This window comes from Dipteris shenzhenensis, chromosome 16 (genome assembly GCF_047967505.1).
Source record: "Dipteris shenzhenensis isolate YYH24624 ecotype China chromosome 16, Dip_SZ_1.0, whole genome shotgun sequence".
In the NCBI taxonomy this organism is placed as follows: Eukaryota; Viridiplantae; Streptophyta; class Polypodiopsida; order Gleicheniales; family Dipteridaceae; genus Dipteris; species Dipteris shenzhenensis.
The window spans coordinates 17,641,321-17,785,499 of record NC_141611.1 but is presented as its reverse complement, the minus strand read 5'-3'; the positions used below and the strand labels follow the sequence as shown (position 1 = coordinate 17,785,499).

General features: G+C 42.7%; 2 protein-coding genes across 9 annotated transcripts; one reads left to right on the top strand and one right to left on the bottom strand.

Annotated features, from left to right (window-relative positions):
- Positions 1-24,330: 24,330 nt before the first annotated feature.
- LOC147892631 (heat stress transcription factor A-1d-like) lies at positions 24,331-26,914 on the bottom strand. The gene is made up of 3 exons (XM_087387661.1): positions 26,482-26,914; positions 25,052-26,318; positions 24,331-24,816 (listed from the first exon to the last, which is right to left on the bottom strand). Exons 1-2 carry the CDS (start codon positions 26,836-26,838, stop codon positions 25,242-25,244), a joined length of 1,434 nt encoding a protein of 477 aa, XP_087243787.1. The 5' UTR covers positions 26,839-26,914; the 3' UTR covers positions 24,331-24,816; positions 25,052-25,241.
- A 30,424-nt stretch (positions 26,915-57,338) lies between these two features.
- LOC147892630 (peptide transporter family protein) lies at positions 57,339-113,818 on the top strand. Of its 8 annotated transcripts, none has more exons than XM_087387250.1 (6): positions 57,339-57,613; positions 57,759-58,360; positions 66,239-66,296; positions 66,425-66,542; positions 66,635-66,752; positions 87,485-88,112. In XM_087387250.1, exons 2-6 carry the CDS (start codon positions 57,803-57,805, stop codon positions 87,530-87,532), a joined length of 900 nt encoding a protein of 299 aa, XP_087243376.1. In that variant the 5' UTR covers positions 57,339-57,613; positions 57,759-57,802; the 3' UTR covers positions 87,533-88,112. The 8 variants fall into 8 exon arrangements, 6 of the variants coding, with proteins under 6 accessions (XP_087243376.1, XP_087243375.1, XP_087243373.1 ...); XM_087387249.1 differs by lacking the exon at positions 57,339-57,613 and adding an exon at positions 113,800-113,818 and having other exon boundaries at positions 57,725-58,360; positions 87,485-87,554; XM_087387247.1 differs by lacking the exon at positions 57,339-57,613 and having other exon boundaries at positions 57,725-58,360; positions 87,485-87,554; positions 87,691-88,112.
- Positions 113,819-144,179: the final 30,361 nt, after the last annotated feature.

Here is a 144,179-nt window from a genome sequence, read left to right as displayed (position 1 = left end):
GTTGGAAGTGATGAAAATGTAATGATTTTTATTTATGTATTGAAATCTCAGGAACTGTAACTCTCTAACTGCGCGGAGTTTACTCTTGCTGTAAAAAGCAAAAGTACTTCATTTCATGTGCTCTATTCACATCTCCTGCTAGATCGCCAATTCAGAACTTTTCCAAGTCCACTTCACGGACGCACGCCACACAAGGAGGGTGGATATTTATGTCAATTCTCGACGAGTTTAAGGATTTGGTGCCTGGTCCTCCGCTCATTACGACTACCAATTAGCGAGATCTCTTTCTTGATCTTCATGTCGACCTTCAATGGCTGATTGTCCAGTGCATTGTTCAAGGAGATGACGGGTGCGATGATACACCATGGTTGGTTCAAGGTGAAAAACTATTGATATGCTGGGAGAACTTTGATTTTAATTCTATTCATTGTCTGGTGATCGAGCTACTTGCTGCTTTAGAGGTAATTAAAAGGGTGTCCTTCATTAAAGGGTGGGATGCTCCCCAAGCTTGGGGGGAGATTTGGCACATCTGCTTGTTAATTCCTGTGGATAAGCTCGTCTTGAATGGTTTATTCTCAATCTCACTACAAAGGTTTGTAGGCCTCGACTATGGTTGGTAATGTTTTGACCAAGGATTCCATTTGTACCTAATCAACCTTTTATGCCTCATTTCGAGCTTCAAATTGTAATTCTTTTTTGTCTAAAGATAAACTATCAACAAAGGATTGCAAGTTTATTTGGTGCTGAACGTTTGGCTCAAGTGTTGAATTCTCCCCATCCTCTCCTTCTACCTATCTTGGACTACCGAGAAACTTGGGATGTCCGAATTTGTCTTGGTGTGATGACATCTTGGATCCTTCAATTTGATGGAGCTTACAAACCTTCGACCAAGGCTGCTAGTGTGGGTGTGAAGATCACTTCACCGGGTGGTGAGGAGTATTGTTTAGCAAGTTTGCACCTGCAAGTACATGCAGCCAAGCTGAGTACTCGGCACTCATTCTTAGGCTACAAAAGGCACAAGAGCATCACATCAAGCAGCATGAAGTGCAAGGAGATTCTCAACTAGTGTGTGAACAAGTTAGTGAAAGGTGGAAGGTGCGGAGCAAAGGCTTGGTTCCATGACATCAACAAGCATTGGAACTTTGCAACCAATTTGAAGAGGTAAAAATTCAGCATATCCCTCGAGCTCGAAATCTAGTTGTTGATTTCTTGGCACGTGAAGCTTGTACTTCAATCACGCATGACGCGAGTGGAAGCACCACCCCAAAAAGCTACAAGCCACGAAGGAGGGTGATCATTTGTAGGGAATGCAAAGGTTGTGGTCATCATGAAACTAAGTGTTGGGCATACTTGATACGAGTTTACCAACTTTGGAAGATCATCAGAAAGGTCCTCAAGGACATTGCTCAAAAGAAGGATGCCAGACTGCACACCCCTGAAGAAATAGCATGGCGACTACAAAAGGTGATGTGCAAGCTCTCCAACTGTTGACATTTGTCGTGGCATTCTTGTTTGCCTTGATAAACAACCTCATGCAGTGCCGTGTCTCTAAACCTCGCTTGTAAAGATGGATGTGATATCATGAGGGTTGGTCCTTTTAAGATTGTCTATGTGCTATTCTATGCTGAGGATTCTTCCCATGTAGTATTTCACAATACACTAGTCACACCCTACCCTGCCTATGTGAGCTGTGTGGATGTATCTTCACCCGATTTTCAGGTCAAGCTTCCTCTTTCTATTGTTTATCCATAGATAAGCCTCGTCTTGCCTCTCTCTTTTCCATCTTCCAAGCATGGCTGACATTCTCGTGTTTTGTGGATGGGTGGAAGAAAATCCAAATGAGTATCTTGTGGCCTTCAAGTGCCGCGTTGTGTTTTTCTCAACTTTCTTACTGAAGACAGATGGCTGTTGGTTCTTCCCACATTTTTAGAGGGTTTGGCTCAAGTGTGGTATGAGAAGCAGGCCGAAGACATTTGCCAAAGCTGGCCAAGGTTGACAACAGTGATTTTTGAGTATTTTGGCAAAGAAGAGGAGCTAGAGAATGTGTACCTACAGGTGGCAAACTTAAAGCAGTCAGAAGGTGAGATGGCATGGTGCCAGGCTGAAATATGATGGATTTATAGCCATTCACTATGCCTATATGGTCAAAGTGATACATGAATGAGAACCCACTTCTTTTGAGCAAGCTATGGGAAAAGAAAAATGGGAGAAAGCCATAGATGAAGAAATGGATGCCTTGGAAGCAAATGCCACATGGAAATTGGTGCCTTTGCCTAAAGAGGCTGCAAGTGGGTTTATAAGGTGAAGCACAATGCAGATGGTTTTGTGAACAGATACAAGGAAAGATTAGTTGTCAAGGGGTATGCACAGACATATGGCATTGATTATGAAGAAACATTCAGTCTGGTTGCAAGGATGGCAACTATAAGAGCAGTCATTGCTATGGCTGCATCAAAGAGATGGTCTTTACATCAGATGGATGTAAAGAATGCTTTCTTGCATGGTGATTTGCAAGAAGAGGTCTATATGGAGCAGCCACCAAGTTATGTTCATGTTGTTCATCCTGAGTTAGTTTGTAGATTGAAGAAAGCCTTGTATGACCCAGAGCATGGTTTGACAAGATAGGACAGTATCTTGTCACTATTGGCTTTCAAATTTCCAAGGCAGATTTGTCACTTTATGTGAGAAAAATAGAGAAAGGTATTATGCTGCTTGTCATTTATGTTGATGATTTGATTATCACAGGTGATAGTGATGTAGATATCCTTCATGTGAAAATGCTATTGAAGCAAAAATTTGAGATGAAGGATTTGGGAGAGCTACGTTACTTCTTGGGCATTGAGGTGATTAGATCCACAAGTGGGATATGGCTCTTGCAGAGGCAGTATGGATTGGACATGCTGTCCAAATATCGGATGACAGGTTGTAAGCCTATTTCAATTTCTTTGGAGCAGAATGTGAAGCTAAGCGCAGATGCAGGTGAGCTTCTAAAAGACCCTACTATGTATAGATGCATAGTAGGAAGTTTGATTTATATGACTATTACCAGGCTAGATTTGAGCTATGCTATTGGGTTGGTAAGTCAATTCATGCAGGCTCCAAGGAAACCGCATTTGGATGCGGTTAGATGCATTCTGAGGTATGTGAAGTCCACATTGCAGTATGGACTATTTTATGAGACTGGGGTTCAGATACAGTTGCATGGATACACTGATGCTGATTGGGCTGGTAGTATTTCTGATAGACGATCTACCAGTGGATATATGTTCTCTTTTGGGAGTGCTACAGTCACTTGGAGCAGCAAGAAATAGCCTACAATTCCCTTGTCAATCACAGAGGTTGAGTATAGGGGTGCAGCAATGGCTGCATATGAGGTAGCTTGGTTGCCTAAGCTACTTAATGACATGCATCAGATGGGCCAGTTGTCATTTATTGTGACAACATGAGCAGTATACACTTGGCAAACAACCCAGTCTATCATGCTAGAACAAAGCACATTGAGGTGCATTATCACTATGTGTGGGAGAAGGTTCTAGTAGGTCTTATTGATCTAGTTTATGTCAGCACAGAGGATGAGGTAGCTGACATATTCATGAAGGCATTGGGTGCAGAGAAGATGCACAAGTTCAGAGACCTACTTGGTGTGCAAGAATTGGGATTGAGCTAGAGGGGGAGTGTTGAGATATCAAGCTTCACTCGTGATATGCCAAGGTGACCGTTGTGCATTTATGTCATCGACTTGTTAGCTGCAGATGGGGTTGGTACACCACCCATGAATAATAGCTGGATGAATGCTACCTTTATGTACTCTAGTTAGTGGCTCAGTTAGTATGCCACCTTAGTTAGCTAAGTTTGGTTTGAGACCCACAAAAAGGGTTCACCGATTCCTTTTGTACTTAGAGAGTTCTTTTTGCTTTCACAGATGAAAATAAGAGCAACTAAGGAAATGTGCCTAAGAAAGCAATTTCGAGTCTTGGGGATAGGCCCAATAGCCTAAATTGCTTTCTCATGCACATTTGAACAAAAGTGGTACACACACACAAATCAGATCGATTCCACGATACAAACTTTTGTTTGTGGTTGAGTCTGACTACACCTGTGGTAGAGCTTGTACTTCTAGAGTAGGTCGACTTGGAGTGCACACAATAGATTCAATAGAAAGGAGAGGCAGAAGGCTTGAGCAAACCAAAAAAATGATGTTCCATGAGTGGTATGTCTACCTTCATCCAAATACAATAATGTGGTGCCTTGAAAAGTGAGCCCATGTGTGTGCTATAAATAGGAGCATGCCACTTTTAGAGCTTGGTACCTTCCGTAAATAGAATCATGTCACCATAACGACATCAACCTTGAGACTCGAGCCCCATGTTTGAATATTGTACAGACCTCAGTGGCAATTCCCACATGTATACAAAGGTGTAATGGCTCACTTCTTGCCTCGTGCTCCTTGCATCTCACTTCTCTCCATCTCTTCTCACTTTTTTGGCCTCCTACATTACCCCACAATACTTTCATCCTCCTCCACCAAGTACATTCATCCTCCTCCACTTTGAGGTTGCAACACCTCGATTGCCTTCGTAATAACAATAGCAATAGTCATGCACACAATGGAGCAGCACATAGGAGGTATTCAGTCAAGAGACATTATGAAGAAAGAAATTTAGGCTTGTGGAGGCTTGGCCAATAGGCCAAATTGCTAAATTAAGCACAATCCTAAAATGTGCTTAACAAAGTAATTTTGTCTTATGGAGGCCTGGCTAATAGGCCAAATCGCTTTCTTGAGCATAACCCTAGAAAATGTGTTTAAAAAAGTGATTTTGGCTTTTGGAGGCCTGGCCAACAAGACAAATTGATTTCTTAAAGAAAAATTCTAGAAAATGTGCTTAAGAAAGCAATTTGGGCTTATAGAGGCCTAGCCAATAAGCCAAATTAGTTTCTTAAGCACATTTTTAAGGGTTGCTCTGCTTCTATCACTTCTTGAATTCACACAGTTTAAAATTATGTATTCTCTTTCAAATCCAAGGGATAATGGCAAAGGACCCCAAAAAAGGAGGCTAGACTTCACCTCTCAGGTTGTGTGCAAGCATCATCCTATACCGGGTAGAATCATCAATCTATGTGTTAGGAGTCCTATTTTTCTTGTGTTTGAATTTTGATTGAATGTATATACTAAAGAGAGAAATTGGACTTGACAATGTTGTGAGGCTTGCTATACCCCTGATCTTTTATTTGAGCCTAGTTATTGAAATAATGCTTACAAAAATGATTTCGATTGTTGGGGTGGAAGCACATTAACCCGCTACGCTTTTTGTGCTTTTTAGCATTGACAAGATAGCATTAGTTGAAAGCACACTATTAACTAGAAAAGAATTCGAGGCATGATGCTAGACGTGAGGCATGGCAATGCTCGAGGGCCATAGAGGAAAAGGGAACGTGAGGGAAGAAGCATTAACATAGGTGGGGAAAAAGGATTAAGAGGGGTGGGAATGAAGAGAGGGACTATGCCACAAGGGGGAAGGAAGAGGGGGAAGAGGAGCATGTATATGCTGGGAGGTGGAATGTAGAGATGGAGACATCAAGGGAAGAGAGTCATGCTTTATTTGAAAGGAAGGATGGGGGGGGAGGAAATCAAAGTACTAGCTAAGTTGCTTTACAAGAATGAGCATATCCCATCAACGAATAGCCCCCTCCTTTTATAGCCAAGAGAGGGGGTCTCTCCCAATAAATGCATCCTCCCACATGCATGGTGTGTGTGGAAGAGTCTCCCATGTGGGCTAGGCAGTTACGCACTCTCAATTGTGTGCAACAACCCTTTGCCTCATTTTTCCACATAAATCAACCCACATATCCCAAGTCTAAGATACTCCCTTGGTCTCTTCCCAATTTTATAATATATTCAAACATCTAGGAGGACAAGTGGAGGGTTGGCACAAGGAATCTTGCCACCTCATCCTACTTTCCCATTATTTAACTTGCATTCTTGGACTTTCTACACCCCCCCCACATGGGCCTATCCTACATGGAGGGAATAATCCAATATAATATCCATCTCCACCTATTTTATATTACTTCTCCCATGGACCTTGGGCCATATCTCACTAAATGCAGGCGTGGGACCACCTAGGTGGAGGGGTGGTACATGGAGGACCCATGCCACCTTATCATTTTTTATTATTACTACCATGGATTATGTACAACACACCTTATGGGTCCTCTTACATGGAATGGTGGCACATGGTCATGCCCTGCCAAATCAACCCTAGGCCTTATGCACACCATATTTTATTATACTATTGCCACACATACAAGCACATACACATATTTATGCCTTTTACTTTGGTCAAATTTATCCATAACAGTTCCCCCCCCACGTAGGGAATGCACAGCATTTCCATGCCTGGGATCATCACACACAAAGAAGGGCTTGAGATAACACTTGCTGATCACCTTCTTGCCATATGGCTCATGCAGCTCCTGAACTTGTACAAACCCATCGCTACATTCCTTGATGACTTTGTATGGACCAGTCCATAGTGGCAAGAACTTCTTATCCATTTGGTGGTCCAATCTGTTATCAAAGCATAGGACAACATCCCCCTCAGCAAATTGTCTTTCCCATCCCTTGTGAATTTGAGCATCCAAGCAACCCTTTTGTCGATTCTTTTGGATCTCTGTTTGATGTAGTGCAAGGCATCGGGTTTCATCTAACTTCTCAAGTTGTACCAACCTGGCCTCTACATATTCATCTTCTGTCATCCTCTGTTCTTGTGCCAATCTCAAGGCCGAAATCTCTATCTCTAGGGGTGAAACTACCTTAGTACCGTACACCAACTCAAAAGGAGTGTGACCTATAGACGTTTTATGAGTGATGTTGTAAGCCCACACAGCTTCAGTGACCTTCTAATCCCACTGGCTCCTGTTCCCTATGGCCATTTTTCCCATGGATTTACAAAGGAGGCCATTGGTCTACTCCGTTTGTCCCATGGATGCTGGATAATAGATGCTAGAAGTGCGATGATCAATACCCATGTGATCCATGAGCAACTCCACTGCTTCATTTAAGAATGGACTCCCATGGTCAGATACTATTTCCATGGGTGTCCCAAACCTTGTGCAGATACGTTCAAATATGAAATTTGAAATTGCCTTACCATTTGCAGCGGGGAGGGTGATAGCTTTAGCCCACTTAGTGGGAAATCTTCCAGGCGGAGATTGAGGATATACTCCTTGTTGAGGGTAAGCATCTAAGGGAGGACCACATTTGAGGTGGAGGCAGTGGATACATGAGGGACAATTGTCTTCTTTGAAGCGGGGTCAAATTGTACTTTATCAAACTTTTGAGCAATCTCATGTGCTAGCACCATGGTTTCTGGATTCTCCCATTTAAGCTTGAGGCAGAATTCATCATTTGCTCCTACTATGAGGTAGCCCAGCACATGCTGAGTCATTCCAGCTCAAAATCCAGCGTTGTCCTCCTACATGGCAATTAAATGGTCTAGGAGCACGGCCGCTCAATCCACATATCGATGCGCTATCTCACCTTCTAACTGCTTTAGCTTTGCCACCTACAGGTACACATTCTCTGGCTCCTCTTCTTTGCCAAAATTCTCGATCATAGCTGTTGTCAACCTCGGCCAACGGCGACATCTTCGGCCTACTTCTCGTACCACACTTGAGGCAAACCCTATAGAAATGTGGGAAGAACCAACAGCCATCTATCTTCAATAAGAAAGTTGAGAGAAACACAATGCTGCTTGAAGGCCACAAGATACTTATTTGGATTTTCTTCCACCCAACCACAGAACACGGGAATGTCAGCCTTGCTTGGAAGATGGAAAAGAGAGAGACAAAATGAGGCTTATCTATTGGCAAACAATGGAAAGAGGTAGCTTGAACTAAAAATTAGGTGAAGAGACATCTACAAAGCACACATACACAGGGTAGGGTGTGACTGGTGTATTGTGAAATATTATACGAGAAAAATCTTCAGCATAGAATAGCTCATAGACAATCTTAAAAGGACCAACCCTTATGGTATTGCATCCATCTTTACAAGTGAGGGTTAGAGACGTGGTGCTGCATGAGGTTGTTCATCAAGGCAAACAAGAATGCCATGACAAATGTCAACAGTTGGAGAGCTTGCACATCACCTTCAACTTCTTTTGATTCTTGTGGTTGCCATGCTATTTCTTCAAGGGGTGTGCAGTTTGGCATCCTTCTTTTGTGCAATGTCCTTAAGTACCTTTCTGATGATCTTTCAAAGTCGGTAAACTCGTATCAAATATACCCAACACTTAGTTTCATGATGACCACAACCTTTGCATTCCTTACAAATGATCACGCTCATTCGTGGCTTGCGGCTTTGTTGGGGCAGTGCTTCCACTCGCTTCATGCGTGATTGAAGTACAAGCTTCACATGCCAAGAAATCAGCAACTATATTTTGAGCTCGAGGGATATGCTGAATTTTTACCTCTTCAAATTGTCGGCAAAGTTCCAATGCTTGTTGATGTCGTGGAACCAAGCCTTCGCTCCGCACCTCCCGCCTTCCACTAACTTGTTCACATACGAGTTGAGAATCTCCTTGCACCTCAAGTTGCTTGATGCGATGTTCTTATGCCTTTTGTAGCCCAAAAATGAGTGCTAAGTACTCAGCTTGGTTGCAAGTACTTGCTGGTGTAGACTTGCTATAACAATACACCTCACCCCCTAGGGAAGTGGCTTCACACCCACACTAGTAGCCTTGGTCGAAGGTTTGTATGCGCCATCAAATTGGAGGAGCCAAGATGTCATCACATCAAGACTAAAATCCGGACATCCCAAGTTTCTCGATAGTCCAAGATAGGTAGAAGGGAGAGGGTGGGGAGAATTCAATACTTGAGCAAGACGTTCAGCACCAAATAAACTTGCAATCCTTTGTTGATAGTTTATCTTTAGACCAAAAAGAATTACAACTTGAAGCTCAAAATGAGGCACAAAAGGTTGATTAGGTACAAAGGGATTCCTTGGTCGAAACATTACCAACCATAGCCGAGCCCTAGAAACCTTTGTAGTGAGATCAAGAAGAAATCATTCAAGACGAGCTTATCCATAAGAATTAATAAGTAGATGCGCCAAATCTCCCCCCAAGCTTGGGGAACATCCCACCCTTCAAAGAATGTCACCCTTTTAATTACCTCCGATGCAGCAAGTAGCTCGATCACCACACAATGAGTAGAATTGAAATCAAAGTCCTCCCAATGTATCACTAGTTCTTCACCTTGAATCATCCATGGTGTATCATCCCACCCATCGTCTCCTTGAACCATGCATTGTACAATCAATTGTTGAAGATCGACATGAATATCAAGAAAGAGATCTCGCCAATTGGTAGCCGTAATGAGTGGAGGACCAAGCACCAACTCGTCAAGAAGTGACATAAATATCCACCCTCTTCGTGTGGCGTGCGTCCAAGGAGTGAACTTGAAAAAGTTCAAAATCTACGATCTAGTATCAAATATGAATAGAGCACATGAAATGAAGTACTTTTGCTTTTTACAACAAGAGGAAACTCCCTACGATTAGAAGTTACAGTTCATGAGATTTCACCATGTAAGTAGTATCATTACACATTCATCACTTCCTATTTGTTGTCTTCATTTTGTGAATGGGGAGGTCTTGGGTTCTCAATTCCCACTCCTTAATAAAAAGAGAGGAGAGCAGAGGAGAAGACAAGAGAAGGAGAAGAAGATAGAGATAGAAGGGGGGGGCGCGAGGTCTGTTGCAGATGCGCAGGAGCAGTTTTCCATGGCGCCGCACAAAAGATGCACAAAAGCGATTTTGCAGACATGGTCGACCAGAAGACGTGTGGCATTGCATAGAAGATGCGCAAGAACCCAGAAGATGCATAGGAATTGCAGGCAGAAGGAACAAAAATTGAGAAGTTCTGCAACCACAGAGATGGAGAACTGCAAGCAGAAGACACACAGATTGGAGGCACAGAAGCAGAGAACCACACATGAAAGGTGCTGCAAAACTACACCCAGTCATAGGAGTAACAAATTTTATGCCACTAGCCATGGAGATTTCAATCCCAGCCGCCACACCAATTCTATTAACTAGAAAAGAATTCGAGGCATGATGCTAGATGTGAGGCATGGCGATGCTCGAGGGCCGTAGAGGAAAAGGGAAAGTGAGGGAAGAAGCATTAAGATAGGTGGGGAAAAAGGATTAAGAGGGGTGAGAATGAAGAGAGGGACTATGCCACAAGGGGGAAGGGCGAGGGGGAAGAGGAGCATGTACATGCTGGGAGGTGGAATGTAGAGGTGGAGACATCAAGGGAAGAGAGTCATGCTTTATTTGAAAGGAAGGATGGGGAGGGGGGGGAATCAAAGTACTAGCTAGGTGGCTTTACAAGAATGAGCGTGTCCCATCAAGGAATAGCCCCCTCCTTTTATAGCCAAGAGAGGGGGTCTCTCCCAATAAATGCATCCTTCCACATGCATGGTGTGTATGGAAGAGTCTCCCATGTGGGCTAGGCGGTTACACACTCTCAATTGTGTGCGACAACCCTTTGCCTCATTTTTCCACATAAATCAACGCCCATATCCCAAGTCTAAGATACTCCCTTGGTCTCTTTTCAATTTTATAATATGTTCAAACATCTAGGAGGACAAGTGGAGGGTTGGCACAAGGAATCTTGCCACCTCATCCTACTTTCCCATTATTTAACTTGCATTCTTGGACTTTCTACACCCCCCCCCCCCACATGGGCCTATCCTACATGGAGGGAATAATCCAATATAATATCCATCTCCACCTATTTTATATTACTTCTCCCATGGTCCTTGGGCCATATCTCACTAAATGTAGGTGTGGGACTACCTAGGTGGAGGGGTGGTACATGGAGGACCCATGCCACCTTATCATTTTATATTATTACTACCATGGATTATGTACAACACACCTTATGGGTCCTCTTACATGGAAGGGTGGCACATGGTCATGCCCTGCCACCTCAACCCTGGGCCTTATGCACACCATATTTTATTATACTATTGCCACACATACAAGCACACACACATATTTATGCCTTTTACTTTGGTCAAATTTATCCATAACAACACACATTTGAGAATGATTCATATTCATGTGATATTTTTATTTTAAAAATAATGTTTAAGAGTACGTGAATAATCACAACAAGGCATGGCCTTGCTCTCAACTCAATGCAAGTGAAGTTAAATGATAGCTAGGAGCATTAGTGGGAGTAGATTAGAAAGTAGGATGGTGCAAATTCTATAACGAGTGATGTGCTTGCACAACTTGATCATCATGGCTGGGAAGGGAAGGAGTGGCGCGCATGGGCTCCACAACTTTAGAGAGGGAAGGAGGCACAGGAGAGAAGAGGCTGGAGAGAAGACAAAGCCACCTCTAGCTCCAGCTCCAAAGAACACAACCAAAAGAAAAGAGGAAGTTGCTCCTGCGGACTTGTCAGAAAGGGAAGCAACTGAGTCAAAGTTTTGCTCGAAGCAACAGAAAAAACCCCTCAAAAGAGGAGGAGAGTCGACATGAAAGCCTCTTCTACTACTGGTTTGTCCTTTTTCTGTACCTACAAGTTTTTTTTTTTCTAAGTCTCATCTCCATATCGTTTGTACACTTCAACTAATGTGGTATTCTATGTTTAAGGCAATGGAAAGCTACCAAACGATTATATCAATTTAAAACTTTAGTTTGATGTTTTGCATCAAAGTAAAGCTTCAATTCAATGTTTTGCATCAAATTGAAGCTTCAATTCAATATTTTGCATCGATTTAAAGCTTCAATTGATGGAAAGAATCAAATTAAGGCTTAAACTTCATGTAAGACATCAAATTGAAGGTTGAATTTGATCTTGAGAGACCACACTCAACATCATGTGATTACATGTGCATAGCACTAACACATATAGAGTGCTATAAAGGAAAGGGTTAGATGCCTTAACCCTTACCCTAAATGGGTTTGTATATATTCTACATTTTCCACTAAATCTAGTGTACAGTTAGTCATTTGTGGTGTGCTCTTGTGGTGTGCTCTCTAGCAGTGCCCTCTCTCCTCATCTCCACTCTTCTCCTCTCCCCTCTTCATATTTTGTCATGGTATCATAGCTCCCTTGCCTTTCGCTCAGGCATTGCGATCTGTATGCAAGAGTATGAGAGAGTGTGATAGTTTGAGAGATTGAGAGATTGAGTTTTCTCTTCCATGAGAGAACAATTCCATTCAATTCCGTTCATCTTCTTCGAGAGTTTGTGAGAAGTTCATGAATGATTCCTTTTGAGAAAGAGCGTTGTTTCTGCAGCCTGCGGTGAACCTTTGCATAGTTTGTAAGGTAGATTGAAGAGTTTGTAAGAGCATAGTTGGTGGTTTCAACCTAAATTGCTTTGCCTTTCTGAGCATATGTCAATCTGGTTAGAGGTCTGCTTTACTTAGTAGACCGTCTCAATTGTTATGGCTCTACTTGGGGTGTTTTTGGCAATTCTTTCTCTTCTTCATCAACCTTTTCTGTAGATGACTGTGAAATCGGTGAATCTATCTCCTGTGTATTTGCGGTTTTCCATTCTAATTCCTCATCAAAGATCACATCTCTGGAGATAATGACCTTGCGGTTGATGGGATCATACAACTTGTATGTTTTGCTTTCTTAATAGCATGCTTCGCAAAATTTTCCAAGAAACTATAGCTTAGGACCAATTGCCATATTCTGATTCTTGAGATCTAGCAAGCTCTTGAAATTGACATGTCCATATCTATTGTGCCATTTTGCAGATAGTGGCTTCTGTTTTGTGGTTGAGCTACATGGCATGCAAATCTAGTACTGTAGCTAGCATTCTGAACAAGCGTCCTTCCTTGACTCCTTTTCCTACTAGCTGAAATTCTCTAGATTTGTCTCTGATAGTGCATTCATCTCCATCTAAGATGACTCGGTAGTTGTATTCCGTCATTTGACCTACTGACAAGAGGTTCTTGTTGAGCTTCGGAACATAGAGTACATCTTTCACCAATCCTTTCATACCAGTGAAATTGTTCATAGGGGTAACTGGATTCGGTGTGTTATCTACCGTGTAGATGACATTCTTCTGACCTTCTAATGGTTTCATCTCTATGAACCATTGCTGATGATTTGTCATATGAGATGATGCACCGTTGTTGATGCACCAAGGATCTTGGTCTGCTTGGTCAACTTGATAAAACTGAAATCCTCTTTTGAATTGCAATCAGTGTCTAGATACACTATATCAGTCTTCTACATTTCTTTGTTTGCAAGAAACATATTCCCATGTTCATTTGCATAATGACTATGGCTAGAACGTGCACCATGATGACTTCCTCTTTCATAGAAATTCCCTCGATTGTTGTTGCCCGATTGACCACCTTGGTCGTACTACTTCTTGCTGGTAATTGTCCAAACTTATGATAGTAGTTGCACTCAATGTTTGACATGTTGGTGGATGCATTCCCTCGTCCTTGGAATCTTCCTTGGTAATGATTTCCTCTATGTTGATTCTGATGTTGTTGAGGATGATGCTGATGCTGATGCTGATTTTGACTTTGCCAATTTTGTTGCTGATGATGACCACTTCTCTAGAATGATCTGCCTCTGTCTCTGCCTCTGCCTCTACCTTTGCCTCTGCTTCTGTCTGAAGCTGTGAACGCCTAATCATTAGAATGAGCTTTGCGTGCATGAAGTTCTTCCAGTGTCAGAATTTGCCTTTGAATGGCAATACTCTGGACTAGATTCTTGTATCCGTGAAAGTTCTCTCTAGCTATCACATTGGCCATCTCTAGAATCTCATGCACATTAAACCTCTGCATCTCTCAATTGCTAGAGATGGGCCATGTTGATCTAGGGTTTTGGCACCTCATCCTATCGCCCTACTCCACCCATGGGGCCCTAAAGGAGTGGAAGGAATACTCGGTCCATATGCTCTCCCATTGCTTTAAATGCAAGTTGTATGCACTCATATCTATCTACTATTGACAATGAACAAAGCTCTATGGAGGCAAGGTCTCTTTAAGAGCTCTCTCCCACTCATTGAGGCCTATTGGCCTCTTAGTGCCTAGTTTTGAACCTCTGCACTACTTTCCCAAATGGTATCTACTATTTAAAGGGCCCACCTCTCCCGTGGCTAACCTCTCCAACTTTAGATCCTCATGATGGCTTGGCGTAATTACTGCTCTCCTCATATGTATCGGCACTCTCCTTTAAGAAGGCTTGTATTGGTAGCAAAATATGGTGTAGAAAAGGAGACATGTGGAGAGCTTAATAAAGTGATCAGATCACAAAGGTTCAATAGGGTGATCACAAAGGAAAATTTGGGGCTCCTCCCTAAGCCATTGAAGACCTTGTTTGAGAAGCACAGAACTAAAGGGGAAAAAAAAGAAATATTTATTAATGTGCATAGAAGACATCACGGGTCTATGATACAAAGTACAAACACCAAAAAGTGACCTACTACATCTGGATAACTAGAGAATCGGGGAATGCACAAAGCTCAACTCCTCCCATGTTATTATAGGACATAACTACATTCTAACACTATCATAAGGTGGCCTTTATAACATCAGTTTAAGACTGAGAGACTTTGGGTTTGGATTTGAAGCCCTAATCAGTGCCATCCCATCTTGATAAGCCACCCTTCTTCCTGCTTTGTGTGCTTTCTTTACTTTGGTGAGTTCACTATTTCTTTATTTCAGCTAGATCGGGGTAAGCTCCTCAAATATCTAAATCTTTGTACCCTTCATCTTACGTGTTTTTCTTTTTTTTAAGCAACAGCTTATGTGTTTTTCTAAGGATCTTCACTCTTACTACCCTCCCTTTGAAGTAGACATGTGCTTGTGTGCCTCAGATCTTGAGCAATATTTTGTGGCCTCAGATCTAACAATTGTGAGTGCACTGTTATACTTGTCTTTTGGTCCAATAAGTGGACATATCTATTCACTTATTGGTTGCTAAAATATCAATGTCTACTTTCGATCTATGAGTGGAATTCTTGCATGTAGTGTGCACACATTGAGTAGGGTCAAGATTTGGGTATGATCCTGTGGTTTTAATTTATTATTTGATGCATCATGTGAGAGACATTGGCTTGAGCAACAAGTGTTCCAATAAGCTCTGGTCACATCAATAAACTAGGCTCAAACTGTAGAAGATCTCTTATCTCTTTTGGATGGTGGCAAATGGAGCCTTGCCATTTGCTTTGGTTGGAGCAGATGCAGATCAATGACACTTATCACTATTACTCAGAACAAGGGCCTTGCAGATCACTGTGGAACTACCCAATGGTTGATAGGATTTTGAATTAGTCCCTCAAGATTGTTAGGCATATGCATAGATGATGCAGGTAGAGAAAGGTTGGAAGAACGAGAGGGGGACATGGAGGCATTATATTCAATCATTGCTCGGACAACAAAGAAAGTAATTCTGCACTTTGAGTTTGCAAATACTTCAAAGGGCCCATACTATCATAAAATATTTGTTCAACACTGGTGGCTGGATTTCATATGAGCTATATAAAAAAATGTTCACAATGAAAGTGGAGAAAGGAGTCAGCATTTAATCAAGGTTAATGTTGTCAAGGATTAATTAGTAGATTGTAGGTCAAAAGGTCAACACCAATGAGCTAGTGTTGCTAGTTGTAGGTCAAAAGCTCAACACTAATGAGTTAGTGTTGCGAGTTGTAGGTCAAGAGATAAACTAGCAGTTGTAGCTCAAAAGGTCAACACCAATGAGCTAGTGTTGCGAGTTCTCACTATGCTTCCAATGCTAGTTCTCAATGTGCTTCCTAGGCAGTTCAAGTGTTTGATTACCACACATACTTCTACAGAGCGATGCAAGCCACTCGCTTTTGAGGAGCTGGGGTCCGATGGTCATGCAAGAGAAGGCCAAGGAGAAGAAGTAATGGGACAATAAAGGTGAGGACAAGGCCTAAAGGGAGTCCATGGAGCATTCATTTGATCAGATGGGTCTAGGCCCACATTCGGTTAATGAGAAAGGGTGTTGGCATACCAGGGTCATCTACCCATGTGTAAGCGCCCATTGAGGAGGACATTGGGAATGGGCTGAGGTGCCATTGGGTAGATCTAAGAGTGGTAGGGCAGCAGCACATATGGCCCAACCAAGTGGACCAGGTAGGCCAGACAAAGACACTGAATGGCAAAGCTTATGGGCCTAGCAGAGGACAGACCATTCTAGTTGTATCAAGTAGTGTATCTCTTGGAAAAGCAATAAAAAGTTCTATTTATGCTTACATGATTTTTGTTAGAAAAAGAAGACAAAATCAGAAGTTGAATAAGATCCTCAAGATAGAGAGAAATTTCACCTTCTAGATTCTTTCAAAGATTGTTTTGGAGATTCTTTGCTAGCAAGGCTACCTTTAGAACAGACCAAAGATCATGCCATTGAGTTCATTCCAAAAAGTGAGCCCCCAAATCGTCCACCCTATCACGTGAATGCAACCCAGAGCAAGGAGATCATGGCATAGACATAGGATTTGTTGTCCAAAGGTCTCATCCATCCAGCTCTTCTCCTTTTTGTTCCATAGTGTTGCTGGCCTAGAAAAAGAATGGGTCATATCGAATGTGTATAGACTACAGAGCTCTCAACAAGACCATTAAGAAGAGGTTCCAAATTCCTTGCATAGATGACATTCTGGATAGGTTAAAACGGTCTACAATTTTTAGCAAATAAGGATCCATCCTCACGACATCCACAAGACAGGCTTTCGAACAACATTCGGCTTATATGTGTTCTTGGTCATGCCTTTTGGGTTGGCAAACGCACCAGCCACTTTTAATCGAATGATGGGTCAGAATTTCAAGCCATATAGGCATTTCACAGGTACTTTCTTTGATGATATCTAGTATTTTCCAACTCTGAAGAACATAAGAGGCATCTAGCCACAGTTATCCAAGAACTTTGGAATAACAAATTTTACATTAACCGCAAGAAGAGTGCATTCCTTCTAAATGAGATCCACTATCTTGGTCATATCATCTCCTAGAAGGAGATTCAAATGGACCCAACCAATGTTAAAGCTATTAAAGAAAGCCCAAAACTCAATTCAGTACAGATGTTGATGTGGATCGTGATGCATGCACAGAGTTGCTCTTCCCAAGATGGTCGTGTTGAGAGTCGGATACTACATGATGAGGTATATGGGTATTTATGAGAAAGAGATGTTGGTTGTAATTCATGCCCTGACTATTTGGAAGCATTATCTTCTTGGAGCTAATTTCACAGTCAAGATGGATCACCGGAGCCTCAAGTATTTCTTGACACAGACGAAGCTCTCCAAAAAGCAGAAAACTTCTTGTCTATGTTCATATTCAGATTGTCCACACTCCAGAAGCTCGAAACAGAGTAGCGGATGCTTTATCTAGAAGGCCCCATGTGATCAATGTCACATAGCCTATCACAAGGACCTCGAGGAAATGAAAGATCTTTATCCACAGGATTCCAATTTTGGAGAGATCATGAAGCATATTCAACAAGGACAATCATTTAACAAGTATTCACTTAGGGATGGGTACCTCATGAAAGATGATCACCTTTGTGTGACCCAGAACATGCAAACAAAAGTTTTGGAAGGATGCATGCCCCTTCATATGCAGGTCATCGCGGTATTCCTTCTACTATGCAAGCTATTGAGAGGTACTTCTTTTGGCCAAGAATGCAGAAATATATCCACAAGTTCGTGACCAAATGTCTTAATACCAAAAAGTAAGTACGATAGACAAAAGACTCTAGGGCTCTTGATGCCGCTTCCGATAGCTGATTAGTATGTTAAGACCTCGATACAACTTTCTCTCAGGTTCGGACAGCAATCGAAAGGTCACAAAGAAAGCTGTAAATAAGCATAGGAAGAAGATGAGCCTCCAAGAAGATTGGGGTACTCCTCAAGTTCGAGAAAGAAAGACTTAGAAAGATGACCCCACAAATAAAGTCACATATCGACTAGAGCTACCAGAGGACTAGAACCCACGGAACAGTTCAAGAAGAGCCACCAGAAGTGGAAGAAATGGATGACCAGAATAGATTGTATAAAGAAGAAGGGACCCAGAGGCAAGATTACTCACAGGTACCTTGTGAAGTTCAGAAACTATTCGGTGCTTGATGCCAAGTGGGTAGATGGGTTCTTTTCGGAGTATCCTCAAGTTTTACAATTGTATCAAGAAGCTTTTCAACTGAGGGCAATTGATTAGAGGCCAAGGGGATGTCACCAATTGGTGCTTCTCCCAAGAAATCATTACAAAATCTAGGGATGATGAAAGACAAGCCTCATGATAGGAGGAAAACACTCATGATCATCTTGCATTAGAAAGCTGCCTCTATATAGGCCAAGTACAAGGTCCATCTCATCCTTCTAGATGATTATAGCCAATCATTGCTTGTCAATATCACTTCTTTTCCTTTTCAATACTACTCTTTCTATCCTCTAGGAATGCATCCATGTGCACTTTGGCACCACACTTCTCAACACCCCCTCTTGGTACCAACATGGCTAGTGCACGGTGGTAGATGTGAGATTGCAATCTTTATTTTCACTCTTCCTCACTCTCCCTATGTGTTCAAGCAACTTTGGCTTTGTAGCTACTTTGGATCTTCACCTTCAGTGCATCATATGGCCTCAAAGGGTGGATTACAGCACTTTTTGGAGAGAAAGAGGGGTGAAAACATACCATGGCTCTTATAGAAGCCCTTCTTTATCCTCAACTGCAACTTCTTTGGCTTTAGAGTAGTTGGCTTGATTCTTTTTGTGATAGAATTGCTCTTCTATATGCCCAATCTTTCCACAAAATGTGCATTCCAACCAGGGATGATTTTTTCAAGTTTCGTTTCGTTAAGAAGCTAAACTTTTATATTGGTGTCAAAAGTTTGTATGCCCTAGTAAAAATAAATGTTTGAAACATTCGCCAGGATTTGAAACTTTCATGCAAAAAAATGTAAAGCTTCGCCAAGATTTACATTTTTCCTTGAAAATTCAAAAGAAAATATATTTAAAAAGTACTACACTCTACTAATATTGTGAAACTAAAAAAATGATATTGAAAAGTTTTGCCAATATTTTATATTAATACATAAGAATAGCTTCGATAAAAACATCCGTGATTCCAACTTTGGTTTGTGCTTGTTGCGAAATTCATTTTTTGTGTGCCCAAGCTTCCCACAATGGTAACATCTTGGTGGAGTTGAGGAGTTATTCTTCCTTCCTTTGACATAGAGTGCTTGATCACATGATGGATTAGGGAGTAGTTTGTCTTTTACTTTTGCTTTATGCTCAAGCAATACTGCTTCTATTTCACTGAGACTTTTATCAACATTTTTGAGTGTGGATACTAGAGTACCATACCAACCGAAAGAATTGCATTAATAGATTCATCTTTGAGCTTTTAATCTCACTTCCAAAATTCTTGCTAAGTTCATCCCATGCTTGTTTTGCATCTTTGATACCTGCAATGTGTTGTATAACCTCATCCCCTAACCCTTGGGCTATAATGCCAAGTGCCTTGTGATTGGTGCACTCTCACTTCCCTCACTCAGCTCGATTAACTCCTAGAAACTCTTTCTCATCAATGTGTACATGGTCTTCATTTGCCATTTATAGAATCCATCTCCATTGAATTTTGCTATGGTCACCTCCGTGTGCTCCATGAGGGGTCTTCCCAAGTGCTACTTGGTAGTGTCTACCTCACAATATGTAGCAACAACTATATGTAGAGCTCAAAAATCATGCAACTTTGCTTTCTGATCGACCCAAAAATTCTCAATAGATCAATCATTATGGTTCTGATGACATGGCATGCAAGTTGGCATGCAGACTTCATAGTGTGCTTCACAAAAGATTAATGTGTGACAAGTGGCAATTTTCAAGAACCTTAGCCAAACCTTAGAAACTTCATAGTGTGCTTCACAAAAGATTAATGTGTGACAAGTGGCAATTTTCAAGAACCTTAGCCAAACCTTAGAAACCTGTCAAACATTGAGTTTTTATATGTCACCGGGTAGCTCTTGCACCTTTTGAGAGCAAAGCTTCTCTCTCATGCATCCTGCAGCTCACCTAGTTCTGATGACGAACATCTCTTCACGGTGTATCGCGAATGTTCTGCAGAATCCCTTATAAGAGGGGCGGGGGCGGGGGCAAGGGCGGTAGAGTAACAAGCAGGGGGCTGTGAAGCCTCCCAATAGAAGGAATAAGAACGCGACGAAGGGGGAGAGAGGAGTGAGATTAGGAAGGAGGAGGGGGGGAAGGAGGAGAAGTGGGGAAGAGGAGGGAGCAGAGGAGGGGGTGGAGGAGGTCCAGTGGGGAGGGGGAAGGAGGAAGCGGGAGGAAGCAAGAGCAGGGGGAGGATGAGGAAGCTAAGGAGGGGGCAGCGGGACGAGAGAGCAGGAAAGCTGCGGAGGGAGGATTAATGCTGCACGAAGCATAGGTTAATGCAAAAGTTGGGGAGGGGGAGGGGGAGGGGGAGGGGGAGGGGGAGGGCGAGAGAAATTAATGTGATTAGGAAGAGTTGGCTCTGATACCATGTTACAAAATCTAGGGAGGATCAAAGACATGCCTCATGATAGAAGGAAAACACTCGTTTCATCTTGCATTAGAAAGCTACCTCTATATAGGCCAAGTACAAGGTCCATCTCATCATTCTAGATGATTCTAGCAAATCATTGCTTGTCACAATCACCCACATCCAATCATTTCTTTTCCTTCTCAATACCACTCTTTCTATCCTCTAGGAATATATCCATGTGCACTTTGGCACCACACTTCTCAACAAAAATAAAGAGGAATCTTTATTAGATCGACTTCGGTCAAAGAAAGTTGACTTTGGTTAACTAGAACGACTTCTATTTACTTTGCTTTGCATTGGTAAAAGAGAATTGTGGGGACACCCACAAGGAACTAGGATACTAGAATGCATGCATTTGGCTAACCTCTAATGGGTCCAGTGTTGGATATTGTTTATGTAAGGTGCAAGACTTTGGAGAGAGCCACTTTTCAAGGGAAAAAGCACAGGATTGGTGGCACCCGGATTAAAGAAGGCCCACTTGAAAGGCGGCCCACTCCATGGAAGAAAGCACCCCAAGATTTTGGAGAAAGCTCGACTTTCTAGAGAAAAGCGCCTATTTTAGGCAAGAAAGCAGGCCCAACTTTTAGAAAGCCTAGTCTATAAAGTCTTTTGGGGGGTCCAGCCTTATTTATGGGCCCTAGTGCTGTGTTTCTCTCTTCCTCTCTACCTCGCACTCTCTCTCTCTCTCTCTATAACGAATCATATACCAATCCAATCATTAAGTTTCTCGCTGTTGTTCGTGATTTCCAGCCACCATGGCGAAGTATTCTAGCAAGGGCAATTCGTTCCAGAAAGCTGTGAATTGATTCCTGATTCTGCAGCTGTTTTTTCCCAAAGAGTGAATTGATCAAAAGGCTGCGATTTGTATGTAAAAGCTGGGTTAGAAGTCCAGTTGATCTGTGTATTTTTTGGGTATATCTGTGTGTCTTGTGGTGAGACCTTGTGTGCTGGGGTAATCTGGAATTCTTCCCCTGTGGGATTTTATGCTGTAGCAAGCTAGCCTCCACTATTCCAACACACGAAAGTGAATATCCATGGTTCAAAACTAGAGGCGGAACACTTCTTCCCTTTACGTGAAAGGCTCCAAACCGAACAAAGTATGCATGACCACCCCAACCACAGCGTGAGGTCAATAAGCCTGCAAGACATCCACACAGTTCACCCTGCACCTGAGGTGCCACCACTAAACCAGGAACTCATTGGACAACAATTATCAAGCTCCATAACAAAAGGGGACAAAAACATAGGAAAGAATGACCATGTTAGGCACTTACCTTTGCCCAAACTTTGCCGTTTGGGCTAATAATTAGAGCGCTTCATTAAAACCGTTTATCCAATCCGATCACTACAAATAGTGATTAACCTGCCCAAACATTACAATATATACCTAGATGAATCCAGGAACATTCCCAAACTCATCCTCTTAAAACACAACATAGTGCAATTTCAATCACATGATAGTCACTCGTAAGGTTGAAAACCATCAACTCCATGCATAGCAGGCACTAGCTAATATGACATCCCCACTGACATCATCAGCGCCCAACAGTGGGGGTAGGACCGTAGTATAAAAATATGCTCACATACAAATCCACACACCCACACATACTTGAGCATCCATTTATACAAAGTCTTCGTACTGAGTTTCTATCGGCACTCCGGAGGTGAAGGGCAGACTCAACCATGATGAAGGCTAGCACTAAAGGAGAAGGCTAATCAAAAAGTAGTCCAAAATCTCTTCATTCAAGCTACAACTGCTTGGGAAGTCTAAACAATTTCATTTTCTCTCTCCCAAACATCAAGTTTGCTTGCTGAGATGAATTAAGGGGTGGTAAGTAATCACAGACTAGTTCACAAACTTTGATAGTTATGAGCGACGTAGAAGTCTTACAATGCAAGATGCTGCCCAAAGTGTAGAGTCTACAAGTGATGCTCTTTCAGGCCAAGGACAGACCTAGAACCCAGAGGATGAAGAATTGATATCCAACAACTTTTTCATTTTAGTTCTTTTGAATAAACAGAGACATGAAAAAAGGGCCAGAGAAATATATGAATGGGACAACATAGACTCCCCCCGTGAGTGGTGGCGGCAGCACTCTATGGGGATGACATTTTATGCTACTAGAGGTAAGTTCCCTAGCATGGGACTGTGTCAGCTTAGACCACGGCAGCCTCTGTCAGTACAGTAAATGTCTGCAGAGCTTTACATTGTAGCCGTTGTCAGCTCCTGTGAGGCCTTCAGCCAATGCGAATAGCTGGCACTGTGGTACCTGGAGGGAGTCCCTTGGTGAAGCCTCAACCAAGGGCTCCAGCATCACAATGCAGCCTCAAGCCAGCACTACTGGCCTTTGTGGGGATTATGCAAAACATGCCCAAATTAATTGCTCTGAACCTCATGATTGCAACCACAAGGTTAAAAATCAATATCATCAGGTGCAGTTTTGTCCTTCACACAGAATATTGCCTCTACCATCACCAAAAATGTTTTGAGACATTGAGACATACCATCACCAAAAATGTTTTGAGACATTGAGATATCAAACATTACAGGCGTTCTAAGAAAAATGGAAAAGTTTCAAAACTTGACTTATACTTCCTGGTCCCAAGCTGGATCACGTAGTACTAAACTGTAGCACTTCATTTTTTAATCCTCATCACACAACTATAAACAATCAAAAATTCACAGACCAGATTCAACATCAATGATCTATTCTTTATCCAATGTCCAAAAGACACATTTCAAGTGACGGACTAGTTACGTAAGTCACATTTCTTCAATAGGAAGTATTTCAACGCTTGCAAATGAGTTTCAAAATATTATTCTCAAAGAAATGCAGTTTTGTTGTGGCTATATATTTCATAAGACTAGAATATATCCAATCTCACAAATTAAGTTTTTTTATAGAACAAGCAAAAGAACAAAGGACAAAAAATCTTTTAAAAACAAACCCCCCCACCCAAAAAAAAGAGTAAATGAGAAAAATAAAAAAGAAGAGAGAGGACTTCATGAGCAAAGCTACGCTTATGTTCTCATCAATACCCAAGCATAAGCTGCCATCTGAGTTTAAGTATATGGAAGTCAACGTTAGGGTTGACCTGCCGTGAGTGTTTGGAACGTTTTTTGGGCGAAGGAGCCGCCCAAAAAACGTTCCAAACACTCACGGCAGGTCAACCCTGACGTTGACTTCCATATACTAGAGAGCACTATCCTCCATATAGTAGTGGCTGGCCGCTAGGCACCGCGGCGGCTCCTTCGCCCAAAAAACGTTCCAAACACTCACGGCAGGTCAACCCTAACGTTGACTTCCATATACTTCAAAAGATTCCAGAATCTCTTGGGTGAACCCAAAGCTCACTAAGTTATGAAATTGCAACCAAACAACAAAAACTTTGAAAGCAAAAAGGAAGTGCGAAGAGAGAGACAGAGAGAGACGAGAGAGAGAGAGAGAGAGAGAGAGAGAGAGAATCAAATTAGGTTAAATCCCATCACAACCCAACCTAACCCTGAAATTTTTTAAATTGTAAAAGAAGCAGAAAAAAACACCTAATGCATTTTTGTTGTGGCTATGTCTAAACATACCATGTAAACACACGTTGAGAAGAATTTGCACTTGAATGTAAAAAAAAGGTTAGAGGTTGGGGGAATATTACGTAGACGGACAGCAGAAACATGTACAATTGCAAATGAGTTTCAAACATGATTCTCATTGAAATGCATCTCTGTTGCCGCTATGTCTAAAGATACCATATTTGCACTTGAATGTAAAAGAAAGGTTAGGGTTGCGAGAATATATTAATGTACACGCACAGCAGAAACATATGGAACTTGCGGTGTCTCAATCCTTGTTATCAGGATCTTAAAACCTCATTATCAGGAATATCTGCTCAGAATTGCCTTAACCAATCAAAACTTGCTGATTGCAAGAGTATGGAAGAAAGCAGGCAAAATCATAGTGCCAGCCTGAGAGAAATGTCTACTTTCACTCATTCCCATATCCAACAAAAAGGATGAATGGAGGGGAGTGCAAAGCGCAGAGAGTAAGACTAACGACTGTGACCTGCCATTTTTCGGCCGAAAATGAAAACAAAAAATCATGCAATACTCTTGCGAGCCATGATTTAGAGGGGAACTGCTGTGTTAAAGTCCGTGATTGCAAAACTGCTGTATATATAGAAAAAAAATGTATTTATCCTTTTGAACTTCGCTGCCAAAATGCTCGATCCAGTACATGAACCTGTAATAGCAAATCAGACTCAGCATTTGCAGACACCGAATGCTTAAAAATGCATCTAGACTTGACCTTTATTAGGTCTTGAATATCTAATTTCCAAGCGGTGATTACTCACACCATCACGCCATGAAACGTTAAAAATGCAAATGAGCTACTTCAAGATAACCACTTGCAGGTAAAAGTTGCAAAAGGCTGAGCTCTGATCTCTATATGGAAGAGGACCAGTACATTCACTCACCTGATGAGAAACACCAGGACGAATTACAGTCACCATGTAAAATATGGACCGTTTTGCCAATGTTAATAGAGAGTAATCCAAATTGAACTGCCTGTGTGGACACCAAAGTTGAAAAGGTTTTTGGCAAGAGTGGTAACAATGTCTCCCCCGATCCCAGAATGGAGGCGTATGTAAACTTAATCACAATTCCTTAGGATTTTAGACCATGGTCCAGTTGGCCCATCCGCTGTACAAGCTGATCCATCTGATGAGTGCCACTCCAAGGTTGTTGATTTGAGATCAAAGCCTTCTGCTCTTGGCCAGTCCCTTCAATGTTTGCAACAGCAGGATCAGCCGCTTCATCTGAACAATCCTCATTAAGGAGCTGTTCGAAAAACAGCAGATGATTTTGGACCTCACCGCCATCATTAAGATCGGCCTCAAGGGACATATCATCCGAGTCCACGGCCCCACAGGTAAGAGGATCTGGAAATTGGGCATATTCATTGGCGTGAGGATCCAAAGGATTAAGAATGCAGTCCTCCGCTACATTGGAAAGAGTAATATCATCCAGACCAATTGCAGTGTGATTCGATACATCATGTATATCGTCCGATGTTCCAGAAACTCCAGGTAACTCATTGAACTCTGTGAGCGTTGCTCGTCCCTGCTGTGTGGTGATACTGTCTTGTGTTTGTTCAGGAGGAGGAGGAAACATCTCATGGAAAAAAGAATCCAAAGGATTTGATAAGCCAGGATCAGAATTAAGGAACTGCAGGAGCATCGAGGAGAAAGAATCGTTGTACTTGACTAGCTGTCCACGTGATACGGATTTTTCCTCTTCTTCACAATCCTCACCTTGCTTAGGCAGTCGCCTCTTCTTCCTACCGTCTCCAAATTGTTTGTTCTCACCCTGTTGCATCAATTGGGAAAGGAAAGCAGGACTCTGCATTGCCCTGGCCAAAAATGTCATCATTTGCTGTTGCCTCTGCTCCGTTGATTGGAGGCGTTGTCCCATGGCTTGCAAGTCTTGCTCCGTGGATTGCTGCTGCTGCCTTAGCCTCACTAATTCCGCCCTCAAAACGTTCTTATCTCGTTTGAGACGTTCTATTTCACCTTCCAGACCAAACTTGCCAACTTCTACGCAATGGCCTTGATTTTGGGAAGGCTGCGGTTGAGTCTGAGCTACAGGCTTTCGACGGTGGATGGTTTTCAACAGATGCCTTTGACCACGCAAAAACCCCTCGTTCGCAAATTCCCACCGGTCTGGATCCACTTTTCGAAAGCCCTGCGCAGTCGTTCGACAAGGTATAAAGAAAGCGCACTCAATCCGATCAGCGGATCCTGGAATTGTCCATTCTTGCTTCAAAAACAGCAATGAAGGCGCATAACGACACAATCGCTGTTGCAAATCGTCGGGCAAACGAAGATCCAACACAAAAGAGGCTCACATAAGTGTTCAATTGCCGAACGAAGCTGGAGAAATTGCTGTGCTTGAAGTAGCGAGGAAGCAAGGACTGCGCGAAACCGGGGGGATCCCAGACGATAAAGCTGTTGTTGGAGGCGCTCCAGGAGACGATGGAATCAGAGGAGGGGTCATCGACCATATCAAAAGTTTTGGTAAGGAAGGGAGGGGGGGCGGAGGATTGGAGATTTTCCATGGGCTGAGGGAAGTCTTGGGGGGGGAAGGAGGAGGAGGAGGAGGAGAAGTCGGGGGAGTCAGGGAGGGAGAGGGAGGCAGCGGAGCTTTTACTGGGGGAGGAAGCCATAGCTAAGGAGGAGGAGGAGGAGGCAGGGAGGGAGGGCATCAGCGATGAGCTTATGGATATGGAGCTCTGAAGCTCGGCTATGGTGAAGTAAGCTCTGGAGCTCGGCTATGGCGAAAAAAGACGAAGATGAGGATGAAAAAGAAAATGAAAAAAAGTAAGGAGGAAGCTTTAAAGACAAAAGCCCTTTTACGTTTTAACTCACCAAGAACTTGGCCAGTTATTATTTTACCCAATCCCAATTAGTTAATTAGTGCCTCCTCTTCCATTGCTTGTCTGAGCAGGTGTGTGGGTGTGTGAGAGGGGTGGTGCCGGGATGCGGGCAATTGACAAAGGGGGTGGGGAGAAAAAGAAACAGGAAATTCAATGGGGTCCCCCCAAAGACTTTACATGAACCTCAGCTGACTACCCGCGTTCGATTACCTCAGGAAACTCTCTATTGCCCGTCAGCGGGGCTATGCCATGAGCAGAATGGCCATGTGGGTTAATGGGGGGGAGAAAGGCCAGGGGGGGGAGTGGCAAGGGGGGCGAGAGAAAAAGAAACAAGAAATTCAATGGGATATATTTTCTGCCCCCAAAGAGTTTATATGAACCTCTTAATGGCCCCAAAGTTAATTAATCATTCACTCTTTGCCTATGAAAAGAAAAAGAAAAGAAATTCAATGGGATATATTTTCTATCCCCAAAGACTTTCCATGAACCTCTAAATCAACGAGAATCACCCCAAGGTCAATTAATCATAGACTCTTTGCCTATGAAAAGCAAACAAACAAGAAATTCAATGAGGTATATTTTCTCCCCCCCAAAAGATTTTACATGAACCTCTAAATGACGCAAGAGTCAACCAATTAGAGACTCTTTGCTTATGAAAATTGAGGAGTAAGAAAGAAAAAGAGGTAGTGCTCTTTTTTTTAAGAAAGCATAAAAGGCCGGCTTGTATTAATTGGGGGTTCAAACTCCAACAAGACCCATAGAAAAGTTAGCCCACATAAGGGCAAAGCCTTGGGCCTATGCTGAGGGACCAAAGAGTCGTAACCAAAGGAGGTCAACAACTACCTCAGCCAGATTTTCACTCACTATAGTATCAACCTTATCCATTATCCTAGACAAGTCATTGAGATAAGACTTCACTAATCTGATGATCTGTGTCTCTCTATACCGCACATTAGACCTCACTTTGAACACAAGTTGATTCCACATTAACCAAATGGCATTACAGACAGCACCTCGAATAAATGGTCAGCAGGCCTTAAATTTCTGCCAAGTTCATATACAAAGGCTTGATGGAAGATCTACTAGTAGGCAATGATCTGAATAAAAAATGGGGGTTGCGTTGCTGGTGGATAAACAATTTTAGAGAGATTTGCCAAGGCTGTGGGAAAATAATTCATTAATGGCTTCCTCTTAGAGCCCGATTGGCTAGAAGGTTTCGGGTGAATTGTGTGTGCCCACTATGCAGGAAAGCTTCAAAATATACTCAACATCTGATGTGGAGATGCCTTACCTCTGGAGTAGTGTGGTTCAAAATTGAGTCAGCTATTACTATCGGTGCTTCTAACTCAATGTCAAAGTTTGCAATAGGTTCCAACTGGAAATTGATCCTACTTGGGGATGCCTCAATCTGCTAATCTTGACATGGTTAATCCATTTGCAAGGCAAACTAGAGTGCTGCAAGGCTCTCCAACATCATCTGTACCAAGAACCATGTGGAGTATTCCTATTCCACCATATCGATGAATCCTACGGAATCGCATGCGCAATTCTATGAGGGAGAACCATCCTTTAGTGCCATTTTTTAGCCAAGGATGCCAACTAGTTATTGGCCGCCAAATCCATCTGCACCAATGAATGAAAGAACAAACTTTAGGAGGGACATATTACCACGAACAATGGCTCCTCACCCCCCTCTGTATCCAACTTGGGGAGGTGGCCCAGAAGGCACTCCCTATCCCACTGCTGCGCCCTTTAGACTTATGCCCAACATAAGTGTGCCTATGTCTAGGCCATCACAGGTGCAGCCAATAAGGCCAAGCCCGCCTCAAATGCTAGTCCCAAGGCCTAGTGAAATTAGAAACACCCAATCCCACTTTTGCATGGGCAACCACTTTCTATGATCCACCTCCAGTGGCACCTACCTAACTAGTAAATCCTCCTACACTGCAAACGGAGCTTACTGTGACGAAGCCATGAGGATCCTCATGCAAGCACTAGGAAGAGGGGCCACACCACCAACCTTCACTGGAAGGGATACCAACTCCTTGAGAAGTAAACCGGTCACCATCTCCAAACTTATTACTCTGGGAAAAGGAGATCCATTGTCCATGTGGAAAGGTTTGAGCAAATCTGGGAGACCTTTGGAGACATAGGTGACCTAGACAAGGTCAACACCTTTGGACTAAGCCTCGATGGCAAGGCAGGATAGTGGTATAGGGCAATGAATCCTCAGGAAGAGATCATATGGGATACGCTAAGGAAATCATTCATTGTGGGGTTTGCCCCACAAGTCCCAAATGGAGCCCTATTAACCAATTGTACGAAGTTAAGCAGAAGGAGATGGGGTCCCTTTGTGACTACATTGCCCGAATTAAACACATAAATTCATGGTGCAAGCCACATGAAAGGATGAGTGATGCACAACTTTTGCCATGCTTCCTGATAGGGCTATGGGACTCCAAGTTATGAGGTTGGGGTGTGTGTTCAAGAACGATGAGGGCAGCACGGAGAAATACTTTGTAATCTTGGCAACAACTTAACTTTGGCTTTCCATCATCTTTGGCAATTGCTTTATTGTCCCTTACTATCTACTTTCCCTTACTATCTACTTGCCTCCCACATCTTCATTTTTTATTGCTCTGGTATCTACACGGGCAACCATCCTACCAATGAGTGCCCTCGCCTTAGGGCTAGGAAGCCATAGGACCTCCCAGTGTTGCCACCCGAAGGTTATCCCTTAGCCCATGTATCGACCCAAGGCCGCCCCTGACCTTGCCCGCACCACTGAATCCATTCAATCAGGAGCCACAGAACAGGACAACATGTCCTTTTATGGCTTCAAAGAGCCACAGTCAATGGGGCCAGAACCAATTACACAACCTGGAGATATGGCCAGCCTAGCCGCATTCTTGTCCATGGAGGTTAAAATTCCCATTGCCACCCTATTAAGAGGGACCCTTTGGAGGGATCTCTCCGATTGGATGAATAGACAAATGGCTAGGTGCCCCATGAGGTAAAGTAGAACCCCTAGCTAAGGAACCACTTCTCAAGGTCTCGATCAATAATCTAGGCTTGTACGTTGAAAGTGATGATACCAATTATGTACTCCCGATCACCTACCAAAACAAGCATGCCATGGCAATCTTTGGTTGGAGGGGCAGGGGTGAGCATAGTCACCAAACAAAGTTGGTCTCCTTTGCATCTTCTAATCGCATCTCCTACCAAAACTCGATTAATTAATTTGTCCCTCGTTCCACCATCTAAATTAACCTAAGGTTTTCCAATTAATTAAATTGTTAATTCATTGCCCCTCCAATCCCTCGCTCAACCTCCATCCACCTCTCATATACTTGGCTCCTACCACCCCAACTCTCCCACTCTCCAGCCTTCTCTGCTCAGCCTCCCCTCCTTCAACTCTCCCTGCTCCTACCACTTCCCTCCTCCCTCCCTCATATACTTGGCTAAAGGTGGTTATTTATAAGTTTCTAGATCTTCACAGAGCTTCCCACCTATGATTTTCTTAATCAATTTAATGTGGCATTGCACTTAGGTCAATCCATCCATCTTGCTCCCCCGCCATGAAGAAATTAATTAATGTGGAGGTTTCCTATCGCAAGGGTGCCCTATTGGGCCAAGTGGAGATGGTCCAAGATGGAAAGTGCAAATCTTGCGGTCAAGTTAGTTGATGGAGTAACGGCCCAACAGGTATGAGTACTGAAGAATATTAAAATAAAGACTTTCGGGCTCACCTACCATGTACAATTGGTGGTTATGGATTTCCATGACCAACCGGATGGTTATGACATTATGCTATGAAATCCCTTCATGGGCACTGTAGGATTGGTCCATGACTGGTTCTTGAACCAAATATATTTATGCAAGAACGAATAGATCATTAGGGGTTGACCTTTAAAGGTGGAAACCCCATCCCATGTCTGGTAACTTCTTCATAGCCGAGTTCGACACTACTCAGGGACTACTTCTGTGAACGTGTTTCAAGCCTGTAACAAAAAGGATGCAAGAGAGGAGTGGGATGAACATTGGTATGCTCTATTGCCATTGAGTTCTCCCACAATTGGATGCACATCCGCACCCCCATAGACTCACCTGAAAAAGGAGGGACACCGATGGTTGCTTATAATTCCAAGGTGCCAGGGACTATAGTCCCCTTGAACATGATTAATATATTAAGAGCACATGAGCAATAAATGGAGGTGAGGAAGGTTAAGTACAACCTCCACTAGCTAAGATGTGTCAGTGCTATTTATGATGCACCACAAGTTATCCTCTGATTGGGGAGCTAGGCTAGACAGGCTAAAGGCCCCATTAGCATCTATGAATGCAGAAGAAGCATCCACACAAAAGGCTAAGTCCTCATCATGAGCTAAGTCCCTGCTTGTGGACAAGGTCCTGAGTGCCAAGAACAAAAAGAATTCTCCTAAGGAGAAACAACCCGATCCGAAGGGCATGAAGAAGAACAAAAAGAATTCTCCTAAGGAGAAACAAACCGATCCAAAGGCATGAAGAAGAAGATGTTGATCTACACCAAGTCCCCAAGCACTTTAAGTTCTACATGGTCTAAGACCACAAAATACTTCTAGATCACACTAACAAAATGGATGAGGATGGAAACCAACATGGTTACGATGGTCGTGGCCAATTAATATCAAAGGTAATCCTTGAGCCCTCTCCTCTACGAGCTGTGAATGGTCGAGGCATGCCGACAATTGGATATATGGAGATACAAGTCTCGGTAAATAGCCACGGTGTGGCAAGCCACTTTTATGTGATGCCTTTAGGTGCTATTGATGACGAATAGGTAATCCTTGGCAAGACTTGGTTTTGGAATGTCAATTGTCAATTTGTCAAATTGACTAGTGAGAACAAACAGCAACATTGACAAGTGGCCGTCGCACATCTATGGCTCCACTTTATTTAGGAGTCATGGAGTAGGCATGGAGTCAAAGATCTCTCTAGCATACAAGGCTAACATAGCATCCATCCATATCTACAAAAAGACTAGAAACCTGCCCACCAAGGCTAAATCTTTATCATCTGCCTCACTCCTTCCATCCATGCTACTACCCTTACTCCAAATGGTAGAGCCTGCATTACAATTGTGCTTCCATCCTCCAAGGACAACACCACTAGGGCTACTAAGGCTCCAAAAGGAGATACCATGCCATCATCGACTACTGTAACCGTAGAATCTATGGTCCACTCCTCTTCTTTGTCGAGTCACAAGCACAACCAACAAGATGAAGGACACCGATGGGTCCCAAAGGGTAGTCTCCAAGCTGATGCTATACGAAATCCATGGAAAAGGCCTCAACATGCAGCTTCGCTCCCTCCCTTATTACCTACAGTGGATGACTTCTTTGCTTTTTTGGGCCTCGATACCCGTCTTATACCCCAAAGAATAAGGCGGGTATCGAGGCCCAAAAAGCAAAGAAGTCATCCACTGTGGATCCCTAAATGGTTATTGAAATCTCAAGGCTACTATGAAGGTAATGCATATATTGGGTACCAAGGACCCACCATACTACTACCACACCTCCCATTGGCTGTCCCTCGGCACAAGAATCCTACCCTCCACAGCAACACGAATGGAGGCCAAAAGGCACAAAGAAATCCTCACCCTCATCAAGCAGCATCGTGATAATAGACCTGCAAGAACCTTCCTCTAAGATGGGGAAAGTACCACAAGAACCTCTTGTCCACTCATCAAAATTATGGACAGCATTACTATGCCCTTGAAATTGTATGCTACAAGGGAGAATGTCATCACTGACTGTAGCACTCCCATAAAAACCTACTCCTAAAAGGAATACTACATCGGGAGACAAGTCTAAAGCTAAGGCAATTGGTGAGCCCGATGGGTTCCTAAGTACAAACATTTAAATTTTGCCTCCACTTCTAATTCCACTGCAACATATGGCTCAATAGTACCAAAAGAACTTCCTCTTAAAAGGAGATTAGTACCACAAGAACCTATTGCCATGCTCATTTTGAAGGCACTGGCTTTGAAGATGGCGATCCAAACAGGGGCCCAACAAAACCAAGCTGAGCCACTAGGCTCCCAAGACCTTAAGGTCAAACTACTTCTAGTGGATACTCATGTCGCAAGTGATCATGCCTCGACCACTGGGACCTTCCAAATGCACTCACAAGTCCATAGGTGAAATTTAGGAAGGTCCGAATTGTAGTCAAACCCTGGCCAAAACAAAATCAACTCAATGTATTAAGGGTTAATACAGTGACGACTGCTAATGCAACCTAATAATGTTGAGCCACTATGATAAGGCTAACACTGACCTGCTATGATATAATAACATTAACGCTATCCTGCTACGATATAACATTGACTTGCTATGATATAACACTGACCCACCAGCAACAATAAGGCTAACACTACCCTGTTGTGTAAGGAAATTTTCTATAAAAGTAGCCAGTCCACTCCCCAATTGTTGCATTAGGTATTGTACTAAAACTCTTCCAAAGTTTTTGCAGGATTTCCCCAGCATCGAGCAACCCTTCCTAACACCCACCCTATGTCATCCGACTCCTCACGCTCCCTAGACACCATCGAAGAATTACTCTTCGGATTCAAGAAAGATATCCCTAGCACAGAAGCCTCCTCCTATTTCCACCTTTGATCACACCCTCCAGCTCCCGCACCATCTCCCTCCCTCTTTCCTCTCAAATGGATCCTATTGAATCCAAGCCAAATATCAAACCTGAGCAATCTTTTCAATAATCCACCTCTAGCCCCACAAAGAACTGTCGCCTTGTGGACGTGGAAACCATTGAGCCCTACATAGTGCATGGAGTTTAGCTCACAAACTTCTCACCCCTTGGTGCCGAAATGGCTACATATACTTGGAGGGGTCATCACTCATTCTCAGTTTTGCTGCGGCAACAAAGATTTTCAGTTGTACTACCACTATGATGCAAGTAGTTAGTAGGTCCTTAGCAGCCCCAAGGTGGCTCCCTACATTTAGGCCATGGGCCTACAACCAATAATAGACCGCCTCCCTTGCAACCTGAATCTCAAGCTGGTAGCATAGTTTGTGGACAGCTTCAACGATGCTAGTATCACTACCTCCTGGGAACATGTACACAGCAATGTGCGCCAATATTGTTTTACAACAATATATATAGTTTTCTCGACCTTCAATCTCCTAGTTCTTGGCATTCCTTTTGTATAATTGTGCCAGATGGAGAAGAGCTTAATGGGGATGGTTGACTACTCTACCAAGAAGCACAAGGGTGGTGTGTTGATTGAGGCAATCTAGAACCCCACCATTGCCAAGGCTGCTAGGGTGGAGAATCTTCGAACTCGAGTTGCATTCCAGGGGCACCAATATGTGATAAAGTTGAATCTATTGTCCCTATTGTACCATCCCAAACTCACCAACTACGTTGAATATTTCTACAAAGGGCTATCTAGAAAGATGCCCCCAAAACTGTGGAGAGGTCACCCTAGATAGATACTCCATCCACCGCAAAGCTCCTCACTGCCATGGCTAAGGCAAAGCAGAATCAACAACAAAAAGAAGAGACCCAATAGCAACAATAACAAAAGCTCAGCAATAGCAACCCTGGTAGAAGGCATATGGGTAACTCAGATGGAGGCACTTTCCCATTGCACCTCCGTCGACTATTCCTCTCTTGAGTGGTATGCTTAGTGCATGGAGACAAACAGGGATGCCTCAAAGATGGAGAAATGGTTCATGGATGCCCTAGTTTCTATGATCTAGATGGCTTGAACCATCCTCACTACTAGGAAGCAAGAGTATGCTAGCCAATAGGCCTTCAACGTGCATGCAACCCATCTTCAAAGGAACAACAAGCAAGAACAAGTTGACAAAAAATGGGAGAGCACAAAATGGTTGAGGCTACGAGGCTGGAGGCACTAGAGCAAGCCAAATCACTTCACAAAAGCTTCAGGAATGGATCTCACCCTTGCTATAAAAAGATCACGGACCAAGTCCTTAGCCATAAACTATGAGGCACTTCAATGCCAGGCAACCGTCGGGGGCAACACGAGGCACTACAAGCTTGAATTCTGACTCTGGAGAATTAAGTGGTACAATAGGCCTGCTAGATCAGCAGCTCCATGCCCTCCTAAATTAAAAAAATGAGCAAAATCTTTGGCTCCAAGAGCAGCTCCAAAGCATACAAGTCGCAGTAGTACCACCTCCTCGAGAAGACACCGACGAGCTCCACAATAGCTCTTGTCAACGTCCATAATTGATGCTGCCTACTGCACTTGCATTTGCACCACCCATAGTTGAAGAAACCTTCAACTAATACTTCCACACACTCACCACCACTACCACATAGCACCACATTAACTTCTCCAACCCCCCCCCCACTCTATCACATTCCACCTCCTTCTCCGCTATACTTCCACCTATGCCCACCCTATTACAGCTATGCCTAGATCCATGAGGATGTTGTTTTGGAGGATGGCTAACATCCTCACACTCGACACGCACCCAATTATTTTGAATTTTATGGCTTGGTGTCAAATCCTTCACAATTCGTCTCTTTTCCCACTTGATGGGCCTATCCTAAAACTTTTGAAGCCCAACAACTTGCAAGACATACCCTATAATCCACAATCCTTGACCAAAGGTCTTAGGTGGATGTAGCAATATGGCCAGCAAGAAGCCAAATATGTATCTTGATCCCTTGATTCCTATAATAGTACACAGTATCCACCTACCAGCATAATAGTAGTTTTTAATAGGGTCATGGAAGCCATGCAAAAAATGCCAGTTTGATGATTTTTATGTGGCGTACCCAACTAATATCCAAGAAGTAGATGCCAACACCGCATGGGAAATTTGTAATTCTACCTACCCTACCCCAAGGCCTCACACCGCCCACCGGTCCAATTGCTACTACTACCACCGCCGCCTCTGGCCCCACTTCATAAGCATCCACTTCACAACATGCCCCCACCACACACTCACAAGGCATGATGTTGTAGGAGTCCACTGGTCCAAAGGGTCCAAAGTTTATAGGCACATTATCATGGTACCACATCTTAAATCCCATGCTCTTTGTGGATGTCAAGGGTCCCAAAGATGATGAAAATTCTGAGGGGGTGAATGAGAATCTAAACAAAGAAGAGGATGCCTTACCGCAAGAGCCCCCACCCAACCACAAGACCTGGTACTAGGCTATCACATCCTTTAAAAATGTTCTAGGACATTTCCAATGTCAATAGGGGGAAAGCTTCAAAGTTTCCAAACTCAGGTTGAAATATTTAATAGAAGTCTACACCCTCACCAAACTCCTACAGAAAAACTTCTGCAAATGGTGTAAAGACCACTCTTGGTAGATGTGCAATGGACACATCCACTCGGATATTAACAAGGTGCCAACTATGGATAGTGAAGCAAGACTCCAACCTCAATGGAGACTCACATTTTTGAAGCACGATGTGTTTTGGCGGACATACTGCTTGGCTAGGCAATTCCAATGATTCGGCCCCACCTACAATGTTACATTGAATGGTTGGATCCAAATATCCTTCCCCCACCTCAATTTTCTAAAGGTGGCTACCTCCTATGCCCTTGCTATGCAAATGGAGGAGTTTAACACAACTGTTGCTGTAGTCCTCGATCCCCAGTCTGATCTTAGCAACCATGCATTTTTCCCAATTACTAATTATTTATCTTTGGGACATCCTACCAATGAGCCCACAATGGAAGAACAACTTCAGCAGCTCCTTTCAAAAGTAGGCTTTGACCTCAACACCGGCCCTCAATTCCCCCAAGTTATGCGGCTATACTTATATGTCATAAATCTTCATGGTCATCACATCCAAACCTTCGAAGACATGTACGATACACACTTTTGGCCACCTCTTCATTCATTTTGTAGCATCTCCCAATGACTCTTTGACCACCATAGGATAATGAACAACTCCCTTAAGTCCAACATTATGCACCGCGTCCAATCTTCCATGGAGGGATCGTGAAGGGGGCATGTTAACCACCACAACTAACAATGACATAAACTGCAAGATAGCATGGAGAAAAGGGAGAGGATGAGGAAGAGAATAGAAATCTGCCTTGGAGCCGTATGGGCCCAAGTTACTTGTAAAAGCAAGAAAGAGAAAGCGAAGTAAAAAAGAATAGGGTTGGCCCTCCCTTCAAAAGGTGGAATGTGTAAAAAGCCAAAGGTTTGACTTTGGTCTTCATTTTTGTATGCACACATTTGGAAATGCAAGGTCTCTTTCTCTTCCGTGAATTGTCTTGAGTGTTTTCTTGTTTCCTATCAGAGTGCCTTTGTGATTGCCACTCCCTCTCCCCCTTCTTCATTACCCTCCTCCCTTCCCCTTCCCCTTCCCCTTGTCTTCTCCCTTCTCCCCTCCCCTTCTTCCTCTTATGGAGTCACACTGCAACAATCTAGAGATTGCTTGTGTGACACTAGTGGATAATGAGCCTTTGCATTGCTCCTCAACATGGGAGTCAAAGGATGAGTGCCCTCAGGGCCTTGGTGAACTTCCTAATAACACGTGAGTCACAGTCAAGACCACACACAAATTTAACCAACTCTGTCTAGAGAAGATTTTAGTTGCCTGATCCAACTCACGAGTCTACTTTTTGATCTGGTTCCACTAACAAGGTAGCCACATATGGATCTTGGGGGGAGATAATTATCACGACCCTCAATAAATCCTTAGCTACAACCAAGTCTTTAATTTTCCATTTAGCATCCCGATCCTACTTCACCCATGCCTTAGCTTCAAGCACCACACCCCTACTAGCCACATCCAGTGATGCCAATCAGCAGTAGCACAACAGGCAGTAGAGGGAATAAGCTCTAGGGGTGGCTGGTCCTCTTCATTAACTAAAATTCCTCATCCTTTTTTATAACTATGTCGGATGTGGATGGGCTAGGAGGTACTTTTATGGGGAGGAGAGCAAGGCCAACAATTTATTGCAAAAAAATTGTATGGCATATCAACAACTATGGGCGGCTCAAGCATTTCCCATTCCTCAATGCGTGCTTCCATAGTGTCTTGTGAAGTGGATCGAAGTGTGGTATTGGAGGCATGAGAGGAAGTGCCGGGTGGTCATGGATGTGCATGTGTGTGAGTGGCATCACATGATTGTGGTGGGTGGTTGGTGGGGGCATTGGGGTGAATTGGGGGTTGATGAGAGGAACTGGGACATGGAGGATCCTAAGGGGAGGGAGGTGCAATAGAGGTTAAAAGGGAGAGGGTGGTATCGATTTCTTCTCCTAGATTTCTTATGGGTAGGCCACATGGCTCGTATCAAAGTCATTCAATCCAAATTGGAGCATAGCTTGCATGGCCTCTAGAATATGATTATACATATTTATAATGCCTGTGGGATGATATTGCTGGACATTATTGTAAAGTAGATACAAGTTTCAGTAGCCTGTTTTAACGTCCTTGGGATTGCAACCATATCGAAGGCCTTTGGCTCAAGAATTGGGGTTGCAAGCATAGGGTCTCAAGATATCAGGCTTAGATAATTGCAAAAAATCTTCATCTTTGGGGAAAAGAGACGGAAATGAGAAGACTCTTGAAGCACCCTACACCAAGCTTGAAATTTGTCTATGATGGGGTGGAGGTTAAGCTGAAAAATATTGGTTGGTTATTCTAAGGCTAGGTCTTGGTCATGAAAAAAATTCATGGTGCGGTGAGATCAAAGTTGGAGGAGCTAGTTTGTGTAGTGAGTGTGGCATAATAGTATGTGAAAGTGATCTCTACCTTGTGTGCACCCAATGCGTGTGTGGCGAGGTAGCAGGAAGCACTACTGAGCACACAAACTTCTCTATTCGCAGCCTATTGAGGGGGCAATACTCTTGACATGGTCCTTGCTTCAAAAATGCTACCTCTTAATGTTGCTACTAATTGCTATTGTGCTCTGAGCGAAGAGTATCATGAAGGGTTGTTGTCTCTGTGCCAACATGGACTTAGGTAGCACAGAATGTGTGTGTAGAGTAGTGGCAAAGCTCCACTTGTACTTGCATAAGGCTAGAAATAATCTCTCTTAGGAATCCTCAACATGCATCTCCAACATGCAAGTCCTACATGTAACTCCTACATGCATGTTCTACATGCAAGTCCTACATGCGAGTTCTATATGCAACTCCTACATGCGAGTTCTATATGCAACTCCTACATGCAACATGCAACTCCTATATGCAACTTGCAACTCCTACATGCAACTTCTAGATGCAAGTGCTACATGTAGAGAGAGAATGTCTTAAAATTCCTACATGAAGTGAGAGAAGCTCTCCAACTTGTATAAATAGCCCATAATGGAATGAAGCCCACACTCTTCGCATTGTGTTGAGTTCTACTTTGGCATTCCAAGAAATTCTCTACAAGTGTCCATGCTTCCTTGCACTCCATGTCCAAAAGCATGTCCTAACCTTGCAACTCCTCCTCCCCTCTCCTCCAACCTTGCAACCCATCCTCTCCCTCTCCTCCTCCCTCCTCCTCCTTCCTCCTCCTCCTCCCTTCTCCTCCCTCCTTCTCCCTTCTCCTTCCTCCTCCTCCTCCCTTCTTCACCCTCTCCTCCTCCCTTCTCCTCCCTCCTCCTCCTCCACCCTCTCCTCCTCCCTTCTCCTCCCTCCTCCTCCTCCCTTCTCCATCCTCTCCTCCTCCCTTCTGTTGTTACACCTTCTTCCTCTCCCACTTCTATGCTCCCCCTAAACCCTTAGTCCCTCAACCCTTGACCTCTATGATCTATGAGGGAGATGAGTTCTCTGCCATGTACTCTACCTTGAACCTTGGATCCTCCTTCTAAACCCTAAACCTCCTCTAAACCCTCCTTCTAAACCTTGGAACCTCCTTTTGGACCCTAAACCTCCCTCTAGCCCTTAAAATCCTCCTAAACCCTTCAACCTTCAATGAAGGCAAAAGCCTTCATTACCCCAATCGTGATGATGCATGTTCCTTTCACACATGCTTGGAATATGTTTGCTTACCACACTTAAAGTGGAGGGAAATCTACGATGACGAATATCCATGGTAGATTTATAGTAAATCTACATGAAGCACAATACAACCCAACTCCATGGAGCATATAATGAAGACCACGACATAGATCCATGGTAGATCTTGGAATTGTACAGTAGATATCGACAGCTATATTGTGGATCAACAGCTCTAACATGTTGTAGATTTTTTTGTCCCCTAAAAATAAACAAAAATATAGATACGATTATCGATACGATCCGCTATGGTTATGTTATATATATGGCGGTAGAATACTTTGACTTGCAAATCTAGTCTAGTAAATATGATCAGATCTACTGCTAATTTTAGCTGGTGAGTACAACTCCACATGTGGCGGCCATTTGTGCAGTCGTAAATTTAGCACGCACTGACCATTATCGCTACTAGTGCCACTATATTTGGCATGTTTCCCCCACATTTGATGGGCGAATTTCTCAACATTGACTGTCTAGTCCTCCCTCGGTTCGAAAACCATGGTTTTGTTTGGCCCCTATATATTGAAATTTGAATAGTCCGCCAATCCCTTTTACATTGAATAGTCCACCTTTATGGGTTGACATTGTAAATTCTGATTTGTTTTTCAATATGTAAGTTTAATCACACATTTTCAATTTTCAATCCCATCTTATCTATAGCCTCATTTTTGGATTCAATACTTAAATTCAATCACACATATTCTCTTCTTATCTAGACTCATTTTTTGGATTCAATTATTTTGACAGAGGGTGGGTGAGAGGGGGTGGGTGGAAGGGGGGCTAGTGGAGGGGGGGTGGAGGGGGGTGAGAAGGGGGGTGAGGGTGTGGAGGGAGGGGGTGGAAGGAGGGGAGGAAATATTATGTGAGAAGCTTTCAAATTGTGCAAACATATTTTGGAGCTCGGTGTGTCCAAGGGTGAGAAGGGGGGGGGAGAGGAGGGGTGGTGAGAGGGGGGGGCAGGGTGGTGGAAGGGGGGGTGGAGAGGGGGGGGAAGGGGGGTGGAGGGGGTTGGTGAGAGGCAGGGGGTGTAGGGTGGGGGTGAGAGGGAGGGGGGTGGAAGGGGGGGTGAGAAGGGGGGTGAAGGGGTGGAGGGAGGGGGTGGGGGGGGAGGGAGGGAGAGGGGGGGGGGAGGGGGGGGGAGGGGTTGGTGGTGGTGGTGGTGGAAACTCGACAAACGAAAATTCAAAGGGAGGAGGAGATGATCACCTGCAACACTCTCCCAAGTCTTTCTCAATGTAATAGGATTGTTGAGGGTGAATGGACGATGGGTGGATGGCTAGGTTATAGCTGCAAGAAGGGCTCGAAATAACTCACTAATGATGATAGGAGTAGGGTGGTGGTCGATGGAGAGGAAGGAGGGTCTTGTGTGGGGCTCAAAATGGGAAAGAGGATGGAGTCTAGATGTGGAAGAAGAAGAAGGAGGGAGTGGAGTGGGTTTTTATAGGAATGGGTTTAAGGTTAGGGTTAAACCCTAAACTTTTTCCAAGCCATAACTTTTTAGGTTAGCTCGGATCGCTCTTCTGTAAAAAGGTGAAATGTTTGAAATTGCGAGCTCTACCCACTGATGTCCATTAGATAGCCTGATTTTTTCTTCAAGTGGCTTATTTTAAGAAATAAAGAAAACTTCTTAAGGTAGTAACCAAGATTGATGCTTGGGATTGATATGTTTGGCTAGAGTTGGAAATTTTTTACTTTCCTTGCCCTTGAGTGTTATGTTTGAGAAAGCTTGTGGTAGTTTGTTTTTTTACACATACTTGCGTATGTTTACTCAATACCACTTGAGATGCTCTGAACCTTGAAATCAAGATTGATTCTATAGAGAGAAGGAGAAAACTAAAATACAATAGAAGGAAACTTTCTATTGAATCAAAATCATTTACAATCAATCCTAGAGTCACAATACTCCATGTACAAAGCTTGAACCGCCCGACTACCCGCGAGCTATTCTCACTCTCACTTGCATCAAATTTCTCACTCTCACTCGCACCAAGGTGTTGCAATGAATCTCACTCTCACTCAAGATGATACAATCATAGATGGAAGAAGAATCTCACTCTCACTCGCACTCTCACTCTCAATCTCAGAGCTTCTGAAATATGTTGCCTTGCTACCTCTGTGTATTCTAAGTTTTTGACTTAATAGATTATCGAATCCGATCTCGACCTCTTCTATAAAGTTGTATATCACAATCTCAGCTTTCCAACAAAAAAAGGAGCTCCTCAATCCAAGTTCATAATCAAAAGTTATGGTCTAAATAGTGACTGATGTTTTTATCCAAGAAAGGTGCCACTTACTTTCCCCACTTTTAGCTGGCTTTTTCACTTTATCTTGCTTTTCTTGCCCTTCACGACCAATTTTCTCCATTCCTAGACCATTCTTAAGATGCTAGTCTCCCCGACAGTGGCACCAAATGTTTGGCTCTTTCCCACGGCTTTCGCAGGAGGAAAAGCAGGGTAATCTTAGTATGCAGGGTTCCGAGGCTTTTTGTCACCTACAGATATATCGGGGTCGTCGTTTGTAGTATAAGTGTAGCTTAGGACCTTGAGTCATATTCCAGTGAGAGATGTGGGCTTAAGTGTGGTAATAAGCAAGCATAGTGCATGCATGTGTGAAAGGAATGTGCATCATCATGGTTGGGGTAATGAAGGCTTTCGCCTTCATTGAGGGTTGAAGGGTTTAGGGTTTAGAAGGAGGTTCCAAGGTTTAGAAGAAGGTTCCAAGAGTTATAAGAGGTTCAGCGTTCAGAAGGAGGATCCAAGGTTTAGGGTAGAGTACATGGCAGAGAACTCGCCTCCCTCGTAGATCATGGAGGTCAAGGGTTGAGGGACTAAGGGTTTAGGGGAGCATAGGAGTGGGAGAGGAAGAAGGTGTAACAACAGAAGGGAGGAGGAGAGGGTGGAGAAGGGAGGAGGAGGAGGGAGGAGAAGGCAGAAGGAGAGGGAGGAGAAGGCAGAAGGAGAGGGAGGAGAAGGCAAGAGGAGGAGGGAGGGCAGGAGAAGAGAGGAGACGAGGATGAGGGAGGAGAGGGTGGAGAAGGGAGGAGGAGAGGGGAGGAGAAGGGAGGAGGAGGAGGGAGGAGGAGGAGGAGAAGGAGGGAGAAGGAGAGGGAGAGGGAGAGTATGGGTTGCAAGGTTAGAGGAGAGGGGAGGAGGAGTTGCAAGGTTAGGACATGCTTTTGGATGTGGAGTGCAAGGAAGCATGGACACTTGGAGACAATTGCTTGGAATACCAAAATAGAAATCAACACAATGCCCCAAAGAGTGTGGACTTCATTCCATTATGGGGTATATATACAAGTTGGAGGGCTTCTCTCACTACATGTAGGAATTGTAAGACATTCTCTCTCTACATGTAGAACTTGCATCTAGAAGTTGCATGTAGGAGTTGCAAGTTGCATGTTGCATGTAGGAGTTGCATATAGAATTCGCATGTAGAACATGCATGTAGGAATCGCATGTAGGACTTGCATGTAGAACATGCATGTAGGAGTTGCATGTAGAACTTGCATGTTGAGAATTCCTAAGAGAGATTATTCCTAGCCTTGTGCAAGTACAACCGTTGTTAAGGTCATTGTATGTTCTCACCAGTCAATTTGGCAATTGATGACAAAACACCAGGTCCTGCTATCAAGGATTACTTATTTGTCCATGGCACTTGCAGGCAGCAGCACATAGCATCTACTTGCCACACCATGGTTATTTAGTGAAATCGGTACTTCCACATATCCAATGGCCGGCATGCTTTACTACTTGTACAATGAGAGGGGTAGGTTCAAGGGTTATTTCAAATGTTAAGAGTTGGTCGTATACCTCTTGGGAAATCAGGTTATGACTCGCCCATGGGTCCACAAAGGCTTTAGCAAAGTAGATCATCTCCCTACACACTTGAAAGTCCGCTTGCACCCTAACGGATTGCAATAGATAGATCTTCCATAGGGTTTAGCCCTTCTACTGTGGCCTTACGAATTGATATGAGCCCTAATTTTTTTGTTTTGGCTTAGCAGGCTCAAGCCTCTTCTATTGCATGCCTTTTCATGCGGGCAACTTCCTCCTTTAACTCCTTTTGGAGAGTTAGGGGGTCATAATAACGTTAGAGTTTACTCCCATTAATGAAGCCATCGATTTCGACTCCATCAAGGGTCGCAATGTAGCATGATCCTTGCGGCATGACCTAATATGGATCCATTCCATTACATTTAAGCTTATGCTTAGTATTCTTTACATTGTACAATAATGCAAGGTCGCCTTCCTTAACGTCCTTATTTTTGAGGTTGCAATTGAACCACCTTTTTTTTGTGAAGTTTTTCAACTTTCATGCCGTATGCCGCTCTTAACCTCATTTTGGCAAGCTTCTCAAGCTCTATTAGCCTCTCGAGAATAGCCTTGTCTGATAGTCTATCTCGAACCGCCAACCCTTAAGCTTAGCAGTATAATTTCCATGGGTGCTATTGCCTCTACCACAAACGCAAGGCTAAAGGATGTGACAAAACATGCGTGCCTCAGGATCTATGGAGCACTCTAAGGTGGATGGAACCTGTGTGGAAACATGATGAAGAGAGTGCTCATGACATGTACCTCAAGTCAATTAGGTTCCAAGATAGATTAGCTTGGACTCATAAAGAGAATCTTGAGATAGTGCAAAGTGCTTGATTGATATTACTTCAAATGAACCTCCCTTTTATAGGTGAGGGTACTTACATCCATTTGCTTGCTCACTTGGGATATCTCCTCCATGCCATGTGACAGCTTCCCCTTTACTCATACCTTTGCTCTACATGTGCTCATGGCACCACAACTCTCGACACCTCCCCTTGGTGCCATGATCCTTTGGCTACTGCAAGGTGGTCAGATGTGAGTTACATTCCATCACCTCCCCTTAGTGCATACATTGCTATTTAAGGTGGTAAAGTGTTGTTTTTTGCATGTTAATACCTCCCCTGGGTGCTTTCATAGCTACTCTTAGGTGGTCAGGCTTGTTTTACAAAATATAGGCAAGGTTGGCAAGGTTTTTGTTTCTCAATGCTTCAAGTTGATGGCGTTTGCTTCTTCGCTTGACGTAGCTGGATGCATGAGCACTGTAATCTTCATTGCCTCAGCCCAAAAACCACCACAAAGACTTGCATTGGAAAGCATGCATTGCGACCTTTCTTGAATGGTACGGTTCATCTTTTCTGCAACTGGATTTTGCTCTGGAGTACGAGGGGATGTGAGCTCCCTCTTAATCCCATGTGTATCACAGAAATGCTGAAAGTCATGAGAGAGATACTCTCCACCATTGTCAATCCGTAGGCATTTAAGCATTCTACCTGACTAATTCTAAACCAAGGCCAGCCATTTCTGAAATACTTGGAACACATCACTCTTCCAAGCTATAGCATAAGCCCACACTTTCCTAGTTGCATCATCAATGAATGTCACATAGTATTCAGCCCCGCCTAATGACCGTGTAGGCATGGGACCACATACGTCTAAATGCACCAAATCAAGCTTTTCAAACTCTTTCTTTCCCCTTCTTTTATGGGCTGATTTATTCTGCTTCCCATAGAGACAGTGCTCACAAAATTTAAAATCAGAGAAACTCAAATGCGGTACATAACCCAAATGGCATAAGAGTTTCATTCCATTCTGGCTCATGTGCCCCAACCTGCAATGCCACAAAGAAGTGCTTGGCTGCTCGGTTATTGCAACAACATGATCAAATACCCCTGATACATGTAAGGGATACAAAGTCCCACACTTGGCACCCTTGGCCAAAAGCATAGAGCCCTTCTGAATTTTCCAACTCTGAAAGCCAAAAGTGGTGTGAAAACCAGCATCATCTAGTTGACCCACTAAAATAAGACTCTTGGTCAACTTAGGCACATGTCTCACATGTTTCAAAATAAATGTAGACCCATTTGCAAAAGAAAACTTTATGTCACCTACTCCCACTATGTCACATGCATAGTCATTTCCAAGATGCACACAACCTGTCTTTCCATTGTCATAAGTGGAGAACCATTCCCTATGGGGAGTAACATGGAATGAAGCACAAGAATCCAAAATCCAATCTTGGGAATATGCGTCATCTGAAGTGGTAAGCAACTCTGCCGATAAACTAGACATGAAGAGAACGTCATTGTCACTATCATGTGTGACTGCATTGATCTCCTCGATCTTCACTTTTCCTTTGTCCTCCTTTGGACTCTCTTCCTTTTGATTTGCATCCCAATTTGCATTCTTTTTCTTATCCTTTTGCTCTCTTTTCAGCTTGTAGCAATCCTTTTTCATATGGCCCTTCTTGCCATAGTGGTAACACTCAATGTTCCGTGCCCTGGATTTGCTACGAGACTTCCCTGTTTCTTGGGACTTCCCCCTGAACTATGATCTGCCCCTTTGCACATTTAAGGCTGCATCCTACTTGTTGCCATCCATAGACTTCCGTCTAATCTCCTCGGCCAACAAGCTACCCACAACATCATCAAATTTCAGTACTCCACTAAGTGCAGAGTTACTGACAGCTGTACGGAAGGTATCCCATGAGGATGGCAATGAACATAAGAGAAATATTGCCTTAGTCTCTGCATCAAAATTCATATTCTGAACCTGAATCTGGCTGAAAATAATATTGAATTCATTTAAGTGAGAAGCAATGGAGACCCCTTCCTTCATCTGCAGCTCAAACAACCTCTTCATGAGGTAAACTTTATTAGAGGCAGTTTCCTTTTCATAAGTGGCACACAGTTTCTTCCACAATTATTTCGTAGTCTGCTCATTTACTACTATGAAATGAACTGACTCTGCAAGATGAAGTCTAATAGTAGATTTTGCTAATGCATCCAACTCTTTCCAATCATCCTCAGACATATTTGCAGGCTTAGCTTCAATCCCTGCCAAGGGTTTAATTTGCTTCTTTTGAATAAGCACATCCCTTATTTGTTCTTTCCACAAAGAAAAGTTTGTCCCATCAAACTTTTTAATGCTAAAAAACTCCTTTTCAGACATGGAAGAGGATGCCATGATGCAAATAAAGCAAAAATCCCAAATGCTAGTGCCTACAAGAGAGAATCACACCAAATACCAGGTGCACCCAAATGTGTATGCCACAATAGAGTGAAATATCACCAAAACTCATGTCTCAAAGCATCTGACTCATGTGCATATACTATGCATCCATATGAGCAAATCTGGCCCAAAAGAAAATGCCAACTGCAATGGCAATCCAAAATGCCAATAAGTGCCAAATGACTCAAGCATAAACACCATCCACTGGCATATGCATTAATAATATCTCATCCAAGAGAGCATAGCACCATCAGTGCATCACCTGCAATGTGTCAAAGCTGTCCGTCAACATAAAATAGCATCCATGTGCAAAGCGTCCATAAAAATAGCATCCCACAAGGCAATTTGGGCCTATTAGCGCATCCAATAAGGACCGCAATGCATCCAAATGGCCTATAAATCATCCACTACAACCCAATGCACACCACAAATGAGCGCACACTGCTCAAAGTGCAACCAGAGTGATCTGCATAAGGTATGCTCAAGAAATCATAGTCCCACGGTAATGACTGCTACTGAAAATAGAACTTGAGATGCCTCAAAACATGGGAACCATTGCATAATCAGACTCAGCAAGAAAATCTACAAATATCTCTCTTCTGCTGGAACTCCAAAATCCCAACCGATGAGTGAGAAATGGGAGTCGACACTTATCTACTGCCATGTGGCATAAATCTAAGGTTTCAAAACCTTAGAATGAAAAATGCATAACAGAGAAACAAAATCGAATACACAGAGATCTATAACTCTGAAAATCCTCCACCGAATCGCGTAAGAACTGACAGGTAGGAGATTTTGGGCGTCCGAAATGCAATGGGATAGACGGTTTTGGAAACCGTGGTCTCAATCACTGGGTCCAACACACGAACTGAAAAAACGTTTTTGGAAACAGAGCTATTTGTAAACTCCACCGGAGCAACATAGAAGTTTTAGGACCTCTTGAGTCCACCGGAACAAACAGATCTGCAAATGGTTGCTCCAAACTTGAGTTCCAACACTCTCGCAAAAAAACGCAGAAACTGACACAGTGAGTCAGAAATCCAATGAAATGATCCCAGATTCAAGAATGAAGGTGTTTCCAAGCTCCTGAAGTGAATATGGAGTCTCTGTCATCGAACCGAACAGGGAAAAGCTCAAAAAATGACTTTTTCTTTGAAAACACTTAACAGGCTCTCAAAAACACTCTGCAAAACCAAAGTGACTTTTCCAAAGGTTTCTCCAAGGTCTCTGCATACTCGGATGCAAGTAAAGTCACCCACAAAGCTTCCCACAGAGCTGCTGAGCTTCTAGGCATTCACGCATGCTCAGCTAGATCACCCGAGCTCTGATACCAGTTGAAAGTGCTCTCAGCGAAAGCAAGAACGGAAGAGGGAGAGAGAGAAACAGAGAGCTACACAAGTTTTGGTGGGTGCAAAACCCCCTAATCTTCTTTTTCATTCATTTATATATGTGTTTGAGTATTTACATAACCGAGGTAAAGGCACAGTGACCTTTAACCCCCACAGCCTTTGCTCCGCACCTTCCACCTTCCACTAACTTGTTCACACACTAGTTGAGAATCTCCTTGCACCTCAAGTTGCTTGACGTGATGTTCTGATTTGTTCTTCCATGTGCCTTAATGCTTTGTGTGTGGATGCCATGTTTTGTGCTATGGTCATCTCATGCACTTGTGCTTTTGGCATGCTTATGACAATGATGTGTGCATTCATGCTTTGATTTGTCATTTGTTGCAAAGGTCTTACCAGTTGATTTCTTTCAATATTAGTAGTGTCTAATTGCATACAATGATTCTGACTTAACAAGCGCATAGAGCTCGAAAAGACGATCACTTTTTCTTTTTGGAGCATGTGCAAATTCATCCTGGATTGCAAGTTACGGCTTGTCAAAGTTTCTATGAAGAAGAGGGGGTCTTGATGATGTGGCACAAGGATTCACATGCAGAATTCCAAACTGTGCTTAACAAGGGGTTGTGTGCTTAGAAGGCACTGCTGATTGTGCATGCTTATGTGGCAGTTAACCAACCCTAACTCTAATAATGGTGGGTTAAGTAAACCAAACCATGATTGAGTCTTATATGCCATGTGTCACTTTGTAGACTAACCCAAGGTGAGTGGCTTATTTGCCATGTGTCTCTACCTTATGCTGCCATGTGTCTCTACCTTAGGCTACCACGTGTCCTAAGGTTAGGACCTTAGAACATAAGGAAATGGAAGCTTTGAAGCTTCTTGCAGCCAGTGACGCGATGAGGAGGATGCTTGGAGAGGGAGTCGCTGCTGCTGCAAATTCGGGCTCGTGGAGGAGGAATTGGAGACTTGTGGGATTTCGTGGCTGGAGTAGTCGCTGCTCTTTGTTGGAGGCGTCGGCTCATTGGAGTCTACCGTGCAGTCGTTGCTGTAGAGGGTTGGAGCTGGTAGTCATAGGCAATGTTGGAGGGCTTGTTGTAAGGTCGTATATGAGCTCGTGGGAGATTGGAGCACGTTTTGGAGATGTAGATGGCACAGCTATAGATCTGCAGAGCTCGTGGAGCATGGTGTTGAGGCAGGAGATTTGTCGGCTTCTGGTTGGAGCTTTGGAGTTTATGTTGCAAGGAGAGAGCTCTTAGTGGTAGTGAAGTCGTGGAGAAGCGATGGTGCACAGGCTAGGCTTTTTGGAGTCCCAATGGCGGTTGCATGCTTTGTGCAGTAGTCGATTCGTAGAGCCATTGGCAGAAGGGTGGCAGAAGGGCCGACTGCATTGAGGCTTGAAGGAGCATGGATTCGTAGGCTGTCGATGGAGCTTTGGAGTCACTGACGAGGTTGTATATGAGCTATGGGCACTGCAGTCGGCTGAAGGAGCTACCTTTGTGAAGAGTGGTTCTTGGAGATGCTTGGGTAGCATTGCTCATGGATGGCATTGCACGTTGCTTGTCACGGTAATGCTCTAGTCTACCTTTGCTTTGCAGGAAGGCCGTTAGGAGTTGTTGAATAGAAGCTTGGAGCTAGTTGGCGTAGGCTTTGTGAAGCAGAGAAAAGATGGCCATTGAGTTGTGTGGAGGCTTGGCCAACTGGGCGAATTGCTCAAAGGGCGCTTGCGACTAAAGCAGCTTGGTCGAGGTAGCAAACTTTTCTCAAAGCTCTCAACAAACTGAACAAACAGAGACTCTCTTTCTCAGAAGCTCTCTCTAAGAAGAAGAAGAAGAAGAACTCCTCACAAATCTATCTCACAAAATAGATCTCTAAAAGGAACTCTCTCTCTCTCTCTCATAAGGAATGACAAAAATATCTCAAAGCAATGAACATAATTTTCATTCAATGGACGGAATTCTCTCAATCTAAAAACTAAAACTAACCTAGGAGAAAAAACATGAGCTCCTAAGACATGCCTACAACTAATCTAGGAGATTAGACCTAAACTCTGATACCATGACAAAACATGCGTGCCTCAGGATCTATGGAGCACTCTAAGGTGGATGGAACCTGTGTGGAAACATGATGAAGAGAGTGCTCATGACATGTACCTCAAGTCAATTAGGTTCCAAGATAGATTAGCTTAGACTCATAAAGAGAATCTTGAGATAGTGCAAAGTGCTTGATTGATATTACTTCAAATGAACCTCCCTTTTATAGGTGAGGGTACTTACATCCATATGCTTGCTCACATGTGGGATATCTCCTCCATGCCATGTGGCAGCTTTCCCTTTACTCATACCTTTGCTCTACATGTGTTCATGGCACCACAACTCTCGATAGGATGTGCAGTTGGTTGCGACCTTATATACCTTGCGATACAGTGGTGGTGAGTTTGTGTTCCCGGCCATTACGGCTAACCTCTACCTTGCAAGTCACTATTAAGCACATAGTTTTATTAGAGCTCTCGGCTTGGCCGTTCACTCTAGGATAGTATGGAGTGGATTTTCTATGAGCAATCAAAAACTCACTCATTAGAATATGAATTGTTTTGTTGATAAAGTGGGCTCCACCATCACTCTCGATTTTGCATGGGAGGCTGAAGCATAATATAACATTGACATACAAGAATTTGACTGTTGCTCATGCATCAGTCTTCTTTGTAACCTTGGCTTATGGCCACTTCGCGAAATAATCAATAGCCACGATAATATATCAAGCTTGTGTCCCTTTTGCCTACTAGATTCAGTGTTCCTATGAAATCGATGCCCCATTTATCGAAGGGTTGATCAATGAGAACTTCCCTTGAAGGCATATAATCTTGCTTATGTGGTATGGAAGTTGGCTGGCAGGGGTCCTAGTGCTTCGCAAATTTAGCTGCATCCGCAAAGAGAGGCCTACTTGTAGCACCGTGCAGGCTGTGAGCTCTCCTCCAAAGTGTCCTCCTACAATGCCCAAATGGGCTTCTTCCAACACCTCTACAAACTCATATCGTGGACACAACAGTGCATTATGTCATCCTTACCCATTCGGTAGAGTAGGCCGGCTATTAATTGGTATGGTGCTGTGTCTTTGATGATTTTTTGGGCCTTGTCTTTGTTAAGGATCTAGTCCTATGGAAACCCTTTGGCCAAGAAATGACCAACCTCTTGAGCCCACTCTGATGTTAGCTCTACAAGGAATAACAGAGCATCTAAGAGATCATCATCCACCCTCGTTGCAGGCTCTCCATTTGGGATCTAGGGCATATGATAAGCCATGAAATGGGTGCATCCCTTTCAAACCACTACAATGAAATTGAATTCTAGAAGGATGAGCTTGCATAATGTGTCCTATCAAGCAAGGTTTGTTCACTAGGTGACCTGGTGGTCCACGAACAACACAAACTTGTTTGCCAAACAAGTAGTGACGAAATTTCTTCAACGCATAGAACATCACGAGGCCTTCCCTCTTCGTGGTTGTGTAGTTCATCTCTCCATCGTTTGGATGGCGACTTGCAAAGTATATATGGTAGTTCAGATTATACTCGCCTAGCTACACCAAAACACACTCTATTGCGAACTTGGAAGTGTCTATGTGCACATGGAATATTAAATTCTAATCTGGTGCTCGCAAGATTGGGGCGGAGGCCAAGATGAGTTTGAGAGTCTCATAGGAGGTTTGGCAAGCCTCCACCCAATTGAATATGATCAATAGCTTATACAGGGGGCGAGCAATCTTGGTATAGCTATAAATGAATCCACGATAATAGCCCATACGCCCAATAAATCATTGCACACCTTTTACATTGTTAGGGGGTAGTAGCTCCAAGATGAGCTTAATCTTGTTGTAATTCATAGAAATCCACATTCTTGGATACAACATGGCCTAATATTACCCCATGTTTAACCCAAAATTGGCACTTGAGAGGATTGAGAGAAATCTTATATAAGCGACACCTCTCAAAAACAAGTATGAGATATTTGAGGTGATTTGCAAGGCCCCCTTAGGATATCCCTAAAGGCAGAGGAAGCCCCCTACCATCAGCTAAAGCCCCTCTAGGAGCTAGGTCCCTGCTTGGGGATAAGGGCCCAAGGAGCAACCCAAACTCAAAGTCTTGGACAACGATGAATAAGAAGAGGTTGACTTATGCCAGGTCCCCAAGGACTTCAAAGCCTACACAGTCCAAGACCGTAGGATCCCTAGTTAAAAGAGAATTGATGATGAGATGTGATAGCACTGGCATACCTCAACCAATGGAGGTTGGTCTTGACCTTCCTTATCCCCTTTCTGTATTTAGGTGCTCTCAAGACATTAATCATATTTAGTGGGGCTATAGTCCCAGGCACCTTAGGATAATACGCCGCCATTTGTGTTCCTGTCTTCTTGACTGCATCTATGATCACGAGGACATGCATCTGATTTTGGGAGAACTTGGGCTCTGGCAGTGGAGCATACCAGTGTTCATCTTAGTCCTCTCCTATGTCCTTGCCGTAGGCTTGGAAAACGTTTACAAAGGTGGTGTGTTGTGTGGTGTCAAACTCACTCGCAAATAGGTTACCAGTCATGGGGTGTGCCTTCCAGGTCTGAAGGTCACGACCATCATAATTTGCTCGTCCTTACGCAGATAGATTTAGTTGGAGGACTAATCATGGATCCTGTCCTGCCACATGCATAAAGGGTCTTCCTAGAATATTGTCATAACCATGTAGTTGGCCATGGAAATCCATAACAACAAATCATACACAGTAGGTAAGTTTGAAGATTTTGATCTTGATGTCCCTTAGGACTCCCACCAATTGGTCAGAGTCATTCCATTTGCCAGCTTGACCACCAATTTGGTATTTTCAATTTCGAGTCATCCCCACTTGACCCAGCATTGTTTGGTGACTATGCTCACCCTTGCACTTCCATCCAGGACTCTCGTGGCGCCTTTGTTTTGGTAGGTGATTGGGAGTACATAATTAGTATCATCACTTTCAAAGTATTGGCCTAATTTATTGACTGATATCTTAAGAAGGTTTGGCTCCTCCAAAGGGGCTTCTATTATCTCGATGGGTACCTCCCCACAGGTGACCATTTGTCCATTGATCCACTCAAAGAGATCTCTCCAAAGAATGGGATTCCCTCTTACTAAGGCTACAATAGGCATTTTCACTTCCGTGGACAAGTAGGTGGCTAGCTTGGCCACATCTCAATGTTGGGTGATAGGCTCTTGGCCTTTTGATTGTGGCTCCTCAAAGCCATAGAAAGAAATAAGGTCCTCTTCTACGGCATGTTACCATCAAGGGTCCTCTTCAAACATTTTGTGCCTTAAGAGAAAACGTCCCGCCACCGGGTCCTTCCTCGTCCACCTTTTCCAAGCCGAGAGAGGCTTTAGCGGCTCTATTAAGGGCTTGGTAATTCATATGCATCTTATCCGTGCCCTTGCTGGTCCTGAGCCTTTGCTCAAATTTCTCTTGATAGCCTCACACCAGCTATTGTGCCTCTGCTAGGCATTGCTTTTCAATAGCAGCGTTGAGGTATTCATTATGACCCCCGTAGGGGTTGGGTTCTACTTGTAAACTGGGATCCCTTTTACATTATCCTTGCCCTTAGGTGAAGGGTTGGTGGAATTTGGAACCAATAGGGTGTGGCATGAAGATGTGTAAGTGGATATGGTAACCATGTCCTCATTGGAGCCTCTCTGAATAATAACTCTATCTGATCCCTCCCCTACTTCACAATACATGAGCAGCCCATTTTCCCTAGGTCGGCAGTCTGTGGCCACTTATCCTTCTTGGCCTTGTTACGGAGATCCTTGCTTGATCTCTGGCCTAGTCCCTAGTGAATGATAACATTTAAGGACACCAAAGAAAATTGGCCTCTCTCGATACTCAAAAAGTTAATGTTGGTCTTTGGATCTATGGACGTTTTTGGGGTCCTTCGCATTGGATAGTCCTTGAAAAGATGGTCACCCCACAGCTCGAACACAAGGAGCATTTGTGTTAGTGGCAGTTGTTGCCAGGCAGGGGTTAACCATCCTTACAGTCCTTTAAGAAGTGAGGTCCTCGGCATTTATAGCAAGCCATCGGTTGGTTGGCTGGAGTCTTGTAGGGACACTCATTGGCTCGGTGTGGTCCTTGACAAGTATAGCATTGCATTACACCCAAATGTATTGTTCATTCTTCACGATGTAATTGCTTATAAAGCTGGACAGGAATGGAGAACCCTCGTATAGCGAGGAGTCACTTGCCAGGGGCATAATCTGGTTCCTCCCACTCATTGAATGATGACTTGGTTCATAGAGGTGATCAGAGGTGTTGGAGGTTGAAGGCCTAGCATAGGTGGAGGTAATGGCAGGTTTTGAGCCCTATATTGCCTTGATTGGCAGAGGGGGCTCCTTGAATGGCCAATTATTGATTTGGTGGTGTTGGCAAGCTTAGGGGCTACCTATGTTGGTACACTGCTGGCTAGGGGATAACCTTAGGATAGCGATTGAGATGTCTCATGGTTTCCCCATCTAGCGCAATGGGCATAGTAGAGTGCCGGCCTAGCCCTAAGGCAGGGGCATTAATTAGTTTGATGGTCGCTCATGTAGGGACCACACCACATGTTATCTCTTCTAGGGAATAGGTGAGGATTGCTTGGGCCTTCCCTTGTCAATCCCCCCTTGAGTTGTTGGGCCACCCGATTCAAAAGGGTGGTGTCTATCTCATCTATATTCACGCCCTTAGCACAAGTGGAGTTACTTCCTTGACCTCACCCATACTAATGGCATAGTAGGGTGAGACACGTTGGATGAAGCCACTTGTGACTTTTCCAATTGGGCCTTGTCTTTTATGTAATCGTTTAGGAGCACAACAACTGAGCCGCGAGTATACCAAGACCTCAAGGCCCCACTACTCCCAGTGGAGGCTCATGGTAGGACCACACAAGTCTACACTTACAAGCTGATGGCCCCATTCATTTGCAACTCCAAGGCACCATTATTTATCCTATGTATGGGCACACTCAACACATATGTGGCTTGGAAAGAGACAAGGTACCCTAAGCACCCGCAAGTCTAATTTCATTTATCAAATTATAGGGTCTAGGTGAAATTAGAAGGTCCAAGGGATAGGTGAAATCGGGAAGTCGCCACAACAGAGTCCTAGCTCTTAGGTGAAAATAGCACCCTCGGCTTGTCGTAGGTCATCTTGAGCACTCCACGTCCATATTGGGTGAGTCAGCACCTTATGAGTCCACTTAGGTGACTAGAATCCAAAATTGTGCACAATTCAAGTTCGGATCCCTTACTGACTTCCCTACGTTGCAATAGCCCTAATACATCGCATGTAGCAATAGCCCTAATGCACCGCATGTAGCAATAGCCCTAATGCACTGCCCATTATCACCACGTTGCTACGTCAACACTAAAGCACCGTCAATTATCGCCATGCCAGTATACTAACACTAACTTGCCACATCACGGATATGCATAATGCACTGTTTGTAACGCACACTGTGATACGCTTGACGCCCCCTGTTGTGTTATGAAAATCTATAAAGTTAACCCCTTGGGGCCCTTTGCATCGCGTTAGCATTTTTAATAGGGTTTTGCTAAAATTTTCCCAAAAAATCCTACTAGCCCCATTTGACTTCTAGTAGCCATTTAAACTCTCCTAAATGTCATCTGATTCCTCCTCATCCACTGATTTCCTTGTTGCCAGCCTCAAAGCTCGACACATGGGTGCTTAGGTGTAACCACACAGTGCTTGCTCCTTCTCATGTGTATCCAGATCGGATTTTTGTCAGGTTTGTTGCAACATCTACTTTTCGTAACTAATAACATCTCCCTTGTCATTTCTCTGACGCCCCCCTTAGATTGACACCCATCGTAGCGGAATCCTCCAAGAAATCCAAGCGGGAGTTTTGAGTCATCCTACAAGGATAAGGACAAAGATGACCAACAATGATTTCTTTGCCTAAGGCACAGAAGGGAGAGGAGCAAGCATGAGAGCTGTGGAGAGGGAGAGGGAGGGTGAGTGGAGGGATAGGGCAGAGGCAAAGGGAAATTTTGTACAAAATGCTTTTTAAAAAGCCCTTTGGGTAGAATAGTTTATCTGGATAAATATGAACACACGGCTTTTGTACAATTGGAATTTTGAAACGTTCCTTGCAAACTGTTTAATTGTTGATGTTTAAATGCGCTTGCTGAATACTTACAAAATTGAAACCCAAAATTTTCCACTTACATCGCACAATGGTAATGTGTTTATTTAAGCTTGCAAATGAATAATCTTGGCAAAGCATTCACTTGTCCCTTGGGATTCTTTCATCACAGGGGAAGCAACACCACAATCAAAAGTATAAAATGCTTTACGATTGATCTAAGGGGGAGGGAAAGGTGAGGGGAGATATTTTAGCAGGGAGGTTCTAGAGCGAGGCAGAGGGAAGAACACACAGAGAGAGAGAGAGAGAGAGAGAGAGAGAGAGAGAGAGAGAGAGAGAGAGAGAGAGAGAGAGAGAGAGAGAGAGCTAAGAGGAAGGTAGGGCTTGGCCGCTTCACGTTTTTTAAGGAGCCTTTGATCTCCATCCAGAACTTTTTTAAGTTTTGGACGTGCCTTGGGCCCCTTCCGTTTCACCCCTCTACTTTCTCCACTACTAATTAATGGTATTTTTCACCAAGTGGGGGGCCCTATTATTGGGAAATGCCCAGGGTGGCCATTTGGCTCATCAAGGCGGTCTGAATGTTGTTGGCACGAAAATCTTGAGTTGGGAGGCATGAGGATTCTTCTCCTCAAGACTGTGACTCTCAGGAAAATGCATTTCCCCAAAAATCAAGGTGGTGACTGAAGGGAGCATGTCAAGGCGACGACAAGCGGAAGGCCGGGTGCGCGGGTGGAGCGCTATCGTGATTGTTTTGGGGGGGGAGGGATGCCATGTTGGCGCATAGGTGATGACATGTCATGTCATGTCATGTGGTGTTCCTTCCATGAAGGAGGTTTTGAAGATTTGAAATCCTGAAGAAGAAGAAGAAGAAGAAGGAAAAGATTTGAAAACCTGAAGAAGAAGAAGAAGAACAAGAAAGGAAGAAGATGAGTTTCTTCAAGCTTTCAAGGCTTCATCTCTGTTGAACAAAACCCTAATCTCTTTGAAATGATCTTCGTCTTCCTCTCTTCATCCAACATCTTCTTCTTCTTCTCCTCCTCTCAATCACTGCCTTCCATCGCTCATTCCCCTCAGGTGCTTCCCCCCTTTCCCTTCTCCCCCTCTCCCAGATCTTTCCTTCCCCTTCTGCACCTTGCACATCCACTTTTTCCATCTTCACAGTCGAATCGCTTTGCTCCACGCTTTCGCTAAATGTATCTTTCACATCTTTGCCCTGTAGCTGTGCCCGATGGGATTTTTTTGAGGCTCCGTGGCACGGCGCGAATGTCATTCCTGGCAGATGATGGCTCCCTCGACGACGATGCGGCGTTTTGGGAACTTATCGACTCCACTGTTGCTCGTCGCAGCTCCAGCAAGCCTCTCGCGCATCAGACACCTAAGACGCAGCTAATCTCGCCACAGATCTCGAACAATGTATTGGACCAAAGAAGGCCCCCGAAGGATGAGAAGAGACTGCTTCCGTTGCAAATTGCAGATGCTCCCTTCGCGGTACTTCCACGGCTCCAGCCTCAAAAAATTGCTCGGCTCGGAGAATCAACATCAGAAGCGATCCGGGCTAAGAGGTTTGAACGCGTCTTAGAAACTCGTGATAGCATGGAGCGATCATGTCAACCGGCAAGGTTTCAATCCAAAGAAATTGTAGCCTATGATCCTCTTGTGTCTTCTTCGCACGAACTGATTGAAAGATCTAGAGGCGGCAAATTATGGGCCGAAGGCAATGAGAACATGCCTTTGAGCGGTAATCATCCTGTTGCAAATGAATGGATGTCGGGTGTGCCCTCCGCAGCAATGTTTAAGCACATGCAAAACGCTGCTATGAGTGTAAGAAGTTCCCTCCTTTTGGCTGTGCGCAGTTTATTGGCTCATTACGGGAATAGCATAAAATTGGATTTGTATGAAGGAATGAATCCATCAAACTTAGAAGGCAATTTCTATTCAAACGCCTGCGACAGAAGTCCAGTGAGGCGACTGGAAGTTTACTTCTACGGAGGTCGCTAGATCTTGATATCAACTCTCTCGTGGATGCCATCCCCTTATTTTCCATTGGCTTGGACGAGCGATCAATAGCAACTTCGTCATTCTTTAACAATGGGATGGATGAAGCCTGAAATATCGTTGTTTCCCAGATTAACAATGTTATCCATGTTAAGGAAGCTTTTTACCTTCGGCAAATGATCTGCTAGCAATATTGGTCAAATGGAGTTTAAGTGGGCTTAACAGATTGATCCATGACTACCATAAATTAAAATCCATGTACATAGGATGGCTCTTATATATTCATAAGGACGTTTTAGTGTTACTACGGATGGTCCAACCTCGTGGTCCTCGTCTCAAAGTTTAGGGACGGTTTATTTTGGCCTTATGTCAGAAAGTAGTGCTTTGTACAGTAAGTATTTTGAAGCAGCTTGAAACAGCATAAAGCAAGCTTTTAATGACATCAAGCAAGGAGTAACAAGCCTATGCAAATGAAAATAAGTGTCAACATCTTAAATGGTTACTTTATTACGTTTCTATAAGTGCAACAAAAATGCTCTTCATCCCTTTCTTCCTCTAAAGGGGCCCTTGATCTTAGGGAAGGTAATATATATACATTCTTAGCTCACCACCATGTAATGAGTGCATTTTTGGGGGTGGATGGTGGGGGTGATAAGATATGTTAGCCATAAAGGGCAATGAGGCTGAAATGCTGCGCTCATGAAATTTGGGAGGTTGGACATGTCTTCAAATTTAAAGCTCCCCTATGATGCTACCTGAGGTTGCCTTTTGACTCTAATCTTCAAGGTGTAGCATCGCTACCCCTCAAACAGCTTGAATATATGTCGTTTAGGCTTCCTCTAGTTGAGAAGGAGACCATATTCTTATTTGACAAGGACAAAGTTAAGGCTGAATCTCATTGTATCGTTATCATCGGAGCTACATAGAGAGATCTTGGACATTCGTGTATGTTAATCTGATCATCCTCATTGTATATTCTACATGTAAGACTTAAGACAGAGAGACTTGGACTTCTACGGATCTCACAATACGCAAAGGTCAAGTCTGTCCAAAAGCTGACAAAGTTTTTTGATGGTGCTAGTTACTTTTATCCTCCTCATAACCTGTGCCAGAGAGAGCACACACCTGCTGCTGGTTGGCAGGTGTGTTTTGTGGCAGTACGCCGGGTTGTTGCCGACATGGTTGTTGGCTGCTCTTCTGCTGAAGCTGCATGGGACCTACACTTGACTGTCATCTGCTCGTGTGACACTGCACCCATGTGGCTGCTTCTAGGTCTGTGTGGCAGCTATACAGCGCTTTGGTTCTCCCAGGAGCAGGTGTCAGCCTAGGATAAAACAGGCACCAAAGAAGGAGGATTTAGGCAGCCAATGTCAGGCAGGCAAGGAGGTTGCATAGAACGAGTGTAGGGGCAGACCCAGGGGTTGCAGCAAATCACATAGCTGGGAGGCCCATTCTGGAGACATTGGTTTTTCTCGTAGTCCATTGGATCCTAACCTCTATCTTTTCACAGAGGAGCTAAAACCATGATAATGATCCTGTATGTACATGATTTGATTATCACAGGTAATCACAGGCTCAAGATCCAAGAGGTCAAGGGATTCTTGATGGAGGAGTTTGAAATGACAGATTTGGGACTGCTCCGTTATTTCCTTGGGATTGAAGATTGGTGCAAAAATGACAGCATTTTTATCTGTCAAGAAAGGTACCGTAGGGAGGTGTTGAAATGGTTTCAAGTGCAGGATTGCAAAGCAGCACCAACCCCAATAGAGGTTGGGTTAAAGCTGAGCAATGAGAACATGTCTCAGCTTGTTGATGCAGAGAATGGTTGGTAGTTTGTTGGACTTAACTAATCCTAGGCCTGACAAAGGTTTTCCAGTTCGAGTCCTGTGTTAGTTCTCATCCAAACCAAGGGAGGATCACATGAAAGCAAGTTTAAAGGCACCTCAAGGGCACATCAAGCAATGGGATCACGTATCGCTCTGGTAGTGAGCTGGGAGGATTCCAAGATTTGGATTGGGCTGGAGATTGGGATACATGGCAGTTAACTTCAGGTTACTGCTTCATGGTTGCAGAGGGTGCCATATCATGGCTAAGCAAGAAGCAACCGACAGTTGTGCTCTTTTCTATAGAGGCAGCTTGCTCGGCAGCATGCAAGTGTGTTTGGCTTAGGTGGGTACTGGAGGACATGGGAGTTTTTCAGGAGGAGTTGACAGTGATCATCTGCGACAACATGAGTTGCATAGCATTTGCAAAGAACCTGGTGGTCCATGTTCGTATGAAGCTCGTTGAGGTTCACTATCACTTCTTTCTGGAGCTGATCCAGGATGAGGTGCTGGAGCTGCTGTATCGCTCAGCAGAGGACAGCATCTCTGATATTTTCACGAAGGCTTTTCCCAGAGATCAATTGGAGCATCTGATCAGACAAATCAGTATTGATTGGCACACAATCATGACATTGAGAGGGAGTGTTGGAGTGTCACTGGCCCACCTATGAGCCCCCAAATGAGGAGAAGGGGTTAGGGCACTGTATATAGGATGCATATCTGGACAAGAGGATTGTGCAGAGTTGACAGCAAGTTTGGAGGATTGGCAAAGGCTAGAACACACACGAGGCAGCTTTTGGCTGGAGCAGGTTCTAATGCTGGAACAGCCGTGCTGTCTGCATGGCTCTTTGCATGGCAAGTACCAGAAGAAGTCAGCTGCAAATCACATGGGAGTGCTCTACAATCCCGGGCAGTAGGTGCCTGTACCTGCTTTATCAAATGTACCAGATTTGGTATTGTTCCAGCTGGGTTAAGTCAGACCAGCAAGTCGGCTGGTTCTGGTTCAGATTTCAGGTCCCTGTAACCCTTATAAATAGGCAGGCATTTTGGCTAGTCCTACTCATGCAAGCTGAAGTTTGAACCCTTCGAAGGCTCGGTGAAAGCATAGAAAGTGGCAGGTATCTAAGTAGTCTCCCTTGACATCAAATTTTCCCAGCACTGTTGCCATGATTGGTGGATGAATATTCTGACTTCTATGCCTTCACTAGATGCTGTATTCTGTTTGTGAGTTCAATGAGTGGTGCTGCAGTGCCTGATGAGATTATTGAGAGATTTGAGTTTATTTCGCATTCTGCACTACTAGGGTTGTTGTCTTTGTATGTAGGCGCGCGCGTGCGCACACACACACATGTATGTATGTGTGTGCTCCGTGCGTGTGGGACATAGATGCCCCCACTCCAGAATCTTACTCTGTTACAGTAAATGATGTTGCTATGGGGAGTGCTTTCTACAAGCTGAAATAGGGTCTATTTGCAGGAGCATGCTTTGAATGCAAAGAATTTGGGCGCGTCGCTTTGCAATGCCCCTTGGTTTTGCATAAAATGCCTCCGGATGCGTTGCCCTCTCTGATGTAAAACAAGGATGCCACTAGGCCTTCTGTGGCTAAAAATAGAGGCAATAAACTAGCAAGTGCAGCCCATGATAAGGGAAAGGCACATATTATCTCCAATGGGAATGCTTCTATGTTGATGCCCTCCACATCTCAGTCTAAAGCCAAGATAAAACATTGCACTAAAACTTGGTAGACTACAAGGAATATTGTCTCGGTTAGGAGACCTTTGCCTCCTCCAACATGGAATGGTACATCTTCCAATGGTCATACTCCTGAAGAAAATTTAGGAATTGGTATCACATGGGCTACTGTGACAGCAAGTTATACTCTTTTCCTTGATGAAGTTGTTGGTATGTTGTCCTCTCATCAGGCTATTGTGTCACCTCAAGGAAGAGGCCCAGATCTTGAGGTGGACATGCTAACTTGATCTACTGGCTTGTGAGATTATCAACTGTACATAGCTGTATTTCATGTAAAGTTTTTGTAAATATGCTTAAACAAATAAAATGCATGACTTTCGTGTGACACCCGGATGTAGGCATGACATGGTACTTTGCAGGTTATGATATCTTTTATGTGGGAGAGCACGTTTTGGGCCTTTTCACTTTGGGTTTTGACCCAATAGAAGAGGACAAGGGTGGCACTTCCCTCTTCATCCGATTTCTTGGACTTCCTCAGGTTTATCATGGACTCCTCGGTTTCATCGGAGAGGTGTTTGGAATTGCCTTCCTCGGCGGTAGAGGTAATCAAGTCAGATGGGGTGCCGAGAGTCAGGGTCTTGGTGAAAGATCCTAACTTATCTGATGATCACATCATGCTTCAACGCTTGGATGGTTCCTTCTTTCGACAAAGAATGAAAATTGCGGGCAAACAGGACCAATGCAGGATTTGTAGGACCTTCAGCATGGTTGTTAAGACACTCGTGTCTTATGATAAGACACTAAAGACACTTAAGACACGTGTCTTACCTTAAGACACTCTTGTTTTGTTTTTTTGGGTGGGTGGGGTGTAACAACAAACATTGTGCTTGACTTAACCATGCTATCATTGAAGGCGACTTTGGATCCAGCATTGGCAGTGACCTCACAGATTCGGATTAGGATGAATCTCGAGAGATTTGACTCTTGAGAGTTGAAAGTTTCCTATTATATGTATTGAGATGTAGATTTCATTCATGTCACATGTGACTGACAGACTGTTGTCATGATATATATGTTTATTGATCTATGATGGTTGGTAATAAAATCTACGTAGCCCTCTTGGTTTTTTGAATATCAAGATTCAATCGTCAGTGTAAACCTTTAAAGTTATGTCGTGACTTGCAAGCTCTTGAGCCGTGAGTCTTAGCTTTACCTTTTAACTCTTGAGTACATTGTACAAGTGCATTGTTTAAGTGTAGCTTATTGTACTTCTAGAATCTAGTTGCTAGCTATGCTAGCAAGTTGTATACTTGTATTCTTATACAGATATTAATTAAATATTTATTATTGCAATGACGTGTCTTATGTGTCTTATTTTTAAGACACTTTAGACACTCGTGTTTGAAGCGTGTCTAAGGTGTCGTGTCTTAACGTGTCTTACAACCATGACCTTTAGGCATTTTGCCACAGAAGGAAAATGAGGCCAAAAAAGTCTTTTGATACAGTTCCTCCTCGTCCTCCTCAAAGCGCTCCTCATCCCCCACAGAGTGCTCCTCAGCGACAGGTTGTTGGAATAGTTCCTTCACGGTAGAGTGCTCCTAGGGCACATACTTCGCTTCCGACATGTGACACTCGTCTTGTCCCTTTGATGGCACCTTCGGGCCTTCGTTGGGTTCTGGTCTCCATCTACAGATCAAACGGCTGCTTCTCTAGATGGTATGGATATCCATGTTTTGGTAGATGCTCCCATTGAGACATCTCATGCTGAGGCCACCTCCAGGCTACTTCTTCAGTTCCAGAGACTACTGCTTTGGAGGCTCTCTCAACACTTGATCTGGTGGCAGCTTCGCTCCCTACTTCGATTGGAGCAGCCATTGCAGCCCTACAGAGGGCTAGCAATTCGGAGCAGCCCCATGTCTCATCTGAGTCTCCCACATAAGCACCCACATCATCCATGTGTAACTCTATACTTCCATCTTCGGCATGGTTGTAAGACACGACACGCTTCAGACACGAGTGTCTAAAGTGTCTTAAAGATAAGGCACGTAAGACACGCCATTGTGGTTATAATAATAAATATTTAATTATTATATGTATAAGTATACAAATGTACAACTTGCTAGCATAGCTAGGTGCTAGATTCTAGAAGTACAATAAGCTATACTTAAATAATGCAAGAAGAAACAATGCACTTGTACAATGTAGTTAAGAGTCAAGACTCGTCACATAAGACTTAAAAGTTAAAGTTAAGACTCACGACTGAAGAGCTCGCAAGTTTTGAGTACTTAAAGGTTTAAATTGACAATTGAATCTTGTCACATGTGACATGAATGAAAACTGCATCTCGATACACATAATTGAAAGGAAGCTTTCGACTCTCAAGACTCAAATCTTTGAAGATTCATCCTAATCTGAATCTATGAGGTCACTGCCACTGCTAGATCCAAAGTCACCAACAATGATAGCATGGCTAAGTCAAACTCAATGTGTGTTGTTACTCCCCACCTACCCAAAAAAAAAAAAACACGAGTGTCTAAAGGTGTCTTAAGGTAAGACACGTGTCTTAAGTGTCTTATCATAAGACACGAGTGTCTTAACAACCATGATCTTCGGTGTCCTTTGTACTTTGACCTTGATCTTGGAATTACCTCCAAAGACACCACCTTCATGCACGCTGTGTTAGCCTCGTTCTTAGAACAACAGTCAGAGTAGCCACCCAAGGCTGTCCTCCACCTTTACAAAGGCTCATTGTCCCTTTGACCCATTGATCCATCTCTTAATGTCAAACATTACAACAATTCCACTTAGATCTGCACATTTGATTGATCTCAGCAACACTCAGAGTTGTCACCAAAAAAGGATCTCCTATTTTTGTTACCATGCTTGCCAATGGTTTTGAGTCCGTTGACTCCTGCTTGGACCCCTTCTTCTTTAGATTAGCCTTCATCTTCTTGTAGTCCCTCTTATTAATGGGTCATAGTAGAAGCATTTCTTCGCGTGCTTGCTTACACCTCTCGTCGTCATTAGGCTGTTTTCTTCTTGTTGGTCTTGCGAGCGCATATTGGCTCGCCGCCTGTTGTAATATTGACTATTGTAGTTATTGTTGGCATGTTCTTGTTGTCGTGCAATTGTACAACAGTTGTACTGCTCTGGTTGCCATTGCAAGGCCTGTTGCTGCAACCAATTGGGATGCTGTCTCTGCTGCCCATGTGGCAACTCTCTCCTCTCTCAGGTTTGTCCTCATGGCAGCTTTCTCATTTGCCCATGTGGCTTCCCTCTGAGTCCAACTTATCTGGTACAACTCCCCCATGTCCTCCTCATGTGGAGGCTCACAAGTAGGGAGTTGACCTCTTACCTCCAACACCCCGTCTCAACGACCCACTATGGACCAACACCCACTCATTGATATAGATGCTCCATCAACTTCTCTATCATCAACTAGCTCTTAGGAACAAGTTGGACATGTCCTTGATCTTCGGTCTTTGCACCTGCAACTCTTGTTCCTCTAGGTGCAACCCCACCAAGGTAAGCCATCCCAAAACATAGGTACTCTAGGTAGTGCCATTGTTTATGGTATCGCGAGTGCGCGCGTGCGCACACACACACACACACACAAGCGCACACACGTGCATGTACACACGACCATGCCTCCTCTAGCGCGCGCGCGCACACACACACACACAAGTGCGTGCACGCACACATGACCATGCCTCCTAGGATTAAGCACCACGGACACCCAAAGCAATGGTTGTCCTATGAGTGCTGGTTGTTGCGTTATCCTCTTCTGATAATTTTTGGTTGATCATTTGTGTTGTATGAAGAGACCCCCTCCAATTACACATATTAAACACCACAGACATCCGAAACAATAGTTGTCCTATAATTGCTGGTTGCATTTCTTGATTAAAAGTGTCTCCTTGGGTCCTTTTTGCTTGACTACTGATGCAGTATATGAAGAAAGAATTGACTATTTCCTTAGTGGCTTTTATGTGCTTTGTCTTGTAAATTGGAGATATTTGATTGTGGAATTTATTAGAATGGCTTACTAGATCTTTTGTCACGTTCAGAATGCATGTTGTATATTGGAATCTTCTCTAGAAGGTTCAAGTAACGTGATTTGAATTGCTATGATGTGTGTTACTTAAGAACTAATGTTAAGTATGTGTGTTTCATGATGACTCATAAGCAGGTATTAGAGAAAGGCGACTATACATTGATGCAAGGGAAACCTTATATAAAAAAGTGTGGTGAGTTTGGATAATTGTGTGCTTCTAAGTGATAATATTTTTTAACTCTTTTGTCATGAACTCAGGAACAAGCCTTGTTTACAGAAAAGTTTTGTTGGCTCAGCGTTTTGCATAGTGTTGTGTGTTAGGTTGGCGGAAGATTGCATTCTTCTTCAATATATCATTTGAAATCAAGGACAAGACAATAAAGTTCGACCAAAACAGTGCAGTACAGAGAGCAGAATTTGTTGTGCGGGCAAGCATGCAGTAAGTGTCCTATTTGAGGGTAGGAGTTACAAATTGTCAAGTGATTACTGTGAAAAACTAATATAAAGCCTTTGATGAATGTGGACTCATAGGTCTGGTAGGTTCTCAGATGGTTGGGGCTCATGTGATCGTGGAGAGAAAAAATTCTCAAAACCAAACCATGATATACCTAGTACTGCTGAGACACGAGCAAAGACTAGAGCATGCCAGGTACATGCTGTTTATGATGTATTAAAAACATCTTATTTGTGACAAAGATTCATGCCACATGGTTCTAGGAGTAAGTTAAAGAAACTGAAGCATGCTACATTGCTAACATGGTCACAGTGGGTACAATAGAAACAGCTCGATATTTGAAGATCAGTGATCCTGCTTAGATAAGGCTAACTTGCCACTTTCAAACACTCCTTGTGTCCCCCCCTTTACCTTCCATGCAGACACGCTTTTGACTTGCTGGTATTGGTCACACGACAGGTGGGAAGGGACTGCGTAACAGCTAGAACCCCCCTGATTTGATTACATGGCCAACCATGGTAATACAAAACACATTTTATTGGATCTGAGATGTTTTAGACTGTTCTTGTCCAATTAAAGAATCTAGACCTCAGAAATTATTGTCAAGACTCAAGGCTCATTATACACTTTTTGGAGCCTAGATTCTGGAGATGCTTTGCAATTTTCTGTCTCAAAATGGCATATATATACTTATCAAGAACTCTTTCTCCTTGGCTGCTTCTTCCTGTTGAAGAACTTGATGCAGTCCAATTGGATGGAGCCTAGTGCCATTTTAGGGCTGTGCGCATGGGGGTACCCAACACTATGTAATAAAAAATGGAGGTCATTTTGAAAAACCACACGTGGGACTTGGTTGATAGACCTCAAAAGATAAGGATCATTGGAACCAAGTGGGTTTACTTGACCAAGTACAAATTTGATGGAGCCTTGGCTAGGTACAAAGCAAGACTTGTCGTCAAAGGCTATGCACAGGTCGAGGGAGTAGGTTATGGGGAGACATATGCTCCTATAGGCAGGATGACTAATAACTATCATACACATGGTAATGGCTTTGGCTGCCCACCATCAATGGCCTAGTTTTTGGATGGACATGAGGTTTGGCTTTCTAAATGGAGAGCTACAGGAGGAAGTCTGTCAAATAGCTAGAGGGCTTTTTGCATACAAGTGAAGAAAAGAAGGTATACAAGCTTCGTAGGATAGTTTATGGGCTGAAATAGGCTTGAAGCGCGTGGTACCAGAGGATAGATGACTAGTTTTTTGAGATAGGCTTGTCTTGTAGTCCATCTTATTGCAAACCTCTATCTTTGCACAAGAGGAGGTACGACCATGATTATATTCTTGTACAATGATGACTGAATTATTAGAAGTGATCATAGGAGGAAGGTAGGGACTCTTGATGAAGGAGTACGAGATGATAGCTTTAAGACTTCTCCATTTCTTTTTGGGAATAGACGTCTGGCGGAAAAGTTTAATATCTTCATTTGTTAGGAGAAGTATTATCAGGAGGTACTGAGGAGGTTCCATATGGAGAATGTAGAAGCGCTAACCCTGATGGAGATTAGGACAAAACCAAGCAATGAGGAGACATATAGCTTGTTTTAAAATTGTAAGAAGTAATATATTCTATTGCAAACTGGAATGTAATAATGCCTCCCTATTTGGTAAATGCATTCTTAGGTAGTCTTAGATAGAGGAAGTCCATGCCAAGCAACCAACACCATACATATCTTTTGGTTTCAAATATACATTTTTTTCCGGTCCCATCATCCTCTAGTTATTGTCACATAACAATTGCATATATTAGAGAATCAATTGGTTGTAAAAATTGTTACAACAAAGAAACATGAAATACAACGTACACCTTGCAACCTTGTGGTTGGTGACTTTGCATAGGCCTATGTTAAACAGCTTCCAATCATCTATTCCTACAATGGTGCAATCACGGGCGATGGCAACTTATTTTTCCACCCAGCCAAACTCAAGGATAGGATTCGTCTCGTTACGTATATTTCTTCATAATTCTTCCTCATCCTTATCCTTGAGACCCCAATCTCCCTAAATAGTTCCTGGCCACATGTCACATTTTAGGCCCTTACTTAGATGCATCCTTTTTCACCCCTCTTTTGGAGTTCCCTTTTAAAACAATTGCCCCTTGGCAATTTACACATTAGATGCACCTAGGCCCTAGCCCTATTAGAACTATCTAGTCAATGCCATTACGCCCTCACCTTGGACCTTGGCAGTTACTTCTCTTGACCATTTAATTACGCACATTAATTATTACAAAAGTTGGCCATCTAAGAGAAAATGCCCACCGATCTATCCGAGGTCATGCTATCTCGGCTAGAGCATAACGTTCCTTCCCTCTTCAAGCATCAGCGTCCTCGATGATGAAATCTGGGAATGCTCTCCGCAACTGGTACACGGATTCCCAAGTAGCTTCCGATAGAGGCTGACCATGCCATGCAACCAACACCGTGGGTATCTTCCGATTTCGTATTTGCATTGTTCCTCGATCCAGGATTCTTGTTGGTTTGCGCCTTGCAATATCCTCTATCTCCTGAAACAAAACCACACCTTCGATTAGTGAGTCACCTGTATGCAAAAATTTCTTTAAGCGTGAAACATGAAAAACCGGGTGCACCTTACATCCCTGTGGCAATTCTAATTTATAGGCTACACTGCCTATTCTCTTTAGAATTAACCACGGCCCACAGTATCGAGGTGATAACTTAGCACACTCTCTTGAAGTCAACGACTTCGAGTGCGAAGGAATTCTGAGAAAAACTTTTTCTCCTTCTTCAAATACTCTTATAGACCGATTTTCATCCGCATACACCTTGGCTCTATCCATAGCCTGGCGGATGTTAGCTCTCGCAAGTGCTAGCATCTCCCGCATCTGAACTACAAAGTTCGCGGCACTAGGCACTTTCTGAGGTACTCCAACTATAGTCGGATTGGCTGGTCTATAACCATAGTTCAGCTCAAACGGACTGAACCCGGTAGATGAATGTTTTCGATCATTGTAGGCAAACTCCAACAATGGCAACCACTTGTCCCATGTATGTTGCCTCAATGACACATATGCTCTCAGCATATCCTCTAAAGTCTGGTTGACTCTCTCCGTCTGACCATCCGTCTCAGGATGATCCCCACTACTCATTCCCAACTCAGTCCTTAGTGTCTCAAATACCGCTGTCCAAAAATGACCGGTAAACCTGACATCTCTGTCTGATACTATGGATCTAGGCAATCCATGCAGACGAAATATATGTTTAATAAACAAATCCGCTACTTGCGGGGCACTAATAGACTCTCTAGTCGGAATGAAGTGAGCCATCTTGGTTAGACGATCAACCACCACAAGGATAGAATTATACCCTCCTTGTGTTGCAGGTAACCCTACAATAAAATCCATGGAAATGCTCTCCCACTTACTTAGTGGTATTTCCAAGGGTTGTAAAAGTCCAGGTGGCTTCACCCGCTCGGCCTTACTTACCTGACACGAGAAACACCGTCACATATTCATGAATATGCTTTTTCATCTTTGGCCAAAAGAAATCTCGCTTCACGAGATCATATGTCTTCTCGACACCTGGATGTCCCGCACACGGGCTATCATGGCACTGTCGAATGACTCTCTGCCTGAGATCATTCTGACCAGGTACTACAACCTTGCCATTTCTAACCAGCATACCATCCCTTATGGTATATCTTGCATAAATTTGACCTTTTCTGGATGCCAGGTCATCCTTTTCATTTTCCCCGGGTTTTAACACATGAGCCTTAGGCCATAAGCTCTGGACAAACTCGTCCACCTTCTGAGTTTCTCTAATCTCGGTCATTAGAGCACTCTCTAATACCGTGAAACTCAGGTGGTGCATAATGCGAGACAACGCATCAGCTACCTTATTGTCTTTTCCTCTTCGGTACCGAATCGTTAGATTAAACTCCTGCATGAGCTCTGCCCACCTAGCTTGGCGGCCCCTCAAGTCAGGCTGTTTACAGAAATGTTTCAGAGTATCATGATCTACATCCACATAAAACTCTGAACCATACAGATAATGCCTCCATGTTTTCAAAGCATGGATAACAGCATACAACTCCAATTCATGAGTTGGCCAATTCCTTTGAGAGGGAGAAAGCTTCTTGCTTTCGAAGGCGACTGGCCTTCCCTCTTGAAGGAGAACTGCTCCTACCGCAATGCCACTCGCATCGGTTTCTAGGAACAACGGTTTCTGGGGATCAACTATTTTTAACACCGGTCCTGAGACCACAGCTTGTTTTATGGTGTTAAAACTTTCCTGTTGATTCTGTCCCCAAATAAAAGGTACTTTATCTGAGGTCAGATCAGTCAATGCCGATACTATTTCGGAATATCCTTTGATATGCCTTCTATAAAACTGGACAAATCCCAAGAATGATCGCAACGCGGTCAGACTCTGAGGGATTGGCCAAGTTAGTATCGCAGCCACTTTCTTCGGATCCATTTCTACCCCCTGTGGAGTAATTATGAACCCTAAGTACTCAAGCCTAACCATACACAGTATAGTTTTCTTCTTATTCACGTAAAGACTGGCTTTCCTCAAAGTACTGAACACTATCCTTAAGTGTTCACAATGCTCAGTAACACTTTTACTGAATATCAAGATATCGTCAATAAAATGTACTACGAACTTTCCGATATACGGACGTAGTAAATCGTTCATAAGCATGACGAAGGTCGCTGGAGCATTGGTAAGTCCGAAGGGCATTACCAAAAACTCATAATGACCAAACCTGCTTCTAAAAGCGGTTTTATGCACATCCTCGGCTCTAATCCGGATCTGATGATAGCCGCACTTAAGATCTATCTTGCTGAAAATCACGGCTCCATGTAATGCATCTAGCAAATCATCAATCCGAGCCATCGGATACCTGTGCTTAACAGTGATATTATTCAATGCTCTGTAATCTATACAGAGGCGAAACGTATCATCCTTTTTCCTCTTTAATATCACTGGCGAAGCAAAAGGTGAGAAACTTGGTTGAATCTGCCCCAACTTGAGGTATTCTTCCAATTGTCTACGCACCTCCGCCTCTTCAGTAAAACTCATTCTATAGGGAGGTCTATTTACAGGTTCTGCCCCCGGGATCAGTTCAATCTTATGTTGAACTTTCCGCTCTGGAGGTAACCCATAAGGTAATTCATCCCTAAAACATTCAGAGAACTCCTCTGTTATAAGATTAGCCAGCTTGGCCATCTCACCACTTTGCGTAACATCAGTGCTAGTCGAAGACTCATCCATCGACTCTACCGATGCTGTGCAAAGGTACAAAAACTCTACTTGAGCCTTTCTGATTTCCATCACGGAAACCAACGGTCCCTGAGGTATATCTTTTTCACCTCGTAAGACATAAAGCACATCATTCATCTTGAATTGATATACGTGCTTTTTCCAATCAATGGCTGGATTCTTACTAGAATGCCATGCCATTCCCAGGGCTATATCCGCATGAGCAAGCTTGGTCATTTCAAAATCAAGCTTCTCAGTATAGTCCTGAATCCGAAGCTCCAACTGGGTAACCCTCTGGTCCCATACTTCAGTTGAACTTCCGTCTGCCATCCTGACTGTATACGCATAGTCAGATGGACTTGTCTTTAATTTCAGCCTCTTCACGAGCTTGGAGTTAATCACATTGTGAGTTGACGCTGAGTCAAACAACACAATGACATCATGATCGGCTACTTGCCCTTTCATTTTAATTAACTCCGTATCATTGAAGGCTGTATACCCCGTTGCTGCGGGCTTAGATAGGATGTTATCAGGTGCACTCGTCACTAACTTAGCAACAGATACACATAACAAACAAGGTACTAACCTCTGAGAAGGTCCCGCCAGTTGCATCTGCATATGTTCCGCACTGGGACTCTCCTGCATTTCTACGTCGCATTCAGATATTATCATATTAGCCGTGCGACGGTCTTTATTCAGTGGACAATCCTTCCACTGATGTCGCTCAAGGCAGCCGAAGCACAATCCTTCTTTCCTAGCTTTCTCTTTTCGTTCAGGGGTCAATGAGGACTTTGACCAAGCCCGGGCTGCCATTGGAGTTATTTTCCTTTTCACCCCAACGGTGGTACTTGTTTTTGTTGGTCCCTCAACCGGCTTCACCTGCTTGGTTTGGCCACTTGGCTGTGAGACACTTGTCTTTGTAACCCATTTCCTCTGAAATCCCCCTTTTCTCGGGTGCTGATACTGAGTCCCTGCCTGCACAAATCCACCAGACCTACCTTTGGCATCCTCATAGTTCAGGGCTACTGCTATAGATTCATCTAGTGTAGTCACATATTTAGCCCGAATTCCATTTTCATCTTGTCGTTCAGTCCATAGATATAGTCTTTTAACTGAACCGACATAGGGAGAGGGTCTGTTATTTTCATAACACATTCCCTGAATTTGTCAGTGTACTCTGCCACTGACAAGCTCCTCTGACGAAGACTTCTATAAGCATCCCAAGCTCGGGATTCTTCATCAGGTGGGAGAAAGTGTTTCTTGAATTCAGTTTTGAACCCTTCCCAGGTGGTTGGAGCAACTTGATCCTTCTGTTGCTTTATCCACCATCTATCCGCTGCCTCAATAAACAGGTGTGTGGCCTCGCGGATTTTCTTTAGATCGGATCTAATCTCACAAATGGCGAAGGCTTCTTCCCACTTGTGCAACCAAACCTCGATCACATCAGAGCTGTGCTCGGTCATCCGACCAGCGTACTTCTCCGGTCTATAATTAGCGATATTAGGCACTTTGACCCTTGCGCGCTCTAAGGAATGTACACTGGGCTCTGGCTCTGCTGGAGCTTTGCCCTTGTCAATCCTAGACGGTCTAGCCGACAAGGCTTGCACCATCTCCCTAATCTCATTTTGACCAGCATTCACCTGAAGCTGCTGGTTCATAATCTGCTGTAAAGCATCCTCTAATATTGAGATCCTACCAATCAATGTAGGTGCTGCGTGATGTGACATCTGTTGTGTAGATTGAGCTCTAGACTCGCTAGGATTCACCCTTGAACTCTGCCCTTCTGGTTCCATTTTGTTGAAAGGGAATTTTTTTTTTTCTCACTCTTACTTTTCTGCTTTTTTTAAATAATATAAACTGCAAACAAAAAACTGGAAAGCGATATAAAAACTGTGCTCCCTGGGATTCTTCGGACTCGATGTGCTCTCTCGAATTCCGCAACGGCTGTCTCCCCAATTCTGCAAGCAGCCTTTGATCTCTTGTAGACCAGCCCCACACGAGCTCAAACAAAAGAAGCCCAGGAAGAAATCACGAATGTGCGCAGCCTCGTAACTTTGCAAAATTGGATGCAAAGTAAGTAAGGTACACGCCACACTGTAGGAAAGATTTGCCAAATCTCCTCATTTGCACGCACTTGCCGCTTTATCCAAGCATAGTGGCGCTCTACCTTGTCCAGCCGTTCCGCTTTATCTACAAATCTCCACCGAATAACCGGTTCATTCGTTGAACAGGCTGTAACTTCCTTCCCCTACCAACCGTCAAACCGATTTATTCTTCTTCAACTGCTAATCACCTTTCGCGACTAATTCCCAGCCAGTATATTTCAATTGACGCGTCTCGATCAGCCCACTCTTCATTCGACCGTCGAACCAACTGCGCTGTCCCAAGCTCAGCCGTCCGTTGATTAAAGTCCTTCGTAGACCACGGTGGCCATTCCACGACTCAGCACGTCAATAGGCGACTCGTCAGCGACGGCTTTTCTCGACGTCCCTACCAACTTCCGTCGGTCTCTTCGTCAACGCTTCACGGGCAGCCAACGATCCTCCCCTGATCTTTTTCTTGCCTAATGCTCTGATACCAAAATGTTAAACAGCTTCCAATCATCTATTCCTACACTGGTGCAATCACGGGCGATGGCAACTTATTTTTCCACCCAGCCAAACTCAAGGATAGGATTCGTCTCGTTACGTATATTTCTTCATAATTCTTCCTCATCCTTATCCTTGAGACCCCAATCTCCCTAAATAGTTCCTGGCCACATGTCACATTTTAGGCCCTTACTTAGATGCATCCTTTTTCACCCCTCTTTTGGAGTTCCCTTTTAAAACAATTGCCCCTTGGCAATTTACACATTAGATGCACCTAGGCCCTAGCCCTATTAGAACTATCTAGTCAATGCCATTACGCCCTCACCTTGGACCTTGGCAGTTACTTTTCTTGACCATTTAATTACGCACATTAATTATTACAAAAGTTGGCCATCTAAGAGAAAATGCCCACCGATCCGAGGTCATGCTATCTCGGCTAGAGCATAACAGCCTCCTTGCCTATGCTTTTCCAATCAACTACGGCCCAAAATAGTGGAGTGATAACTTAATACATTGTCTTGTAGAAATGCATATATTTCCTAGGAGCGCTTCTTTCCTTTCTCATAGAGTGTTCTAAGATGAGAAGATAACCTTGTTAGCCAATGATTCTTAGTGAGCTTTTTGGTTGATTTAGACGAATTACCCTGTGGATTAGCTCCGAAAAGAAATGTTCAAAATTGAACTTGTTCCTAGAGCAAAACCTATAACTGAATTTGCTTACAAGCTATGTTTTACAAAAAAGACCGAGGTGTAAAGATACTTGAAAGAATACCTCAAGTTGGAGAACTTTAACCTAATTTCACACTTTACTTTTCTTTTGTGAATTGATTATCGAGGTTTGAATAGTATCATGATTAAGCAAAAGTATTCAATGGCAAGAATGGATGATTTATTAGATGCGGCTCTATAGAGCCGTAACCTTATCTTTTGTAAGAGTGATCTTAAGTGGTGATAAATCAGAATTTGAGCTAAGGATATATATATCTGGATGAATCCAAGAACATGCCCAAACTCATCCTCTAAAACACAACACAGTGTGTAGTTTCAATGTCATGATAGTCACAAGGTTGAAAACCATAATCTCCATCACGCATAGGAATGATTCACTATGCCCATATAATAGTACATTCCATTAACGACAGCTTTGTTGTAGCAAAAGTATTGCCGAACGTCGACAGCTCTTCTAAAAAAGGAAATAGAATCATAAATTTGTTACACGATGTTTCTTGTGTAAAGTAAGATAGAGAGTGAAGCCACTGGTAGGAGAGCATTCCCATGGATTATTTACAAGCACAAGGAGGATGTAATCTTATTCTTGTGATGGCTACCAAGATGGCTCACTTTATTTCAATGAGAGTTAATGAGTGCTCCATAAGTGGTATTAGTTACGTATTTCATCTACATGGATTATTGAGGTTCATAAGATCAAATAGACATGCAATAATTTCTAGTCTTTTCTAAACCGTATTTTGTCCGCATGCCTTACTAAGGCTCATAATATCAGATAGAGATGCAAGATTTACTAGTCATTTCTAAATCTTAAAATTTGATACATTTAGGACTAACCTTTGAATGCGTCATGCGGAACATCTTGAAAGAAATGGTCAAACGAAGAGTCAACCAAACTCCTGAGGATAAGCTTAAAGCATATGTTTGATTAAGGCAAAGTACATGTAACACTTGGTTACCATTACCAAAATTTACCTATAATGATAGACGAGGTTAAGCCAACTAATCGAACTACAGTTGGAATTCCTCAAAAAGTGCCTAGTGTTACAGATTACCTAATCTACAACGTGGAGATGCTAGCATTGGCTAAAGCTAGCATCCGTCAAGCCATGGACAAGACAAAAACTTATGCAAATGAGAATAGAACTTTTAGAGAGTTTGAAGAAGGAGAGAAAGTATTCCTCAGAATTCCTTCACGTACTAAGGTACAATGATTTCCTTCACACACCATGTTAATTAAACTTGTTGTCTCTGGTTCCGTCTTTGGTTCCACTGCTATGTAGACAGTCGTTTGGCCTTCACATCAAGGAATTGTTACGTCCGTCACGAACACAATGCAAGCGACGAACCCTCCAGACAATCCAGCTTATCCACCTCAGCGTTTGCTCATCATTCCAAAACCTTTCTATGCTTGTCAAATTGCCCAATGTCAAACTCTATCCCAACCACACAGGTACAACCCAATGCTCCACAATCGTCTTAAACTTCAACCTATTGACTTTGACACCAATTTGTAGATGACCAAGTAACCCTTTGATGATTCACACCGACGCCAACACCACAACAAGGACATCATGGGCCTGCAAGAGATGTCTCTACCTAGCCAATATGTTTTCCATAATTCTCTTCCTACTGGACATATTACTCTTTTGATAGATCATATTTAGTATTCGAGATTGAAACAAACTTTGTAGAGATAAGACCTTTTCCTAGGCAAGGCAATGGTAGGTTACCATTTGTAAGGACCAGCCATAGATGAAATAATCTGTAACTTATGTGCCATTCATGCGATCAAAATACGTTATGTGCTCTTCATGTTATCAAAATAATCCCTTAAGTAATATTACAATTTACGAGGTTTATATTCATTTATAAGTACACTACTGCCTTTTAACAAGCAGGTTTAGCATCATGTTGCAAGGTGGTGCACAGAAAATGATTGTGTTGTGGGTGTACATATTGCCAGTAATTGTTATCATATATCACGATCTGGGAAAGACAGAATGTCCACCTTTATTTGTACTATATAGTACCTTTCATATGCGTTGCATGTTAGAAATGACCCAACAGAGGGTACGCACAGTGGAAGACTTATAGTAATGCCCAGGAGCTCACACAGTGTGCGTGTGGGGTGTGGAATCACAAACTTCTTTACTTAATGTGCGTCACATAGATTAGATGTGCAGACTCATCAATAGACAATGAACCAGCCAGATAGAGAAACCACCAAAATAATATATTTCTGTCCAAAACTATGGACACAATACAAAAGATATAGATCCAGAGTCCCACCAATGATGTGGTCCTCTGATCTTACCACAAGGTCCTTCTCCTATCTGCCAATTATCTCTAGACTGGAGCCCGGGTGCTCTACCTCGAGCTTCTGTAGACTATCCGTCCACATCCCTTCCACCTTGCTGTCTTTGCACCAGCCTAGGTGGGCAGCTCTCTCAGCTCTTAGTCTGCAGCTCCTTGTGCTCCCTTCACCTCCTGAACATAGGCCCAAGGGTAGCTCCTTTGCTGCTCCTATCTGCTGGCTGTTTGCTGCTGCAAGTGATAAGAAGTGAGGCCTCAAGGACCTCCTTTTATAGGGTCCCAAGGGCTGGCGAAAATACCGACCAGCCTGCAGCAAACTGGCCGACCAGACTGGCCGACCAGTCTGTGGCTGGTCCAGCCCTATAAGGGCTCACAACCCGGGGCTTTTTGGGCCCACACTTCTATTGGCCTTTGGCCCTCCAATCTAGGCAAGGGCCCAGTCCTATATAACCCTGCCTGGCCAACCTGTGTGGGCTATAGATATGCCCCCCAGGGTCAGTCCCTTGCAGCCCTCCTTGCTGCTGCTTCTGGACACCTGGGTGCCCACTCTCCAGCCCTAAACCAGGGCCTGCAAACAGGCCCAAAACCTGCTCCACATCTGTGCTTATCCATCCTGCACATCCTGCCATCATTGCGCCTCTGCTAGGCCCTTCTACAGCAGTGTACAGAGCCGTACACCCTGCAGATGTCAGCGCCATGTGATCGCCTCCTATTCTGGGTCCCTTGTGCTGGCTACTGCTTTGCCTTTTGCTGCTGCAGATCCATCCTAGCTGTGGGTACCTTCCATGTTCTTTGATGTGAGGTGCTGCCCATGTGGCAGCCCCCTCTCCTCTTTTTCTCTTGGGCACATCCTGCCCTAGGTCTCCCTCCCCCACACTCTCCTCATGTGGGGCTTACAGATGGGGAGGTGGCCATTCCAACATCCCCTCTCACCGACACATCTCGGCCCAGTGCCAACACGTCGATGACGATGCTCCAGTAACTCCCTGGTCGTAGTCCTTTGGAACACTTTGATGTCGAAATCTTTTCCTGGCTTTTCATCCAGTGGCTCTTGCTCCACCAGGTCTGGTTTCTGGTTCCGCTTCCGCACACCATCTTGGTACACAGGTCCATCTCTGGTAGCACCTCGTGGCACCACCTCGTGGCACCACCTCCTTCAATCACGTTCTCACCTTCGAACTCGAGCAATCCAGCTGTCGCGATCTTCCAGTTGTCCGCCTCATAATGAGTGAACAACCTGGAGTCTTCCAGGCACCATGCTCTGAGGGTCCGTTTCAACCCGTCCTTTTGGCAAGGTTTGCAACCAATGAATATTTCCAGTTTACCTGGACCATGAACTCTTGCTGAGTTCTCAAGCAGGTACTCTTCTGGCTTCAGTACTCTTTGTCCATCACCTTCTAACAATCTGCGTCCGAGATTTGAAGAAGCACCAATACTTCCTCTTCCAATCTCGTATCAATTCCTTCCAATCTCGTATCACCTGAGACATATGAAGAGCAGAGTCTTTCCACAACATGCTATAAAGGTTCAAATGCAAAATATCAAGTACATACCAGATTGTTGTACTGCTTGTGTGTTTGCCTTGAAAGCAAACCTTGTACCTCAATGAGGCACCCACCAATAGCCTGTGTAATCCTTTATTGTCCCCTTCTGAAGTACAGCATCCAGTAGACCATGAGACCCCAGGGCCCTCCATGGAATCCACTCCTGTGTTAGTGTCAACAGCCATGCACTTGGAAGATATCAAGCGCTCCATGCTGTCCTTCACCTTCACAAAGGCATCTGACTCCTCGTCGACCCACATCTCTATGTTAGACATCCTCACTGTGATTTCTGGATCAACATATCCGGCCTCGGTAACACTCGGTGATGTCACCAAGAACAACTCTTTGATTATCACATTTACTTTGGCCTCTCCTTCTGAATCTGAGTCGGACTCCTTTTTGTTTTTTTGATCCGCCTTTTTCTTTCTGCAGTCCTTTGCAAAATGTCATGGCGTATCACAGTAGAAGCACTTCTTCTTATGCTTCCTCTTCGAAGTCTCCTCATCGTCAGAGTTGTTTTTCTTGGACTTGCCACCGTTAGGCTTGCCCTTTTCTTTGCTAGCGTAATCCTTTGCCAGCATCGCCTTGTCGTCTTTGTCCTCGTTGTAGAGCTTCTTCCGAGCTTCCTCTTGTAGCAGTAATTCCTCAAACGCCAGAGGTTTGGTCCTCTGTCCTGTTGTCACAGTCGTAACAAAGCTCTTGAAACTCCAAGGTAGTCTCCTCAGTACCATCAAGGCCAAATGGCATGAGTCTGTCTTCTGACCAATTGCTGCCAGTTGATCCCTCACCACCTTGACGAAGTGGCTATGTACCGTATCTCCTTCTTCCATATCAAGATTGTAGAGTTGATGCTGAAGAAGCAAAATCCGAGGTGTTGTCCGTCTCGTACAGATCCTTCAGAGTGACCCACGCCTCTACTGACGTCTCGGTCATCTGGATATGTGGAGGAACAGAGTCCGCCGTAGTCCCTATGATTAATGCCAGCGCATGGGCATCTCTGTCTTCCCAAGCTTCGAGCTCCTCTCTGTCTACAGCCATGAATATCTTCCCTTGCCTATCCACTATGTCCTCCGGCTTCGCCTCCACTCCCGTGGTCAGCTTCCACAACTTCTGAGCCACTAAATGACTCCGGATCTTCACTTTTTAGATCGGGTAGTTGGCCCGTCCAGTTTCCCAGACTCTCCAAAGTTAGGGATAGTGAATGAGAGAAAACTGGGGGAGGAGGAAGGGAGAGGAGGGGCTGTAGAGGTCAACATCTCTACTGTTTATACTACAGAGCAAAGTCAACCAAACTCAATTTCAGTAGATCAGAACTCTGAATGCGCTCGACTGAACCTGAGTCACCCTCCTTCTCGCAAGGGCACAATCCTCCAGTCGTGGAAGTCGATTCCCAAGAGCTTCTGAATCAGGGTTGTCCTTCAGCAATATCCTTGCCTTTAGGCTCCCACACCTATGAGCCTCCTACTTGGGCTCTCATACCATGTTAGAAATGACCCAACAGAGGGTACGTACAGCGAAAGACTTATAGTAATGCCCAAGAGCTCACATAGTGTGCGTGTGGGGTGTGGAATCACAAACTTCTTTACTTAATGTGCGTCACATAGATTAGATGTGCAGACATATCAATAGACAATGAACCAGCCAGATAGAGAAACCACCAAAATAATATATTTCCGTCCAAAACTATGGACACAATACAAAAGATATAGATCCAGAGTCCCACCAATGATGTGGTCTCTGATCTTACCACAAGGTCCTTCTTCTATCTGCCAGTTATCTCTAGACTCGAGCCCGCGTGCTCCACCTCGAGCTTCTGTAGACTATCTGTAGGGCTTACAACCCGGGGCTTTTTGGGCCCACACTTCTAGGGCCTTTGGCCCTCCAATCTAGGCAAGGGCCCAGCCCTATATAACCCTGTCTGGCCAACCTGTGTGGGCTATAAATATGCCCCCCAGGGTGAGTCCTTTGCAGCCCTCCTTGTTGTTGCTTTTGAGGTGCTGCCCATGTGGCAGCCCCCTCTCTTCTTTTTCTCTTGGGCACATCCTGCCCTAGGTCTCCCTCCCCCACGCTCTCCTCATTTGGGGGCTTACAGATGGGGAGGTGACCATTCCAACATTGCACTTGTACAAAGAGGTACTGATAGAAATCAACCAACAAAGGGTACGCACAGCGGAAGATTGATAGAATAGCCCAGGAGCTCACACAGTGTGTGTGGTGGATGGAATCACACACTTCTTAACTTATGTGCTTCAAATAAATGTGCAGACTCATAAATAGACAATGATCCAGCCAGATATAGAAGCTCCCAAAAGAAAATATTTGCGTCCAAAGATATGGACACAATACAGAGGAGATAGATCCAAAGTCCCACCAGAGTGTGGTCCTTTGATCTTACCACCACGTACTTCTACAATTTTTCAGATATCTCAAGAACTAGAGCCCGCGTGCTCCACCTCGAGCATATGTAGACTCTCTGTCCTTTGACCTCAGCTTCTTGCTGCCGTAGGAGACAGCCAAGGTACCATCCCTTCGTAGAGCACAATCTGCAGCCTCTCTTGTACTCCTCTGCCTCTTGGAAATAGGCTTGAGGGTGTGTATAGCTGGTCCTGCTGCTCCCCAACTTGCTGGAATGCTGGATAATTGAACAAGGCACTAAGCCTCCCTTTTATAGGCCCAAGGACCAACAAAATAGCCGACTAGGCCAGGCCTTACTGCCTGACTTTGCTGCCCCCCAAAATCGACTAGGGGGCTCTCATTTTGAATCCCTTTTAGCCAACCTGCTGGTCGGTTTGTTGACTGGCCTGGTCGGCCCTTCTTGGGCTGCTTTCGGGTCCCAAGGGAGGCCCTCCCTTGGGCAGTACCAAGGCTAGGTGTTTGGCCTTCCATAGCCACCACCAATGCCCCCTTTGCTGCTGCAACGCCTGTCCCTCAAGGTGCCCAGCCCCCTTCCAGCCACGTGTTTACCTCCGTAGAGGGCCGTACAGTGGCTCCAACTGCCCCTGGTCTGATCCACGCTGCTTCCCTCCATTGTGGCTAGAGCTTGATTCTCATTGGAGAGTTTAAAGTTGATCCTCATTGGAGAGTCTAAAGTCCCTCTAATTTGAATCCGGTTTGAACTCAAGCAATCCAAACGCCATGATCTTCTAGTTGTCCCTTTCATAATAAGTGAACAATGTGGAGTCTTCTAGGCTCCATCCTTTGAGGGTCTATTTCACCCCGTCCTTCCTTTGGCGAGGTCCGTAAGAAAAGAAGCATCTCGAGAAATGAAATCCCAATAATATTTCTAGATAACCTCGACTATGAACTCTCACTGAGCTCTCAAGCAAGTTCTCTTCTGGCTTCAATACACCTTGTCCATAATCACCTTCCAGCAACCAGTGTTCGAGATTTGATAAAGCACCCACACTTCCCCCTCTACCTTGGAAGAAGGCCCATTCTTGCATTACTTGAGACATATGAAGAGCGGATTCTCTCCACAGCATGTTATAAAGCCATAAATCGACAACATCAAGTACATACCAGAACGTCATACTCCCTGTGTGTTTGCTCTGAAAGCAAACCATGCACCTCATGGAGGCACATACCACTTCCTTGTGTTTTCCTATATTGCCCCCTACTGAATGACATCAACTATCTGAACATGAAACCCTAGAGCACTCCATGGAATCCACCCTTGTGTCAGTATCAGCAGCCACACACCTGGAACATTCCAAGCACTCCATATTGTCCTTTACCTTCACAAAGGTCTCTGACTCCCTGTTGGCCCACATCTCAATGTCAGACATCTTCAGTGTAGCTTCTAGGTCGGCATACCTTACCTTAGTAACACACAGAGATGTCACCAAGAATAGTTCTTCGATAACCACATTTGGTTTTGGTCTTCCAGGGGCGACCTAGCTGAGCAGGTGGATGAGATGCTCTTCTTTTCCTACACCACACAGATTGGCATGAGGCTTCAGATGGACTCGTCAAGGTGGACCCTCTCGAGGGAGAGGCATTGAGTGACCTAGAGAGTGCCTCGAGATGTTCGTTCCAGGTTTTGGACCTGGTCATGGTCCAGTTTGCGGCCGAGGAAGATATCCTACTTCTGCTGGCTGGCTGCCCATGGAGGCTAGCCCATTGGACCGTGGTTGGAGCAGATGCGAGTAGAAGGATAGTGCCATTGTTGCCCCGATGTTCTCTTGGAGATTATCCCGCATTGCATGTGGAGTTGTCGTAGCGCATTGAGGATTTGGTTGGGAGCCCTCAAGATCATGACACGTATGCAGAGTCTTCAAAGAGACTACACCTGGGGGATGGTGGCTTGGTTGACAAAGGGAGGACACGCGTTTCAGATTGATGAGATCTCTCCAGCCTACCGGATACAGGGTCAGAGCATCCAGAGGATAGCACTCCATGAGGGAGTCCCTCTTGTTAGCCTAGCTCCTCCTCCTTCTAGGGAGGACAGCGTTTGGGAGGTGGTAGCCAGCATCACGGCGTGGAACATTTGGGTAGCTCATTGCAATCTTGTGATGGGTGAGCACCTCTGGCTCCATCTTCGGCTACCCTAGTTGCCATCTGGCAGGACATCATATACACACTACGATCCACTTGGGAGCGTGGGACTCCAGGCTCCAAGGCGACTACCGAGAGGTGTGCTCGTTTCTGCAAGGCTTGGTCTGCAGGAGTTTTCTACATCTTCACCCCGCGAGGGATTCGCTAGTTGTATAGTCCCCCCACTTGGTGGTTAGCCCCAATACTAGAGATCCCCTAGTGAGTGAGCTGGGTTTTCTTTGGAACAGGCCGGTTTTTCTTTCAGCTCTAGAATCCATTATGCACCACCCACTGAAGAGTGCCCATATCTACATTCTCAGCACTCTAGACATTATAAAAGTGAACGTGGAAGAGGGAGAGATGAAAAATTCAAAGAAATACGACAAAAACATCATGGAAATCTTGTAAAACACATGCCAAAAGTGATTGCATGGCTATCTAGCCAGGCTCTGGCATCATCCACATAGATAGCCATGCTCTGGCATCATCCACATATAGAGGACGTTCATGCATGTACTCACTCTTAGAACCTATCAAAACCATTGATAGAGGACGAATTGTGGAAAACCAAGTTCTCAAGGAAGAAGAACATGTATAATGGTAAAAGGCTAGGATCAACAAGTGCTATCCTTCCAGTTGTACCTCATTGCAGTTATATTTCCCATGATATGTAATTGTCTGTTTATTGTGGAGTACACTATGTTCCTTTTTGTATGCAGCGGCAGCTTGATAGTATTCATCACCATCATATGGATTTTGTCGGGTTTTCTATAAGCTGCGATGGCTTTTTGGCTACAATGTCTGTTACTTGCTTTCACAAAGCGTCTATGTCTATGTAAAGAGATAGGAACAGGTGAGAGAGACAGATACACATTGACCAACACAAATGTGAGGGCACCATAGCCTCACAGAGAGCTTAAGATAACCTACAACGTAAACTCATTGAAAAACATAGTTTGAAAGTACGATATACATATATTTTAAGGGTTGAGTTCTATCACCTTCATAATCTATTACCTCCAATATACTTATTGTAACATTCCCCTTGATGGAATGGTCTTTTGTCAATGATGCACCTTCATAATCTATTACCTCCAATAGACTTATCATAACGCTTCCCCTTGATGGAATGGTTTATGTCAATGATGCATAGGAGGTTGAAGTTTTCCTCCCTTGAAATCACCTTTGTGAACAAGTATGCTTGAGAATAGCAATCGATAGATTGTAATGCTCCAGTCTTGACATTTCCATGAATGTAGCTGCCACATGGAGCACATTACCTGTTCTGTAATAGCTCCACGTTTTTGAAGGAGTCTCCAAGCGAAACAAGTTTAAGCTGAACCATCTCTTGTCCCCTCAGCCACATCTAGCCAGTCTCAGATAGGTAGGTGGCAATGTAAGCCATCCTATAAGGTCATTGACATGCCTAATTGGGCTGCCATATGCCTAGGCAAGAAGCCCAGTGTTGGAATAGAATAGGTCACCTTCCCACTTGTAAGTCCCCATATGAGGAGTGCATTGTGTGAGGGGGGGGGGATGGACCATATGTTGATAGGTTTAGACATGGGGCTGCCACATGGGCAGCACATAGGCTGCAATGTGGGCAGTAGAGAGAGAAAAGAGATACCTAGCAGATCAGGTCCAGCATGGTGGGCAGAAGTTCCACAGTCCTGTCCATAGAGGACAAGCATGTGCATGGAAACCTCAAGATGGACTGGCTGGAAGCTTTTCCAGGCAAGAAGCAGTAGACCAGCCATCTTTTGGGCCTACATTCAGGAGAAGAAAAGTAGTTGGGGAGCTGCAGGCTAAGCTTAGAGAAGGTGCCAACCTAGGTTGGCTTGCCGGACAGCAAGGTGGAAGGGTTCCTTTGGACAGAGAGTCTACATAAGCTCAGTGGAGCACACGGGCTCAGAGATCTAGAGGTGCCAGGCATATAGTAGGAGAACCTTTTGGTATTGTATCTTGTCCAGTTTGTGGATGGACAGAAATATATAAGAGTTTCTTCTATGTTGTCTTTGAGAACAATCAATTTGCGAATCTGCACACACATGAATGGTTGTGTAGTACACACATGGTTATGAAACTTGATTCCATATCGAAACGCTTCCGTGTGTAATTCTTGGGCTATCTATCAGTCTTCTGCTGTGGGATACCCTCTTGTGGGATTTCATTTTCTAACACCCAGGTGTGGGGCCAGCCAAACCAACTGACAAGTCAGCCAAGTTGTCTGTAAGGCCACCGTATAGTTGCCCAGGTCAGGCATACAGCCAGCTGCTAACTGGACACGTTAGTCAATATGGTCGACTATAGGTTGTTAGAAATGAAATTCCACCGGAGGGTATCCCGCAGCGGAAGATTGATAGATGGGCCCAGGAATTACCTGCAGAAGTGTTTCACTACGGAATTAAATTGCTTTGTGTGCACTTCACAACCAATAGATGTGTGTGTAGGCTAGTAAATAGACAGTACATCTAAGACAAATATAGAATCCACAATGATATATTTTTGTCTGTCCAAAACCGGACACAATACAAAAGAGATGCCGAGTCCACTAAACCATGGTCCTCCGATCTTACCAAAGTTCTACTATCTGCCTGGCACTCCTAGATCTCTGAGCTTATGTAGACTCTATGTTGAGTGATCCCTCCACCTTACTGCCCGGGTAGTCAGCCTAGATGGGCAGCCCTTGCTGAGGTAAGTATGCAGCTCTCCTCAGCCCAATTCACCTCCTAATCATAGGCCCAATTAAAGCTGCTCTGCTGCTCCTTCCTGCTCTGTTAAGTGCTGCTTCAAGTGATGCCTTATGGAGGCCAGGGGCTGAGCCTGCCTTGAACTGGTCGACCCAGTGGTAGGTGAATTTCCCCCTGGTGGGGGCACTCTTTTTGCGTGCTGGCTGGCCCATCCTAGCCATGTGGCAGGCTGCCACTGGACCACAGGCCTAGCCTGACCTCTTGTAGGTCCCTTTCCAGGCCCATATCCTGCCAAAACACTGCGCCTATGTGCCCTGTTGTTCTGCACAGTTACCCGGCATGTTTGAGCCTGAGACAGTTGCCCATGCTCCATACCATGCCCTCAGGCCTTCCGTACCAGTCTGTTCACAGGCGCTGACAGCCCATACACATGCTGCAGGGTCCTGCGATCCAATGGCACTGATCCAGGCTCCCAGATCTGCCTTGTACTTGGCTGTACAGTTGCAGGCTCTTGCGTGGCAAATCTGTACACCTGCATGCCTCCGAAGGACTCCCTTCTTGCCAGGTATCCTCTTTGTTGTGCTGCCTGCATGTGCATGACCCTTTCTATGGTCCTATGGTCCACCCCCCGGATGCACTTCTATTTGTGGGCTCACAGGTGGGGAGGTGACTAATCCTAATCCAATGCACGTGGCCAGTAATTCTACCTCTAGTCATAGGGGGCTATCCTCCTGATTACTTCACCACACTGAGGCCTCTTGAGTAGCAGGCATTATGGAGCGATCCGTTAGCTAGTTATACTCTGTCCCTATCACCTATTTTTGGGCAGCAAGGAGAAGATCAGTCTTTAGCATATCGTTGTGTTTGGTGCACTTGGATTTTGGTCTTGCTTGATGTAGTCTTGCACTATTGCATATGCCACTGACATTCCCTACATTAAGACATGCAATGTTTGATTGTGGATTCATTCCTATTAAACTATTGTTGTTAAGCTAACCAACTGTGGTAAGAGTAAACTCAATTTATGATCCAATTATTTGATCTCTGTTTTCATAATGCATGGCTAATTGATATAATATCGGGCTTTTTTGATTCAAGATCTTTTGAGTCTGATTCGAAGATCAAATACAACATAAAGACACTTTTTCAATAAGCATGGATGGAATTTTGGTTCTTCATCTTGAGTTTCTGGTAACGTACACCTTGTAGTCCTCACAAAGGTTGCTTTTTCTGAATTTCTATGTACTGCAGGACCTTCTGGGAATAGGTGAGTATAAGATTGGAAGTGGTGGATGGTAGATCAACTGATCATGAAATGCAGGTTAGCCTTGAGAAACTTTTATGAAAAGGCCTATGCATGTATTTCTTTGTCATGAAACTTTGAGATGGCTTTTTAAATATAAAATTCAACCTTGGAATCTGTATACATGCTTATATTCAAATTGACATAGGATCAGGATACATATGACAATTGGTTGCCAGCTAGTACCCTTCTCTGCACATATTAATTCTCTCGGGGTAAATGAATACCCTCATAGATCTGTTTGACAGTGAAGATGTGAACACAAGAATGGCTCTTCTATAGGCCGACGAAAGCTTATCCTTTTCTGTGGGTATCTGTGGGTATCTCAGCTGAGAATGTTTTCTGTACTTCATGGGTTCTAAGGTTCTGCACATGTGCCATACAGTATATATACATTATCTTTACAACCATCATCGGTCAAAGTTTGAATGAGCCGAAAAGCTATCAGCTGTCAATTGTCTTTGGGGTGTTTTGTGTTTCTCCCGCTGGCATAGGAACCACTAATTTTTTTCATTTAGTGTATATTCCCTTGTTGAGAAGGAGACATAATGACTCACATTTATTTGCCATAATTGTGCTTGCCCAAGAGGCTAATTAACTGATGTTTCTGCACAGATTAATAGTTTACACCTATGTAGGGATTTATTTGAAATTCACATTACATGTTGGACGGGAGGGAGAGGGGTACAAATTAAACGTCCTAAGGAGGGAGATTATTCTTAGTAAAAGAATCGAACCCTGATCTTTTTTTACCCAGCCCTACCACTTAGACAGAGAACAGAATTTATAAATGTTCCCTCCTTCCTTTCCCCGTCTCACGTGCTATTTTCCCTCCCTGTTTGTATCCCTCGTGCTTAATCATGCACGTGTCCTCTTCCCTCTTTCGACAACTAATAGTCTCCAACCTAATTTCAACTTCTTGTTGCGTAGGTATATACACACACTTTTTTATTTATTTAGTGAAATCATATATTTCTGTGTGGGAAACCTTAAAAAGAGGAAAAAAACCCACCATGAAGTATATGCTTCTGAGAGAAACCTCAGAAGTCTGCCAGAAAATATAAATTGTCACAATATCCATTAAAGTAAGATTATTAGCTTGCAGAAAATCATGTAACGGAGTGACATCACCATCAATAAAACTAAGTTGCTTTTTGCCCTTGTGGTTCTTCTTAATATAAGTTGGCAACCAGAACTTTTGAACCACAGGATCAAAAACCTGTCTCAACCAAGGATGAAAAGACTCCAGAGAAAAGGAAACATTTGCAGTTGGAGATGAAAGGCCTTGCAAACACACACACACATACACACACATATGCATGTATATGTGTTTGTGTGTGTGTACATATATACATACATATTTACATACATACATACATACATATGTATGTATGTGTACAAGATGGGAAGTCTCCAAAATGGAGAGTATCCCAAAGATCAGAAACATAAAAAGAAAAGCTCTATGCAAGAAGCATGTATATCACCCTCATGGCAGGCATCATATAAGGATTGCCGCAATGAGGCTCGGAAAGATTCATATGACTTGTGAATCTGCCGATCCAAGTATGCCAAATTATGCTCACTCTAGATTGTCCAAAGAGCCAAATATCTCACCCATAAGAGAAATAGTGAAGACCTCATAAATCTGCCAAATAACCAAAAATGTTTCCCAAATCTGTAACTCGGGAAACGGAGCCGAAGATGATCTGAAATTCTCCCAAGGAGGTTCTTAGAACACGGGCAGTGCCAAAGCTAATGAGGGACAGTCTTTGAAGGAGCGTGACATCGTAAACATGTGGATGGTGCAATGTGACGTTTGGTAAGTGTGATTCCCATCGATAATGTGCCGGTCATGCATCTCCAAAGAAAAAGTCTTTGTATCAAAGGCATTTTACACTTCCATAATATCCGGAGATTCTTTAGCCACCATGAGAGGGGCTTCTTGATATGCCACAGAGTATTCGCATATTGCTGAATCCATGGAGTAGGTTGAAGAAGCCTGTAGGCTTTGATGGAGGTCAAGGCAGGCAGAGGAACAGGATGAGAGCATGTAGCAGAGGGTTGCAATTGCCAATCCATAAGCTTGTCTGTGCCAGCCACAGGAGGAACAGGTAGAAGAGGATGTAACAAATCAGCAATTTTCTTCCACTGGAGGCAAGAAATCGACGATAGAGTGCAACCGCCGTCGACTCCTCAAGGACTGACTCCCTTGGTCCATGGATCCTAGGGAGGGGTGAGCCTCTAGCTTGGCCAATGATGTGTATCCTCTATCCAAGTGTGCATGCATCGCGGGTCTCATAGTGAACATGAATATGGAGAAGACAACCCCCATATATATATATTATGAAACTAATCTCAACAAGTGACCCATCAAACGTGAATTGCTCCTGACGCATGATGGCTAAAGATGTATTCACGATCATAATCTTGGTTTTACCCAAGTTGACTTCAAATCATGGGAGTCATAAAAATACTGGAGTACATCCAGGTGTCTCTGAAGTCCCTCTGCAAAGAAAGACAGAGAGGTGGGTGAGTACGCATGGTATAGCTACCTGTACACTAAGTATATTGAACATGAACATGAACATGAACATATACAAGTGAACCCCTTAGGGTTAGGGTTTGCCCTTATGCCCTATGTATATGGTGCAATTTACACCATCCTTAACACCTTAATGGTACTTAGGAGGCTACCACGAAGTTTCAAGAGGTTCATTATGACTGTGACAACAGGAGAGAGGGTAAGACGTTTGACTATTGAGGAGTTGGGTTTGTCACTACTCTTCGAAGCACAAGAAGAAAATCTTTTATTGTGACGAGCCAGTTCATTTTGCAAAGGATTCCAAAAAGGAAGAGACGGATTAGAAGAGCATTGAAGAAGACGACCGATTCATATAGTCATGTCGATGATCGAACTACAAGTCAATCACATTCTCTCTCTCTCTCTCTCTCTCTCTCTCTCTCTCTCTCACTTCTGCTATCATGGTATTAGAGAGCACCATGTGCTTCCATTGCCTTCGTGAGTGTCCGCTCTCCATGCATGAGGCATCTTCCATCGTGCGAGAGATTTTTGTCAGAGAGAGCAAAAGCCCTTGTTCCGTCAAGGCACACAACTCCTTGTTCCATCAAGGTGTAAGCCCTCTGTTTGAGGCATCTTCTTCATCCTCTATAGCTCTTTGTGTAGAGCTGCTTCTTACAGATGCAAATAAAAAAGCTCTCCATTCTGCTTCTTAGAGCTTCATTTATGCTCATAGTGTTTCCCCTGTCCTTATGTTTATTCAATTTGACAGAGAGATTCAGTTTGAGAGAGGATGAGAATTGGCTCTCTTTAGCTTTTAGAGAATAATATCGAGACGCAATGAGCTTTCAACAGCGTCAAAGCTCACCTTCATGCAATGTGACATTAACAACAGAAGTACTAGAGCTTGAAGCAAAGACCTTCACGCATGGATGCGTCAATTTTACGAGCAAAAACCTATGAGCAGGTTTATCCGAGCGTGTTTTTCAAGAGATTTTTAAAAATGTTTTTCTTTAGGAAACATGGTTTTTACACTTTTATTTTCACTAGAACTAGATCCCTTTATCATAAAAATATACAGACTAGTTACTCATTCATTTTTACACAACATAATTTTCTTATTTAGAGACATCCCTTTGTATCCCTATTATTACCTTAAAAAAGTGTTGATTCCTTTAAGAAACATTCCTCATAATCACTCTCAATGTAATAATACTATGCATATATAATTACTTATTAACACATTTATATCATATGGCAATATCTTTTTAGTGTTTTTATAGCATATTTATGGACATGTTTCTAAAGAAGTTTAAATTACTATAAATAAGTATTAACTTGGGCTTATATATCACTCTCATAAAATACATGTAATATTTAATACTATATATGAAAGATTTTCCAAAATATAACTCCATAGATGTGCTCAAATGGGGTGTTCCGATCAATTTGAGTGGTTGAATGACTATATTTGGACATTGGATAGGAAAGTTATGTCACTTTTAAAAGTGCTGTCTAAGGTAGTTTCGTAGTTTCGCCAGCGAAACTACCTTGGGAGACTTGCTTCAAAGGGGTTTCGCTGGCGAAACTACCTGGATGGCTTGCTTCAATGAGTTTTCTTTGAAGAAACTCTTTCATGAAGATAGGTTGAGAGAGGGTTTTCAATGTCACCCCCTATTAAGTAAAAGTTGTAAGAAGGATCATAAGGGAATTTTCATAGAGAAGTCTACTTTACATGTGGGTTTCTTCAAAAGCCATCCCATTATGCTCTCACCATTCCTACAGATTCACCTAAAGATTTTTGTATAAAATAGGCATTGCTATAATACTTTGCATATTTCTAAGTGAAACTATGTTTTCTTCTGATCGATTTTTGCCATATTTCTGCATAGTTGGAAGCTTTTTTTTTCCTTCGCTCGGACGCTCGGAAGATTTCGCTCAGAAAATGCTCGTCCCCTTCACGCATTAAGTGCATAGGTAGTCACACCTTTTTGTTGAAGGCTACTCAGAGCCTTGGAGACTCCCAACACAACTGAGCTCCATGCAATTTCAAACAATGGTGACCAAAGGTCGAGACAAGAGATGTGATTGCCTTGCAGCTTCCATGAACTGCAACGCATTGCAATAATCAGCTCAAGCTCCAGATAGCAAAATAGCAAGCCAACGCCTTGTAATAATCGACTGAAGCTAAAGCTCTACTAGGTGCTCTACATAGCTCGGTCGACTCATAGCATCGACAGCTATAAGCTCCCTTGCCAAAAGCATCCTTGGCTCTGTCTACAACGCCTTTGCGTAGCCTCATGGCTTCTAAACGATTGCTAGTCCGCATGATAGAGCCAGTGTGCCACGAAGCTTGACCAGGTATACCTCATTCGTAGAGTGCCATCCCTTGGAAGCCATCGACGTCCAACCAGACCTCAACAACGGCCTTGACTCTCAGATAGCTCGATTGCACTATTGGCTACTCTGCAAAGATCATGGTTGACGATCAAAGCTCTTTCACACAACGATAGCTCGCGGCGGCTGACGACCAAAGCTCCTCCACGTTGCTCCTCGTCTCTAACTTCTTCACCAAGAACTTTGCCATCACGTTCATTTCATTCGCTCAACCTCTAGACCTCCTACGACTTGACGCCTCTTGTAAGCACAGTCGCTTCCACGTTCCAACTTGACCCCATGTAGTCGTGACGTTGCCAACTTGTCTTCACCAAGATCTCAGACCTTAGGAGAATGCCACGTGGTTGAATCAATGGTCTAACTAGCCTCGGTTAAGTGAACCTTGGGTCACCCTTCTAGATAAGGTGGGTGAGTGCAACCATGGTTGGGAAACCAGACTATGGTTTAGGTCACGAAGCCGCCACGTGGTAGCTTATTCGACACATGGTTGCTCAGCCACATTTGTAGATCCACCTCAGCCACATCATCTTGCCATGTAAGGTGCCCAGTCAGCATGTCCACCTTAGCTGTCATGTCAGCATTGCCACATGGCAGAGTACCAGCTTCTTCATAGGCATACAATGAATTTGGCATGTGACGACCTCACCCAATCACCCTTCATCCATCTCATCCTTTTGATCATCCTCTTGCGATTAAAAATTGGCCATCGTTTCGGGAGTGAACTTTTGATCTAGCAGGAATTTCGCAGTGATCCAAAAAGCAAAAATGCTCGCTAGAACATGCTCGCTAGAACGTGCTCTACGTGTCATGATGCTGGACAAGATCCGTGAGTGGAAAGAGAACCTTCTTTGACCATTCATTGGCACAGGGTATGTACCAGTCTATGATGCAGTCTTGAGCCTCATTGGCCTTGCCAGATCAGACGTAGATGCTTCACATGTTAGCATGAATTAGCTCGTAGTTTTTGATCATTCACTCTTGTTGGTAAGCCCTCAACACGAGGCACATGCGGTAGTAAGCCCTGAGCACGAGGCATATTTGCACTTCTCTCCACTCCATGGAGATTTAGCACACTAATTAACCTAATAAATGCTAACAAAAGTCACAAAATAGCATGCTAAAGATGAAGTTTGGGTATTATAGACCAAATTGCGATAGATAAAATCCATGTTTCTTATCTTCCATGATAAAATACATAGACATGGTTTAAAGATATGCATTGAGAAGTATGAAAGTAGCTGGAAATATATACTTACTATCCACTAATTTGCTTTTCCAAGACAGAGTAAATGCTTTGGCATTGCTAGAAACACAAATTCGCAACATGGTAGATAAGGAAACACTAGACATAGGTGCAATATTTATTAGTAATAACACTTATTTAATTAATTTTGGACTCATATGTTTAGATTTTGGACTAATCCTAAAAATCCTTTTCAAATGGAAAGTTTACTTGATGAAAATGTCATTTGAGAATCAAAGTTTACTTTCTGGCACTTGCATTTGCACATAATAAACTTCACAATATCTCTCTATAATGTTGCACTAATAAGGTAACATAATTAAATCCTAATTTTGTATTTCTTATTTTAAAGAATCCTATTCATGTTTAAAAAATTCGTTGGGTTATTATTTTAAATCCATGAGAAATCACTTACAAAATAAAGAATTGTTAAATTAAATTAATTCATGCAAATGAACTTAAAATTCAATGTAGAAAACTATGACACTCATGATGATTCAAGAAATAAAAAGGTTTATATAGACAAGAGACATGAAAGATTCTTTTGTACTCTAAAAAATAGTAATAGATATGCTTACAATTTTACATTGTCATAAGTTTTACTCCTTTTCCTATTAGTTGAAATCTTCTAAATTGTCTTTGATAGTGTATTCATCTTCATCGAAGATGACTCGGTAGTTGTGTCCCGTCATTTGACCTACTGATAAGAGGTTCTTGTTGAGACTTGAAACATAGTATATATTTCATCAATCCTTTCGTACCAGCGAAATTGTTCATAGGGACAATGTCTGTTCCTTGAATTGGATTCGGTGTATTATCTGTCGTGTAGATGACATTCTTTTGACTTTCTAATGGTTTCATCTCTTTGAATCATTTTTCATGCTTTGTCATATGAGATGATGTCTCGTTATTGATGTACCATGGATCTTGATCTACTTGGTCGACTTGACAGTTGAACCATTCTTGATGCATGAGATGATGCACCGTTATCGATGTACCATGGATCTTGATCTGCTTGGTCGACTTGATAGTTAAAATCCTCTTTTGAATTGCAATCAATGTCTAGGTATAATGTATTAGTCTTCTATATTTCCTTGTTTGCAAGGAACATATTCCCACGTTCATTTGCATGATGACTGTGACTAGAATGTCCACCACGATGATTTCCTCTTTCGTAAAAATTTCCTCGATTGCTTCTAGATTGATCGTCTTGGTCGTATTGCTTCTTAATTCTACTGGATTGACCATCTTGGTTATATTGCTTCTTGCGATAAACTCTTTTATAGTATTCAAACTTATAATAGAAGTTACACTGAATGTTTGACGTGTTAATGGATGCATTCCCTTGTCCTTGGAATCTTTCTCGATTGGAATGATTTTCTCTTTGTTGATTCTAATGTTGTTGAGGATGATGCTCACGCTGATTTTGACTTTGATGTTGATTTTGTTATTGAGGATTACCAGTTCGTTCGAATGATCTATCTGTGCCTCTACCTTTATCTCTGCTTCTATTTGAAGCTGTGAATGCTTGATTATTGGAATGACCTTTGTGCGTGAATGGCATGAGTCCTGAGTTCTTCACTAAGTAAGACTGATTGAAGTTCTTCCAGTGTTAGGATTTGCCATTGGATGACAATACTCTGAACTAGATTCTTGTATCCCTCTCCTAGTCCATTCATGATGACTTGAACCATTTCTACTGGATTCACGGTCTCTCTTGCTGCTGTGAGTTGATTGTTGTAATCTTTGATTTTGAGTATGTAAGCATGAATGGTTTCATTGGTGTTGCAAAAACTTTGGTTTATCTGGTTTCTCCGTGTGAGAATCTTGAAAGTGTTTTTGAACTCGTAGAGAGCTGCAAACATATCCCATGCTTCTTTTGATGTCTTGACTGTGTTGAGGTGTCCTAGCATGATATCTTGCACATTCTGCTTGATCTGATGATCTCTATACTTGTCTTTCTTGTCCCATATGCCTGTGCTCGGGCAATGGCAGGATTTGCTACTACAGGTGTGGAAACTGTTGGTGTAGTTGGAGATCTCGTTATGTTGGTGTTGTGACAACAGGTGGAGTAGAGCTATTGTTGGTTGGGTCGTCCAATGGTCTAAGTGTAGATCCATTCCATTTGTCTTAAAGTACAAGAAGGGCCTCCATTCGATATTTCCATGTGTCGTAATTGGAGTTGTTTAGTTTAGCAGATGTCTCCAGATTGAGGTTGCTAGTTATAGACATGGTGCAAGAAATGTACTCAAAGTGTGTGAAATCAATGTTTGAATCAACTGCAAAACATTGACTGTGTCAAATGAAATCTGAATTGTCGGTGAAGATATAACTGCAATAGATAATCCAGTCTGTTACAAGGCTTGTGGCAAATGATGCTGGGAAGAGCTAAGAGGCTTTACAAGACTGGAACAAAGTGCACAATGTCATGAAATACCCAAATAGAATTTACAATATTGGCATGTGTGTGTTAAATCAAATGATGTGCTATCTGTCCACTGAACAATCAATATCTCTGAACACTTTAAAGTTTGCTCACTGAATTGATGAAACATCATGTTTCAGGTAATGGGATGATGTGAAACCGCATGTGAGCATTGGGACTGATGCCTAGCCGACCAACGTCCATGATCCATAATATCCATAGTCTCTTATAAGCACATCTACACAACCAACGGGTTGCCAACGCCATTGCCTACAAACCATCTGTAAACGGATGTCCCTTGCAAGCCTCTATCAAACGCCATCAATCGGCTAACCTACCTTCTACTTCGGTTCACGACCAACTACAATGGAATGTTCTGCTCTGGGTTCCAACTACAATGGGCTCAAACAACCTTTTGTAGTTGCTCTCAACGTGTGACGCTCTAGACTGCTCTCAACAATGCTCTCAGCATCTTTTTGCAGAAGACCTTTGCCTTCCATCCCTCTCAGACAAGCCTTCTCGAAGCGATTGCTCCTAGCTATCGATCGGTGCGAGTAGCTCCATAGTCTCTTCGAACGGGCTTCGACTTCTGTAACTACTCTAACCGCGAAGGCAGTATAGAGCAACCAACACTCCAACGCATACGGCAATCGACCTTCGACATCCTACGAGGCAATGGAATCTCATAGATTCTAACAAAATCTTCAACTACTAACACGACGCGGATATTTCCCTATCCTTTAGGGAACCACAGGTCTGGCTTAGAATCTGCCATGTGGCAGATTGGATAAGAGTGCCACATCAACTGGCATCCCTACATGCCACGTCAATAGAGGTCCTATGCCATGTCATCAGCTTATTTGCCAGCTCTTCAGTGCCACATCATCATCCACAACGTTAGCCATATCATCTTGCAACATTCCATTGACCAAGTTAAAGTGCCACATCATCTATTAACCAAATCAAAGTACCACATCATCATTGCCATGTGGCACTGTGCCAGGCACTCTAACCCCTCTATAGGCACACTGTTAACACTCCATGTGAACCCACCTGCTACATCAGCACAGTGCTCCACAGGCATAGTCCTTGTTGTTGCTAAGCATAGTTGCCCATCATCATTGCATGTGACTCACCTTGCCACATCATTCACTGAGCACATTTGCATGCTTTTGCCCCTCCACCTAGATCAAGCTGTATCTAGATCCGAGAAGAATTTGAGGATGCTTCAAAAAGAAAATAGCTTGATTTTTCATGCTTTATGAGCTTGTCACATCACTGGCACATTTTGGTGCAAGTTTCATACACTTTTGAGCTTCAATGAAAAATCCACTTCCTTCACGCACAACAGCCTCTACATCGACGCATCTGACCCAGCACCTAAAACGAACACAGAAAAGAAATTATTTGCTGCTCTTTCATCGCTCGATGGTTGGTCTAGTTCTAGTTTAGAGTAAAATAGATCATCCATAGTGGAGAGAACTCCAAAGCATCCAATCAAAGCCATGCCAAAAAATTCCTAAATAGTTCCTACTCGGAGGACATGTCGCCATTGCAACATAGGAGTCGGGAGTTATGAGTCGTGAGTTGGAGTAGTTGGTCGAGGTCATTGTGAGTCAGAGGCTAGTTGTTGGTTGAGTTGATGGCACATGAGTGGATGGTTGTAGCTTTTCGTTGGAGCTCATTAAGGGCTCGTTGCTGTGGAGTTTGTGTTGAGCCGTGCTGCAGTATGTAGCCGTCGGTAGCTAGTGGAGCCAAGTCAAAGGAGACATAGAGCTTGAGTGTGGCTGCCTTGTTGGTTGTTGCCTGAGCTTGAAGGTACTATCTTGTAGTCATGGAGCTGGGCTATAGTGGTGGCTTGTAGATGCTGTAGTTCGATAGGCCATCTTAGGAGCTTGTTGTTTGTAGTAGGAGCTCGGCTTTGGAGCTTGGAACATTAGGAGTCTTTCAATCTAGAACATCTCAAAGAAGTCTCTCAGATCTCTCACAATAGAGAGATTCTTTCTCTCTATAAATCTGAGCCTTGAAAGCTCTTTACCTCCCAAGTGTCTCACAATCTAAAGAAATGCAAGGAATAGAATGAAGAACTAAACGGAGTTTATCACTCACACTCAAGAATCTCTCTCTCGCGAAATACAAAGGAAGAAGAATGAATGGAAAATTTCTTTCATCAACAGAATGAAAGATTGCTCATTCAATCACTCTCTCTTTCTCTCAAGGATCGCAATGTCTCAACGGAAGGCAAGGGAGCTCTGATACCATGACAAAATATGAAGAGCGGAGAGGAGAAGAGTGGAGACGAGGAGAGAGGGCACAACTAGAGAGCACACCACAGATGACAAACTGTACACTAGATTTAGTTTGAAAATATAGAATATATACCAACCCATTTAGGGTTAGGATTAGGGCATCTAACCCTTTCCTTTATAGCACTCTACATGTGTTAGTGCTATGCATATGTAATCACATGATGTTGAGCGTGGTCTCTCAACAAGGTTTACGAGAAATATTGCTCTGGATTAGTCTTTGTACAAAGGAGTTTGTAATGGCCTTTTCAATAATTTAATTCTGCCTTTACAACAACATAGTTAAGTACAAATGGGTGATCCTAACATTTGCTTGTTTGAATGTCTCACTGTCACTTGTGGCTTGGGTGCCATCTTCATTCACTCTCATCATCTGATCACCGTCACCTTCAGTCTTTATTGACTTTTAAGCCTTCTATTTTACCTTTGGATTTCTCGCTGAATTCTTTTATAGGAGCCCATGTTGGATGCATTTCTTTGCTTGAATTGAAGTTAAGAGATCGTAAGGTTCTTTAGGTTCCCATGTTGTATCATGAGAATAGTGTTGCCATTGCATCTCGAGTGCAACCGTGTTCTATACCGCCAGAGCCTTCAAGAATCGAAGCTTGGAAAAGACGAGCATCCTCAATTCGTCCGATCTGTGATGAAGCAATAGAAACATAGATTAAGAAACCCAAAACAAAAGGCCATGCAACTTCTTACAACATAAGTTCCACCATGCTTCAATAGCTTGGATGGTTGGACATAGTCGTGGCTTGAATGGCTTTGATTGTTGTGCAAAGGCAAGCATGCTACTATGAAATGCGAGGGTAGGACAATGCAAAGGATTTGGCACCTCAAAACAATCCTCGTACTCATCTCAAGTAATCTGTTACGTCAGCCATAATCTCGGAACCATGTATTGTGATTGTAGTTAGGCGGGAAACCAGAGGGCTTGACGATGCTTGCACACTATGAGGCCTAGAGGGTTTGGGCCTAGGGTCACGCCTAGGCCTAGACATTATTTAAGAGGTGCAAAGGAGAACCCATGAGGGGGTTAGAAGGGTAAGGTCCCTTGTGGGACACATGGCACCAAAAGCGGAGGAGGAATGAGCAGACAGAGCCCTCTTTTTGTGTAGATGTATCATTGGTATTAGAGCGGTTAAGAGAAAGGGACAGCTCGTGAATCGAAGAAATGATGTTAAGCTTCAGCTCCTTCAAATTTGAGTCTAATCTGGTGGTCATACGCTTTGCAAGGCGCATTCTAGACTCAATCAAGACTCAAGGCCCAAGAGAGATCAGAGTACCAAGACTCCAGGAACTTGCGTGAGCGTTGGCTGCGTCACTGTGCTGCTGTAAAGGAGCCGTGACCTGTCATCTTTATTGCTATGAACAGTGTGAAGGAGCCGTCACAGGAGTCGCTGTAAGTCTTCGGCCTCTTGGGTGCTTGCTGTTCCATTGTAGCCTTAAAAGACTCTAGAGTGCGCAACGGAAGCCTTGAGGCTTGGAAGTTGGTGAGAATCCTTGAGTTAAAACAGGCCTTGGAAGATTCATGAAGACGAAAGCCACCGTGGTCATTTCGTAAAGTACATTGCAGGTTTTATCGTCATGAGAGGAGGAGTTGCAGGACTGGCAAGAATTCAGACCCGAGGAAGTTAAAATAGCATGAACGAGCCTGCAAATGGTAGCACAAATCGTTGCGTAGTAGACCGTCGTGCAAAGACTCCGTGACTCCGTTGACCTGCACAGACAAACAAGGCTTAAGGTTTTGTAAAAGCCATGCCATACAAAGAGACTTGCCACATCATCTAAAGGTCATAGACCTTTGTAAAAGCCATGTCACCATAGTCTTTTTACCCCTCTCTAGAGTTAAGACCTCCCCTCTTTTTCCAAAGGATCCAAGGTTCTTTTCACCCCTTTCTCTCTTTCAAGGTCCTAAGGTTCTCCAACCTTTAGCCTTGCTGATTTCAAGTAAAAGACCAAGGAGTTTGAGATCCAAAGAAAGCAGAAGAGGCCGGAGTTAAAAGAAGATTTTGGGGATCGAGTTCGAGGGAAGCGAAGGCGAGATCAACAATCAAAGAAAGGGAGACGACTTCGAAGACAAAATCCAATGCCTCGAACAAATATCAGAAAAGTGGGCATTACATTTTTCTCTCTGATATAAAGCACTTTGCTTTCTAATTTTTGGAAAATTTACATCTTTAAAATGACAACTTCAGAAGGCAATGGTACGTCGAGGAAAGGGCTAGAAAGGGAAAAGCAATAGTTGGAGAGGAAATACATGAGGAAGCATAAATTGAAAATCAAGAGGATAATGTGAAAATGGAGGACATAGACTACGGTGATTATGGAATTCTGTATATGGAATTCAGTAAACTTGAAACTCGAACGCAAAATATAGAAACACAGCTAGGAGTTAGTAGTGAAATACTAAAAACCCTAGGTGAAGCTATAACTAAGATAGCCGATTCTCAATCGGTATCTATTACTGAAAAATCACCGATTCCTCCTAATCAAGTTGAGAGGTTCACCTCTCGACTTAGAGAAACCTCGAACATCCTTAAGGACTTAAAACTGCCAATTTTCAATGGGGAAGAAAGGGAGCATAACAAAGATGCGATTAATATGTTCTTGTAAAAGTGGTAAGACTTCCATCAACTTAGGAATACTCCTCCTGAAAATCAAGTCGTGGAAGCAAGTCTTTCCCTTGGAAATAAAGCCTATGGATGGTGGATGAGCCTTAGGAAGAGTGATAGAATTCCTAGGTATTGGACTAAGTTTGAACAAGCCTTCCTAAAAGAGTTTTTATCGGAAAATGAATTAGAAAAAGAGTGTGGAAGACTTGGGACAATTGCACTATGGATAAAAACACTCTAGTCCAGTACATAGCGAACTATAGGGAGGCAATCCTTAAGCTGAAGAAAATTGATGAATTCCAAAAGATAAGGGGTTTCGTGAGAGGTCTCAAAGACACTTATAAGGTTGAGGTGAAAAGAAATTCTCCAAAAACCTTTGAGGAAACCATTAAGTATGCCTAAATGTACGATGATACGATGGGAAAATTCAGAGTTGGAACTTCAGAGCAAATAGGTTTTGTTCCAAAGTTCAATAAATTTCCCAATTTGAAAAGGAAGGGGCACTTTAAGAAGTAGGTTCCTCAGGCACAATCTAAGAAACCTCAAAGAGGATTATGAAAGGGCCAGGCAAGAAAATATTTGCTTCAAATGTTTGGGCAAAGATCATGCTGCTTGGAATTGCCCTAAAAATAAACCAATGGGAGCTAAAGCCCCAAATAGACCTCCACAAAAAAAAGTGCATGCGGTGCAAATTTTAGAATTATTTCCTAGTCCTTAAAGGGGAAATGTGAGTTCGATCCTCACTTGTCTGAAATATGGAAAGCAATTAAAAATAAGGATCCAACTAATTGAGAGGCTTTCACTGAGGAGTTGCATGGAAATAGCGACACACCACAAGTTGGTGATAAAGGACTCAAGTGGAAAAAATATACTATTGAAGATGGCTACTTGCTTTACAAGGGTAGAGTATGTGTCCCGGATGATTATGACATTATGCACCAAATCCTCTTTGAATGTCATGATAGTCCGAGTGCTGGACACCTGGGAATTCAGAAGACATATGTGCTTTTGAAAAGACAATTCTTTTGGCTTGGAATAGGTAAGGACGTCCAAGATTATGTATTGAAGTGCCAAAAATGTCAGGTCAATAAGGCTGAACACCTTAAGGTAGGAGGTCTCCTACACCCATTGGAGATTCCATCTAGAAAATGGGAAAGCATCTTCATGGATTTCATTGTGGGTTACCTAGGACACAGAGGGGACACAACTCTATGTGGGTAATTGTGGATCGGTTGACCAAGATGGCTCATGTTATTCCTATCAATGAAGATGTTAAAACTCTAGAATTAGATAGGCTATTTGTGGAGCATATCTATAGATTGTATGGGCTACCAGTCGGTATTATTAGTGACCGGGATAGCAAATTTAAAAGCCATTTTTGGAGGGCTATGTTTAAGAGATTAGAAACTTCATTGAATATGAGCATCGCGGATCATCCACAGAGTGATGGTCAAATTGAAAGGGTTAACCAGATCATTGAGGATATGCTTCGAGCATATGTAAGTAAACGGCAAACTAATTGGGAACAATATTTGCCCATATTAGAATTTGCATATAACAGTGCCAAACATTCAGCTACAGATTTTAGTCCATTCATGATGATGTATGGATTTCAACCAAGAGCCCCAATGACAGTGGGACTCGAAAAAGAGAAGGTTCAAGCCGCTAAAGACTTTCGTGAGGATATGAATCAAACGCTTAAGTTAGCGAGAACGAAGTTATGCAAACCCCCACCGTAGAAAGTTGGAGTTTCAAGTAAATGAGAAAGTCTACCTTAAGGTACTTGAATCTTTAGAATCTCTAAAGATAGGTAAATGTTCGAAGTTGTCTCCTAGGTATTGTGGGCCATTCACAATACTTAAGAGGATTGGAGAACTTGCTTACAAATTAGCCTTACCTGAGGGATGTAGAGTACATCCAGTTTTTTATGTTAGTAGGCTAAAAAGAAAATTAGGAGATGATGATAATCTCATTGGAAATGAAGTCCTAGTTGAACTCATTGAACCCGCATCTTTACCACATAAACCGGAAAGAATTTTAGATAGATAAGAAAAAAGAACGCGACATACTATATGGCAAGAATGTCTGGTTAAGTGGAAAGATAGATTTGAAGAGTGTTCAACATGGGAAAGGGTAAGCAGTCTCCTCTAGAGGAGGTTTCCCAATTTTGTTTTCGAGGATGTAAACCATTCTTAAGGGTGTTGAGAGTTGTGGTGCCATGAGCACATAGATTAAAGGCTAAGGTATGGTATAGGAAAGAATTAAAGTAGCCACCCTAGGATGTGGACTACATGATGTGAAGATGTGGATTGAGAATATCCACAAGGAGAGATGTGGATCAGAGGATCCCACATGTGTTGACTATTCAAAGGACTCTCTCTATATAAGAAGCCTATTATGTATTTTTGATTATAGAGATTGCAATAGATAGATTGTTGTCTACCTTATGTCTCTCTCATGGTGTTACGGTCCTCCTTGATCCCTCACTTTGTCATGGTATCAGAGCTTAGGTCTAGCTCTCCTAGATTAGTTGTAGGCACACCCTAGGTGCTCATGTTTTTCTCTTAGATGTAGATTTTAGACTGAGAAAGAGTGATCTTCACTTGAGCTCTTCATTCCGTTCATGCTGTCTTGTGAGAGTTTTCTTTGATAGAGAGAGAGAGGTAGACTATCTTCAAAGTCCTATCCTGATTACAAGCCCACGGACCTCTACAGCAACTACCTACGCCCACCTTCAACTAGCCTCTACAGCCTTCTAAAGCCTAAGCGTAGATTCTTGTTTCGGGCATTGATGCATAGTGTGTTGGTTAGGTCGTCTCTGCATCTGAAGGTTGTGAAGCAAAGGTCTAAGCTAGCAATGGCGATGACAAAAGGGAAGCTTGTGTGGAATTGCAGGTGATGAAGGTGGTGATGGCAGTGAGCAATACCTACATCCGTCATAGTTGGAACAACGATTGGGCTCGCCCTTGTCCGCCTCTGCCCACAATTATCGCGTCTTTGCATCGGTCTAGGAGTAGATCATATAAATGGCAATTGCCTGTGCGCTCGTCGATAAAGCTACAGCTGCCAGGCAGTGCCATGCCATAGCTTCAGATTTGCACTGGTGGACTCTATAACGACTCTCCATCAACGGCTATAGTCGCCACTAGAAGTGCATCTCCATATAGGTAGCCCAAGGCAAGCTCCTTCTACAACTTCAGCGCATGAGCTTCATCAGCGCTCCCTACGTCCTTGCGAGCTCCAATGCAGCAACCATCTCTTGCAACAAGCAAGCAAGCCAGCCACAAAGCGGCTCGTTCGACTCAACTCTCTCGAGATTCTTCAGCGTTGCTGTCGCCGTCGCCTCCACGCTCTCGAAAACTTAAATCCTCTGCTTCACCGTGTCGCCCAGATCCTCAAAGCTCTCCTTTCATTTCCTTTAAGGTCTAACCTTAGGACACGTGGCAGCCTTTGGTAAGGACACGTGGCAAGATAGAATCTTACTGGAGTTATGTTACTTAACCCTCGGTTTGGGATTGGCTAATCGTTTTCCACGTGGTAGATCAGTTGGTCAAACTAACTATGGTTAAGTCAAACCATAGTTAAGGCTTATGGTTCTATTAATGCCACATCATCATGCCACCTAAGTAAACAATAACCCTTGCTAAGCACAGTATGGAATTTTACATGTGAATCCTTGTGCCACATTAGCAAAGGCCTTCTCTTCTTCACAAAATCTTCAACAAGGCGTAACTTGCAATTTAGGAGGAATTTGCACATGCTCCAAAAAGGAAAAATAACTAGTTTTTTGAGCTCTATGTGCCTATCAACTCAGATTTTTTGTGTGCACTTAGACACTGCCATATTTGAAAGTATCTTCAACTGGTAAGACCTTTGCAATGGCAATACACACCCCAACTGTTGAGAAGTTCATTGGGGAAGGATTTCACACGTGGTCTACACAAATGAGGTATCTCCTGATGCATCAAAAGCTTTGGAAGACTGTAAAAGAAGATATACCCACTACATAAAATGATGCCTGGAATAAAAAAGACGAAGCAGCACTATCACTCATTGGTTTGCACTTGGGTCCAAACATAATTCATCATATAGACTCCAAGGATCATACCAAGGATGCATGGGATGAGTTGAACACAGTGCAATGATTGTAGGATATGCCCAACAAAGTAACTGCAGGCTAGTGCTCGACAATGCCTCAAGGATATGCAATAGCAAGATTTTCACCCCAATGGTGTCATATTTACTAGTATTCACAATGCTTGCAGTTGGGTTTGCCTTTTGGATTATAGCCATCAATATTCCAAATCAATGCGAATAGAAAATGGCATTTCACCAAGAATTGAGCACTATAACCGCATGCTTCACACTCCGTGCCATGCAAGGTGTTTCAATGCAGCTGAAAAATACTCCATACCATGCCAATATCACTTGGTTCTAGGATGTCTTTTCTATTTGGTTGGAAACATGGAGCTAGCTGGACAAAGGTTTGAAAATTTAATCACATTGGAGCTTGGTGATGCTTCTAGCTCTGATGAGCAGCATCTATGTTGATGCTGAGATTTGGGAGAAAGCTAATGCAATACAAGACTAGAGAATATGTTTAGGGGCATGGAAGAAATCTGGGATGGCCTGGGTTGAGGTCAACAAGATGCTACATGAATTAATTTTTGGAGGGTCAGCATCCCATGGAAACTAGTCAGATCCATATTAAATTAATGAGGTTGCCTTCATAATTCATGGACGAAGTTAGAGGACATAAAAGGTTCATGTGGTAAGTGCATGAAGGAGGAAGTAAGGGTCAAGTTGTTCATACAAGGCCCAAATAGGGTGTGCCATCTATGGTATAGGGAGGGGATGAACATTTAAATGGTGGTTTGGAATCAAAAGGGTCTATGCACTCTAGACAAGCGAGTTTACGATCATTCATAGGAAGTCAATGCCATATTACCCCAGAGTGAATGGCTTGGCCAAAAGCTCCAACAAAACTTGTTGTAAGATTATCACATGTACGGTAGAAGCCACTCATACCGGTTGGGCGCATAAGCTCATAGCACTGTTATGGGGCTATAGGACCTCCTACAAGGTGGCAACACATTGTACCCCTTTCAAGTTAGCCTTTGGGGTAGAGGTAGTAATGCCAATGGAGTATGTAGTGCCTAGTCTCCGTCTTGCCATAAGGGAAAGACTCATGGAAAACGTGTTAGCCGAAAGGCTAGTTGACCTCGAAAAGCTAGAGGAGACAAGGTTGCGAGCAGCCTACGCTCTCCGAGTAGAAAAGCCCCATCATAAAAAATGGTTTGACCGCAACCTCAAGAACAAGGACCTAGCAGAAGGAGACTTGGCACTCCTATACAGTGTCTGCAATACCAAACGTAAGCTTAAGTACCGAGGTATGGGTCCTTACCACGTAGTTGAGATCACTCCCCAAGGGGCATGTTGAATAACCACCCTTGATGGGATGGCAATGAATGGCTACCTGAGCAAAGTGATTAGATACTATGGACCACTCACTATCCCTACCCTTCAAGCCGTGCATAGAGAAAAAGAGCTCAAGGCAGGGGTGGCCAGGATGAAGCGCTAGGCCATTGAGGAAGCTAGAATTCGTAATGCTAAAGTCCAATAGCGTAGACAAATTTTCTAAGGCAAGGATTGAACAGATTCAACTAACAAATGAGCTAACAATAGAGCCAGCCAAATCGCTTGTTCAGCTACAGGTACCGTGCATGCGCATCAAAGCACTCGTGGACCCAGGAGCGAGCCACAATTTTATCTCTTGAGAGGTATGGGAAAAGCTACAGGTACCCCTAACCCTCAGTATTGCCTTAATAAGAGCTATAAATGGCAAACTTCTACAAACCTTGGGCTATGTAAATCTAAGTCTACTGGTTGTTCGCCAAGCTGTGGATATACACTTTTATGTTCTCCCTACAGAAGCCACTGAAGAATATATTATTCTAGGAAGAACCTCGTGCTATGCCGTCAATTGCCAAGTTGACTGTTGTACCCAAACTGCTTCGCTTACTAATGGTGGTCAAATGACGATAGTCCTATTGTGCAGACCAAGCCCCCCCTCTTTGGCCCCAACCTCGCTGATTCACGACAATGAAGCGACGCAGCAAAGATGACCGGATGACCTGATTTCCACCAACACAATGCCCAGGGCCCAGCTCGAAAGGAGCACAAAGATCGCCATAGTGGTAAACCAATGCCATGGCATGCTCAACCCACGCCACCATCCTTCGCTCAAGAAATTGGTGCGCTACATACAAGATACTATCCTCACCACCCAACGTCACTTCGATTGCAACCGATGCTTGGAGAATGGTAACATAGAAGCAGCAGCTCTAGCCTTCTCAAGATCGCTTCCCCCACGCACATGCACTACCCGGAGGAAGCCGCGTCCAATGCTCACGCCTCATCCACTGCCATGCATCACCAACAGCTAGGGTGGCCAAGGCAACAAGGTCACCTGGATCCAGAAGAAGGCATTGCAAACCCCGAAAGTGGCGAAGGAAGCATCACAAGAACCTGTGTCCTCATAGGATACAGCATCACAAGAACCTGTCAACGACCTGGACACAACAGGTGCCACGGGCGGTTCGACTCAACACAAGCATCACCACCACCAGTCGTCGAGAGATCCCACAAGAACCAAATTCTACCCCACAAGGAGTTACACAAGAACCTGTCCTTGGGGGGGTCACTATGTATAGACCCTCTATATCATGTGCGTTCAAGGCCTATTTCTAAAATCCCTTATCCGTAAATTTTTCATTAATAAAATGTACCCCTTTTCTATACAAATTTGTAAATTTTTTCTAAATCTATTTTAAATAGCCCCGTATGTATTTTTATTTCTGTAAATTTTAGAAACAAAAAATATCCTTCTGTGGAACTCACGTGATAGGGTTACATATGATGAGTAACCCCCTCGAGAACCATCGCAATCACAATCCTCGCCATCCAACACAACACGGCCCTATCGCCATTTGGATACTGGGTCAGCCTCGGCCTAACAGACTTCAGACCGTCCATTGCCGTCAAATTTAGCACCGACTGTTGCCATACCAATATCCCATCGGTTGGGGGGGATAGAAATCTATAAAAGCAGGCCGACCCCACCAGGTCATCGCCATAGTTGTTGCAGCCAAACTCTGTCAAAATTTATCCAAAAAATTTCCTGCCCACTTCTTCTCCACCCCCACCAACAAATTGATGTCCTCTTGTTCCTCCTCATCCACCGATTCCCTCGTCATGCAACTTGCACTTTCATTTGCCGTGGAGTCCAAACATGACTTTTTTGAATTCGAGGTGCAGCTGGATCTCCACCCTCACGCTATTCCAAAGGCCACGGGCCCCTCAGACTCCCAGAGCACTCCTTCGGCCACAATTTGAATGCCGAATGAAATACCCTTGGAGGACTTACAACACGAAGAAACCTCCACCAGACAGGCGACTTAGGAAGAGCCAGCCACAGCAGGCACAACCCCCATGAAAACATGAAAGCGCAACCCGATGCCCACTTTTGGTGAATACAAGATCATGCATTCAAAAGTGCACTCGCCATTGGGATAAGCATGGCTCCAAGAGCTAAATGCTTGCGTGATCCACTCGTGCTTCACCTTCGAGGGTCAAGACTACACCCTCCACTACCACATCGCAGCAGCATACGCCGCTCTCTAGGACCCGACAGTCGTGGAAGCCCTTACTTTTCAGGCTTGCAGAGTAGCAGCCTGCTTCCCATGCCACCTAGACATTAAGATGTTGATGGATTTCTTCAAGACATATGACAACAACACGAACATCAGTGTCTTGAGAGATGCAGCAGGCAATCTCCACCACTACCAGATCAATCACAACACAATACGGGCAGAATTCGTACCCCAATGTGTTGTATAATTTTGCTAAGTACAACTTCCTAAAAGTTTGTATTCCTAATGATATGTGTTGGATAAGTCTTATCTCTTGCAACGAATGATTAGTTGAAAGCATTATAAGGCACAACATCTCCAAGTATTTCCATATCTCCACACTTATGCTTTAGCTCAATATGTGCACTTAGAATCTTTGATACAATAACTGCCACCTTATCTTTGCCAAGTCTTTTAAAGTGACAAAGAGAATTTGGATCACTATAATGGATTGTAGCAAACGAGCAATTACCCATTGTGGAAGCAAAGAGAATGTAGTCAAAGATAATGCTTGAATACTTCCAAGGTGCCATCGTACAGGGACCTAAGGTAAAAGGATCTACACATGAGGTAGAAATTGCATGGGACAACGCACAACATACAACCTTGGTTTAGGGTCGTACAAATGAGAGAGGAAGTGGAGTGGCTGAGACACATGTGGTGGCCTTGGATGAGGGTGCCACACAAATGGATGCTCACTTGGATGATGTAATTGAAGAAGGTGATGGGATGCAAGAACAAGTACAACCCTTGGGTACACTTGACGTTACAGGCAATAGAGGAAGAAGTAGGGTGGTCTAAAGTAGTTTTCATAGAGCCTTTAAAAAGTAAACAATGATGCCAAATGTTGAAGGTGAGTACTTTGTGAGCTATGATACCAAGTTCTAGTATCGCTAGAAGTACTTCAAATTTAGAAGTGGTTCATCTATAAAGAATGGAAAAAAGGAAGAGCAAGAGCATGAAGAAGAGGAAGGTGATGAAATAGGTTCAGATTTAGAAGTTGAAATGATGTCAATGAAGAACCTAAATCTTCGTCTTAATGAGGGAGTGATAGATGATGACCCAAAATATCTTTGGGGCCAAAAGACATATGTTCTAAATGCATAGAGGGTGCTCAGAGTAGGCGTCTTCACAAATAGCAGGACATTAGACCTAGTCTATGTTGAATAGCTTTACAGGAGCTTTACAAGGCTTTGGTTGATGGAAAGAAGCCAGTAGTGTCAAATGTGGTCATCCATCCAATGGCATATTAGCTAGACAAAGATATAAGGAATATTATCAACTTTAATAAACTTGAAGATTTTTTGTTAGAATCCACCAACCTCATCGGACAACAGTTCCATCTTTGCACAAAGGAAAAAGTACAATGGTAAATCCAAATTGATGTATAAAGGATGCCAAGTTCCATTTCTTAACTCGTTGCACATTCGAGCTGATTGATGGGCAACTAGAAGACTTTCTTTGGAAGCCTTCCATCAAGTTCCTCAATTCCATTGGTACGCACCACACATATGTATTTTCAAGAAAAAAAAATATATCTGATTGAGTAAAAAAGACTTAAACATGATTCATGCATTGCGAAAGATCACATCTACTTCAAGATGCTGGAGAAAGCATGAAACATATGGGGTTCTTTCCATTCTCCTATAAGCACCTTAAAACAAATTGCTATTAAATCTGAAACAGTGGACCTTATTGATTTCTACACATGCTTGAGTGCAATTGTTCCAAGGGAAAATCAAGAAAGGACAGAGGCGCTGACAAGTTTTAAGACTATGAGGGACATGTTTCAGGACTACACAAGTATATTCTCCGTCCACATGAAGTGTTCCAATAGATAAAAGAAGTGTGTGCGTTGCATATGATAAGGGAGATATCACATATGACGCTCGCTCATTTATTACACAAAAGGCAAGGAAGGTCGACAAAAAGGAGATGACGGCTTAGATGCAGAGGCCTATGAGAAACTTGGCAGAGAAGTATGCAAGCATGGTTGCAGAGAAATTAATAAGTAAACAATGGTTTTTTGGTACAAAAGATAAAGACCATTGCATGGAATATCGTACCATCGAGCATGTGAAGTGTGACGTAGTGAGGAGCATAATCAAATATTTGCTAATAGAAAAATGCATTTCAATTAGTAATGTCACATTAACACTAATATTCTGAAGCAAATTGCAACAACTTTATCATCACCTAAAGAGAAGGCATGGGCAAACAAGTGGGTAAGGGTATATGAGGATGGATCACAAGTCACTTCTTATATGACCAATGAAATCCCAAAAATGTGCATTCATACGTACAGAGACTCATCAGTAAGCACTCTCAAAAAAATAAATTCTTTGCACAACGGCTTTCAATTCAAAGTGGAGATAATTTCAGAGTTGAAAAGCTTGTTGAATTCAAGGGAGTTTCATATGCGAAGACTTCTTAGCCGATGACAGAATGTGGGATAAGCCACAACTTTTGTTTATCAATGAAATATCAAGTGCTAATGTTCGTCACCTCATTGACAGAATATTATGTACCACCATTGGTAGAATGGGATTATGTAATATTGTCATATATGTGGATAAAGAAGAGAAGGAAGATATGTTTCTCACCTTACAAAAACAATATGAAAGAGACCCAAAGATGTACAATGGTGTGTACTCAACAAAGAGGGACAAGAGAGAATGCAGCCTAAAACTATACTTTCTCTTATGCATGATGAGTCCATACCTTGATTTACAGATGAACATAAGAGGAAGTGCAAAGAGATTGCTACTAATGCTGGAAGAGCATGAAGCTCCAAGTCCCCTTGATCCTCAACATAATCACTATGAAAGACCAGCAAAAAGTGGTGATCTCTTACTTAGTATGACTGAATTTTTGTAGCCATCAGGATGGGAAGTCACCCTATGTTGAATGGGCTATTTGTTCAAAGCTCTTATTAGGAAAGGCTGTCCTGGAAATATTATTGAAAGCATTGCATGCATGGGGTACTTGGAAACCCTAGCTTATCTCACAATTAAGTATGATAAAAAGAATGTCGCCATAGACATGGATGGGGAAGGTGAGAATGAAGAAATTGGTGAATATAGTAATGATGATTCGATGACGGTGAGGAATTCGACAAGAAAGATGATGAATATGATAACAGTGACGTTGCCTCATAAGATCTTGTAAAGAGATGATGAACATATCTTCTAGTATGAAACTTTATCTTTATATTTCTATGCTTATTTAAGAAAGCCTTTTTTGAAAATTGACTTAATAAATTTTTTACCTATTTATAGAAGAAGGAGAATGAGGAGGACTCATGAAGCTCTTTTGAAGAAGAATGCAGTGTAGCTAACTCTCCTACTAAGATGAGTCATGAAAATATGACTATGTTGCAGCAAGTATGAAACCTTATCTTTATAATTCTATGTTTGTTTAACAAAGCATTTAATTGAAATTTGTAAACCTCATAAGTTTTTAATCCTTTTTAAGTAGAAGGGGGATGTGGAGGACATAGCAAGTGAAGAAGAATACGATGTAGCTTACTCTCTCACTAAGATGAGTCATGAAAATATGACTATATTGCAGGAGTTTGGAAGTTCATTTAATGCTAAGTTGTTAATTCGATAACAATCTCATATTTTTGCATTTGGTAGAGAGGAGATTTTAATCCTCTTGAATCCTAAGAAAGAGGTTAATGACAAACTCATTACAACCATCTTCATGTTTGATGCAAACCTTTCCTTTGCTTTAAACTTTCTTATTTTGATTATCTCTAACAAGCCTAATACTCAGGTTTTTTTTGGTAGGAATGTTATAGTGCAATTCCTAAATTTATACAAAGAGTTTCATATATTCTCAATCCTCTTCTTTTTGAAGTGCTTAGTAACATACAAAATACCATAGAGGATGTTTGCAAGGTTAGCTCAAAAGCTGGTAGGTGCCATCGACACATTAATTCGACAAGTGACTTGACACAATAAATAGAGTATAGTGACTTGACACATCAATTAGAGTATATAACATGTCAGGTACCACATAAAAAAGATAGCCACAATTATGGGTGGAGGGTTGGTTACGATTGCTTGTTGGGATTTGATCAAAATTTTAATGCAGGGTGAGACCACACTATCAACATATACAGACTTGCATCTTATACATGCATTTATAATATGTACCATTCAAGCATTTATTATGTGCATTGTTGTGGACCATCCCCCAAGTCAAATAGATAATGGCTCAAAGGAGTGTGAAATAAATGTTGTCAAAAAGACAAAGAGGATAGAAGAGCTTAATTCTACAAATGAGGCTGCATTGAAAGAAATGGAAAGCTCTTTTAATGTTGGGGTTATGATTCAACATCGACCTTAGTATCTCGAATTCAGTGGAGAGGAGGTTTCAATTCTCTTTGTTCCTTCAAAAGAGGTAAATGGAAACGTTATGATGGTTATTCTCAAGTTTGATACTAACTTGCTCTTGGCTTGATAAATCAATATTTTGACTAAATCTAATAAGCTAATGTTCATTTATTTGTTGATGCAGTATAGTTATCTCATAGTCAATGACAATGTTATGATGGCCATTGAGTCACATCTGATACTAACTTGTTCTCGGCTTGATAATTCAATATTTTGATTAAATCTAATAAGCTAATATTCATTTATTTATTGATGCACTATAGTTATCTCACAATTTCCTAGATCATTACAGAACTGTGTGTATATGCTGTTTATGATGGCCTTTCTCAGGTTTGATACTAAGTTGTTCTCGGCTTGATTATTCAATATTTTGATTAAATTTAATAAGCTAATATTCATTTATTTGTTGATGCAGTATAGTTATCTCATGGTTTCCTAGATTAGTAGTACAGAATTGTGTGTATATGTTGGATTCTCTCTTTTCTTTTATACTTAGTGATAGCAGATAGACAACAACTGCTATTTTGGTTGCAACCTCTACATTTAGAGGACGTGTGAGTCTTGTTTATGGCATATCATGAGACATAAGCATCATGTGAATCTTATACTTTATCTTGTATTGGGGAAAAATTGTGTTAAATCATAGTGGTTCTTAATGGTTTGTGTAGTGTACATTGGAGTCTGGTGGATTGGGACCTTCAAGAGAACAATTGTTGGTTTGTCAACTCGATTGAAGTCTTTCATGGCTCAGTGCAAATGTAAGTGTTCTATTAATATGTTCGTACTTTCATGTTACGTATCTTATGCAACAAACACACTATGTTTTTTTAATATGTCATGATGTGCAGGTTGGTCAAAAAGTTGGTATCTGCTATTAGAGAAATGGGAATATACAAAGACTCACAAGATTTCCAAAGGCATTTAGTAGTGCAGCAGGATGACGGGCATAACTATGGATCGAGAGTTGGCTATAACTGCATGTTGAATTTCAATAAAGATTTCTCATGAAGCCACAGGTCTCATCAAAAGAACCTTCAGAGCTCAAATATTTAGAGGAGAATCTACAATTGTTTAGGGCTGAAATTATTCGAGACTTAATTGCTATTATCGAAAACCAACATGCAACTAAAGTAGCATGAGAGCTTGCAAAGGAAGAGTTTGAGTCTACTCCAAAAGCACTACATCTTGCACAAGAAGTAGAGACTCAGTGTACACGTAGAGCATCACGGCCTCCACTCGAAGCATCATAAGAGTTGTGATGCATGTATGATGTTATTTTTGTATATCTAAATTTGCTTGTAAATTTTATGAAATATAAATTTTCATGTCATGTTATCTAATTTTTAAATGTACTTAAAGAAATTAATGAAAGATTTGTTCATATTAAATGAAAATTTGCATGTCATCTTATCCTCATGATGTTCATGTGTTGTTCAATGCCATTAATGTCTTATCTCATCTCATATTATTTTAAATGTAAGTTAAAATATCATCTCATATAATTATTGAATGTAAGTTTAAGTGTAATGTTGTGCTACTTTTTTAATTGTGAATATCCTATGTCAAGCACTTTATAGCAAATCTTTCACTTCACTTTAATAATTATATATAAAATGTCTCATATCCTGAAGCACAATAATTATACAAGTCAAATACCAAACCACTGTCATGCATATTGTCTCTCTCTTAAGCACTTTATAGCAAATCTTTCACTTCACTTTAATAGTTATATATAAAATGTCTCATATCCTAAAGCACAATAATTATACAAGTCAAATTCCAAACCACTATCATCCATATTGTCTCTCTCTTTACTGTTATCTTCATCTTCTTTTTGATGTCCTTTCCTATTTCTCTCATGAGATAGAGATGGCAGGATTCCAATTACTACGATAGAGATAGGTATAACCTATGAGATAGAGATGGCAGCATTGTAGCTTATGTCTACTACTGAAAGGTGTTTTTTGACACCATAGGGCTCTAAGATTTACTTATACTTGGATCCCTAAGTTATATCATAAACTACTTTCACAAATGTGGTGAACTCTATTTTTAATGTACTCTAGATTTGATAACATGTCATGCCCACTTTCTTAATTTGAATTTTCTTAGCTTAATTTTTTTTTCAATATTTTGTTTCAAGAGCCACCTTTTTTTTCCATTTTTTATCCAAAACTACCTCAAAAAATGAATTTGGACCCCAAAATTAATGAAATAGGTGTTTAATAAGGAGTTTTCAAAAATGCAAAGACACTAATGCTATAGAGGATGTTCTCGTATAGGGGATTTGGGTATTTCAAAGCCAGTTGATTACGATCCATCTGAGAAAACTTTATTATGCAGGACAATTGAAGTCACTACTGTTTTTGCAATTGAAGCCATAATACTTTGCCAATAGAGTGACCAATTTAAACCATTATTCCCCTAGCAGATCCTTTGCTTACAGCCCTTACTTATGGATCAATGCTTGAAACGTGGGGTATTGATTTCATTAGACCTATAAGCTCAACAGCTAAAGGAATGAAAGCACGATATATTATTGTTGTAAAATTGATTATTTTACCAAATGAGTAGAAGTCAAGGCAACCAGAAAAGTTGACGCTAGGGCAATAATTAAAATTTTGTATAAAAATGTTATATCACACTTTGGTTTACCCTTGGAAACAGTTATTGATCGAGGAACTCAATTTGTCAACAAGACCACACAAATTCTTATGAGTGAATTCTTAATCGTTCATTGAAAATCCGATCCTTACTACCCAACACAAATCGTTCATTGAAAATCCACTCGGTACTGCCCAGCACAAATGGCTAATCTGAAAGCTCGAATAAGACTTTATGTAGCACAATGACATGTACAGTGGAGGCGAGATGAAATGATTGAGAGCACAAGCTCATTGTCGCCTTGTGGGCCTACCGTACTACACATAAGCTTGTGACCAATTGCACCCTGTTTGTCTTGCCTTTAGGTAGAGACAGTGATGCCTATTGAATTTGTCATTTATTGCCTATGGGTGGTAGTTGAGGAGAGATTATTCAAGGAAGCCATACCCGAAAGACTTATGGAGCTTGAAAAGCTCCACGAGGCCAGGTTAAGGGCCACGTATGCAAAATGTTGGTTTGACTACAACCTAAAGAATAAGGATCTCAGGGAAGGCGACCTTGCATTCTCATAAGGTTGTCCTTGTAAGTGGTCCATAACTAAAGATGTAGAAAATGAGAAAGTGGCTGATTTGGTAAAAAATGTTGGAAAAACTAACATTAATAACCATCTTTGTCTCTTTTTCCTTGTTTTTAGCCATGGGCCTCTTTATTGACACCTAGAATTGAAGGGTAGCCTAGAATTTCATTTTGAAGGGCAATTTAAACCGCTCATTAGAATGATAGGTGAGTAAACTATAAATAGACTAATAATTTAAAACATCTAAACTCACCTCAGAAGTGGAAAGCATCTTGGAGTGGTGTGGACACGACGTCTTGATGTCTTTTCCTATCTGCATGGTCACTTAAAAAGTGAGCCAAGGTAGGCAGCCATGCCCCTTGGTTGCACGTGGATGATATATGCAAGATATGTATATCCTCTATAGAGACTCTTACCCATGTTTTTTGGGGATGTTTGTGGGTTCTAAATGTGTAGAGCCTTGGTTGCTTGCATTGTGCTAAGGGCCTGGGAATCGATTTCATCTCCAAGGGTGTTGCTATGATCTTTGGAGCCAACCTTGGGTGAGACAAATCTCTTCTGAGACTCATAATACACAACTTTACATAGAATTTGGGTTGCTCGGAATGAGGCCTTGGTCATGGAGATAGCTATTGATAGCTATTAAGCTTATATGAGCTAGCTTGATGAGGCTATTTGACTTGGCCTGATGAGGCTATCGAAGATTGGATTTCATCTCCAAGGGTGTTGCTATGATCTTTGGAGCCAACCTTGGGTGAGAGAAATCTCTTCTTTGGGATGTTATTAGATACATAACTTTACATAGAGTCTGGGTTGTCCGGTATGAGGCCTCGGTCATGGAGATACCTATTAAGCTTAGGTGGTTAATGACGAGGTGGAAGGATGAGGCTGTTTGAGCTGTCTTTGGAGCTCTTTGTATGAAGTGTCTGTTGTTATGTAATGTACTAAGTAGTATATGAGAAGACCACTTTCAAATCTTAAACAAGGTGTCAAACCACTAAGGCCCTGGTTGGAGATAGTTATGTGTATTTGTAGGTGATTGAGTGGTTACTCCATTATGCGAATGATGTTCCTACTTTTATGTTTGGATTGCTATTGTTTGTCCATATATGATCTAGTTGAGATCCAGAAGTAGTTGTTGGTTCTTGAAATTGTAATTTGAGTTCAAGTTGTTCATCATCTTTTGAAGGTTTGTTGCTTCGAGAGTTTGTTTCAACATGTCAATGTTGAAATCTCCTAGCAAAATTGTATTACACTGTGTATTGGTTGTGGTAGCAAGTAATTGTTGAAGGTATTGTATGAAGAAGTTGTATTTAGTGGATGGGGGTCGGTTGCCATTTCCAAAAAATGATACATGTGGAAATGGTGGTAAGAAAGTGCCATTTAATAATGTAGAAATGTCACTACTCCTAATTAAACCAAAGAAAATGTGTAACTTAAATGGATGGGTCTTGTGAGGTGCGAGTTAAAGTCCCACAATTGTTCATATATTTTGGATCGAGGAGTCCCCTTTGTTAACTTATTTCTTAGTGTGCCATCGAGCAAGTTTAAAACCACTCCGGTGGTGGTTGGAACAATATGTTATTATAGTGGAATGAGAGTGCAAGTAACAGTTTAAAACAAGTGGTTAAAAGTGAATCCTAAATGAAGGAGAATGTATTTCCTTGTGCAACCACCACGTTGGTTCTATTTTAGTGCGGGTTGCAGTTAATGCCAAACCAAGAAAAATGTATTTCCTTGCAACCACTTGCTGGTTCTTGGAAGTATTTTATTGCTGCTTGGCAGTTAATCCTAAGACCAAGGAAAATATATTTTCTCATGCAACTACGTTAGGGTTCTATTTTAGTACAGATGGGAGTTAATCCTAAATCAAGGAAAATGTATTTCATTGTGTACCAATTGCTTATGCAATGTCTGAAACCAGCAACAACTATTATAAGAGTATTGTTTTATATATTAAAGTTGAAACTTAAAAGTGATTACACTCAGTAAGTATAACAACTCAGACGTTGCCGAGAGCAAAAGTTAAACAAAGAGAGAAAAAAAATATTACATCCAAAGACAATTTATAACAACTGAGCAATTGTTGAGAGACTCACCAAGCAAAAATTGAACAAAAGAGATTCTACATCCAAAGTCAGTTTGTAAAAACTAACAAGTTGGTAATTGCTGAGAGCCTCATGGAGCAAAAATTGAACAAAATAGATAAAATATATAACAACTCAGCAATTTTGGAGAGCCTTCATTAAGTAAGAATGGAACAAAATATATTACATCTACATCCAAAGACAACTAATAACAACTCAACAATTGTTGAGAGCCTCATCAAGTAAAAATTGAATAAAATATATTATATCCAAAGATAGATTTACCATAATAGTGTTATATTATAGTTAATAATAACTCAGCAACAAGTGCTGAGAGCCTCATCTAGCAAAACTTAAATAAAAGAGATTATATCCAAAGACAGCTTTTGCCATAATATTCTCTTCTTCTTGCAAGAAGAAGAAACTCTTACTTTCCTTGCCTAACTACATCATGTAGCTTGGCCACCTGTCATTAAGTAGCTTTGCCACCTATCGAAGTCTTTTGCCATGCTGACCATTGTGATGGTTTGAGTGATGACGTTGGCTTTGAGCAAGCACCGTGCTAGTTTTTGTAGTTATGGAATTATTTTAGTAGGATAAGTGTTTCCTTGTGCAACCACATAGGCCACTGCACTGATAAGGTGGTGACATTGATTTGGAGAGACCACCGTGCTGGCTCTTGGAGTTGTTTTAGTACTAGTTGTGGTTAATACTTGACCAAGGAAAATGTACTTCCTTTCCTTGAGGGGTCCTTTTTCAAGTTGATATGAACCTTGAGGGGTCTCCTTTAAGGGCAAGGGAGATATTGATATACCATATTTGTCTAGTGGTATGCCATATTGTCCAGTGGTATGTCAGTATGGGCCTTGTCCCTAAAGGGGACCCCTCAAGGGCCATATCAACAATTACATTTTTTGATACTTAATTGTATTTTCTAGATGTATTTCCTTGCAACCGCTGCGCTAGTTCTTGGAGCTGTTTTAGTTTTAAACCAAGGAAAATATAGTCATATTTTGGAGCTACTTTAGTCCTTCTGCAACGATCGCATTGGTTGTAAAAAACCCTAAATGAGGGAAACGATATGCCATGTGTTCTTATTTAGAACCATTTGCACTACTGAGTAACAATAACAACTATTTTACAATCACTTGTGTAATGATCTTCCAGGTTGCAATTTAATTGTATTTTTCCAAATGTATTTCCTTGCAACCAACATGCTAGTTCTTGGAGCTACTTAGTGCTGCTTGCAGTTAATCTTAAACCAAGGAAAATGTATTTCCTTGTGCAATGATCGTACTTGTTGCAGTAAATCCCAAACAAGGGTTGTGTTTCTTAATTGGAAACATTTTTAGTACCAAAGTCAAGTTTTGCAACAATTGCTTGTTCAATTTGACTGCTCTAGTTGTAGTACACTCTAAACAAGGGCAATTTGTGCTTGGTTTGCTACCAAAGTAACATCAACAATGTGATAATAGTATTATATTAAAGTTGAAATAAAAGAGATTACATCTCGATTATATTTGAAGCAAAAGCTAAACAAAAGAGATTACATCTAAAGAGAAACCTATTAGCACTTATTACATCTTTGTGGCACTTCTTTTATCACTTTAGCACTTGTTAACTTAACACTACCATGGTAGCGAGATCTGGTGTCACTTTTTGTACTTGTTATCACTTTCTTACATTTCTTAGCATTTTCTCAAACAACTGATAAAGAATTGTAAGTGTCCCAGTTTCCTTACCTTCTGGGATGCTTTGTCCAAAGTTATTTGGCCTAAGTGTCCAAGAAATATACGCTAGATGATGACGTATATGATCGGCTATGCTAGGCTAAGCTACTAGCAAGATGGGTGCTGGTTGGAATATTTAATTGGTACCTTGCATGTGCCACCTCTCCTCCACCTTGTCCCAACAAGGTGTCATTTAAGGAGGTTCCAATCTCATGATTGTCTGATCAGCAAAATCCAGTAGTGGATTGTGTGATCATAGCAGCGATAAGCACTTAGAGCCACATGATTTGACGTAATAGATGAAGTGGAAAAGACTGGGAGGGTGGCAAGTCCTTTAACTTAACTATATAAAGGACTAAGGGGAGAGAAAAAAGCTATGGTAGTATACTTGGAGGAGCTATACAATCAATATTACGATATAAAGGATGGGGAGGTAGATGTACCATCGCTCCTTGGTGCGCATCTGTGTCCAAATGCACATGCCGAGGGCAAGGATCATTCCAACAAGAAAAGACCTATTAGAAGATCTTGGAGGATTCTATTGAGGAGATGCAGAGCTTGATCCAGAAGGAAGGCCACACATCCAAGGAAGCTCCTTGGGCTAAGGAGCAAAATAAAAAAGAGATGAAGGATAAGAAGAAGAAGAGAGATGACAAAGGAGAGGGTAGCACTTCATTGAAGAGACGATGAAGAATGTCTTATCAGTTTATAAAGTACTTCGATTTGGAGAATGTTAGCTACAGTTTCTAGTATATGAGAGGGAGCCCCCTCTTGGATATTTGTTGTAACCCCTCTTGGATATTTGTTATGATCTATGATGAGATTATGTTGTATCCCTCTCTTTGTTATTTGTTAATGTGTTTTATGTTTTGAAAAGTGAGAAAATATAGGGGAAAAAGTTTGAAAATATAGAGAAAAAGATAGGCTCCTCACACTTGTGCAGCTCGGGATCATTCTTTAAATTCTTGGGTTTCGAATTCTAGCCTCCAGTTGCCATTAAACAAAAAATATTTGAGATAGCCACAATGTCATCTTAAGTTCTACGATGCAAGAATTTAGTTTGGTGCTCACCCAATTCATCCATTTCAATTGGAGGTGATTCATTGGCGTGTGGATCTAGATCATCTTGATACTAGCTCAAAATGTAATTTGTCAATTATTAGTTACAATAGTTACACACACGGACTCGATTTTTGTGGCTTGTTGGTATGTTTTATCTAGTGAGATATTTTTCTTAAGCTAGGTAATTCTTGTGAGGCCACAACTCCCTTGAAGAGATAGAAAATAAGTTGATATTCCCTACAGTAGCACCTGATGCACTCTTTAATGATGCATTATTTAGCCACAAATTCCTATGCACCCCCTTCCTCCTCACCTTGAGGCTCATCCACTTGCAATGGGGAGAATAACTCAATGAGAAGAATGGAACTTATTTCATTTCCATTTTGCAATGGGGAGAATGACACAATACCATTCTGACCATTTCAATGGGGAGAATGACACTAATGCCATTTTGGCCATTATAGTGAGGGGAATGGCTCTAGTGCCATTCTCCATGATCTCATAAAATGGGTAGAATAGCACTAATATCGTTCCCTAAAACTCATAGAAGGTTTTGAGGAATGGCGCTAGTGCCATTCTATCCTTGCAAAGGGGGAGAATGACACTAATGTCATTCTCCACTAGTGCAATTCCCCACTAGTGCCATTCTCCAGTTGTGGCATTCCCCACTAATGCAATAGGAATTGGCACTAGTTCCATTCTCCCCTTGCAATGGCACTACTTAGTACTACCATTCTCCACTAGTTCCATTCTCCCTTTCCCCACTAGTGCAATAGGAAGGTGCCATTATCCACAACCTCCTATTAGGTTATGGGCAATGGCACTAGTGCCATTCTCCAAAATGACACTAGTGACATTCCCCTAATGCAAGGCCAAAATATTGGCATTGCAAGTGAGAATGGAACTAGTTCCATTACTCCATTGCAACTCCAAAATTATGGCTTTGCAAGGGAAGAATGGCATTAGTGCCATTCTCCCCCCCTTGCAGCTATAGAATGGTACTAGTTCCATTCTTACCAGTATAGTGGAGAATGGCACTAGCTCCATTCTCCTCATAAGTGAAAAATGGCACTAGTGCCATTCTCCTTTGCAAAGGAGAGAATGGCACTAGTGTCATTCTCTCCATTGCAAGGGAAGAATGGCACCAATGCCATTTATAGGAGGTTGTAGAGACTAGCACTAGTACCATACCTCCATTGCAAGTGGAGAATGGCACTAATGCCATTCTCCATAACCTCATAGAGCTTTGTGGGGAATGGACTAGCTTCATTGTTCGTTTGCAAATCCAAAAGTTATGTGGCATTCTTCAACCTTATATGGAGAATGTCACTGGTGCCATTCTCCATAACCTTGTAGAGAGAATAACATTACTTCCATTCTCCCTAATTTATGGAGAATGCCAATGGTGCCTTTCTCCCTAGAAGGCATCATTGGCATTTTCCATGATCTTATAGAGAGAATTACATAAGTGTCATTCTCTCCATAAACCTTATAGTGAGAATGACACTAGTACCATTCCTCAAGAGGAGAATGACACTAGTGCAATTATCCCCTCCCAATGAGGATATGGAGAAAGGCACTATCTACATTCTCTAACCACATAGGGAGAATGGTACTAGTGCTACTCTCCATAAGGTTGTAGGGAGAATTGCACCAATGATATTCTCCCTAAGTTATGGAGAATAATGATAGTGACTTTCTCCCTATAAGGAACTATTGGCATTCTCCATGATCTTATTAAGAGAATGGCAATAGTGCCATTTTCTCCATAACCTTATGGGTAGAATGGATCTACTGCCATTCTCTCTACAAGGTGATAGAGAATGGTAGCACTACTAGCATTCTCCATAACCTTATAGGGAGAATAGTAGAAATACAATTTTCCAAGAGAAAAATTGTAGCATTATTGGTATTCTCCATAACCTTATATGGAGAATGGTAGAAGTGTGGTTTTCCAAGAGGAGAATGACTGTACTTTATGGTCCTTTCTTGAGTTTCTTTGCTTTCATAGTTGGACTAAGCTGAAGGGAATCCAAAAAATGGCACTATTTCCATTACCCTCATATTCATAGGAATCAACGATGTATAGAAGGAGATGGAGACACCAAGTGCAAAGGAAAACATAGCATTAAAAGTAGGGACAATCAATGATGAGATGGAGACAACAAGGATAAAGAAAATCATACCTCCAGAATTAGGGACAACTGAAAGCAACCTCATTAATCCTACATGTTTAAAATATTCGTGTAAGGAAATGACATGGAAAACAAGAATAAATTGATGTTGCAAACATGTATGAAAACATAGCAATTGGCAACTTGGAGTCAAGGGCTAGCAACCATGAGAAAAGTTTGCATCTACATCCACATCAAACATCTTTGGATAGGCCAAGTATGATTGTGATATTAGACTTGAATGGCTTGCTATTGAGTCATTACTTATTCAAGTCACCAAACAATAAACTATCTCTTATGCATGGTCATAATAATTATATGGCTATTTAGCTTGGGTACATTGAGTATCTTAAAATTTTGCTTGAAAGGTTTAATGTAGGTGTTTGGTCAATTGTAATGAAGCATAATGTGATTGAGATGGTAGGAAAGCTACGGGAACATGCAGAGCATAGTCTCAATTTCTTTATGATATGGTCTCAGCAGGGATACTATAGTTATAGCAAGAGGAGGATAAATATACTCGACAAGGTTGGTGTTGAGACAATGCTCAAACCATAAGATGGTGTTTGATTGAATAATATGTGAACATGGTCAAGGCAATGTTCCAATTACGTTCTTGCCAATTGTGTAGTTTTAAGCCTAATTGTTGTATATGAGGTTGGATCAAAAAATATGTGAACATGGTCAAGGCAATGTAAAAAATTTCATTACCGCTTGTATTATGGAGGAATGGCACTGGCGCCATTTTCCCAAGGGTGCATATACAATGGGAAGGTCTCCAAAATCACAAACGTTGTTGGAGATTCCTTCACAAGGGATCTAAATGTTAGGGGTTCGCTTTTGCTCTTCAGGTGGTCAGCTGGATGGTCATGTATTTCATTCACGTGCTCATGAGGTGGTTGCTAGAAGACGATTGGACCATGCAAGCTCTAGTCTTTGGTTCATAGCAATTGTTTGTTGAAGGTTCACGTGTGTTTGAGGGCGGAGGCCGGAGGGCGGAGGCCGATGTCTCTCTCACCTGATCAGTATATGAATGTTGGAGGCAAACAGATCTGCCTTTTTGTCAAGGCTCTCAAGCTTGTGGGAGTCATAGCTAGCTCTTAGGCTTAGGCATAGAAGTTGTTTAGAGGACTTGTAATAGCCAACAAACCCTGTACGGTTGAGGCTCGTTTTAGTCAAGGATTTATAGGAGGTTTTGAATCAGATTTCATTTCAAAATAACTGTGTGAATAACAAAACTTATTGCGTAGAGAGAGGAATGAGAGTTAGTCGTCATTTTATGTGTGTATCTTATATTTTATGTGAGAGGTTCTTTGGATGAATTAAGTTTGTATTGCTTCAAAAGCTATCAGATGTATACTTTACTTGATTTACCAACTTCATTTGTCTCCATGACAAAGTTAGATATTACAAAATATTGGCAGATCATATATGTATGGGATACAAAGTGAGAGCCTAATGCTCTAGGGAGAAGGGAAGCGATAGGTAAAGCTAGATACAAGTGATGGCATAACTACAATAAGAAGAACCAGATGCTAGAGAGGGAGGAGAGAGGTCTCTTTTATAGAGCAATTCTCACCCTCCTTCACCTTGTTACATTTTCAGCCAGTAGATTCCTTCACCCCCTGGTGACATAAGGACATGGGTCACCATTAAATGTCCTTCATTGAAGAGGACATAGTGGAGTTCCGCAATGACATGGGTCATTTCTCCCGTGCAATTGCCAAGGAAAGAGACAACAGGCTGTTGGCTCTTACTTGGTGGGAGAAATTTGGGATTTTGAATCCCTCATTGCAGAACTTAGCTCTCCGCATCCTTTTGCAAGATTGCACATCAGGTCCACCAGCTGAGAGGATATGGAGCATATGTGCAGACATACACACCAGGAAGAGAAACAAGTTCATTCTAACTTCTTATAGTTCTTATTTATAGGCTATATAGTATAGTGGATATAAAAATACAGAAAAAACACATTGTAATCCGAATACTTGAATGATCAAGAGACAGGGTCTCATGGATATACAACATGCAGTTACAACCACCGTTGACCAAAGGGTTATGGGTATGTGCACCTCTAGGAATCTGTGCTAACTTGCAGACTGTTAATGCCTTAACATGTTGCATTATAGTACATGCATCAAACTGCAAATATTCTCAACTACAATTCCACAAAATCACCTCTTTGTTGCAGCCTGAGCAACAATGATGCACTAGGGAGACTTGGGCCACCACTATTGTTACTACCTTTACCTCCCTCTCCTCTATAATATTTGGCAAGATTCATCTTTTGTATGCAGTAGGGTCCTTGACCTAGATACTTCAGTTTCCCCTTGTGTACTTTGGCATTGTATAATAGGACTAAGTCGCCTTCCTTGATGTCTTTAGCTTTCAGATTTCTGTCAAACCATGCCTTTCTTCTCTGTTTTTCTGTTGTCATGGCATGGTAGGCGACTAGTCTTGTCTCTGTATGCTTCTCCAACTGATAGAGTCTTTCTTTCAAGGATTCATGGTCGCCCATGCGTTCCTATACTCCTGGCCAATCACCTGCTTTCTGATCCCAGTGCCTAAATACTGCACCTCCTCCCAACCGATGGCCTCCACAAAAGCATCAAAGTCTGCTGCACATTGAAGTGGGAAGCCTCGTATTCGTACAGCTGCTCTAAGAACGGCTTGTTTGTCTTGAGAGTCGGGAGCATGATTCCCAGGGAGGGGCAAGAGGTTGGGCGAAGTATTTTCGGGAAGATGGTTCCATGGAAGACCTTTTGGTGAGAAGAAAACAACTCCACAAATTTCGACGCCGTTACTGAATCCATGGATGTAGGATGGAAGGAAGAGAGAAACTGACGAATACCGCTTTGTGGACATTATATCCTAGCATACGTTTCATGCTTGTCTGAGAACAGCAATTAGATTCCCCAATACCATGCTAAGGGTAGCTAATATTCCCAAAGCGAGATGCCATTCACTGGATAGATATGAGAAAGTAATACCGAGGAGTCGTGTAGATAAAGCTAGAGCTACTACTTGTCTCCCCCTCTTAAATATTTTCCCATATCTTTTACACCCGCCCATTTAAAATTTCAAATTTGGCCACTCAACATAAACTAGCTCATTAGATCAAATTTACCTTTTTCATTTCCATTCAATAGACACCACTTAAGTTTTGGGCCCTCCAAAGGATTCATTTTTTAGAAGTTAGTTCATTTAGTCAAGTTGACCATATTAGTTGGTGATTTTTGGGTTTAGGCTTTTGTCTTTTTTAAATATTCTTGTCAACTTAATGATCATTTTGTCATTTAGCTTCTATGACACCACTTTTATGCATATGGCCAAGTCCCCACTCATATTTAATGGCCTATCCCCTCTTTCATCTCATTTCACTTCTCTTTTCACTCACCTACCTTTCCACATATTCATTCACCCTCACTTGCATTTTTCTGTCCCTACCTTTCGTTTTCCTTTTATAAGTTATTGGAAAATTTTACTATAGTATTTATCCGAATTTTCTCTAAATGGGGACTTACTGATTGTGCCACCTTGTTGAACGCAAGGCCGTAGTAGTAGTGACTTCAGCATAGATACATCTCAAAAAACACCACAATCAATGTTAAATTAGAATTCTAAGAACCAATAGCTTACTCAATCGCATAATGGAGAGACCATTGCATTGCATACATTTAGGCATAATGCACTCTAACACTTACACCTATAATAGCATTCCAAAAGGAAATGCCTTAGTGGGAATCCCACCTTTTTTTTCCTCTGAACACTGGCAAGGAGACATACCATGCATTATGATCTCTCTTGCTTTCTCAATTGAGGGCAAATGATTATAGTACTATGGAGACCATTTAAGCAACACTATTTTGATTTATGTTTGATTTCTTCCCTTAGCATTAGGTTGCTCATATTTTGGTCATATAAATGTTTTATGATGAATCTCATTTGCAACATATGCATGCTTACAAATCCTTGTAACACCTTGTTAAAGAGAAACCAAACCCTTTGTAAGACATCAAAAAATACAAGGAAACATTCAGACAAAGAATTTATAGATGTCGTTCAAAAGATTGAGGAAGAAGGCCTTTATTACATTAAAACACTACCTGCCAACACAGATCCTTCTTCGATTATTGGTCGGGGTTGGCCTTCCATCTTTGGAACTGATCATCTAGCAGAAGCGAAGAAACAGTATGCAACATTAATATTCAGTTCTGTTAAGACCTCTACTCGTTATCCATCTTCAAAATTCATACCGAGCAGTTTACTAGTGAGCATCATCTGGTCGAATGCAAAATTTTAAGCCGAATTGCATAATAAATAACTTTACGTTCAAAAATTTTGATGCTCTTAAACATTGAGGTCTAAGTTGTAGCTTTGATCTGACGATTCTCAAGGCTGACGACTACTTTACTGCATGGCTAGTTTGGCTTTCTGACGGCAGGGTGAATATGATAGGGGTCCCTATGAGCCCATAAGAGTGCTGGATAAGAAGCAAGGTTGAAAGCAATGGTTCAACTTGATAGCGGGAACTGCAGATCCCAAGGGTGAAGATGATGATTCAAATGAAGCAAGGAGTACTGGAAGCATGGACGAGTTGATTTCAGGAGGGAAGTACAAGGTGGTATTCAAAGACGGAGTGCAATTGCCCAAGAGGGTAGTGGCTCACTGCAAGGAGCTACACGAGGAGATGAGCGTGGATATTCCATGGCAGAAAGGAGACGTGATGATCCTCGACAATCTCACAGTGATGCATGGTAGGAGGCCTTGCCACCATCCTCGTAGAATCCTTATAGCTCTCTGTGGGTACTAATAAGATGAAAGATATCATCTCAATGTCAAAGATGAAAGATATCATCTCATGGACAATCTACCACAGGACGCTTTGCCATTTATGATCAAGGTATGATCCTTATAGTTCTCAGTACTACCTAGTAAGAGCCCAAGATATGATCTAATGATCCTTATAATTCTCTAGTAAGATCCCAAGATATGATATCATGGAGTGCGAACCAGGGTGGCTTTAGAATCTCTTTGTGGGTACTAAGCGCCCAGATATGTCACCAAGATGCCTTTAGATTGCTTTGAATTATCTCATAGAATCCTTCTTGCAATCTATGGGTACTAAGGGCCCAAGATACTCTATGGGTACCAAGAGCCCAAGATATCCCATAGAGAAAATAAGATACTCTACGGGTACAATGGGCCCAAGTATCTCATGGAGGGAACCAAGATGGCTTCAAAATGGTAGTTACATTTGTATTTGATTGTTTCTCAATTCCCATAAACTACATTAGTAGCTTAGCAGCTTAGAATCGGACTGCTCACTCTTGTGGTCTTGGGTGTATAGCACAATCACTTCCCTAGTTTGTGAAAGTACAAGAGGATGGCCTTTTCATTTGAGTCTCGTTCAAATTCCTCCTAGTCTATGGATCTATTCTTATAATACCTTCTTGTGATTTCTTCATGATGCCAATGCTATTTTTTCTTCCTTAAATGTCCTATTTTCCTTTTTTCAAACAAACACAGTACATGTGGTAGTATAATTTTGTTTTATATAATATCATTTCTAACTACCTTTAGAATAAGGATAGAATATTTTAACTACCTTGTTGTGATTTCTTCTCATATCAATGTTGTTATCTCTACTTCTTTAAAAGAGATGGTAAATTTTAGGTGTCCTCTTTTCAGTTCTTGAACAAATATACTACATGTGGTATTATTGGCTTTTCCATAATCTAATGTCAATTTCAAAATAATACATTTATCTCATGTTAACTGTACTGGTCACTGCCCTATTTCTTTTGGTATTGCTTTATTTAAATTTGAGGTTCATACATAACTTGGTAGAGAGAGTGAATACCCAATGAAGTGGATTCTTCTAAGACTTGGGTTTTTGCATGAATTGATTGAGAACACCAAGTGCATACGATGAAATAGATCAAGCTTCCAATGAGTTATCTGTATTGATAAGGACTTGTGATAGGAGAATTATCATATGCTATAACTTAATATTTCACTAAAAGAAAAGAGGGCGGGAAGGAATTTTGAAAGGGTGGACAAAATGCTAGGTGCCTTTTTGGACTTCCAAAAGGGCAGACTCAAATTTAAATGTATACAAAAGAGAGAAGGGTTCCACCCTTCTAATTATGTATAGGTGAATAATTGTTTAAAGGGGAAAAATATATTTTTCCTTCATAGCTACAACACTTCAAATATATTAAACAAAAAATACATATTTTCTCTTTATATGTATTACACTTAACATGTCTTTAAGGACATATATATTTTTCCTTCATTTATATGACACCTAAGATAAGACATGCTATTGCTCTTTATAGGTACCATTATTTGCACAAGGATTCATAAGTTGGAATTACATGTTCGTGTATATAACAATTTTAACATAGAGACATATCTATGTAAGTATGTATGTCACCATGTTTGTGTGTATGTGTGTGCGTGCGCGCACGCATGCACTCTCTCTTTCTCTCGTTCTCTCTCTCTCTCTCTCTTTCTCTCTTTCTTTCTATATACTCTCTCTCTTTCGCGTGCATGCGCACACACACAAACTCTCTCTCTCTCTCTTTCTATATACTCTCTCTTTCTATATTCCCTCTCTCTTTCTGTACTCCCTCTCTCTCTCTCTCTCTCTCTCTCTCTCTCTCTCTCTCTCTCTCTCTCTCTCCCCCCTTTCCATTTTTCTTTGACATACTCACACTTATATGCCACAATAAATTTCTACTCCCTCATAGGATTTACTCAAATTCTCCCTAATAGTACTTCTGCTTTGCTTGTAGACCTACTTTATTTTGTATTGTATTAAATTTCCCTTATATATTTCTTTTGTCTCTTTAAAATTGGCATATATAATTATATTGGCTCTTTTTTAATGGTGTCGCATCTTATAATTTTGAAATACTCAAATTTCCCCTAGCATTACTTCTTCTTTACATCTAGACCTAATCTCTCTTTTGTATTGAATTAGCTATTGTTTTAGACTTCCCCTATTTATTTATTTTACCTCTTTTAAATTGTCATATATAGTTTTATTGGCTCTTGTGTAATGCTTGCTTCTCTTATAATTTTTCATTTATAAATTTATAAATTATTGTTCTTGATTATGTGGCACCTTGGAGTGGGCCTTTGGATAACTCTTCTCATAAATAAGGGCATCTTTCTCATAAAGGTGGTTTTTGACCATTGCTTCCCACTTGGTATTCCCTCTTTGTGTAACACCCTCCACCACATGAGCTGCATGTTTTCTTTAATGTGGTTTTCGGCCATTATTCCCACTTTGGCGCGTACCTACCCCATCATGTGCCTTGCAGCTTCGCCTTCTTGATCCCTTTAAATTCACGACTTACTTCTTTCGCCTACAAATTATTCTTCTACCTCTTCATGCCCCCTCCTAGTGCATGCACGGCCTAGCATCTCCACATGCCTCATTCTCATTGCTAATTCTCTGCTTGGTGCAAGCTTAAAGTGTGACCTCCTTCACATCGCCCACCTAATACTACTACATACTATTAGGTGGCCTCAATGAGCGCTTTCCTAATCTCTACTACTCCACAGCTCACTGGTTTTTTCTACCTTGCCTACAACTTGAAAGCCTTTCACTGAGAAGTCCTTTATACGAAAGTCGCCTCTCTTCCAACTTGCTACTATGTTGCCTCTCTTGGCAATGGCTATAGCTTGTAGATGTTCATAGCTGCTTTGACTTCTTGCAACGTTCCCCCCTTCATGCCTTTTCTCTCTTCCACGACACTTTGCAAGGGCTCGCATGCTATTTGTGGTGCTGGTTCTCCATTCATCGGAGCCCTTAATCTTTTGTTTGTGTCTACGTTAGTGTTTTGCTATGTATATGGGTCTCTTTGTTCGATCGTTGCACTTATATTTCTAAACTACCAACCTATCTAATGTACATGCGATAGCTATGCTAATCTCTTGCCTACGCTTAGCACACAAGCACTACATCGGTTTACAAAAACCCCTTCTCTCATTTTGCAAATGTTCGATCTCAAAAAATGAATCCCATGTCGATGAGTTTTTTGTATTTCCTCCTTCACAATCGTCGCATATTTGGGATTCATGGGGTAGCGCCTTTGCCTCATCGGTTTGATGTCATCCATCATTGGGATGGTATGTTACATGACCTCAGGGAGAACACCCTTCATGTCAGTATACTTCCAAGCGAAGCAGTCTTCGTGTTCTTGTAGGAGGGCAAGCAGGGCCTCTTCTTGCCTGATTGCACGCCTGATTGCACGCTGTCAGCTATATAGACCGGTTTAAGGTCTTCATCTTATGAAGCAAGGTTTTCTTCCTTAACCTTAGCCCCAAACCATCATAACCATACTGGTTTCCCTCCTCGGTAGTCCTCTTGGCTTGCTCGAGAAGTACTTACAATGTAAGTGTTACATTTATCCACAACCTTTTAATGTTCTCCACTCTTTAATCATTTAGCATGGAAATTTTTTAGTTATAGATTGCTTTGCTCTCTCATTTTGATTGCATGGTTCTTCTTAAAAGCTTAAATCTTGTTTAGAATAAACAATGTTTACTAGAATTAATTAGCTCTTGCCTACTCCTATGCTTGTAATTTTTCTAAGGGCCTTGTCTTGAACTTCTTTTAATGTTCTTAAAATTTTCTTATAAAAATTTATCCATGGCACTCTTTTGTACTAATTTTTAATTAATTAGCCATGGATATTTTTCAAGTTTTTTTACCAAACTTAAAGTTTATTTAGTCATTTCATGAAATCTTGTAAACACTCTTTTTCTATTCTCCTTTCTAATAGGTCATTTTCTTTAATACTTTAATTTTAATTTTGATATTTTGAACCTAGATAGTAGTATGGGTCTTTGGTAAAAGCGATAACAAGCCAGGTACATAGGCATTACCTGTCTAACCCCATTAGAAGCTATGTTGTTCTCACACTTAGTTTCTCTTGGATGGTGGCAAGTAAGTGGACCTGACCTTGGAGCCTGCACTACTTGATGGATTCGACACTTGTAAACGTATTTTTGAAACCCTACTAGGGTTTGACCATTTGATATCAACCATCACACCCCAGCTTGAAAGGAGCACAAAGATCAAGGTAGTGGTAAACCAATGCCATGGCATGCTCAACCCATGCCACCATCCTTCGCTCAAGAAATTTGGGAGCTGCAAGTACAAGATGCTATCCTCACCACCCAACATCATTTCAATCACAACCGATGCCTGGAGAATGGTAACGTAGAAGCAGCAGCTCCAGCCACCTCGAGATCACTTCTCCCACACACAGGCACTACCCGGAGGAAGCCGCGTCCAACACTCATGCCTCATCCACTACCACACATCACCAACAGCTAGGGTGGCCAAGGCAACAAGGTCACTGTTGAGATATCAAGCTCTACCCACGATACATCTCCTGGATGACTATCATTTATGTCACTGCCTATGTTAGTTGTACTCGTGGTGTAGTTAGACTACCACGTATGTTTTTGGTTTGGCTTCACATATGAACCACGTATTCTAGGGTTTGACATATAGGGTATTTCCCTCTTCTATTGTATTGTTGTTGTGTGCAAAAGTGAAGAAAGGCTTCACCCTCCAACCTTGTGTCCTCTCTCTTTTGTGTGTTGTGAAGAAAGCTGAACTTGAGTCTCCTATCTCTCTCCCTTATTCTTTACATGGTATCAGAGCCTTGTTCGTGGTAAGGAGCTCAAGAAAGCAAGCCAAGTTTGTGGTGTCCTAGTAAGAGGACCGATGTTGCTTTCCTATTTCGAGTTTGGGAGCAAATCTCTGCAGGTAGCACAGCCAGAAGTGCAGGAGTACACTGTTTCAGATTGAGAGGCCCTTCGCGGTGTGGCGAGAGCGCAGTATATGCGCTGCGGGTGAGGGCGAAGCCCTCGGTGACTCTATTTTTTTGATTTGAGGCCGTTTCGGGTCCCATTTTGAAGGCGGAAGTTCTTCGCAGGCACTCAGAAAAAGGCCCTGTTTTTCGCTGTGCGACCACTGCGCGGCTAGTCGGTGGAAAGGTGCCACAGAAATTGCATCGTATGCCTGTGTACAGAGATATTGGGAGTTGCAGATTCATGCCTGTTGCCTGTTGATGCAAAATCGTCACTAGGAAGTGACTGTGTGGTGAAATACCACTTTCGTCAGTGTTGCAGATCTGCCTCTGTGAGGCTTTTTGCAGAAGTTTTGCTATTTGCCCTTGTGAGACATTTGCTGTGTTTACAGGTTGCTGTTACAATTCGTGATTTGTAAAATGTCTGAGAATCTGTCTACCATTGTCAGTGAGAAGCTTGACAAGAACAACTTCCAAGCATGGAAGTTCAGGATGACAAACTTCCTTATGGGAAAGGGAGTTTGGGAGTACATCAGTGGTGAAACTGCAGAACCAGTTTTGGGTGCTGCTCCCACTCCTGCTGAATTGAAGGCCTTTAAAGAATGGCATGAAAAAGCCAGAAAATGCCTGTATTGGCTATCTGTTAGCATTTCAGATTCTATGATTGTGCATATATAGGATCTAGAGACGCCTAAGGAGGCATGGGATACATTGGTGAAGCTGTATAGCACAAATACCAAAGCACGAAAGATGCAGCTAAAGCAGGAGTTGCACAATGTGCAAAGGAAAAATCTGAATATAAATGAGTATTCCTTGAAGGTGAAAGGCCTTGCAGATTCTCTTGCCTCCATTGGAGCACCTGTTGATGATGAGGACTTAGTGTCCGTGACCTTGAATGGTCTTGGGAAAGATTATGCACAGTTTCGGACATCCATTGGAGTCCGTGAAACATTTCCTGATTTTCAGGAACTTATTGCTCTCTTGCTGAGTGAAGAGCAAAGGAATGGTGGTTCGGCCACCTCAACTTCTCAAGAGACTGCTTTCTACTCGAATACAGGTAGAGGCAGAGGTAGAGGAAGAGGCCGTTTTGGTGGCCGTGCAGGAAATCAGAACCAACAGCAACAACAGGAAAACCAGTCCTATGGAGGAGGACGTGGTAGTTCTAGAGGCAGGGGGAGCCAAAGAGGCCGTGGTTCATGGCAAAGGAACCAGCAAGTAAATAGCAGCACAGAATGCTATTATTGTGGAAAGCCTAGACACAAGGAGAATACATGCTATAAAAAGCAGAATGACATCAAAAGTGGGAAGTTGCAGCAAAGCAACTATGCATCATCAAGTGGGCATGGTGACGACAGAAATGAGCACCTTTTTGTGATGCAGCATATGGTTAACTCCATGTCAGGAGATGCTGCAGCTTGCAATGATGTTTGGTATGTTGATTCAGGTGCCTCTAACCACATGACCAGTCATGGTGAGTGGTTTCATGATGTTAGAAATTTGGATAAGCCAGGTTATGTTGAAACAGGTGATGATACTGCGCACCCAATTACGCAGGTTGGTAAAGTGCCATTGGCTATGCAGGATGGCAAAACGAAGTACTTGGCAGATGTACTTCATGTCCCAAAAATCACTAAGAACCTGGTTTCAGTTGGCCAGATGGTTGAGCAAGGTCTGCAGGTTAGATTTAATCCTGATGGATGCTTTGTTGAGGACTTGAAAAATAAATGCCGCTTGGTTGCGAAAGGCAACAAAAATGGAAGAATGTTCACCTTGGATGTTGATATGCCTGAGGTGAAAGCTGCTATGTTTGCGCATGGGAGAGGTGTCATTGCAGATATTGAGATATGTCACAAGCGCATTGGGCACGTGAATATACAAAGGCTGAAATCTATGCAAACGAAAAACATTGTTGCAGGTTTGCCTAAATTCAGAGTTGAGGGAATGCAAAAGGTATGTGAAGCATGCCAAATGGGTAAGCAGGCCAGACATGCATTTCCCAAAAATGCTAAGGTGAGCAGAAGACCTTTGGAAGTGATCCATTCAGATGTTTGGACAACCAAAGCTGCTTCTATTGGTGGATGCCATTATTATGTGACGTTTATTGATGACTACACTAGGAAGGTGTGGATTTATTTTATGAAGCACAAAAGTGAAGTGTTCAGCCATTTCAAGGCTTTTAAGGCCATGGTTGAAAAAGAGAAAGGTGTGCATATTAAAGTGCTAAGATCTGATGGAGGGGGAGAGTACTTTTCAGAAGAATTTTGTGAATATCTAAAAGAACAGGGAATTCAAAGGAAGTACTCATGCAGGTCTACCCCTCAGCAGAATGGGGTTGCAGAAAGGAAGAACAGGCATATTGCAGAAGTAGGACGGGCGATCCTAAATGAGAAAAACATGCCTGATTATTTTTGGGCTGAAGCAGTAGCAACTGCTGTTTATATTATGAACAGAACCCCCACTGCAGCTGTCCATGGCATGACGCCTGAAGAAATGTATACAGGCCAAAAACCAGATATTTCTCACTTGAAGGTATTTGGTTGCATAGCTTATGTTCATGTTCCTGATGAGAAGAGAACAAAGCTGGATCCAAAGGCAGAAAAATGCATCTTTATTGGATATGCTCTGCACCAGAAAGGGTATCGCTGTTATAACCCTTCCACCCGCAAAATGCAAGTGAGCAGAGATGTTGTTTTTGATGAAATGAGCAGCTGGTATGCACCAACTGTTATGGTAGGAGATGCAGATGCAGGAAATGGGAATGCTGCAATAAATGCAGAGCAGCAATCTCAAGCCTTGAGTGGACCCAGAGAGTCCTCTACTAGTGGATCTAATGCATGGAGAGAGAGATTGAGATCTAGTGAATCGTCACATGGCAGCCCTGATAGTGTTGTGCAGGTATCACATAAGGGAAAAGAAAAAGTAGACCATGCTCCAGTGTTTGATGTGTTTGCTGGTAGCTCTCATGTTGATGGAGAGTCAAGCGGCTCTGAAATGAGCCTTGATGAGGAACTTGGGATTCCTTCTGTTGTTACACCTGGTGCAAGGAAAAGCAGACATGATTTAAAGACTCCTGCAACTGATCCAGTTGTACGGAGGTCCACTCATATTAAGTATCCAGTTGACAGGCTGAGATATGATGGGTATACAGCACATCACTATGCTTATATGGTCAAGGTTCTAGAGGAGCCAGAGCCCACATGTTTTGAGGATGCAGCAGGGCATAAAAATTGGGAAGCAGCTATGGATGAAGAGATGGCTGCCTTGGATGCAAACCACACTTGGGATTTGATGCCTTTGCCTCATGATAAGAAGGCTATTGGCTGCAAGTGGGTTTACAAAGTAAAGCACAATGCTGATGGGTCTGTTAGCAGGTACAAGGCAAGATTGGTTGCCAAAGGTTTTGCGCAGACATATGGAATTGACTATGAAGAAACTTTCAGCCCAGTTGCAAGGATGGCAACCGTGAGAGCAGTAATTGCTATGGCTGCTGCAAAGGGATGGTCTTTGCATCAGATGGATGTGAAAAATGCCTTCTTGCATGGTGATTTGCAGGAAGAGGTTTATATGATGCAGCCAGAAGGTTATGAGGATAATTCACACCCCGATTTTGTATGCAGGTTGCGCAAAGCCTTGTATGGCTTAAAACAGGCGCCGAGGGCATGGTCAGACAAGATAGGGCAATATCTTGTCACTATTGGATTTCAGATTTCCAATTCAGATTTTTCACTTTATGTGAAAAGAACAAACAGAGGGATTGTGCTTGTGGTCATCTATGTTGATGACTTGATTATTACAGGTGATAGTGATGCAGACATTAATGAAGTGAAGCTGCTGTTGAAGCAAAAATTTGAGATGAAGAATTTGGGAGAGCTGCGTTACTTCTTGGGCATTGAGGTTATTAGATCCCCGAGTGGGATATGGCTGTTGCAAAGGCAATACGGTTTGGACATGCTGTCCAAATATGGGATGACAGGCTGTAAGCCTATCTCTGTTCCATTGGAGCAGAATGTGAAGCTCAATGCAGAGACAGGTGAGCTTCTTGAAGATATTACTATGTACAGGCGCATAGTAGGTAGCTTGATTTACATGACTATAACCAGACCAGATTTGAGCTATGCTGTGGGGCTGGTGAGTCAGTTTATGCAGGCACCAAGGAAGCCACATTTGGATGCGGCTAGGCGCATACTACGGTATGTGAAGTCCACATTGCATTATGGACTGTTTTATGAAGCTGGGTGTGCATTACAGGTACATGGATACACAGATGCTGACTGGGCTGGTAGTGTCTCAGACAGGAGATCTACTAGTGGTTTTATGTTTTCTCTTGGGAGTGGTGCCATCAGTTGGAGCAGCAAGAAGCAGCCAACAGTCGCCTTGTCGAGCACAGAGGCTGAGTACAGGGGTGCAGCAATGGCTGCATGTGAAGTAGCTTGGTTACGGAAGCTACTTGCAGATATGGGACAGTCAATTCATGCAGCAGTTGTCATTCATTGTGACAACATTAGCAGCATCATGCTTGCTAATAACCCAGTTTATCATGCTAGAACGAAGCATATTGAGGTGCATTATCACTTTGTGAGAGAGAAGGTTCTAGCTGGTGAGATTGATCTTGTCTATGTCAGCACTGAGGAGCAGGTGGCTGATATTTTTACGAAGGCATTGGGTACCGAGAAGCTTCGCAGATTTAGGAGCTTGCTTGGTGTACGTGAGATGGATTTGAGCTTGAGGGGGAGTGTTGAGATATCAAGCTCTACCCACGATACATCTCCTGGATGACTATCATTTATGTCACCGCCTATGTTAGTTGTACTCGTGGTGTAGTTAGACTACCACGTATGTTTTTGGTTTGGGTTCACATATGAACCACGTATTCTAGGGTTTGACATATAGGGTATTTCCCTCTTCTATTGTATGGTTGTTGTGTGCAAAAGTGAAGAAAGGCTTCACCCTCCAACCTTGTGTCCTCTCTCTTTTGTGTGTTGTGAAGAAAGCTGAACTTGAGTCTCCTATCTCTCTTCCTTATTCTTTACAGTCACTTGGATCTAAAAGAAGGCATTGCAAACCACGAAGGTGACGAAGGAAGCACCACAAGAACCTGTGTCCTCATAGGATACAGCACCACAAGAACTGCCAACAATCTGGACACAACAGCCCAGCCTCAATGTACCGAATACGCAATGGTGCCACAGGTGGTCCGACTCAACACAAGCATCGCCACCACCAGTCGAGAGATCCCATAGGTCCCCGCCAGATCATCGCCATCCAACACAGCACCGCCCCTTCGCCATTTGGGTACCACAGATTCGACCGTGGCCTAACAGACTTCACACCGACCGTCGCCATCAAATTTAGCACCGACTGTCACCATACCAATATCCCACCGGTTGGGGGGATAGAAATCTATAAAAGCAAGCCCACCTCGTCAGGTCATCGCCATAGTTGTCGCATCCAAACTCTATCAAAATTTATCCTAAAATCTGATAGTTTCATGCCCACTTCTTCTCCACCCCCACCAGCAAATTGATTTCCTCTTGTTCCTCCTCATCCACCGATTCCCTCGTCATGCAACTTCCACTTTCATTTGCCATGGAGTCCAAACATGACTTTTTTGAATTCAAGGCGCACCTTGATCTCCACCCTCACCCTATTCTAAAGGTCATAGGCCCCTTAGACTCCCAGAGCACTCCTTCGGCCACAATTCGAATGTCGGACGAAATACCCTTGGAGGACTTACAACATGAAGAAACCTCCACCAGACAGGTGACTCAGGAAGAGAGAGTCACAGTAGGCACAACTCCCATGAAAACACAAAAGCGCATCACGATGCCCACTGTTGGCAAATAAAAGATCATGTGTTCAAAAGCACACTCGCCATTGGGATAAGCATGGCTCCAAGAGCTAAATGGTTGAATGATCCACTCACACTTCACCTTCGAGGGTCGGGACTACACCCTCCACTACCACATCACAACAACATACGCTCCTCTCTAGGACCCGCCGACAGTCATGGAAGCCCTTAACTTTTTAGGCTTGCAGAGTAGCAGCCCGCTTCCCATGCCACCTAGACATGGAGATGCTGGTAGAATTTCTCAAGACATACGACGACAACACCAACATCAGTGTCTTGAGAGATGCAGTAGGAAAACCCCACCACTACCAGATCAATTAGAACATGGTACATGCAGAATTCAACCTGCCAATGGTGGCAAAAAAATATTCCAAACAAAAGAAGAGCCTCAACTCCCTAAAAATGGTTTGTCCCTACGACTGCCACAAGTGCAGAGGCCGCATCCAGTTCAACACCATCTACAAGCCTGAGGTAGAGCACCCAGCACGAGCCCTGGAATGACTCACTCAAGTGAAGCACACGGATCATCATCAATTCGTGGTGCCCAATATCTTCCTGTGAATGGTGAACATACATTAGATGAATTAGGCTGAATACTACTATAGCTAGAAGAGAGATGACCTCGGCACCCACAAGGACATCATCAGCAATCCAATTCTGTACATGCTGGTCCTCTATTACCAACAAAATCAGCATCTGCCCATCGGCTTTAGACTCACCGAGAAATCCGCCATTGGTCTGATATAGACTGAGTAGGAAGAGACAAAAACCAGGCCCAAGAAAGCGAGGACAATGCCAAGTGCCACTCCGGTCACCCAAGTGCAACTGAAACCAAGTCAGCTGCTCAACCAATATGAGAAAAGCCAGTTACATGAATTTGTGCAAAGACAACTATGCATGCAGTGGCTAGGTCCTCAAGATAAGGGCAAACAGGTGCAAGTCGGGCCTATTCTCATTGAAGGCCTCCAAGGCGATGACACCATCGAAATCGGCCTCCATATAGGAGTCGAAACTATGCCAACAACCCCCACTGTTCGTCTCAGTCTCCATTACCCCTTAGGAGATAGCATCCTTTGCCACCACAGGCACCTCTTCCACACCATGGGTAGGCCTAGCAGAAGCCATACAATTTTGCAATGCACCCCAGGATAGGGCAACGGGAGGCTAGACCTCACTACTCCACTACTGCCCAATGCCCTTCAAACTTTTCTCCATCGTAATCCCGACCACTGCCGCCCCATCTTAGCCATGTCTTATTTTTCTCTTGACCTTCAGCCCACCTCCCTATCTCTTCTTTGCCCCTCTGATCTCCAAACCCTATCCGCCCATCCCATTCCTCTCAACTTTCAATGCTAGAGCTGCATCATCTCACTGACTCCCTTAATTATCTTGCAGATGATGAGGTGATGCAACTCGCAAAGCCCAAAGAACTCACGCCATGGATCTGCACTCCCGAAAGTCTTCATGCAAACATAACTTAGATGCAAACCTATGGTCGAGTCTTAGCAGTCCAAGCTCAAGGACACCTTGCGGCCTACCAGACCACCACCTACCAACCCCTAGGAATAATATTACTCTTTAATCGGGTGCTACAAGCTCTCCAAGACTCACTTGAGTCCTTGATGAGAAATTTGGAAACAATTCACGTAGCATACCCTGAAGAAATAATCGAGGACGAAGAAGAAAATGCAATCACCCTCTTTCATACCATCGCCCCCTATAGATATTCCATTACCACCTCCACTAGATCCCACCCAACCCACCCAATAAGCTACCCAACCTCCTCTCCCTCAGACAACACTGCTCGAGTACTCGTCCAATGCCTCCAACACCACCACTGCACAGCACGAACCATCCTCGTCCATCACCTCCAATGCTCCGGTCTGGACCTCCTTGATGATGCATTCCACATGCTGTTCAAAGCAGCACATTTTGTACAAAGCACCGACACCGCAAATCCTACAGGCCCCCCAGAGATAGAGCCAATGCCAATTGCTGATGACGAAGCTCCGCCATCCCCGCCAAGGTCTCCTCTTGAAGATGTTCATAATTTGGTGTCCAGACTTGCATTCCTTCTAAGAGTTGCTATAGATAGTACACTCATGCACCATTGGAAGCACCAGCTCGAGGGCTCCAACCTCTATCTATATGAGATTTTGGAAGTGCTCCCTCTCACACAGTTCATAATGTAGTCATTTGATGATTGGCAACAAGCGCATCTCCCAAGCACACAAGAGGAGGATACAACCTCACCCCTGATGTCCCTGTCCCTGTGACCAATGTAGATGCCAGTCTATAGCCCAATTGGTGGCTCCAATTTTTTAAGCTGGAGAAATTTTGGTGCTACTATCATAGTGCACCCATCGATCATCGAGTCCACCCACTCTACATGCCCATGGAATGACGTTGGACTTGGGCCGCCTTTCGAGCTCTCTAGCAATAGGACCCCAATGTGTTGTACAATTTTCCTAAGTACAAATTCCCAAAAGAAATGATGCAGGAAGGTTTTTGCTTTCACCTCCAGTCATTCAACAACACGTATGGCTCCGCCGTCCCCGATCCAACCATTGTCGCCGCCGTCCACTTCAAAAGCCTCATCCTCTTTCTCCTCCATGATCTTCCTGCCCACAATTGCCCCATCGATGACTGCATTCACAATCTAACCAACCAGATTATCTTCAACCCCGACATTGGTCCAACTCAGTTCCAGGACCTCCACATCTACCTACTTTCTAGTATCGCTACAAGTACTCAAAAGAGAGGTCATTCATCTACAAAGAATGGAAAAAAGGAAGAGCAAGAGCATGAAGAAGAGGAAGGTGATGAAATAAGTTCAGATTTAGAAGCTGAAATGATGTCAATGAAGAACCTAAATCTTTGTCTCAATGAGGGAGTGACAGGTGATGACCGAGGCTATCGTTGGGGCCAAAAGACATATGTTCTAAATGCATAGAGGGTGCTCAGAGTAGGCGCTCGGGGGGATCACTCATCATATGTAACCCTATCACATGAGTTCAATAGGATTTTTTTTATTTCTAAAATTTACAGAAATAAATATACATAAGGGACTATTTAAAATAGTTTTGGAATAAATTTTTTTTTACAGATAAGGGACTTTAAATATAGGCTTTGAACACATGTGATATAGAGGGTTTATACATAGTGAACCCCCCGAGAGTAGGCATCTTCACAAATAGTAGGACATTAGACCTAGTCTATGTTGAATAGCTTTATAGGAGTTTTACAAGGCTTTGGTTGATGGAAAGAAGCCAGTAGTATCAAATGTGGTCATCCATCCAATGGCATATTAGCCAGAAAAAGACAGAAGGAATAGTATCAGCTTAATAAATATGAAGATTTTTTGTTAGCATCCACCAACCTCATCGAACAACAGTTCCATCTTTGCATGAAGGAAAAAGTACAGTGGTAGATCCAGATCGATGTATATGTAAAGAATAAGGGAGAGAGATAGGAGACTCAAGTTCAGCTTTCTTCACAACACACAAAAGAGAGAGGACACAAGGTTGGAGGGTGAAGCCTTTCTTCACTTTTGCACACAACAACCATACAATAGAAGAGGGAAATACCCTATATGTCAAACCCTAGAATACGTGGTTCATATGTGAACCCAAACCAAAAACATACGTGGTAGTCTAACTACACCACGAGTACAACTAACATAGGCGGTGACATAAATGATAGTCATCCAGGAGATATATCGGGGGTAGAGCTTGATATCTCAACACTCCCCCTCAAGCTCAAATCCATCTCACGTACACCAAGCAAGCTCCTAAACCTGCGAAGCTTCTCGGTACCCAATGCCTTCGTAAAAATATCAGGCACTTGCTCCTCAGTGCTGACATAGACAAGATCAATCTCACCAGCTAGAACCTTCTCTCTCACAAAGTGATAATGCACCTCAATGTGCTTCGTTCTAGCATGATAAACTGGGTTATTAGCAAGCATGATGCTGCTAATGTTGTCACAATGAATGACAACTGCTGCATGAATTGACTGTCCCATATCTGCAAGTAGCTTCCGTAACCAAGCTACTTCACATGCAGCCATTGCTGCACCCCTGTACTCAGCCTCTGTGCTCGACAAGGCAACTGTTGGCTGCTTCTTGCTGCTCCAACTGATGGCACCACTCCCAAGGGAAAACATAAAACCACTAGTAGATCTCCTGTCTGAGACACTACTAGCCCAGTCAGCATCTGTGTATCCATGTACCTGTAATGCACACCCAGCTTCATAAAACAGTCCATAATGCAATGTGGACTTCACATACCGCAGTATGCGCCTAGCCGCATCCAAATGTGGCTTCCTCGGTGCCTGCATAAACTGACTCACCAGCCCCACAGCATAGCTCAAATCTGGTCTGGTTATAGTCATGTAAATCAAGCTACCTACTATGCGCCTGTACATAGTAATATCTTCAAGAAGCTCACCTGTCTCTGCATTGAGCTTCACATTCTGCTCCAATGGAACAGAGATAGGCTTACAGCCTGTCATCCCATATTTGGACAGCATGTCCAAACCGTATTGCCTTTGCAACAGCCATATCCCACTCGGGGATCTAATAACCTCAATGCCCAAGAAGTAACGCAGCTCTCCCAAATCTTTCATCTCAAATTTCTGCTTCAACAGCAGCTTCACTTCATTAATGTCTGCATCACTATCACCTGTAATAATCAAGTCATCAACATAGTTGACCACAAGCACAATCCCTCTGTTTGTTCTTTTCACATAAAGTGAAAAATCTGAATTGGAAATCTGAAATCCAATAGTGACAAGATATTGCCCTATCTTGTCTGACCATGCCCTCGGCGCCTGTTTTAAGCCATACAAGGCTTTGCGCAACCTGCATACAAAATCGGGGTGTGAATTATCCTCATAACCTTCTGGCTGCATCTCATATAAACCTCTTCCTGCAAATCACCATGCAAGAAGGCATTTTTCACATCCATCTGATGCAAAGACCATCCCTTTGCAGCAGCCATAGCAATTACTGCTCTCACGGTTGCCATCCTTGCAACTGGGCTAAAAGTTTCCTCATAGTCAATTCCATATGTCTGCGCAAAACCTTTGGCAACCAATCTTGCCTTGTACCTGCTAACAGACCCATCAGCA

Bases quoted from the DNA above. Each gene is read 5' to 3' on its own strand.
- LOC147892631 (XM_087387661.1), bottom strand. From the start codon at position 26,838: ATGCCCTCCCTCCCTGCCTCCTCCTCCTCCTCCTTAGCTATGGCTTCC. The intron at 26,319-26,481 runs GTGAGCCTCTTT...ACGACTGCGCAG, and splicing joins TTCGGCAATTGAACACTTAT to GGCTTTCGAAAAGTGGATCC.
- LOC147892630 (XM_087387249.1), top strand. From the start codon at position 57,731: ATGTATCTTTCACATCTTTGCCCTGTAGCTGTGCCCGATGGGATTTTT. The intron at 58,361-66,238 runs GTAAGAAGTTCC...ACTCATAAGCAG, and splicing joins TGCAAAACGCTGCTATGAGT to GTATTAGAGAAAGGCGACTA. The intron at 66,753-87,484 runs GTACATGCTGTT...TATGTACTGCAG, and splicing joins CAAAGACTAGAGCATGCCAG to GACCTTCTGGGAATAGGTGA.